This window comes from Hippopotamus amphibius, chromosome X (genome assembly GCF_030028045.1).
Source record: "Hippopotamus amphibius kiboko isolate mHipAmp2 chromosome X, mHipAmp2.hap2, whole genome shotgun sequence".
NCBI classification, from domain to species: domain Eukaryota; kingdom Metazoa; phylum Chordata; class Mammalia; order Artiodactyla; family Hippopotamidae; genus Hippopotamus; species Hippopotamus amphibius.
Genome location: NC_080203.1, coordinates 121,148,997 through 121,293,175, shown reverse-complemented (window position 1 = coordinate 121,293,175; position 144,179 = coordinate 121,148,997). Strand labels below are relative to the sequence as shown.

General features: G+C 37.7%; 1 protein-coding gene and 1 pseudogene across 1 annotated transcript; one reads left to right on the top strand and one right to left on the bottom strand.

The window, feature by feature from the left end:
- The first annotated feature begins 46,475 nt into the window (after positions 1-46,475).
- Positions 46,476-46,693, top strand: LOC130841280 (protein kish-A-like; annotated as a pseudogene).
- A 6,308-nt stretch (positions 46,694-53,001) lies between these two features.
- SCML2 (Scm polycomb group protein like 2) lies at positions 53,002-142,070 on the bottom strand. The gene is made up of 16 exons (XM_057718316.1): positions 142,009-142,070; positions 124,968-125,013; positions 122,269-122,337; positions 117,513-117,583; positions 116,439-116,673; positions 113,155-113,243; positions 100,809-101,052; positions 72,151-72,365; positions 68,817-68,940; positions 66,512-66,715; positions 65,606-65,800; positions 60,061-60,168; positions 59,183-59,437; positions 58,248-58,310; positions 55,813-55,964; positions 53,002-54,715 (listed from the first exon to the last, which is right to left on the bottom strand). Exons 2-16 carry the CDS (start codon positions 124,987-124,989, stop codon positions 54,587-54,589), a joined length of 2,175 nt encoding a protein of 724 aa, XP_057574299.1. The 5' UTR covers positions 124,990-125,013; positions 142,009-142,070; the 3' UTR covers positions 53,002-54,586.
- Between the last annotated feature and the right edge of the window lie 2,109 nt (positions 142,071-144,179).

The following is a 144,179-nucleotide window of genomic DNA, read 5'->3' as shown; positions in this document are numbered from 1 at the left end:
AAAAAAAAAATTTTAATAAAAAATTAAAAAAAAAAATAATAATAATAAAGAAGGAGCAGAAATACACATGCAAAAAAAACTAGATCATTCATATATTGCTGGTGGGAATGTAACATGGTACAGCTACACTGGAAACAGTTTGGCAGTATTTTACAAAGCTCAACTTACTATTACCATAGGACCCAGCAATTGTACTCTTGGGTGTTAGCACAGAGAAATGAAAACTGATGTTCATACAGAAACGTATACATGAGCGTTCATAGTAGCTTTACTCCAAATAGCCAAAAAGTGGAAACAACCCAGACATCCTTCAACTGGTGAACAGATAGACAAACCATGGTATACCCATATCATGGACTAGTACTCAAAAATAAAAAAGTACTGATATACCAGCAACTTAGATGAATCTCCAGGGAATTACGGTGAATGAAAAAGGCAATCTCAAAAGGTTACATACTATATGAGTCTATGTAAAACTCTTGAAATGACAAAATTATAAAGAAGGAAAACAGATTAGTAGTTGCTGAGGGCAGGGACAGGCATGTAGGGGTAGGAGTATGAGAGGAGAAAAATGGGTGTGGTTTTAAAGGGCAAAAGGGAGAATCCTTGTGGCGATGGAAATGTTCTGAATCTTGACTGTGATGGAGGATATGGAAATGTACTCATGTCATGAAATTACATAAAACTGAATGCACATACACACACACACAAACATAAAAACACAAATACAAAATAAAACAGAAGACACCTCAATAAAATCTGTGGATTTTATCAATGTCTATATCTAGGTTGTGATATTGTACTATAGTTTTACAAGATGTTATCTTTGGGGGAAACTGGGTAAAGTATACACAAGATCTCTCTGTATTCTTTTTTATAATGGCAAGTGCAGCTAAAATTTTCTTAAAATAAACCTTTTAATTTTTAATTAGGAAAAGCTACCACTAGCTCATATTAAGGGTGTTAATAGACTTCCCAGGTGGCACAGTGGTTAAGAATCTGCCTGCCAATGCAGGGGACCCGGATTTGAGCCCTGGTCTGGGAAGATCCCACATGCCATGGAGCAACTAAGCCCATGTGCCGCAACTACTGAAGCCCACACACCTAGAGCCCGTGCTCCACAACAAGAGAAGCCACAGCAATGAGGAGCCCGGGCACAACAATAAAGAGTAGCTCCCGCTCGCCGCAACTAGAGAAAGCCCGTGTGCAGCAACAAAGACCCAATGCAGCCAATAAATAAATTAATTAATTTTTTAAAAGGGTGTTAATAAATCTAGATTAAATAGTGCTACTTGTAATATGTAGCGTTACAGACTCATCAGAGTCTTGAGGGATGAAGAGATACGAAGCACCTTCATCACTGTCATCTTGCAAGAAAGCTGGGTGATGTGTCACCTCAGTGTTATTTTCCAGGCTGGTTTCTGCTTTGACCAACATTTCTGTAAGGAAAATGTTTTTTAAATGCTGTGAGAAAAGACTCCCATCCTCGTACCTATAGGTGATGAAACTATCCTCCATTAATGAAGCAAAAATAGATATTTACAGACAAAGGAAAACCAAAAGTATTTGTCACTAACTAACTTATGCTTAAAAAATAGCTACGAGAAAACCTTCTAAGGAAAATATATAATAGAATTCTGTAGCATTAGGAAGGAGAAAGAACAATGGAAAGAACAGAAATATGGATGCAGAGAAACTAGATCATTCATACACTGCTGGCAGCAATGGAAACTGGTACAGCTACACTGGAAAGCTGTCTGACAATTTCTTGTAAAACTGAGGCTGCAGTTACCATAGGACCAAGAAACTGCACTCTTGGGCATTCATCCAGAGAAGTGAAAACTTGTGTGAAAGAGTAAAATGAATGAAATGAAGCAAAATTTAAAACTATGAATGAATATTCATATTCGCTTCACCCCTAATGGTCAAAAATAGGAAATGCAGAGGTTTTCAACAGATGAACAGAAAAATAAACCCTGGTACATCCACACCATGAAATACTACTCAGCAATAAAAAAGAAGGAACCACTGATACAATAGTGTGAGTGAACCTCCAGGAAATTACACTGAGGGAAGAAGCCAATGTCAAACACCACATGATTCCATTTATATAACAATGCTGAAGGGACACATAATAGATCTGGAGAACAGATTCATAGTTCTCATGCAACAGGGCAGAGAGTAGCAGTAGGGTGTAAATGTCAATTGCAGGGAGACAGGTGTGGTTATAAAAGAGCAGTATGAGAGATCGTGGTGGTGATGGAACGGTTTCAGGGCTTGCCTGTGGTAGAAGATACGTGAACCTGCACATGTGATAAAACTATAGAATTAAATACACACGCCTATTAATGCAAGTAAAACTGGGGACGTGAATAATACCTGTGGATGCTATCATGTCAATATCTTGGTTGTGGTAATTTTCTATCATTCTGCAAGATGATCCCATCTTATGATTTTACAATGGTAAATACAATTTTACCATTGGGGGAAATTGGGTAATGAGAACACAGGATCTTTCCATATTATTTATTATAACTGCATGTGCAGCTAAAATTTTCTGAAAATAAAAGCTTCTTAGAAAGAGCTACCACTATCTTACACTAAGCAGACTAATGAATCTAGATTAAATATGCTATATGTCAAAGTATCATTTCAAACTCACCAAAACTGGGAGGAATGCAGTGGCATAATGAGGAAATATCTTGGCTACTGTTGTTTTCCAATAAAAGTGGGTAATTTGTTTTCTCAGGGCTTTTTTCCAAGTAGTTTGAGCTCTTACCAACATTTCTATAAATAAAACACTTTCAAGTACTAAAAGATTCGAATTCTAAACCATGAATTCTATTTTGCCTTTTTTTTTTTCTGCCACACCACACAGCATGCAGAATCTTAGTTCCCCAACCAGGGATCGAACCCATGCCCCCTGCAATGGAAGCATGGAGTCTTAACCACTGGACCGCCAGAGAAGTCCCTCAACCATGAATTCTATATTGGGCAAAACAATCCTTCAAGTATGAGGCAGCCTTGCGACAAACATGGATGAACCTGGAGGGCATTATGCTAAGTAAAATAATCCACACAGAAAAAAAGCAAATACTGTATGGTATCACTTATATGTGGAATCTTTAAAAAAAAAATGTCGACCTCACAGAAACAGAGAGTGGAATGGTTGCTGCCAGGGCTGGGGAGGTGAGGGAAATATTAAGAGGCTGGTAAAAGGGTACAAACTTTCAGTTATAAGATGAATAAGATCTGAGTATCTAACATATAACATGGCGACTATAGTTCATAATACTGTATTGTATAATTTGCATAGAGAGTAGAACTTGAGCATTCTCACTACAGAGTACAAATGTGTACAAAAGTAAATGTGTATGAGGTATCACCTCACACCAGTCAGACTGGCCATCATCAAAAAATCTAGGAACAATAAATGCTGGAGACGCTGTGGAGAAACGGGAACCCTCCTGCACTGTTGATGCGAATGAAAATTGGTACAGCCACTATGGAAAACAATTTGGAGGTTCCTTAAAAAACTAAAAATAGAACTACCATATGACCCAGCAATCCCACTACTGGGCATGTACTCAGAGAAAACTATAATTCAAAAAGATACACGTACCACAATGTTCATTGCAACACTATTTACAATAGCCAGGACATGGAAGCAACCTAAATGTCCATCGACAGATGAATGGATAAAGAAGATGTGGCATATATATACAATGGAATATTACTCAGCAATTAAAAGGAATGAAATTGTTATTTGTAGTGAGGTGGAAGGACCTAGAGTCTGTCATACAGAGTGAAGTAAGTCAGAAAGAGAAAAACAAATACCATATGCTAACACATATATATGGAATCTAAAAAAATGGTACCGATGAACTCAGTGGTAGAGGAAGAATAAAGACGCAAATGTAGAGAACAGTCATGAGGACATGGGAAGGTGGGGAAGGAGAAGCTGGAACAAAGTGAAGGAGTGGCACTGACATTTATACACTACCAAATGTAAAATAGATAGCTAGTGGGAAGCAACCGCCTAACACAGGGACATCAACTCGATGATGGGTGATGACCTAGAGGGATGGGATAGGCAGGGTGGGAGGGAGGCTCAGGAGGGAGAAGATATGGGGATAGATGTATAAATACAGCTGATTCACTTTGTTGTACAGCAGAAACTGGCACAACAGTGTAAAGCAATTATACTCCAATAAAGGTCAAAAGAAAAAAGTAAATATGTGAGAGGATTGAATGTGTTAACTCAATGGCAGGAATCCTTTCACAATGTATACATACATTAAATCATCAAACTGTACACTTTATATTACAATTTTATTTGTCAACTATCCCTCAATAAAGCTGAAAATAAGAAAAGAACATCCAAACTATTAAAACAAAAAGAATGAAGAGGAAATACAGACATTCTCACATGAAGGAAAGCTAAAAGTATTTGTCACTACCTGAGTTACACTTGAGAATGGCTAAAGGAAAATCTTCTATCAGGAAAGAATGATGAAAGAACAAATCTTGGAGCATCAAAAAGGAAGAAAGAACAATGAAAGCAGCAGAAATACGGATGTGAAGAAACTGGATCACTCATACATTGCTGGTGGGAAAGTAAAATGGTACAGCCTCTCTGGAAAACTGTTTGGCAGTTTCTTACAAAACTAAACATGCCATTATCACACAACCAAGCATTTGCACTCTTGGGCATTTATCTAAGAGAAATCAAAACTTATGTTTACACAAAAACCTGTATGTGAACGGTCATAGCAATTTTACTTGTAATACTAAAAATTGGAAAAAAAAAACCCACACGTTCTTCAACTATGAATCAAAACACAAACTGTAGTACACTCACACCATGGAAAACTACTCAGCAATAAAGAAGAAGGAACTACTGATATAATTCAGATGAATCTCCAGGGAATCACACTGAGGTAGGTGTGGTTACAAAAGGGGAAGATGAGGCATCCTTATGGTGATGGAAATGTTTCGTATGTTGACTGCATGGTGGATAGCAAACCTACTCATGTGATAAAATCAATAGAACTAAACACATACACACACAAATCAATACAATTAAACTGGGGAAATCTCAATAAGAGCTATAGATTGTATCAGGGTCAATATGCCGGTTGTGATATTGTTACAGTTTTGCAAGATGTTATTGTTGGGAAAAATAGGTAAAGTATAAAAAGGATCAAGCTGTATTATTTCTTAAAACTACACAAGTACCTTAAATTACCACAAAATTGAAAGTTTAATTAAAAAAAGAGCTATCATGGGGATATGTGTATAAAAACAGTTGATTGAACCTGGTGTACCCCCCAAAAAATAAAATAAAAAAAAAAAAAGAGCTATCACTAGCTTACACTAGGATGTTGATGGATCTAAACGAAACAGTGCTACTTGAGGTATGTTATCATTTCAAACTCACCAAAATTGGGTGGAATGGAGACAGTTGAAGAGGTAGTATCTGGGCCACTGTTGTTTTCCACTATAGTTGAGTAATGCACTGTCTGAGAGCTGTTTTCCACACTGGTTTCTGCTTGTCCTGGCACTCCCATAAGTAGAAATTTTTCAACTGCTGAAAGACAAGAACTCTCAATTGTGAATTCCACACTGGGTGAGACTATCCTTCAGGAAAGAATGAGAAATAAAAACATATTGACACAAAGGAAAAAAGATTTTTTAAATTTTCCCTAGCAGATTTGCCCTTAAAAAATAGCTAAAGGAAAGTCTTCAAAAAAGAAAGGATATTATGAAAGAAGGAATCTTGGAGCATCAGGAAGGAAGAAATAACAATGGAAAGATCAGAAATATGGATGGAGAGAAACGATCACCCACACATTGCTGTTAGGAATGTAAAATGGTACAGCCTCTCTGGAAAACTGTTTGGCAGTTTCTTATAAAACTAAACATGCTAGTACTATAAGACCTAGCAACTGCACTTTTGGCATTCATGACAGAGAAATGACAATTTAGTACATCAATGTTCATAGCACTTTACTTATCAAAAAACTGAGGAAGAAAAAACCAGATGTCCTTCAATGCGTGAATGGTTTAAAAAACAACTGTTGCAGGACTTCCCTGGTGGTCCAGTGGGTAGCCCTCCACGCTCCCAGGGCAGGGGGCCCAGGTTCGATCCCTGGTCAGGGAACTAGATCCCACATGCCGCAACTAAGAAATCTGCACACCGCAATGAAGATCCTGCATACCACAACTAAGACCCAGAGCAGCCAAAATAAATAAATAAAAATTTTTAAAAACCCAAAAACTAAAAAAAAAAAAAAACTGTTGCATATTTATATTTATATATATATAAAATGGAAAACTCTTCATCAATAGAAAGGAACTATTAAGAAATGAAAACTGATATTTACACAAAAGTGTGTACATTAGTATTTATAGCTGCCTTACTCCTAATAGCCAAAAACTGAAGAAAACCCACATGCCCTCCAATAGGTGAAGAGTTAAAATGTTGTATATCCATAGCATGGAATACTCTTCAGCAATAATAGCAATAAGCTATTGATACATGCCACAAATTGGATGAATCTCCAGGGAATTAGGCTGAGTGAAAAAAGCCAATCCCAAAGGTTACACAGTATGTTATTCCACTTTTATAACAATCTGAGACAAAATTATAGAAATGGAGAAGAGATCAACGGTAGCCAGGTGTCAGGGATGGGTCTTGGAGGAAGGGAAGGCTTGTGTGGTTGTAAAAAACCAATAACACCAACTCGAGGATGGAAGATGCCTTAGAGGACTGGGGCGGGGAGGGTGGGGGGACTCGGGTGGGGGGGAGTCAAGGAAGGGAGGGAATACGGGGATATGTGTATAAAAACAGATGATTGAACTTGGTGTACCCCCCAAAAAATAAAAAAAATAAAAAATAAAAAAACAATAACAAGGGATCCTTGAGTGATGGTAATGGTCTCTACCTTGACTGGTGGACTCACTCATGTGATAAAAATTGCATAGTGCTAAATACACACATGAAAATGTACACACACACATACACGTAAAACTGGAGACACCTCAATAATGTCTGTGGGTTGTATCAATGTCAATATCTGGGTTGTGACATAGTTCCATAGTTTGGTAAGGTGTAGTCATTGGAGAAAATAAGTAAAGCATAAATAGGATCTCTCTGTATTATTTTTCACAACTGCATATGAATCTTAAATTACACCAAAATGTTTTTAAAAGAGCTGCAACTGGCTTGTATTAAGGATGTGGATGGATCTAGATTAAACAGTGCTACTCATAACATGTATCATTTCAAACTCACCAAAATTGGGCGGGAGGGAGTGAGATGAAGACTCAGTAACTGGGCCATTGATATTTCCCAATAAAGCTGGGTAAAACACTGTCTGCGAGCTGTTTTCCAGGCCGATTTCTGCTTTTGCTGGCATTTCTATAAGGATGAGTTTTTCAACTGCTGAAAGAAAAGAACCCTCAACCATGAATTCTACATGAAGTGAAATTATCCTTCAAGTAAAAGGTGAAAAAAAACCATTTCAAAACAAAGGAAAACTAAAAGAATCTGTCCCTAGCAGTCTTACCCATATGGAAGGTTAAAGGAAAATCTTCAAACAGAAAGGACATGATGAAAGAAGGAAATTTGGAGCATCAGGAAGAAAGAAAGAGCAATGGGAAGAACAGAAATATAAATGTGAAGAAACTGGATCATTGCTGGTGAGAATGAAAAATGGTACAGCTTCTCTACTGGCATTTTCTTATAAAACTAAACATGCTATTACCATAAGACTCAAAAATTGCACTCTTGGCATTTATGACAGAGAAAGTAAAACTTACATTTATACAAAAACCCACACATGGATGTTCATAACAGCTTTACTCTTAATACCAAAAACTAAGGGGAAAAAAATTAATATCCTTCAATGGCTGAATGGTTAAAAACAATGACTGCATATTGAAATCCTGTAAAACTATTCAGCAACAAAAAGGAAGGAAGTTTTGATACATGCAACAACATGGATGAATCCTCAAAGAATTTTGCTGAATGAAGAAAAATCCTCAAAGTTTATGTACCATAAGTCTCCCTTTATATAACACTCCTGAAGTGACAAAATTATAGAGACCAGTGTTTGCCAGGGGCTAGGGAATAAGCAGTGGGGAAGGAAAGGGCGAACTGAGAGAGGTGGGTGTGGCTATAAAAGGGCAAGAAGAGGCATCCTTGTAGTGATGGAAATGTTTCTGTATCTTGACCGTGGTGGTGGATATCACACCTACTCATGTAATGAAATCAGACAGAAATAAATATAAATACACATAAATTACTACAAGTAAACTGGGGATATCTCAATAACATCTGGGTATTAGATCAATGTCAATACCCCAGTTGTAATATTTTACTAGTTTTGCAAGGTGTTATCATTGAGAGAAAAGGGTAAAGTGTAAAATGGATCTTTTTATATTATTTCTTACAAATATATGTGAATCTAAAATTATTTCAAAATAAAAAGTTTAATTTAAAAAATGGGCTACCACTAACTTGCATTAAGGATGTTGATGCATCTAGATTAAACAGTGCTACTTGTAGTATGTATTATTTGAAACTCACCAAAATTGGGTGGGAGGCTGACAGATGAAGAACACTGGCCACTGTCATTTCCCAATAAAGTTGGGTAACTCATTGTCTCAGGGTTGTGCTCCAGGCTGGTTTCCACTCTTTCTGGCATAGCTACAGTAAAAACTTTTTTCAAGTGCTTAGGAAAATAACTCTCAATCATTAATTCTATATATAGTGAAACTATCCTTCATTAATGTATGGGAAAAAATACATTCTCAAATGAAGGAAAACTAAAAGAACTTGTCTCTTGCAGACTTACCCTTAAAGGAAGGCTAAAGGAAAATCTTCAAACAGAAACAATATGAATGGGTCTTTGATCATCAAGAAGAAAGAACAATGGGAAGAGAAGAAATATGCATCCAGAAAAACTGCATCACATATATCATGGGTGGAAGGTAAAATTATACAGCTCCTCTAAAAAATAATTTTAGCAGTTTCTTATAAAACTAAACATGGAATTACGTATGACCCAGAATTTCCCTCTTGGGCATTCATCTCAAAGAAATGTAGACTTACGTTTACACAAAAACTGGTAAAGGACTGCTCATAGGGCTAAACTTGTAATAGACAAAAACTGGAAACCTCCCAAATGTCCTTCAATGGGCGAACAGATAAACAGTTATACAACCACACCATGGAATAGTACTCAACAATAAAAGGGAAGGAACTCTTGATACAAGCAACAATTGGTATAAATCTCCAGGAAATTATGTTCAGTTAAAAAAAAAGCCATGCCCAAAAGGTTCTATAGTATTTTATTCCATTTAAATAACAATATTCACATGACAAAATTATAGAAAGGGAAGTCAGTTCAGGGCTTGCAGGGGTTAGGACAGGGCAGGGTGGGAGGAAAGAGTGACCAGAGGGAGGTGGTTGTGTTTAATGAAAGAGCAATATGAAGGGTGTTTGTGGTAATGATGGAAATGTGCTGTATCACGACTGTGATGGTGGGTAAATACATTGACACATGGAATAAAACTGCATAGAACTTCACACACACACACACACACACACACACATACAAATGTGGGTTGAATCAATGTCAGTATCCTGGTTGTGATATTTTACTATAATGTTATTATTAAGGAAAATGGGTAAAGCATAAATAAGATCTCTGTATAATTTCTTACAACCACACATGAACCTAAAATTGCCTCAAAATTAAAAGCTTAATTTAAAAAAAGAGCTACCACTGACTTGCATTAAGGATGTTAGTGAATCTAGATTAAACAGTGCTACTTGTAATGTGTATCATTTCAAACTCACCAGAATTGGCAGGGATGAAGATAGATGAAGAGGAAGTATCCTGGCCACTGTCACCTCCCAATAAAGTTGGGTAATACATTGACTCAGTGCTGTTTTCAGCTATGATTTCTGCTTCTCTTGGCATTTCTATAAATAAAAAGTTTTCAAGGGCTGTAATACAAGAACTCTCATCCAGGAATTCCATACTGGGTGAAACTATCCTTCAGGAAAGAAGAGGAAATGAAGATATTCTCACACAAAGGAACACTAAAAGATTTTGTCCCCGGCAGATTTACTCTTAAAGAGAAATTAAAAGAAAATCTTCTACCAGATAGGATATGCTGAAAGAAGGAATCATGAAGCATCAGCAGGAAGAAAGAACAATGGAAAGAGCAGAAATATGGCTCCAGAGAAACTGGATCACTCATACGTTGCTGGCAGGAATGGAAAATGGTACAGCTACACTGGAAAACACATAGTTTCTCATAAACCTAAACATGCAGTTAACATATAACCGGCAATTGCACTCTTGGGTATTCATGTCAGAGAAATGAAAACTTCTATTTATACAAAAACCTGTACATTAATATTCATAGCAGCCTTAGTCCTAATAGTGAAAAACTGGGAAACAAAACCCCAAATTTTCTTCAACAGATGAATGGTTAAACTATGACACATCTGTACCAAGTAACAGTACTCAGGAATAAAAAGGAAGGAACTAGTGAACAACTTGGTTTCATCTCCAGGGACTTACGCTGAGTGAAAAAAGCCAGTATCAAAACGTCACATACTATATGCTTTCAAATATATAACAATTTTGAAGTGACAAAGTTCTAGAGATGGAGGATAGATCAGTGGTTGCCAAGAGTTAGGGATAAAAGAATGGGGAGGGCAGGGTCACCAGAGGGTGATGGGTGTGGTTATAAAAAGGCAACACAACGTGACCCTTGTGATGGAAATATTCTGTACCTTGACTATGGTGGTGGACATACAAACCTTATCATAAGACAAAACTGCATAGAACTAAAAGTGCAGACACAAATGAATACAAGTCAAACTGGGAACAGCTGAATAAGATCCATGGATTATATTGACATCAATATCCTGGTTGTGATATTTTACCATAGTTTTACAAGATGTTACCACTGGGGGAAATTGGGTAAAGGGTATCACTCTGTATTATTTCTTACAACTACATGTCAATTTACAATTATCTCAATCTAAAACTTCAAATTAAAAATAGCTATCACTAGTTTGCATTAAGGATGCTTCTAAATCTAGATTACAGGATGCGATTTATAATGTGTGCCATTTCAAACTTACCAATATTGGGAGGGATGCAGAAACATGGCAAGGCAGTGTATGGGCCCATGCTGTTATTTCCTATTATAGCTGAGTAGTTCACTGTCTCAGAGATGTCTGCCAGACTGGCTTCTCCTTGTGGCAGAAGTGCTGTAGGTACCGCTAGAGTAGCCTGGGCAGATGAGATAACACTGCTGGTACTTTCGGCAGCTTCGTTGACAAAGTATGGAACACCAAACCCAGGAGACTTGCTGTCTGGTGTGACATGCGGCTGTAATGAGTAGGTAGAGACAATTCTGGGCAGTGGTGAACTCTCCTTGAGGACTGGCTGCTGCACTTCAGGGAGTGCTGCTGACTGACGAGGTGTTCCTCCTGTGAGGTTGGTCCCGGCATTATCTTTCTGCCTTTCTGCTGGTAAAGATGAGCTATGATCTCCCTGTCCAGGGTAAAAGAACAGAATGGGTTAAGCTCCTTTCTTCGGTTTCCAGACTTTAATTTCTCCATGAGGTATACAATGAAAACTTTTTTGTGTCAATCCAGGTCACCTCTAAAAGGACACAAAGCCAGTATAAATCATCTGTTAGTAAAAATAAGAATTGAAAAGTCGGTAAAAGCATTAATACCTATTTTACTCGCAACATCATTTTCCACATCCAGTATAAATGCTGAATTTTGATTACATGATTTTTAATCCTCTTCAACCTTACATTCTGATTGCATTTTATACATTATGGTTACAAACATAAAAATACTCAGTATCATGTCTCAAACCTAAACTTCAGCATTCTTCCAACAGGTGTTTAGTCTCCAATCTACTGCTAAAGTAAGTATAGATCAGCCTTGCTAATCTCAGAGTTATTAGTTCTCTCTCACTTCTAACTGATTGGTATCTTTAGGAACTACAGGTTTATGGAAGTAGTAAAAATGTTCTTATAACACTTACACAGTTGATCGACGATGGTTTCTCCAAAGAACGCTGCATTTGTGAAACAATTCCACAAAGGCGGTTAACCTGTCTATTCATGTTTTGCATAAGTTCATGCAAACCCTGTTATAATAAAAAAAAATTTAGTAGTTCCTATTTTGAAAGAAAAATAACATATAAGAAAATCCATTAAGCCAAACTTTGACTGCTAGAAACAAAGAAAGTTTTCAAGCCGTCAGAAATGTCTTGTTTCCCACTTGATGTTGGTGACCCAGAGCCGAGCTGGCTGAGATAATGTGCCCCAACCTCCCACTCAACTACTCCATGTCATACAGGCATTTTAAGAAGTTTGAATACTGGAAAGTAAATGTATCACGATTCCTATAAGCCATCACATTTATGATGGAGTCATTTTACATCAAGGAAGGTGCTTTCTTAGGAAGGAAAATTTCAAATCTGCTAAAAGGCCAAAGAGCTTTTTTCCATATAATGATGATATAAACTAATAGGCAGTAAGCAGCCCATTCTGGAAAGAACAATTAGCCAAATACAACAGATGTGACTTTTGGCTTCAAAGTATTTTAAAGTCATGCAACCAACAATCTTACAAAACCTTTGAGTACATGGCACCTCTATGCCAATCAGGTATGTGACTGATAAAACCCAAGAATTCCTTAAATACACAGAAATTTCATTCAGGCAAAAATACACTTAAAGAGGCCATAACCATCACCTTATTCATTCATTCATTCTTATTTGAGGGCCTACCACCTGTCAGAACTACTTTGCTAGATGCTGGGAATGTGGACATAGAAAAGAAAGAAAGAGAGAGAGCCAACTGCTGCCCTTAGGAACTCTCATTTTAGCTGGAAAGAGAGAAAAATAAAGAGACAATTTCAATAAAGAAACTGACTAGCAGCCTGGAACAGTGGATTTCAAAGTGTGGTCCATGGACCAGCAGCAACAGTATCACCTACAACTTGTTAAAAATGTAAGATCTCCCATCTCAGACCTACTTATGCAGGAACTCATCGCTGGGAGGGCAGCGAGCTATAGTTTTACAAGCCCTCCAGGTGATTCTAATGCACCATCAAGTGTGAGACTCACTGGCTTATTGCATTGGGCTAAATAGCACAGGGTCTAGGGGAATGAGATTGGGTTCAAATACTAGAGTTCTGCCACTTATTAGCTCTGTGACCTTGGGCATATTATTTAACTTCTCTGTGCTTCAATACCCTCATATATAGAATCGGGGATGAAAATCTCAAAGTTATCTTGAGGACAAAATGAGGTACTAGAGTATTATGTTAATACTAACATAATAATAACAATACTACATAATAACTGGTCCAACAGTGCTCAATCTATTATTATTATTATTAATACAGACAAGGATATCTCTCAGAATGCGGTACATAGGTCAGAGACAGAAAATGAGATAAGCAATTAGCAACATGGATGATGTAACAGTTGTCACTTCCAACTAAAAGTCATTCCAGATAGAGGGAACAGAGTATATGGAAAGGAGGAAATGAAGAAAAATTCTACCAGAGCTAAAGAATGGCACAAATCTTCACATTGAAAGTGTCCAGGTAGGGCTAAGCAGGACATATGGAAAAGAGACATATTCTAAAAGTTTCCAAAGACAGAGAAAAATTTCACCTATAAAAAATCATAACACTAACAGACTTCTCAAGAGCACTGGATGCCAGAATAGAATTTCTATGGGAAAGTAATTTTGAATCTAGAATTCCACACTCAGCATGAGACACAAATATGGGGCATAGGAGACATAAAGGGACACAGAGAAATTGTCAGATATACAAAGACTCTGGAAATTTAACTCCTATACACCTTTCTGTGGAAAAAAAATGTTTAAGGAAACATTTAAAATTTAAAAAAAAAAACAAGAAGGGAATCCAAGATGAGGAAGCCATGGGATCCAAGAAACAGCAGCCAATCCAAAGAAGTACTGAGATGAAAGTTGTGCCTATAAAGTAATTGGTTCAAATTAGAACAGGAAGAATTTGTGAAAAAATGACTTTAAGAAGAAAGGAGAAGGACTCTGCAGCTCAAAAATTCCAGCAAAGAGATGAAAAAGGCATTATTTATCCTTTCAACAAAAATAATAAATAATAAATAAATAAATAAATAAATAAATAAATAATAAATAAGGGTTAGCAGAAACTCCAAAAGAAAAAAATCTTCTACATTAAAAAAATCATAGTCGAAATAGAAGTCCAACTAGAACATGACATGATCTTGAGTGCTGGTGGAAGACAGGAGAGAATTCATTGACCTTGACACTTAGGACACTGAATAGCAGAGAATTAGTGACTTATAAGATTATATTTCTTAATTAATTCAAAATGGATTAAAGACTTGAATGTAAGATCAGAAACCATTAAACTCCTATAAGAAAACATAAGCAGAAAGCTCCTTGACCTGAGTTTTAGCAATGTTTTTCTGGATCTGATTCCAAAGGCAATGGCAACAAAAACAAAAATAAACAAATGAGACTACATCAAACTAAAAAACTTCCGCACAGTGAAGGAAACCATCAAGATAAAAAGTCAACCTACTGAATAGGAGAAGATATTTGCAAATCATATATCTGATAAGAGGTTAATAACCAAAATATATAAAGAACTCACACAACTCAATAACCGAAAACAAACAATCCAATTAAAAAATGGGCAGAGGACTTTGAACAGACATTTTTCCAAAGAAAACATATAGATGGCCAACAGGCACATGAAAATGATGCTCAACATCACTAATTTATGGGAAATACAAATCAAAAAACCACGAGACATCATCTCACAGCTGTCAGAATGACTATTATCAAAAGGACAAGAAATAACAAGAGTTGGCAAGGATGTGGAGAAAAGAGAATCCTCCAGCACTGTTGGTGGGAATGTAAATTGTCGCAGCCACTATGGAAAATAGTATGGAGGTTCCTCAAAAAACTAAAAATAGAAATAGCATACGATTCAGCAACTCCACTTCTGGGTATCTGTCCAAAGAAAACGAAAACACTAATTTGAAAAGATACATGCACCCCTACGTTCACTACAGCATTATTTACAATAGCCAGTATACAGAAACACCTTAACTGTCCATCAATGAATGAATGAATGAAGAAGATGTGGTATACATACATACAATGGTATAGTACTCAGCCATAAAAAAGAATGAACCCTTGCCATTTGTGACAACATGAATTGCTAAGTGAAATAAATCAAAGAAAGACAAATACCATATGATTTCACTTACATGTGGAATCTAATAAACAAAATGAACAAATAAAACAAAACTCATAGATACAGAGAACAGATTGGTGGTTGCCAGAGGGGAGTGGTGTTGAGGGGTGGGCAAAATGGATGGAGGGGATCCAGAGATACAAACTTCCAGTTATAAAATAAATAAGTCATGGCGATGTAATGTATAGCATGGCGACTACAGCCAAAAACATTGTATGCAAATTTGAAAGCTACATAAAAAAGTAAACCTTAAAAGTTGTCATCACAAAGAAAAATATCTGTAACTCTGTATGGTGACAGATGATAACTAGACTTATTGTGGTAATCATTTTGCAATGTATAAAAAAGATGAATCATTACGTTGTACACCTGAAATTAATATCATGTTGTATGTCAATTATGCTTCAATTAAAAAAAGATATTTGTTTCCCTATGAAGCCAATGATATTATTTGGTTCTATAGAAAATATTGTTTACAAAATCCTAGTATTGTAAGCACTGATTATTTTTGATTTTTCCAAATAACTTGTATCTAAAACATGGAAGGCTTATTGATAGTTTATTGATAGCAGAATTTATAAACTTTGACAGTATCAGGAATGTGAGAAATGGGCGCCAGAAGGAAGATAAATAGAGGATAGTGTATGGAATGCTAATTTCCAGTTCTTATACAATGGGGCATGATTACCGTTAAAGGACTGCTGGGTAAAGCTGGCAGAACAGGTAATAGAAGTTAATTAGCAAAAGCTAACAGTAAGCCATAAAAGAACTACAAATAATTTCAGAGTGGGGAAGATGAAAGAGCTAGATTCCTCATCTTTTAGTAGTAAGTTAACAGTTAATATCGAAAGTTAACACAAAAAGAAATACAGGGCTTCTTAGGTGGCGCAGTAGTTAAGAATCCGCCTGCCAATGCAGGGCACACGGGTTCGATCCCTGCTCCAGGAAGATCCCACATGTCGCGGAGCAACTAAGCCCGTGCGCCACAACTATTGAGCCTGCGCTTTAGAGCCTGTGAGCCACAACTATTGAGCCCATGTGCTGCAACTACTGAAGCCCACGCACCTAGAGCCCATGCTCCACAACAAGAGAAGCCACAGCAATGAGGAGCCTGCGCACCACAACGAAGAGTAGCCCCCACTCACCACAACTAAAAAGAAAGCCCATGCACAGCAGAAAAGACCCAACACAGCCAATAAAATAAATAAATAAATAAATAAATTTATTAAAAAAAAAGAAAAAAAGAAATACAGCATATTATTTGTATAATGGTAGACACTACAAGAATTTTAAGTAAAGACTATTAAAAGTGGCTACCTCCAAGGTATAGGGCTGAGAAGAAAACACTTCCATGTTTCATCTAAGCCACACTCTACTGTTTAACTTTTCTTTGAACTGCGTGCATATGCCTTACTTTTATGATCAAAAATGAGAGATAAAAACAGGAAGTCAGGTGTTTAGATAGTAAATATAAATGGTGATCAAAGAGCTGAGTTATGATGGGAAGGAGAGAGAGAGGATGAGAGCTATAGAGGGATGAGAGGCCAAAAGGAGTGGTTTTAAAAAAAAAAAAAACCTGCGGGAGAATGACTATGCTGAGAGTGATAGAGACAGAGGCTGAAGACCCAGGAGAGGGGGATGATGGATGAAGGGAGGTGTCTGGGCACAGGGAAAGAGGGTCAGATGGAGAAACCAGCGGAGGTGTTAGCCTTACAGAGGAAACACCCTTTCCCATTCCAGTGGTCAGGAAGGAGGTCGACAGAGATGGATCCAGGCAAGTTCATTGGCTGTGGGGAGAGGAATCGGGACTTGGAGCGGATTTCTGCTCCACACCCTCCATTTTCTCCATGAAATAAGAGAGGAGGATTGGGGTTGTCTGAGGATGCTCCCCTCTGCTTCCCAGCCTGGACAGGGCTGGGGTGTTACTAAAGGGGATGCTGGGCAAGGATACACAAGAACAGATGGCAGGGCTGCACCATGTGCTCTAGACTGGTAAGGGAAGGCGCTGAAGAAAGGGGGGAGCTAGCACATGAGGAGAAATGGAGAGGATCCCTTACGGCCCATTTCAGGGCTGTGACTCTGGAACCTGGGCATGTCTTCCGGAGATGCTCTATCCCACCACATCTTGCACAACTGCTCAGAAGGTCCTGGCAGAGCAGTGTCAACCCAGTTCATCGTGGATGCTGATGTAAAGCAGGCAGGGGATAGCGCTGCTCAAAACCAGAACTCCCTACAATGCCCCTACATTCCCACTCTCTGTACATTCCCCTCCGCAGAAGACATGCCCCAGAAGACACGACACGTTCCCTTTAAGTACTCCCCTTCTGTCCTCAATAATAATGATAAAGACTCCCATAAACATTTTACTTTTCAAAGTATGTTAGTTCACTGTATTCAAGAAACTTTATATGTTAAGAAACATGTATTTGTTTATAAATGTTTATTACTTTCTAGGATATGCAGCTCACAGAATCCTTGGCAGTTACATACTTCTATTAATCTCTACCGACATGTCAGTTTTTACAAAATCCCCTCCAAACTAAGATAAACTCTTTAAAAAATGGTGCCATTCTGTTTCGATTGAGATATCTTGACATGCATTTAGGTATATACTAAATTTTATCCAAATCAGCCAACTTCCTTAAAAGAGAATGTTGGAGAAATTCAATATTGAACAGTCTAGATGAAAGGCACTTAACCACACTTGACCAGTTATGGGCTATATTTTTAAGGTATGATAGCTGTATTTTTTTTCAGGTTTTTCACCTAGGTATGTTGTTCTAAGTAGATATTTTTTAAATGTATCACAATAGAGTGATAATCATAGAGAACTTGGCAGAGCAAAATTTCTGTTAATAGTACAATAACATTAAATGGGGTAACGAAAATTTTAGCTCAATATTTTGGAAAACTACATTTAAGAGACAACTTTGATACCTCACAATAGTGCTGGAGTTCCGTAAGTTGGTTACGATGATTTTCACCAAAGAAAACTACAGGTGCACTGCTCTTCTATTAATATCATGAAAATAAGTAAGTCAAAGCTTAATATCTCTAGGAGCCAAATAAAGCACTAGAAATATATATATATTTCTCTATTTTAACTGTTTTTCTTTTTCACCTACATTCCAAAAGGATTTCAGAAGTCTACAATATAAAGCAGAGATAAAGTAAAACCAAACCTCACAATCATGAGAATGAAAAAGAGCTGACTAAAAAGAGGGCTAAAGGAAGGAAGTTATATAAGAACCTAAGTTTAAGAAAAGCTCCTAAATATCAGTATGAACACATAGTTTATAATACACATAAAATAGATACAGAAATATAAATGTATGTGTATGCCTGGATTAGTAGACACACACTTATTTCCTAGCTCTATCCACTAAGAGGTACTACGATCAATGACACAAGAGTAGCAATGAACACCCCTAGTGTCCAGATCTTGGTTTCTAAATACCACTCTCCAATGAAAGGAACCAGAGCTCCTCGAAGAGAGGTGAATTCCAGAGCTGGAACAGGGGAAGCATAAATGAGGCTAGAACACCTTGTGATGTCAGAAAAAAAGGAATTGCTCAAAAAAGAAGTGGGGGCATGTCAAAAGGTCACACGAGCCAACTGAAAGGAGCTCCTGATAGCCAAAGCTGGAAAATTTGATCAATAAAATAGTGATAAGATTGGATAATATTGGCCTATGTGCCCATATTGATATAAAATATATAATTGACTAAATAAATAAATGGGGGAGAAAGGACAGTTATTCCTTACAAATCAATTCCAATTAATAAATACAAAGGAGTAAGGGAAATAGAAAGTCACCATTTGGCAAACACCACAGTAGTGAATGTTGAGGTAAAATTCATGGTAAAATCCATGAACTAACTCAACACAGGGCAGAAAGTTGAGGACAGGATATTAGCATAGTCTCAAAGTACACTCCTACCCAAGGTTTTTTTCTTTCATTTTTTTAAAATTTTATTTATTTTTGGCTATGTCGGGTCTTCATTGCTGCTTGTGGGCTTTCTCTAGTTGTAGTGAGCAGGAGCTACTCATCATTGCAGTGCGCAGGGTTCTCATTGCGGTGGCTTCTCTTGTTGCAGAGCACTGGCTCTAGGCACTCGGGCTTCAGTAGTTGCAGCAGGCAGGCTCAGTAGTTGTGGCACAAGGACCCTAGAGCATGCAGGTTTCAGTAGTTGCAGCAAGTGGGCTCAGCAGTTGCGGCGCACAAGCTCTAGGGCACATGGGCTTCAGTAGCTGTGGCTCATGGGCTTCAGAGTGCAGCCTCAGTAGCTGTGGAGCACGGGCTTAGTTGCTCCGCAGCATGTGGGATCTTCCCAGACCAGGGATCGAACCCATGTCCACTGCACTGGCAGGCGGATTCTTAACCACTGCACCACCAGGAAAGTCCCAAGATATTTATTAATTACAGAGGGAAAATAGTAATTTTACAGTGAAAAAAATTCAGAAGACAACAGATGATTGATGTTAACATCACCAGTAAAAAGATATATGGACACCTCATACTCCTGATACGATTCAATGAGGAGACAACATGGTTTGTGTGTTCTTGCCAAAAATGCATAATCTCAATCTATTCAAGAGAAAATATCAAAATCAAGAGACATTTTACAGAATAACTGATCAGTACACTCATCAAAAATGTTAAGGTCACAAAAGATAAGGAAAGAATAAGGAGTTGTCACAAGTTGGAAGAAACTAAGGAGACACAACTAACTTCAATGTGGGATACTGGATTGGATCCTGGAATAGAAAAAGGACATGGGGCGGGGGCGAGGATGGTGAAATTCAAACAAGGATGCAGTTTAGCTAACTATAAGGTACCAATGTTTATATCCTGGTTTTGAAAACTGTACTGTGGTTAAACAATTACTATAACTTTAAATTATACAGGTCAGTTAATGTTATGGGCAGTTGTGTGAAGTGCATACACAAGAACTCTCTGTAAAATATTTGCAACTCTGCCATAAATCTAATACTATTTCAAAAATTAGAAAAGCTACTGAAACAAGGTCCAAAACTGCTATGAATTTCTATTAGATAAGAAAAAGAGGGAAATAAAATGGTAAGTTCACATGAGAGAAATATTTCCTTAGGCTCACAGGTTCAGAGTAACTCCACAGTAAATGAAGGTTGAAAAAGAATTGTAATCATTTTCTTTATGATGGCAAATGTGAATATATTTGGCAATTACCAATTAATATTACATAAATAGTCTGATGCACATTCATTAATGACACTTCCACCTTCTTTACAATCAGGTGTCCATGTTTTTGTATAGGAAGGATTTATTAATAAAACAAAAGGAAATGTAAAAGAAGGAACTGAAAGAAAAGTTTTAGGACTTCAGTTTCACTTTCAAGAAGCACCAAAGGCCTAAAGGACCTCTGCCCATTGCAAATACTACAACAATGAAAAGATATTTGCAGAACTGTTTTCTCATTAAGTCAACTACATTTAAGACAATATTTTCCATCAAGCTTAACTCCTTATGTACCTCAGGGTGGAAAAACTAGTCTTCCAGTAATCTGGCACCAGAACTGCTTTAAAAGCAAATATTTCTAACAAAGAACCAAATGTTACATGGCTTTTAATTTTCAAATAATCCAACAGTGACACTCTGTGGACAAAATAGGAAGCACTTAAGCACCTATTTTTCTTAATAAATTAATCTCTAAGACACCTTAAATCCTTTTTTGGAATAAAACAGAGTATAAATAAGTAAACAGACAGCAAATAACCATTTGATTTACTTATAATAACTCTTTATTCTAAGGATGAGTTATGGACTATAAAAAAATATACCAAGTAGCTATCAATGTCTTTGGGGTTTTTTTGTTCTTTTTTTTTGGGGGGGGGGTACACCAAGTTCAATCATCTGTTTTTATACACATATCCCCGTATTCCCTCCCTCCCTCGACTCTCCCCCCCCGTCCCAGTCCTCTAAGAATGTCTTTGTTTTAAAAAATTACCTGAATTAGCCCTGCATTATACTTATTAGGCAGTAAAAATTATATGGAATTATAATACAGATTAGCAATAACAAAAAAAATTGTCATCTTACCCTTCTATAATGCTTTATGCTTTTTTGGGGGGGGGGGGCACACGGGCTTAGTTGCTCCGTGGCATGTGGGATCTTCCTGGAGCTGGGATCAAACCCGTGACCTCTGCATTGTCAGGCAGATTCTTAACCACTGTGCCACCTAGGAAGCCCTGCTTTATGCTTTTTGAAGTGCTTTCACTTAGTTATGTCAGAAATCATGACTCTTGGGAGGCAAATAATATTATCTGCCCAAAGATTAAAATATTGGGGCTGATAGAAGTTAAGAGAATTGCCTACACCAATTAGGTAGTATTACTATCCTCATCCTTATGTAAGTAAATAAATGCATTTTCTGTTAAGCTTAATTATATGTAGTTTAATAATCTATTTTTATTCAACTTCAGAGATTTAGAAGCATAGCAGAATATGATGAAAATGTAAAACAACACAACCACTTCAGAAAACTGTTTGGCAGTTTCTTATAAATTTTAATCTACCCTGTGACCCAGTATTTCCACTCCTGAGTATTTACCCAAATTAAATGTAAAATAGATGTTCCATAATAATGTTCACCACCACTTTACTCATAACAGCCCAAAACTGGAAACAATCCTATGTCCATCAAAAGGAGAACGGACAAACAAATCATGGGTGTTCATACAACAGAATATTATTCAGCACAGCGAAAGAAACCATAAACAAGACTAAAAGGCAACCCTCAGAATGCGAAAAAATAATTGCCTATGAAACAACGGACAAAGGATTAACCTCCAAAATATACAAGCAGCTCATGAAGCTTAATACCAAAAAAGCAAATAACCCAATCCACAAATGGGCAGAAGACCTAAATAGACGTTTCTCCAAAGAAGACATACAGATGGCCAACAAACACATGAAAAGATGCTCCACATCACTAATCATCAGAGAAATGCAAGTCGAAGCCACAAGGAGGTATCACCTCACACCAGTCAGAATGGCCATCATCACAAAATCTGGAAACAACAAATGTTGGAGAGGGTGTGGAGAAAAGGGAACTCTCCTGCACTGTTGGTGGGACTGTAAGTTGGTACAGCCACTATGGAAAACAGTTTGGAGGTTCCTTAAAAAACTACAAATAGAACTTCCATATGATCCAGTCATCCCACTCCTGGGCATATACCCAAAGAAAACCATAATCCCTAAAGAAACTTGTACCATAATGTTTATTGCAGCACTATTTACAATAGCCAGGACATGGAAGCAACCTAAATGCCCATCAACAAATGAATGGATAAAGAAGATGTGGCATATATACACAATGGAATATTACTCAGCTATAAAAAGGGATGAGATGGAGCTATATGTAATGAGGTGGATAGAACTACAATCTGTCATACAGAGTGAAGTAAGTCAGAAAGAGAAGGACAAATATTGTATGCTAACTCACATATACGGAATCTAAAAATGGTACTGATGAACTCAGTGACAAGAACAAGGATGCAGATACAGAGAATGGACTGGAGAACTCGAGGTATGGGAGTGGGCGGGGGGTGAAGGGGAAACTGAGGCGAAGCGAGAGAGTAGCACAGACATATATATACTACCAACTGTAAAACAGATAGTCAGTGGGAAGTTGTTGTATAACAAAGGGAGTCCAACTCGAGGATGGAAGATGCCTTAGAGGACTGGGGCGGGGAGGGTGGGGGGGACTCGAGGGGGGGGATTCAAGGAAGGGAGGGAATACGGGGATATGTGTATAAAAACAGATGATTGAACCTGGTGTACCCCCTAAAAAAAATATAAATAAATAAATAAATAAATAAATAAATAAAGCAAACGAGTATGTAAAAAAAAAAAAAGAATATGAGGCAATTGGAACTCTCATAAAATGCTAGTGGGAGTGAAAAGTGATACAAGCACTTTGGAAAACTGTCAATATTTACCAAAGTCAAACATACATACATATATATATATATGTATATATATATATATACACACACATATCCCATAAGCCAGCAATTCCACTCCTAGATTTATACCCAACAGAAACACATACAGATACACTGACAGACACATACGTGAATACTTGTAGCAACTATATCTGTAATAGCCAAGGCTGGAAACAACCCACATCAATAAACTGTGGAATATTCATCCAGTGGAATATTATACAGCAACAAGAACAAACAAGCAATTATAACATCCAATGGCAGGGAAGAATCTCAAAAGCATAATATTGGGTGACTGAAACCAGACATAAAAGACTACATACTGTATGCTTTCATTGATAGGAAGTTCAAAATCATTCTGTGGTTCTAGACATCAGATAGCAGTTCTCTGTGGGGAGGGGAGAGTGATTGGGAGGGGGCTCTCGGTTGGGGTGGGGTAAAATTGTACTTCTTAACCTGAGTGTAGGTTACACAGGTACCTTCGAATTTTTGTGTTTCTGCGTGTTCATCATGTTTATCATGCTTCAGTAAAAAGTTTTCTTTTTAAAAATATATATATATATTATTCAGCAATAAATGGGAATGAAATATTGCTACAACCAGATAAATTTCCAAACATTACTCTACGGAAAAGAGACCATGACACAAATGAGTGCATACTGTATGATTATATTTATATAAAGTTCTAGAACAGGCAAAACATCTATGATGAAAAAAACATCAGAGTAGTATTTCTCCAAGGTTCAAGGGGATGGGGACTTACTTGGAATAGGCATGAGGGAACTTTCTGGGATGACGGAAATGTTCTTACCTTGATGAAGGATGGGCATACATACTTGTCAAAACTCACCGAACTGTATACACTTAAACATTTGTGCATTTCACTGTATGAAATTTAACTCAATCTATTAAAAAGAAATAAAGCAGAATGAAAACAGAAAGATTTTCACTTTACCATAAGATCCACGTTATCCACTCCTGGACCAGACGATTGCCCTTTTTTGCACAACGGCATAAACTGCATTTCCTCTGAGTTGGGGTTACATCTTTTTAAATTTGCTAGATGGTTCATTTGTGAAGCTTCTTGGTCACCTACCGCTTCTAAATCTTCAACTTCTGAAAAGCAATGCATAAAAAATTTACTTCACACACTTAGTGTCTTAATAAACTTAACATGGATATGTTCTCAGAATGCCAACTCAAGCTGAATTGGAGTCTTAGCTGAATTTAGAGAGCCACAAAATGAGAATTCTTCCATTAGTGTAGAATAAACCTTTACAAATTGAAAGGCTTTATTGCCCACGCGTAGGAATAAGAATCCTGATCAAACACAGTTCCAACTCTTTCATCTGGCTGTTTCTGAGTTATATCCTTTTATAATAAACCATTATTCTAGTAAGTAAAACGTTTCTCTGAGTTCCGTGTGCGCTCTAGCAAATTAATTAAACCCGAGCAGGAGGTTGTTAAGAACCTCTGATTTACAGCAAGGTGATCAGAAGCACGGGTAACAGCCTGGGCTTGTGACTGGGGTATGGCATCAGGAGGCAGTCTTGTAAGACTGAGCCCTCAACCTGTGGAATCTGACACTATCTATCGTAGATAGTGTCAGAACTGAGTTGAATTCTCAGACATCCTGCTGGTGTCCAAGAACTGCTTGCTGTTGTGTAGGAAGCCCCAATACATACATTGGAATTGGATCCAGGGACCCAAAAGACTAGTGTATGATTCAGTTGATCTAAACCTCAATCTAAAACAGGCAAAAAAAAATCAATGGTGGAAGCTGTCAGAATAGTGCTACCTTGCAAGAGAATAGTGACTGAAAGGGAGGTGAGAGCTGATTCTAGGGAGCTCATAACCTTCTATTTCTTGGTGTGGGTTATATGTGTGTATTAATTTGAAAATTATTTAAGCTGCACACTTATGATTTGTGCATATTTTTGTATGTGATAGATTTCTATAAAAAGTCAACCTAAAATTAAGCTCTTTATAAAAAATTCAGAATCTAATTTATCACTAATAAATATCATAACCCTTAGATATATTTCCTTCTCATTTTCTTACTCCCTATATATTTTATATAGTAGTTTGAATCATACTGTACCTGTATTCTGAACAATTCTGTATGTCATTCGTAATTTTTAAAATATTTTAAATGCCTGCACAATATTCTATCATGTGTATGTCCATGGGTTGTGTTATCTGTTTTCTGTTGTAGGCCATTAAAACAGCCTCCAATTGCTCACTATTTTGTTATAATGATATGTACACATTCAAATGTAAATATTTATGTACATCTCTGAATAGTTCCTTATAATGGATATACAGAAGAGCCACTAGGTCAAAGGCTATGAACATTTTCAGGGGCTCCTGATAGGTGCTGCCAAAATGTCCAAAAAGGTTGTACTAATTTACATTCATAGAAAACCGAAGTGCAATGGTTTTTTTCCATTATCACTAAAATGAATCATGTAAAAAATGCTAATTTGATAGATGAAAGTTTATCCCATCTTTGTATCCCATTTTAATTTGCATTTCTCTTGTTACTAATGCAGTTGAATATTTTTCAGATGTTTTCTATCTATTAAGATTTCTCGTTCTGTGACTTGTTATTTTTCATGTCCTCTGCTCACTGCCCTATTGGGGTTTCAGTGTTTCTTGTTTGATTTGTATGAGGTCTTGCTATCTTAAGGATAAAAATTCTGAAAAATGTATGTTTTGGGCAAATATTTTTCCCAGGTAGGGATGTGATTTTTGAAGTCTGATGTTTTTGAGATAGGGAGGGGTTCTTTGTTTTTAATTTCATCAAATTCACTAATATTTTTGTGATTTCTCAAACTACTTGTATACTCAATCTTTCACTAGAATTAGAAAAAACATTGAACTATATTTTCTTCTAGTTTTCCGTACTTTCATTTACTAGATATTCAGCTCTTTAATCCATCTTGAAATTATTTAAAAGTGTGATGTGAGGCAAAATCCAGTGGGCTTCCCCACTCCTAATAATTCACCATCTGTACCAGCATGATTTACTATGTAATATGTTTCTCATATTAATACACTGCAGTATATTAACTCTAAATTCTTTATTCTGTTTATGACCTTCCTATTGCATTAAATCTGGCTCCTTATTTCAAAACTAGTATAATATTTCAATAATTGCGCTAAGTTTTTTGTGCATTTCATATGGTAAATTACCACCTGCTCCTTAAACAGGTTTTCCCAAGGTTTTTTTTAAAGGTTCACTAGAGTTTTTTTTCTCATCCAGGAACACTGTGTCTCTGCACTTACTTAAGCCTTTTTTTATGACCCTCGTGACAAAGCTTAAATGAAGGGAAAATGCAAACACAAGTAAACACTGTGCTATTACCATGAGGCTTGGCCCTCTGATAATAACTAAAAAATGTAAAAATTAGAGGAATATTTAAGCAATGTACTGGAAATGGGGACCAGGAAGCAAAATTTCACACAGGAGGAAATTTAACGAAATTACCATATGACAACTGGGATGGTTGCTGAGAGTTCTCATTGTTGCTTTCAAAATCTGGTTGTACAGCCAACACTTCTTCAGTGGAAGATGTGTCCTCTGTAACCTCTGTATCAGACTCTCCTACTATCACAACATCAACATCACTGTTCTCCTCAATAGTTACAACAACATAATCTAAGAAGAAGCAAAGAGAAAGGGTAGATTAGATACCACATTAAATAAGTTTCTAGAGTAAACCACCTTATAAAGTTATGGAGTGTTTAAAAAACATTTTAGCTAAAAAAAATTACAATAAATATTTTCTTATCTCTAATTACAAGTTAGCTAAGAAATCAATTGCTTAGTATGAAGCTGTGAGATATACATGTATGTACACACACACAGATAGTATTATTTCTAGATTTCCAATTCTATAGAGCAATAAATTTCTTCTCCTTTAAGAAACTGGACCACCTTGCCCATGTACTATGTGTTCAATGATATGCTTTTAACTTTTTGATACAACTGATATTACACAACCACACTTTGTGGTGACCATGAATTTCCAAACTTGTTCCCTAAAAATTAATATTAATCCTTATGATAATAAATAATGCAGAAATAACGTACAAAAGTAAATGTTATCAAACAAATTAAATTCAAATTGAATCTCACAAAATGTGAATTAGATGACTACAAGTAAACTAGGTATGAAATATCAACTTGGTAAACCATTTTAATGAATATGAAAAATAGCACAATATACAAAATGTATGGTATATAAATGGGCTTCCTTATTTCTTAAAGTTGGTCTGAAAAAGAACATGTTTAAGCCTGAAGCATTAACTTGTAGATCATATTTATATTGCCTATTTTTGATTCAGTACATTTATTTGCAATAGACCAAAGTATTAGAATAAAGTAACTAGCTAGTATAAGGTGGTATGAAAATGGTACTAAATTAGGAATCACATGGTGTAGGTTCCAATCCCAGAGGTATTAACTTTGGGCCTGATATATCTATTCTTTTGCCTCTGTTTTCTCATCCATAAAACTTTGGGGTTGGGTTTGGAGAGTCGCAGTGAACTCTACTTAATAGTCTTCATAGAAAAAAAAATAGAACATTAGAAACTACCTAGTTATCCAAACAAAAGGAAATTGGTTAAATAAATTATGGTATTTCCATATGATGGAATGGTATATTGCCAACGAGAAGCACACTCTCAAAGAACATTTATTAATATTAGAAATGCTTGTGAAATAACGCTTGTGAAATGCTTGCTTCTTAAAGGGGGGAAAAGATTCAAAGCAGAAAAATACAGCATAATCTTAACTTTGCGAGCAGAAGGAAACATGCCAATGGTTATCTCTACGTCACTATCTTTAGGTGGCAAAATTATCTTCATTAGACTTCTCTGTATTTGTTAAGATTCTCTACAATAAAGCTTAGACTTTATAAGCAGAAGAAAATAACAGAAGCAACTGAAATTTTATTTTTAAGACAAGTTTTTGTATATCAACAGATCTTTCAAACTAGTATATGAGTAAAGCTACTGATAACTCCACTAAGGTTTCTCAGTTAATTTGCAAAATTCCAATTAATTGCTTTAGGTATATGATAGCATTCACAGGCAATTTTTAAGACATTATAACACATAGAAGTTTTTTGAATATTGTGCTCCCAAGGTACAAGGAACTAAGTTGCCATGAATTTATCAGATAAGGCATAGTTCACAACGGTGAGGGCTGAAACCTGCGTTTCACATGACAACTATTGCAAAGAATATACACAGCAAAACAGGGCAGATTACAATGGCCAGATCATTCTGACTTCTTTTTTTAGCAAAACTGTGCGTCAATACACTGAACAATCACTTTCTAAATCTCCTGTCAGGACTCTAAAAAGCAGCCCTTCTACTCTCCCAATCAAACTTTAGAGACTACAAAGTCGGCCTGATGGGGGATAATACCACCAAAATCTGTCCCATCGCCCAGCGTTTGCTGCAGGCTGGCTCAAAACTGAATCGAGCCCATGCCCGGCTTTATAAAACAATGCGTAGAAAAGTTGCTTGCAAAATCACAACTTGTAAACATTAAACCAGTTGACCACTTCGTGTTATAAAACCCCAGAGCAGTCCTAATTCAGAGAGAGCCGGGTAGAAGAGGGAGGGAAGCAATCCCCAAATGACTAAATTAGAGTCTTTTCTACCGAACCACCGTGCTCAGCCATACAACCGGCGGGATGGGTCCTGGAGCTTGCACCGAAGGGCTCCCCTGCTTTACAGGAATCCTCATATTTTGCTGTGTTCTCTGACTCCTGCACCTGCCCTCTTGAACCAAAGAACAGGCTGTACCCGCGGGGATTTCTCTGCACGCACATCTTTATTTTCTTTCTCCTCATTTGCATATTTACCATAAAGCAACTAGGCTGCCCAATCTGTCTTTGATCAAACGCAGTTACAATATAAGCCTCAAAATCAACGTCTCAGTCTCAAAAGATCTTATAATGAATCAACTCGCTAGTTTGCAAATTCTTTAAACTCAAAATTCTATATAAAATCTTGGTGATGAGCATGCTGCAGGGTACACAGAAGTAGAAATACAATGCTGTATACATGAAACATATAAATCAGTTACTTCAATGAAAAGCAAATCAAAAAAAATAAAAATAAAGTTGCAACATTTAAAAAATCTATATAACCTGAGAGTCTTACACCTTCGTGCACCCCTACCTCCCCCGACAGGGAAAGAGAAAGGTTAAAGGATCTACTTGTCCCAGAAAGTCAGCACCAAGTACTTAAAAAATAAGTAGCAAAATCTCAAAAGTTCACACGTTCAGGCATCCTGAAACAGCTGGTGAGAAACACACCCCACCCCCATGTGCAGGGCTGCTGAAATTTGAGGTTGCCAAGTGCAGACTCGCTCTTCCAGCAAAGCAAAACCCCTCCTCCCAAGAGTGTTCCAGCTGCTAAGCCAAATCGCTTTCCTGGCACAATGCGCCGTGCTCAGCAGCTGCTTGTGGCGCCTGCACACGAGGCAGTGAAAAAAAAGTTAAAAGAAAAAACCGCGGCTGCACAGGACAGCTCTGGCGCCAAAGCCTGGCACGCCGCCCTCTTGAGCGCTCGGGAAACAACCGCGGTGGCTCATCCTCCTGCGTGAGGACGGCTGTGATTGTCCTACTGCCACTAGAGGTCCTGGAAAGAACTGCCGCCCTCATGCCGGAAACGAGGCCGGGCCTCACCACGTGCTAGCACCACGAGAACCCCGGGAACGCTGCCCGCTCAGGGTCACAAGTCAGGGACGCCATGAATCCCGGAGACCTGAAAGCCCCAGGATCCCTTCCATCCCCCAGAACGCCATGAACTCTGCAGACACGTGGAGCCCCAGGATGCCCTTGAGCCCCTGGAATGCCACGAACCCAGGGGATGCCTTGAGTCCCAGGATCCTCTCAAGCCCCTGGGACGCCATGAACCCTGTGCCCCCCTGCAAGCCCAGATCATTTCAAGCTTCGGGAACGCCATGAATCTTGAGACCCCGAAAGCCCCAGATCACCTCCAGCCCCTGGGACACCATGAACCCAGGGACCCCAGAAGCCCAGATTGCCTCAAGCCTCAGGGACACAATGAACCCCAGGTACCCCAAAAGCACCATATCACTTCCAGCCCCTGGGATGCCATGAACCCTGGGACCCTGGAAGCCCTATATTACCTCAAACCCCTGGGAGACCATGAACTCCAGGAACCCGAAAGCCCCAGATCACCTCAAACCTCAGGGATGCCATGAACCCCCAGAGACCCCAAAAGCCCAGACAGCCTGAAGCCTCGGGGATGCCACGAACCCTGGGACGCCGCAAGCCGCAGGTCGCTTCCAGCCCCTGGACGCCATGAACCCCAGGACCTCGAAAGTCCCAGACTGCCTCCAGCCCCTGAGACACCATGAACCCTGGAACCCCCAAAGCCCCAGGATCGCCTGAGCCTCTGGAACGCCATGAACCTCTGAGTTCTGGGATACTTTGAGCCTCGGGGACGCCCTGGACCCGGGGCTAGATTCTGCCCCCGACACCCGGGTTCCCACACGCACCCTGACCAATCTAGGACTGCAGCTGAGAGGCCACCACCAGACGCGCCCTGGCCGTTAACCAGCCAACCCCGCGGTCGCCCGTACAATCCGCGAGGTGGCCTGGGTTCGAACCCTGTTAGAGCCTTTCCCCAGGCGGGGTGAGGACAAGCAGAAGCTAATGGGCAGCTTCGGGGAGGGCGTCTTACCCTGCTCCTCAGACATCGTGAGGCGGGGAGCCCAGCTCTGAGTGTCTCAGGCTCGGGGTCTGCGCTGTGCTCGGATCACGACTGTGCACACCGGACGACTGCAGCTGACTGAGGCGCTAAACCGAAGGCGCGCAAACCCCCCAGGTTTCTGCGGCTGCGCAGTAGTGCCGGGAGCTGGAGCTCGCCGACATGGGAGGGGGGAGATGGGAGGGGCGAGGGCGTGGGCGAAGTGAAGCCTGGTGCCTTGCCTTTCTCCTTTATACCTGTATGTAGATATTGTTAAGCGTACTTTTTTCCACCCATAGGAAAAATGATGTGAAATGGTAGCCACCAGGGTAATTCCGCCCTTTCCAAAATGTTCTTCACATTATAGAAAAAGTGTAGAATGTAAGAGAATTGAGTTCAGACTTTGTCTAAGGTTTTCTGGGTTTTGCACTCATATCCAACACCAGCTTTGGGAACAAATCCGGGAATAATCCAACTTTCAAAATGTGCCCTTAATAAGGCCCACTAAATCTGTTCACCCTGCCCTTCAGCTGAACCACTTTCTACTTGCCATTTTCCACTGTAAAAAGTCGGTATTACTGTTCCATATTAAAGATGACAAAACTGAGGTTTAGAGAATGTCATTAACTTGCTCAAAGCCACAAGGCTAGTGGCAGAGTTATGATTTGAACACATGTATTACCCCTGCCCCATAGCACATATTCACATCCCTAATATTCTACGTCCTGCTCAATTGCTTTAGGAACTTTCTCACATCCCTTGAAGCCTGTTCCAGTAGGACATCTGTTCTAATAATACCTGCCCCAAGACACTTTCCTACAGCTCCCCAGTAAGGAATGAGTAGCTCCTTCTCTAGGATTTCACAGTGGGTTCCCATCACCTCCTTTTAGCACTTAAATCACTTTACCTGATATTAGAAATCTTTGTAGACACTTTTCTCTCCAAAGTTCCTGGAGAGAAGCACCACATCTTATTTATATTTAAATGGCACATCCCTCACAAGGTTCTAAGAATTAAATGTTATAAAATATAGAGAACCCAGCACGGTGCCTGTCATTTTGGTTCCATTTCACTGTGGCAGTTGTACAGTGACTCTTGGTACTGTGCAACTCCTCATGTGGGGGAAAGAGTGAGAGTTTCTTCTTTTGTAAGAAGGATGGAACTATCTCCTTGGGTAGAAATGTAGAGTTACTTCACTGGGGTACAGGAGTGAAAATATGTGTAAGAGGGTGCACAGGAAAGCTGAGTAATAGAAAGGATGCACTATGCTGGTGTTAAAATCAAACACAGAGACCAGACTTGAAAATCCCCTGAGTATACAAAACTCATTTAGTCACACAAGCAAAGCTTAATTTAGTTTATTTTGCAAGGCAAGTGAGGCTAACAACTTAGGTCACTTCTTGCTTATGCCTCTGAAAATCATAGGTGAAACAAATTATTTCCCAAAATTGATGAGGTGACCACTAAACAATCCCCTTTCATTAAGAAAATTCTAATATTAAACCAGTCACTGTGAAGAAAATCACTGCCTCCACACTGTATAAGCTGCTTTATAAAAATATACCTGTGAGTCTCATTCCATGTTTTAGTTTCAGTGTTTCTGGTTTGCAAACTGTCCTTTCGGTGTGTCCAAAATGAACTTTTACTAATTACTGCCTCAGTGATTCATTGGTCTTACTTTTTTTTTTCCTGAACTTTTGACACTGGTACTCCCCTTCAACTTCGCATTCACCCTTTTGCCTGCTCTGTGGAAATGGATACGGACCCTTAATTTTTCCCTTTGCCAGTAGCACAGTTTAAGCTTCTTTCTGTAGGAGATGCTAGAGAGAGACTGTAGAGGAAACAAGTTTTACCCTACAGGGCATATTTCCGGCAAGTTCCACCAGTGCAGCAGCACAGCGATTTGTATCATTCAGTCATAGTTGTGCCCTCTTGGGCCCACTATCAGCCCTAGAGCTAGTAACTGTTCCTTACAGCTGTTATTCCCATATTCTTTAGAGTTTTCTTTGTTTCTTACTAGCCGATCCTCATCACTCCAATCCCCCATTATACTTAATACGTCTTTGTATTAAACTTTCTCGGCTCCAATTATTATGTGATTTTTTTTCTCTTCATTGTACACCCACCCAGTGGTCCACTCACCCAATGTGCCCAGTATCTGTTCCTGGAATGCAATTGAACATCCAGAAGATGCTCAACAGCCCAGTCGCTTTTGCTTCATTCTTTCACCTGACCCCTCTTCATGAAGCGACACAGAATGGAAGATGGAAATGCTTTCTTAACCGTGGTTCTCTCCTAAGGCCAGCTTTCTTCTCCTTGTCTGCCTAAGCTGCATCAGCCTGACTAAGTAGGGCAGAACATAATGCCCAGGAGACCTTGCAGATATGGGAGAAGTGGGAGGAGATACTGGTAGTGCCATCAACCTAGGCTTAGGTGCGAGCTGAGCCACCATTCATATGGAAGAGGGGGTACTTCTTTTTTTTAATATTTATTTATTTATCTATTTATTTATTTATTCTGTGGCAGGTCTCAGTTGTGGCACATGGGATCTTTGTTGCAGTGTGCGGGATCTTTAGTTGTGGCATGCAGACGTCTTACTTGCAGCATGCAAACTCTTAGTTGTGGCAGGCACATGGGGTCTAGTTCCAGGGATCGGACCCAGGCCCCCTGCATTGGGAGCATGGAGCCTTACCCATTGGACCACCAGGGAAGTCCCCAGGAAGATGAGGTATTTCTATCAACACCCAGTACAGCCATGGAGTTCTGCTTCCTCATTATGGACTGGGGAATACAGAGCAGCCGTTCTCCTGGAAGACAGCTAAAAAAGCTGGATGAAATGTTCTAAAAATAGTCTCAAGAACATCAAAAAGTTAACCTTATGAGCAATTACTGAGCTAAGAGCTGGGAAAGACCAGAAACCTAGAGAGGTGTGAGCAGCTGAGAGGATGGCTTTTGCCTTAGGGCATCTACTGCTCCACAAAAGGATGAGAGGTCCTGCTGTGCTTCTGGTGGCTTTGTGGGACTCAGGGACAAAAGTCAGACTCTGGGAGCCACCAAAGAAAAGGGGCTGGTAAACCACCCCTCCCTTGGACAGGGACCAGAAACAGTCATCCCTTCAGAGTAAAAGTGATCCAGAATTAATCAATAGTTAACCACACAAACTGTAGTTCAGTCTCATTTCATCCAGGGATTCAGCCCTCCCAGGTGCCTTGCATAAGCAAACAAAAATTCTTTCCTGTGGATATAACATCAAGTTATTTCCCCAAACAATATTTAAGTGGCATATCCAGCAGGAAGTGAAATATAATCAGGTATAGGAAAGATAAGGCAGCAGAAGAAAGAAGCAATTTAAAAAAATCTGTGCTGGGGGGATAGCGGCCTCTGCTGCACTCTCCACCCTCCACAGCAAGCACAGGGCCCTCCGGCACATAGTGGTCCTGACACAGGCAACTGGTTAGTGACCTCAGTCCTCTGGAGGAAGCTAGTCTGTAAGCCCTTAGGACATCCCTGGTGAGGATAGAGATTGAAAATCCTCGAGGGGTTTCCCTCATTACCCAGTGGTTAGGACTCTGTGCTCCCAATGTAGGGGGACTGGTTCGATCCCTAGTCAGGGAACTGGATCCCATATGCATGCCGCAACTAAGGAGCAGGTGAGCCGCAACTAAGAAGCCCGCCTGCTACAACTAAGACCCAGTGCAACCAAATAAATAAATAAATAAATAAATATTTTTTAAAAAAAGAAAAAAAAAATCCTCGAGGGCCCAGGTTTTCAGGAAGGAGCCTCCTTACCATTTAGTAACGGAAAGCTGTGTTCCAGCAAAGCCAGCGAGAGAGGCTCGCAGGCCCAGGCCTTTCTAGCTTCCCCTACAGGCGAAAATACTGTGCAGTATATGGAGCTGAAGCCACGACCTCAGTGTTTGCAGGAGTGAGAAAAATAGAGCAGGGAAAGTCGGCGGGGCTCTTGAGATGCAACAGAGAGGAGGATGGAAAGCACCGTCTCCAAGGGAGCTGGAGAAGCAAGGGTGGGCGAGCTGGGGAGCACGGGCCCCAGACACCAGCCACTGCTCCTAAGGGAGGGCGGCCAGGGCACTGGTCACCATCCTCACCCACTGTTTCCGACCCTGGCTGTGCCCGGCATCGCCAGGGGAGCTGTAACAACTCCTGGTGCCCAGGTCTGGGCCCCAGAGATTACCCACGTCCCTGGTCAGGGGCAGCCAGGCTCTGGGGCGTAAGAGTTCCAGAGGATTCTCACAGGCACCAGGCTGAGAGGCACTGCTCTGCACTCCACATGAGGATGGTTACAGAATCTTTGAGATTAATTCTCACATCACCTGAGCAGGCAAGAGGGAGTGAAGGGACTTTAAATGTCCACTCTGCCCACAAGACAGAGAAGGGTACAATATTTTCACAAAATAGCAGTGACCCCTACAGTTCAACCAAAACGACTGCAACCCAGGGACTTCCCTGGTGGTTCAGTGGGTAAGATTCCGAGCTTCCAGTGCAGGAGGCTCGGGTTCCATCCCTGGTTGGGAAACTAGATCCCACATGCATGCTGCAACTCAGAGTTCAAATGCCGCAACAGAGATCCCACATGCCGCAACTAGGACCTGGCGCAGCCGAAATAAATAAATAAATAAATAAATAAATAAATAAATAAACTATTGCAACCCAGATAACCAACCAGGCACATGAAAAGATGCTCAGCATGACTAAGCATCAGGGAAATGCAAGTCAAAACCACAATGAGACATCACCTCACACCTGTCAGAATAGCTATCATCAAAAAGAACACAAATAACAAACGTTAGCAAGGGTGTGGAGGAAAGGGAACCCTCGTACACTGTTGGTGGGAATGTAAATTGGTGTGGCCACTGTGGAAAACAGTCTGGAGGTTCCTCAAAAAACTAAAAATAGAACTATCATATGACACAGCAATTCCACTCCTGGGTATATATCTGAAAGAAACAAAAACACTAATTCGAAAACATACATGCACCCTAATGTTCATAGCAGCATTATTTACAATTGCCAAGATATGGAAGCAACCTAAGTGTCCATCAATGGATGAATGGATAAAGAAGATGTGGTGTGTATACATATATATATATGTGTGTGTGTGTGTATATATATATATATGCATGCATATATATACACATATGAATACTACTCATTCATAAGAAAGAAATTTTGCCATTTGCAACAACATGGATGGATTTGGAGGGTATCATGCTAAGTGAAATAAGTCAGAGAGAGAAAGACAAATACTGTATGATATCACTTATATGTGGAATCTAGAAAATACACCAAACTAGTGAATATAACAAAAAAGAAGCCAACTCACAGAAATGGAGAACAAACTAGTGGTTACCAGTGGGGAGAGGGAAGGACAGAGGAGCAACAGAGGAGTAGGGAATTAATGGGTACAAACTATTATGTATAAAATAAACTACAAGGATATATTGTACAACACAAGGAATATAACCAATATTTTATAACTATAAATGGAGGGTAACCTTTAAAAATTGTGAATCACTATTTTGTACACCTGTAACTTACATAATATTGTACAACTATACCTAAATAAAAATTAAAAAACAAAAAACCCAAACTGAACTAATTGATTATATTCAATCCAAAATATTCAATTTTAAATTAAAAAAATTTAAATTATTGATCCAGCACAAAAGCAAAAAACTACTGCAACCCGGGGATGGATTTCACAAGGCAGTACTGATGGTCGCCAATCTGCCTGAATCGCTGGGGACTGCAGAGCCCAGGTGTGGAACCTCACCCTTGACCAAGACCTCTGTCCCTGCGTCCTTACTGCCCCCTCCCCACTCCCACCCCACGGGGCCACGACGACGGGGCTGTTGGATCGAAGGCCTTAAGAACACTTCTGGGGGCGGGGGGGCAGGGGAGGGGTGGCAATAACACAGGAACAAGTTTGACCAACTTATGTTCTCTTTGTAAAGACAAGGAAAGGCCCAGGAGAGGCACAGAGCACAGCCTAAGTCCCAGCGGTTGTGAAACTGGATCCCATTGGGTCTTTAACTCCGAGATGGAGATGGGGGGAATGCGTGAGAGAGATGGCGGGGGAAGATGGGGCTACGATAGGGACTGAGAACAGGAAAGACACTCGAGGGAGAACACGGGGTAAATAAAAGTCAACCCCTCTCCACTGCTGTGTGACCTCCGAAGACACAGGACTCAGGGCCTCTCCTCACGTGCCTTCTTTCTGCGGTGACGCGAGTCCCACGTGGCTTCCTGGTCGCGGTGCGTGGCTCCTGGGCGCCTGGCTGGGGTGGGGAGACGCGTCCACACCCCATCACCCTTTCGTGCCAAGAAGCGGCCGCAGCGCCCGCCGCCCTCCCCGTCGGGCCCAGAACTTTCTGCTCCTGAGCGCGGTGCACCGGAGGCGGCAGCCTGGAACCCAGATCGCCAGCGGTCAAGGCTTCTTGGGTGCCTTCCTGGGTTCTTCTTCTTCTTTTTTTTTTTTTTTTTGCTGCCTTGGGTCTTCGTTGCTGCTCGCGGGTTTTCTATAGCTGTGACAGTGGAGGCTACTCTTCATTGCAGTGAATGACTCTAGAGCCCGCAAGCCACAACTACTGAAGCCTACGAGCCTAGAGCCTGTGCTCCGCAACAAGAGAAGCCACCTCAATAAGAAGCCTGAGCACTGCAATGAAGAGTAGCCTCCACTGTCACAACTATAGAAAACCACGAGCAGCAACGAAGACCCAAGGTAGCAAAAAGAAAGAAAGAAAGAAAGAAAGAAAGAAAGAAAGAAAGAAAGAAAGAAAGAAAGAAAGAAAGAAAGAAAGAAAGAAAGAAAGAAAGAAAGAAAGAAAGAAAGAAAAAGAAAAAAAAGAAAACACTGGGTTAGGAGCCATGTGGATTTGAGAATTGGAGTAGAGAGGTGACTTGGTGTTCTGGGCTTCAGACACAACAGAAATGGAGTCCCTAACCCAGTGTTTTCAAACCATATATTGCAACCCAGTAGTGGGCTGTGAAGTCAATCTAGAGAATCTTTTTTTCTTTTAAATTCTTTATTGGAATATATTTGCTTTACACTCTTGTACCAGTCTTTGAGGTACACCAAAGTGAGTCAGCTGCATCTACACATATCTCCCCATATCCCCTCCCTCCCGCGACTCCCCCCCCCCCACCCTCCCCGTCCTGGCCCTCCAAGCCATCTCCCATCATCAAGTTGACCTCCTTTTGTTATATAGCAACTTCCCACTAGCTATCTGTTTTACAGCTGATAGTATAATATGTCTATGCTACTCTCTCACCTCGTCCCAGCTTCCCCTTTGCCCCTCACCCCAGCCCCATGTCCTCAAGTCCATTCTCTACTTCTGTATCTCCACTCTTGCCTGTCACTGGGTTCATCAGTACCATTTCTTCAGATTCCATATATATGTGTTAGCACACAGTACTTTTCTCTTTCTGGCTTACTTCACTCTGTATGACAGTCTCTAGGTCTATCCACCTCATGACATATAGCTCCATTTCATCCCTTTTTATGGCTAGTATTCCATTGTATATATGTGCCACATCTTCTTTATCCATTCATCTCTTGATGGGCATTTAGGTTATTTCCATGTCCTGGCTATTGTAAATAGTGCTGCAATGAACATTATGGTACATGTTTCTTTTTGGATCATGGTTTTCTCTGGGTGTATGCCCAGTAGTGGGATTACTGGGTCATATGGTAGTTCCATTTTTAGTTTTTTAAGGAACCTCCAAACTGTTTTCCGTAGTGGCTGTACCAGCTTACATTCCCACCAACAGTGCAGGAGAGTTCCCTTTTCTCCACACCCTCTCCAACATTTATTGTCTCTAGACTTTTTATGATGGCCATTCTGACCAGTGTGAGGTGATACCTCACTGTGGCTTTGACCTGCATTTCTCTAATGATTAGTGATGTTGAGCATCTTTTCATGTGTTTGTTGGCCTTCTGTATGTCTTCTTTGGAGAAATGTCTATTCAGGTCTTCTGCCCATTTGTGGATTGGGTTATGTGCTTTTTTGGTATGAAGCTGCATGAGCCGCTTGTATATTTTGGAGATGAATCCTTTGTCCATTGCTTCATTGGCAAGTATTTTCTCCCATTCTGAGGGTTGCCTTCTTGTCTTGTTTATGGTTTCCTTCGCTGTGCAAAAGCTTTTAAGTCTCATTAGGTCCCATTTGTTTATTCTTGATTTTATTTCCATGATTCTAGGAGGTGGGTCAAAAAGGATCTTGCTTTGATGTATGTCATAGATTGTTCTGCCTATGGTTTCCTCTAGGAGTTTTATAGTGTCTGGCCTTACATTTAGGTCTTTAATCCATTTTGAGTTTATTTTTGTGTATGGTGTTAGGAATTGTTCTAATTTCATTCTTTGACATGTAGCTGTCCAATTTTCCCAGCACCATTTATTGAAGAGGCTGTCTTTTTTCCATTGTATTTTCTTACCTTCTTTGTCAAAGATAAGCTGCCCATATGTGCTTGGGTTTATCTCTGAGTTCTCTATTCTGTTCCACTGATCTTCCTTTCTGTTTTTGTGCCAGTACCATACTGTCTTGATCACTGTGGCCTTGTAGTATAGTTTGAAGTCAGGAAGCCTAATTCCACCAGCTCCGTCTTTCCTTCTCAAGATTGCTTTGTTTATTCGGGGTCTTTTGCATTTCCATACAAATTGTAAGATTTCTTGTTCTAGTTCTGTGAAAAATGCCGTTGGTAATTTGATAGGGATTGCATTGAATCTGTAAATTGCTTTGGGTAAGATAGTCATTTTCACAATATTGATTCTTCCAATCCAAGAACATGGTATGTCCCTCAATCTGTTTGTGTCATCTTTGATTTCTTTCATCAGTGTCTTAAAGTTTTCTGCATACAGATCTTTTGCCTCCTTAGGCAGGTTTATTCCTAGGTATTTTATTCTTTTTGTTGCAATGGTAAATGGAAGAGGTTCTTTAATTTCTCTTTCTGTTCTTTCATTGTTAGTGTATAGGAATGCAAGACTTCTGCTACTTTACTAAATTCATCGATTAGTGCTAGCAGTTTTCTGGCAGAGGCTTTAGGGTTTTCTATGTATAATATCATGTCATCTGTGAAGAGTGACAATTTTACTTCTTCTTTTCCAATTTGCATTCCTTTTATTTCATTTTCTTCCCTGATTGCTGTGGCTAACACTTCCAAAACTATGTTGAATAATAATGGTGAGAGTGGACACCCCTGTCTTGTTCTTGTCCTTAGAGGGAATGCTTTCAGTTTTTCACCATTTAGGATGATGTTGGCGGTTGGTTTGTCATATATGGCTTTTATTATGTTGAGGTAATTTCCTTCTATGCCCATTTTCTGGGGAGTTTTTATCATAAATGGATGTTGAATTTTGTCAAAAGCTTTTTCTGCGTCTATTGAGATTATCATATGGTTTTTATCTTTCAATTTGTTAATATGGTGTATCACATTGATTGATTTGCATATATTGAAGAATCCTTGCATTCCAGGGACAAACCCCACTTGATCATGGTGTATGATCTTTTTAATGTGCTCTTGGATTCTGTTAGCTAGTATTTTGTTGAGGATTTTTGCATCTATATTCATCAGTGATATTGGCCTGTAATTTCCTTTTTTTGTGACATCTTTGCCTGGTTTTGGGATCAGGGTGATGGTGGCCTTGTAGAATGAGTTTGGGAGTGTTCCTCCTTCTGCTATAATTTGGAAGCATTTGAGAAGGATGGGTGTTAGCTCTTCTCTAAATGTTTGATAGAATTCGCCTGTGAATCCTTCTGGCCCTGGGCTTTTGTTTGTTGGGAGGTTTTTAATCACATTCTCAATTTCCGTACTTGTGATTGGTCTGTTCATATGTTCTATTTCTTCCTGGTTCAGTTTTGGAAGGTTGTACTTTTCTAAGAATTTATGCATTTCTTCCAGGTTATCCAATTTATTGGCATCTAGTTGTTTGTAGTAGTCTCTCATGATCTTTTGTATTTCTGAGGTGTCCGTTGTTACTTCTTTTTCATTTCTAATTCTGTTGATTTGTATCAGCTCCCTTTTTTTCCTGATGAGTCTGGCCACTGGTTTATCAATTTTGTTTATCTTCTCAAAGAACCAGCTTTTAGTTTTATTGATCTTTGCTATTGTTTCCTTCCTTTCTTTTTCCTTTATTTCTGATCTGATCTTTATGATTTCTTTCCTTCTGCTCACTTTGGGGTTTCTTTGTTCTTCTTTCTCTAGTTGTTATAGGTGCAAGGTTAGGTTGTTTATTCGATATTTTTCTTGTTTCTTGAGGTAGGACTGTATTGCTATAAACTTCCCTTTTAGAACTGCTTTTTCTGCATCCCATAAGTTTTGGGTCGTTGTGTTTTCATTGTCATTTGTTTCTAGGTATTTTTTTATTTCCCCTTTGATTTCTTTAGTGATTTCTTGGTTGTTTAATAGCGTATTGTTTAGTCTCCATGTGTTTGTATTTTTTACAGTTTTTTTCCTGTAATTGATATCTAGTCTCATGGCATTGTGGTCAGACAAAATGCTTGATACGATTTCAATTTTTTTGAATTTACTGAGGCTTGATTTGTGACCCAAGATGTGATCTATCCTGGAGAATGTTCCATGTGCACTTGAGAAGAAAGTGTATTCTGTAGTTTTTGGATGGAATGTCCTATAAATATCAATTAAGTCGAGGTGGTCTAATGTGTCATTTAAAGCTTGTGTGTCCTTATTTATTTTCTGTTTAGATGATCTGTCCATTGATGTAAGTGGGGTGTTCAAGTCTCCCACTATTATTGTGTTACTGCCAATGTCCCCTTTTATGGTTGTTAGCATTTGCCTTATATATTGAGATGCTCCTATGCTGGGGGCATAGATATTTACCATTGTGATATGTTCTTCTTGGATGGATCCCTTGATCATTATGTAGTGTCCTTCCTTGTCTCTTGTAATAGTCTTTACTTTAAAGTCTAATTTGTCTGATATGAGTATTGCTACTCCAGCTTTCTTTTGACTTCCATTTGCATAGAGTATCTTTATCCATCCCCTTACTTTCAGTCTATATGTGTCCCTTGGTCTAAAGTGGGTTTCTTGTAGACAGCATACGTAACGGTCTTGGTTTTGTATCCATTCAACCAGTCTGTGTCTTTTGGTTGGAGCATTTAATCCATTTACATTTAAGGTGACTATTGACATGTATGTTCCTATTACCATTTTCTTAATTGTTTTGGGTTTGTTTTTGTAGGTCTTTTCATTCTGTTTCCTGCTTAGAAAAGTTCCTTTAGCAATTGTTGTAAGGCTGATTTGGTGGTGCTGAATTCTCTTCACTTTTGCTTGTCTGTAAAGCTTTTGATTTCTCCATCGAATCTGAATGAGATTCTTGCTGGGTGGAGTATTCTTGGCTGTAGGTTTTTCTCTCTCAGGACTTTCAATATATCCTGCCACTCCCTTCTGGCCTGCAGGTTCTGTAGAAAGATCAGCTGTTATCCTTATGGGTTTTCCCTTATATGTTATTTGTTGCTTTTCTCTTGCTGCTTTTAATATTTTTTCTTTGTGTTTAATTGTCAGTTTGATTAATATGTGCCTTGGTGTATTTCTCCTTGGGTTTATTCTGTATGGGACTCTCTGCACTTTTTGGACTTGATTAATTATTTCCTTTCCCATGTTGGGGAAGTTTTCCACTAGAACCTCTTCAAATATTTTCTCAGACCCTTTCTTTTTTTCTTCTTCTTCTGGGATGCCTATGATTCGAATGTTGGTGCACTTAATGTTGTCACCAAGGTCTCTGAGACTGTCTTCCATTCTTTTTATTCTTTTTTCTTTTTCCTGCTCTGTGGCAGTTATTTCCCCCATTCTATCTTCTAACTCACTTATTCGTTCTTCTGCCTCAGTTATTCTGCTGTTTATACCATCTAGAGTATTTTTAATTTCGGTTATTTTGTTATCTAGTACTGTTTGTTTGCTCTTTAGTTCTTCTGATTCCTTTTTTACTGTTTCTTGTATTTTCTCTATTTTGTTATCAAGATTTTGGATCATCTTTACTATCATAACTCTAAATTCTTTTTCAGGCAATTTTCCTATTTCCTCTTCATTTATTTGTTCTTGTGTATTTTTACCTCATTCCTTCATCTGTGGCATATTTTTTTGTCGCCTCATTTTCCCCCCACTTTGGATGGGCGGGATTGTGTTCCTGCTGGGTCTTGGTGTTAAAGTTGAGAACCTCTGGGAGACCTCATGGTAAAGGATATTTCCTGGGAACTGGATTTCCCTGTTAATCCAATGTTTTGGACTCAGAGCTCCCACCTCAGGAGCGCAGGCCTGACACTGGGCCTGTGTATCAAGAACCCGCAAGCCGGTTGCTGCAGGGTTCCTGCGGTCTGCTTGGGCCTCAAGTCCCCCGCTGGCCTCTGGTAACTCTTCTATTTGTGGGGAGACACGATCTCCACATCTTCCCATGCTGCCATCTTGACTCTGCCCCATAACTTTTTTTTTTTAATCTAGAGAATCTTGACCAGAATATTAAAAATTAAATAGAATATGGGACTTCTCTGGTGGCACAGTGGTTAAGAATCCACCTCCAATGCAGGGGACACGAGTTCGATCCCTGGTCCGGGAAGATCCCACATGCCACGGAGCAACTAAGCCTGTGTGCCACATCTACTGAGAATGTGCTCTAGAGCCCATGCGCCACAACTATCAAGCCCATGTGCTGCAACTACTGAAGCACATGCACCTAGAGCCCACGCTCCGCAACAAGAGAAGCCACCACAATGAGAAGCCTGCGCACTTCGATGAAGAGTAGCCCCTGCTCACTGCAAATAGAGAAAGCCAGCATGCAGCAATGAAGACCCAACGCAGCCAATAAATAAATTTTTTAAAAAAGAAAAAATAAATAAAATAAAGTTTTCTTTAATATCAAGGCCACACGGCTGCTTTCCTGGGGTTCCAGTATATCAGGAGTGAGCTGTGAACAGGGTATGGAAAAGAGAGCAGTAGGGACTGAGTGGAGGGAGAGGCAATGCTGGAATAAAGGGTCAGTTCCTGCACCCACTGTGTTGAGCTGCTTCCCATCCTTCATCTCCCTGAATTGTCACACCCCTGGAGGGAAGTGGTGATCCTTGCCTCTGAGAGCTTAGCAAAGTCCCACAGACAGAAATCAGCAGAGCAGGGGGAATCTAACCCTCAGTCCTTTGGGTACATCTTTCTTTCTCAGACTTCTTTGTAACATACCTGGAAAGACTCTGATGCTTTGGGGCCAAGAAAATGCTCCAAAAGGAGAGACCAGGAAAATACCAAGGGCCCTTTGTGGACAGGGTAAAGCTGGGAGGAGCCTGCCCTGAGGATATTAGGCCCCAGCACACGCAGCAGTCTGCACAGACCCCCGCATCAGGGCTCCCTGCAATGGAGCACTGGAGATTCCCCACTGGGGCTCAAGGCAACACTATAGAAGGTTACCTTCTATTTAATGGAATCATCTTCTGTTAAATTTCGGATTTTGTATGATTTTACAACACGCGTAAGAGTATGTGTATTGACCTTTCCCTGAAGGGTGGCCCCATCCTGGATCCTCTTGGCTTCCCAGGGCTGAGCCCTCACTGGCTGCTGCCCCGGAACCCTGCAAGCTGTGAGGATTGCCTCAGAAGCCTCTGAACCATCCCTTCAAGCTCCATGACTTATCCCACAGCAAAGAGAGGCTGATGACAACTAGACCCTCCCCCATCCGGCACAATGGCAACGGTCTCCATTTTTACTGCTCTCTAGAATCCCACCTGCAACCCACCAGGAGCAGCTCAAGCCCTCCTCCTTTTTCTGAGCCTGAGGTACTAACATGTACATCCACCCCAGCCAATCCTCCCACCCATCGCTTTGACTCTGGGCCAGTTCTCCTCCAGACACCTCCCCTCCCCTTCCTTCTTGTCTGCATCAAGAGAAGGGCTCCTTGTGTTTGAGGGCAAGCCCTCTGTCTACACACCAGAAACCCCAGGCCCTTTCCCTTGTCTGGAAGACAAGAGCAGGGCCAACCTACTCCGAAGGAAAACTACCATCCCAGGCCAAAGGCTTACTTCACCCCTTTAGGTACCTTTGTTTGTCTTTGGCCACCCAATTACTCCAATTCCTGGAGGAAAGATGTGACAGTGTGAATCTGAGGCATTTCTCATCCCTTCTGTACCCCATTCACACCTTTGCTAGAGTCACTCCTGAAATACCAAAATGACCCTGAGATTTGATTGCCGTCACACTACAGTTCTCAATCTAACTTTGAAATGAAAAATTATGTCCAATCTAACCTGGGGAGGCTTTCAAAGAAATAGGTCAGTAACCAAAAGTAATTGAAAACAAATTCTAATATTTACTTGTTTTTACATTATCATTGAAGGGGCCACAAAACATAAGTTGCTCCTAACTCCTCTAAAATTCCCCTGTCCTTTACAGCTCTCAACCCCCACATCTACCCACTCCCAGCCTTCCATGCTATGAAGCCACTGGTAAAACTTGTCCTTGTCACGTTCTCTGCCTTACACTTTTCATCCCATGCCTTAAGCTTCAGCTATCATCTTTACATACATGATGATCAAATATGTGTGTGAGACCAAGAATGATGATTGTCTACAAAATCAGTTCCCCTTTTCTTAGATTAAGATCCTTTTGGCTGGGCATGCAGCCACCTAGTTAAAAGACTCCCAGAGGCTAGGAATGGCTTAATGTGAAAGTGGATGTGATGGAAAGAGTTAGAACAACCATATTGGGCCAGGAGATGGAAGCCACATTCTGAGGAAATCAGAATAAGGTGAGAGGAGTGTGGATCCCTGATATATGCGGAAGGCCTCCTACTACCAACATGAAACAAGACAGGATTACATTTGTATCTTTTTGAAAGTCCTGAGATTTGGGGTCTCTCTGTTAAAGTATCCAAACCGATATCTTAACTAATGCAATAACTGAAGGAGAGGGGAGGAAGGCATTTTATCCCCCTCTGTGTTTTCCTTTCCTTGCCACGCCTATCCCTCCAGGGATTTTTTTTTTTTTTTATCCTTCTTGGAACACACAATATAGCACACTGCAACTAAGGACAGCAGTGGATGGAAAATCCACATTCCTGAGAAGACTTCTCCCACAGAGGGACTTGGCTTCCACGCGGCTCCCCGGAAGGGCCATGCACCCTGTTCCACAGCTCTGGGCTAACCAGCTCCTCCTCATGCTCCTACAAACTGGATCCCCCACCCTCCTCAGTGCCTGTGATGCTCTCTAGGCTCCCGGGGAAGAGGCCAGGGGAGGATGGATCTTTCTCTAACCACACCACTCCCCATGTAGCTCCCGCTTCCATTCTCTTTCATACTCTTTCTCTTCAGGTTTACAAAGCCTTCTCCCATCCCCACTAAACCCTACTTCCTTCATTAAAAAAATCATCCTCTCTGGATGTGGCTGGGGCTTCACCTGCCTCACTATGTCTGCCATTTTCAATTTTCAGAGTCTGTTGACTGTATTCTTGCTGTTTATATATACCTGTGCATATATCCGATCCTTGACACCCAGCCTCCTGGACAGAAATAAAACTGGATTGTTGGGTATATTTTGGAAGTGTGCCACAAGTGGTGAACGGAAGAGTCCTTAGTTGCAGTGTGCTATATTGTGATGTCCTTCAGCATCCTCTTCGTACAGTAGCTTGGAAAAATGCCAGAATTCAGTTACCATCAGATTTAAATATGAAAAAAAGACTTATCTGCAGAAAATAATGGAAAGTATGGTTAACCCTTTTATCTCTGAACATTGAATGAGATAAAGTTCCAGGTGCTGTTCTCTATTTTTGTTAATGGACCAATGTTCTATATAAATAATTAGGAGGTAACCATTTAATACTCAGAGTTTAAATATGTCTGTAACAATCAACCTCAGTACTGTGACTAAAACATTATATTCTGCATATGTCATTCTGTTGTGTCAGATACCAGTTTTTAGTGAAGTATCTTATGTTTTTTTAGATTAATTTGTGCTTTTATTTGCCAGTATGGCTACAGTGGCCTGCAAACTTTTTTGATCTCAAAAGTACATTTTACATTGCAATCCAACAAACACACATACATATATAATATATACACATACATAAAAGTGAAACAAAAGTTTTGCCAAAAACATCTACCCTGAGTGTTCTTAAGACTTTTTTTTTAACCGAGGATGAACTGCACTGACACATCATAATCACCAAAGTCCCCAGTTCATCTTCCGGTTCACTTTAATGAAGTAAATAGTGTTGCATGTTCTGTGGGTTTGGACAAAAATATAATGACATGAAAGTCATTATAATGTCATACTAAGTGTTTTCACGGCTCATAAAAACTTCTGTTTTAGTGAGGTATCTTTAAGGCACATAGCAGAAAACAAAATTCGTAAATTACTCAAGTTCCTTTTACTGTGATTTGGAAACAATAAACCTTCACAAAAAAAGATGCTTTTTGGACTAGCTTTTTTATTGAAAAAAAAAGGTCCAATTTGTGTTGGTAAGGATTGAATTCATATTTAATAATGCTTGCTTTTTCTCTGGCCAACCATTTTGAGCATTAACCAGACTACCTCTACTCTTAGCAAATGGTAGTTTATTACGGGTGTTTAAACTATTTCAAATAAGCCTATGCAGTTCTTAAGGAGGAAGATAATATGACTGGAGAGTACTGTTGGGAAAATGTTCCTATTTAACATAAAAGAACTCAGAATACCTGACTGGTGTTATCGTCTCTGAAACCTCTGGTTAAGTATGGATGTCTTAAGCATAAGTTTGACCAGCTGTCATTCTCCGAATTAGAATACATGCTTAGAGTAAAAAGAGTTAAACAAAACAATTACAGAATGATATTATATGTTTTTCATTCTTTTTAGTGTTAGATCTCTACATTTTAATTACTCCAAAATGCAAACTGTGCTTTTTTAATACAGCACGTTAAATCTAGTTTGTTTTGTCCATCAACTTGAACCGGAATCTTGTGTAACTCAGTAAGTGATGCTAAACAGTTTTCAAATCTACTTACCATCTGCCATGGCATAAATATCTTTGAGCTTTGATGATAAAGGAAGACCTCCAGTAATATTCGTCAAGGCAAGAGGAACATTGGAAATGTGACATAAATTCTGTAGTAGAGCAGTCAGTACACATTTATGGTTAACATTTCTTAAGGTTCAACCAAAATTCAGTTAAAATTTCAATGCTAAGGAGAACTTCTTAGCTAAAAATTGCCCATTATATAGTATTAATTAGATATTGTTGTCAGCTATTAGTTCCCCATGAAAAGAATAAACCTTTTTTTTTTTCTAAGAAAAACAAACATCCTCTCTGCCTCTAAATTCTATATGGCTCTTGTCCTAGAAGATAGAGACATATCCTTTTATCTCTAGTAACTCATTGGTTGCATCAGACCACCAATTAAATTGTCTTCTAATGCCCAGCAATGCTTCTCAAACTTGAGTGTAGCAGAACTACCTGGAGGGCTTGTTAAAACACAGATTGTGGGATTCCACCCCTTGTTTCTAATTCAGCATGTCTGATGTTTTTAACATGTTCCCAGGTGGAGCTGATGCTGTTGGTCCAGGACCGCACTTAGAGACCCACATTTGATCTATTATGATGGATCTTTCAATACTGTGGCCACATGTGGCTATTGAGCACTTGAATGGGGCCAGGCTGAAATGAGATGTGTTCTGAGCGCAAAATACACATCCAGCTTTAAAGATGGTATGCAAAAAGAATGTAAACTATCTCTTTAATAATTTCATATTAATTACATGTTGAAATGATCATAGTTTGGATAGATTAAATAAACTATATTATTGAATTGGTTTTACCTGATTATTCCTACATTTTATGTGGCTATTGGGAAATTTAAAATTACGTGTGTTGCTGGCATTATGTTTCTATTCAACAGCTTTCTAACAATTACAGGGAGATCTCAAGTGGTAAAAAAGAAATATAATATTGGGGATGATTAAGAATTTAAATACTGTACGAAGGTAGGATGATAGAAGGGAATTGTTAATTTTTAATAAACATAATTTTAGAACAGATTTAATTTGCAGAAAATTTGCTAAGATAATAGAGAACCCACACCCACTTTCCCCCATTGTTAATATCTTACATTCTGGTAGATTTGCCACAGCTAATGAATCAATATTTGTACATTAACTTAAGCCTACACTGGATTCGCATTTCCTTTTCACCTTTTTCTGTTTCAGGATCCCATATTATGTTTACTCATCATGTCTCCTTGGGCTCCTCTAGGCTGTGACAGTTTCTCAGACTTTCCTTGTTTTTGATCACCTTGGCAGTTTGGAGGAGGACTGGTCAGGTAGTTTGCAATGTTCCCCAACTGGGATTTGTCTGATGATTTTCCTCATAGTGAAACTGGGGTCATGGGTTTTGGGGAGGAAAACCACAGAGATAAGGGGCCGTTCTCATCCCCTCATATCAAGGGTACATACTATGAACATGACTTCTCACTGTTGATGTTGACCTTGATCACCGGCTGAGGGTGTTTGTCAGTCTCTCCCCTGCACAGTTCCTCTTCTCCGCCTCTCCATACTGTCCTCTTTGGAAGGAAGCACATACTTCTCTACACACCACACACTTGAGGAGTAAGGAGTAATGCTCTACCTCCTTGAGGGTGTCTACATAATTTGGGATTCTTCTGCACAAATCTGTTTCTTCTCCTCTGTTTATTCAATTGTTGATTTATAGCAGTAAGGACTCAAGGATATTTGTTATACTTTGGGTTATGATCCAATACTGCTTTATTTTGTTGCTCAAACCATTCCAGATGTAGCCACTGGAAGCTCTTTCAGTTGGCTCCTCTGTCCTTTTGACATTCCTCATCCTTGTGCTTTTTTGGAGCACATCCTTCTGACACTACAAGATGCTCTAGACTTAGCCTGTATATCCCCTGTCCCAGTCTTAGAATCGGTCATTTCTCCAAGAAGCCCTGGCTCCTCTCATCCTAGAATCGTGATAGCAATGAATTATTAGTTTTTAAAGTGTGATAATGCTATGGTCACTTTTTAAAAAGTTTATCTTTTAGATATACATACTGACCTATTTATAGATTAAATCATCTATCAAATTTGTTTCAAAACAATGTGGAAATGGGAGATGTGAGTGGGAGTGTGGATGAAACAAGATAGGTTATGAGCTGATAATTATTGGACCGGGCGGTGTCCCTTCCCTAACCCTATTTTCACATGTACTTGAAATGTACAATAAAGCTTTTTAAAAAAGAAACTAGTTGCTAGAGCTAATATTTGCTCATTGAATCAGGTGCTTTATACAAGCTATCAACAGTGAGCACAACTTTCACCTTTTATATTTATATTTTTAAATTCCAATTCCAAAGCATGAAAAAGGTGGCTCTTAAATAGGAGAGAAAAATATTAGCCTAGCTCAATAAACATGGAACCCCCCAGCAACTGGTTTGCAGACATAAGAATACATTGTCAGTAGGACATGGGACAGCTTTGTTAAACTTAAGTGTTTACAGCTCATAGTTACATCTTCAAATCCAAGTTAAACACACACACATACACACATGTATGCAGCATGCAAAACACCGACAGATTTATTGAAAGCACTTGGTTTGTGTCTCTGACAAATCTTTCAGTATATTCATAAAGATTAGGGATTTTCTCAATTCTCCTACAAGGCCAGATCTCTGGGCCTAAGTGCCTTTGCCATGAGGTTCCTCTGGCTCGGCCATTTCCCATGACTGCTCGGACATATCTGAGCTGCTCCGTGGCAGTGACAGGGAGCCACGTTGCATTAATGAAGTACAAGCATCAATACAAATTACTGTAAATTGGGAGATGTACTGGAAATGGCCACATTTTTAAGAAGAAAACTTGCTGTTGTGTTCTTTTTTGTAGTCAACCAACATCTAAGTATCTATTATGTAGGAGACAGTATCCTAAATCCTGGGAATACAATAATAAAAGTATCAGCCCTGGAAGTGCTCATAGAAAAAAATTTAGCATTTCTAAAGTGGCACCTGGCAGCAAACTCGGGAAACAACAGATTGGGGGGCCCAGATAAGAGGGAGCCATGAGAGGTAGGATGCGTGGGACCAGGTGACCTCAGGGGTGTGGGGGCCGTGCACAATGAGGAGCTGATGCCAACACTAGCAGTCACTCTGTCAGGTGCCCGGATGCATCAGTGGGTGAGGTGCTGTTAACGCAGGGACTGGAGAGGGGCACAACGGCAAAGGAAGATGGGAAAAGATTCAGGTGCCAAGAGCAGGTGATGCCTATGGGCTTGCAGGTGGAGACATCAGGAGACAGTTACATACCCAGGCCTAGAACTCAAGGAGAAAGTTCAGGAAAGAAGCTGTGGCTAGAAAGGTAGGGGTGCTTGTTGTTTTTCTTGTTAGCACTTCAGAAGTAGCTCATTAATGCCTAAATGTTATGTCCCAGAATGTAGCCTGTACTGACTTTGTTTCCTGTAATGCTCTATGTAGCTTAGTACATATTCAATTTTGTGAAAGCTTCATGGATTCTTGTAAACAGCAAATTTTCTTTTTGAATCTAATTGTCTATCAATGATGCCTTTTTAATCATACCAGTATCTGCCCTTTAATTTTGCTTTCTTATGTTGAAGACTGAAAGATACAATAAAGTCTTTTTGCTGTAGCCTCTTGTACAGCAGGGAGAGTGGGCAAGCTTGGTCTGAGTATGCGTTCATTGTGGAGAGTTGCTTTCAGGGTTCGATTTCATAAAAATGCTGGACAAAACAGGGGAAACGTCAGGAGGGATCAGACGCAAACTGTCCACTATGTGTTCTGAAGGTGGGCCCTGGCTTACATGTCCTCCCTACCCTCTCCATTCCCTGGATCGAAGTCAGAGCACTTAAAAATATTAGCAAGTCGTAGCATCACACTGTAGAAACAGCCCCAGAAATTTAAATGTATTTCATTTACTCAGCCAACTGCGAGTACAGTTCCTTACATAGCTTGGAAAAACAGCACTTTTCCTCCCATAATCACTGTTTCTAGTCATGATGTTTAATTTTTAATTTCTAATATTATTACAGAAGGGCATTTTTTTTTCATGTTTACAGAGGGAGTCCCAACTTCAAAGTCTGCGAAATTCTATTCTGAACCACGTACCATAAGACTCTCCAATGATTAGTAATCACGTAGACAAAAGACGGAAAGCAAATGTTCAATGTGCCCAGAGGGCTTTAGAGCTCAAGTTGCAGAATCCTGCTGCCTCCAGAAAGTGGAAGAATGGACTGAGAGGGCAAAGTAGAGCAAAGATAATTAAGTTCACAGGTAACCCATGCTAACACAGCATGACAGTCTCTGCACAAAAATTTACAAACCAGACAGTGAAAATCGACACCTCCATTCCAGTTACTTGAGATCATCATCCCTGGTGCCTCAGTTAGGGCCCGGTTGTCTCCAATGAACAGCAGTACGAGTTTCTGGGTTCCAAGGCAGCAGCTCCTGGGGCGCATGGGCTGAAGGGTTGGATTCTGAAGGTGATTCAACCACAACCCTGAGCCTCTAGGGCTTTTCTACCAGGTAAGCTCGGAGGGCTGAAGGCTGAGTTAGCTGTATGGCCTCTGACCCCAATGGTAAAAGAGCAGCCAGAATTTCTAGCTAGATGCATGAACTCAGGTGGGATGAAATATATGGGGGCACTGGCATTTTCTAGCACACTTGCATCATCACCAAGTAACAAAAGCTTTGAGTACAGATAAAGCTCACTGATTTAAATTCTTATTGCTTCCCTGGGGTCTCATTTAAGGTTCCTACCAAAGATCAGCCCTTTGCTCCTAGGAATGGCAAGTGTTAAGACCAAGTATTTGGACACATAAAACCATAAACTTACTTGAGTGTTGCTTTTTCAACTATAACTGATTCATACATTAATATAATGTGGTGAAAGCAAGTAAAATCAAATCTGAGGCTTTGACATTATTTGTTGAGTATATTTAATTTTATTATATTTTAAAATCTGAAAACTGTAAAACAGTATTTATACAAACACCTGAGGACTGTTTAACTGGGCACAGCATCTTCACACAAACAATTTGAGAGAAGACCAAGTTTAAATTAGAATTTTGTCTTATAACACAAAATGAATAACAACATAGATGAAACCACCCTTTAAATAGTAGCGTTCTCATATAAAGTACATTTGGTTTTCTAAAAAAGAAAATGTACATTCTTGCCCCTGGTGTACATTTCATTGGCATTTATAACAAATGGCTAATACTTTTAGCACAGATTTCATAGCTTATAAACAATACACCAAAGTTATACAAAGTAATAACAATAAACATATAGCACCATTTCCCCTTGAAAGTTCTAACTTTAAAAATAAAGCCCAAAATGATAAGTCTGAATTAATGCATCTTCCAAAATTTAGCAGAATAAATGGCTCAGAACTAAGCAAATTAACTAGCAACATTGCATAGGACAGAGAACTTCCCTGTATGGAAACCTATGGATTGTTTCTTATCCCCTGAAGACTAAGCTGAGAGGTACTAGTGATAGCAAATGATGCACATATTTTTTCAGGATAAAAACATCCAACTATATAAATAGTTAACCATTACCTCTGTGACAGTGCAAAGTGCCATATTAAATTCAAAAAGAACAGATTTACTTGTTTGAATACCTACAGGTATAGAATAATATATAAATATGGTATAGTATCTGTATGAGGAATAAACACAGACAATAAAATATATATATTTTAAAAATTTGGGGACAGGTGTCTTCATATAGAGATGTGAGAAATGAATGCTTAGTTAAATGTCTAAGTTTAGAGAAAATATGTAAAGTTTTGAAATAGGTATTTCATTGAAAAAATTTAATCAGACTCCATCCAAACCACCCTTGTAGTATAATATCTCCTGCATAAAACAACCATTCTATCTTATAATTGTTCAAAATTTATCAAAAACTGATAAGAACACTTTATGAAAGTTTATAAGCTTGTTTTTTTCTTTAAATATGAACAAATACAACATACAGAGAGATAGTAACGAAAGGAAAGTAATTTATATGGCTATTCCCTTTCCGGAAATTGGTAGAACACGAACAGAACACTGCAGTAACAGACAAAATATTTGAAAAAGAGATGATATCTACAGTTGCATCTTTAAATTCTTTTCTAAGGAAAACTTCTCATGGATTCCATTAGAGAGACTGTCAGTCCCTGATACTTTCCCCTTTGGGATGTAGCTGTTTTGGTTTTATATATAAACATTAATCAAAATCAAAGGTGTTTCTCTGTTTCCTGCATGAAGTATATTTGTAAACTGTACAATAAAATAATAAACTGCAAAGTGTAAAATAATAAAAAGACATAAAGAACTGCCAATTTGAATATGCTAATACTAACGTTAATTTCTTTTAAAGAAGTAGATTGGACTTGTAATGTAGTTCTGCAATTCTGGATATAACATAGTTTTAGAGGAACTGTCTACAAAACAAAAACTGCTACAAGAATAAAAATACTTTTAAATTAAAAAGTTAAAGACAACTGAAAATTATGTCTAATCTAACCTTATACATTTTTTTAATCAAATTTTCCTTCTTTAAGTTTTTCAATATGGTAACATAACTTTAAGGCTGGCCCCAACTTCAGCCCCATATACTTCATTACCACATCACTTTTGAGTAGTAGCAGAGCCTTCCCATCAATTTCCTACAAAGAGAAAGAAATTGTAATTAATACTGATTTCATATTTTGTCAAGTTACTTACATATAAGAACATGTAAAATAGAGAGCAGCTGTACACTCTCAATATATATTCTCTATATATGCATTTATTTCCTGAAAACTATTAAAAATATAACTTATACGTGAAGCATCATTTGAAAATTTCTAAATTCACTTCAAATTTTAAGAAAAAGGAAATTTAACCCAGTATCTTTGAAAAATGGCCTTTGCATCAAACTATCTGATTTTAAATACTATGTGTTGAATAAAATACCACATATCTATGACAAAGGGTAGAAACTATGAACTGCAGAAATGAATTTCAAATGGTCATTAACTTTCTCAGAAAGGCTGAGAATATGCGTATATCAGCATTAATGCAAACTGTAAATGTGCTATATACAGTGTTGTTATTATTTTGAAAGCTATTCAGTTAGTTGTATGAAGCTAATTAGATACTAAAACTTATTACTGATTTTCTTACAATGTCAAAAAGGATACACAGATATTTGGTCATGAATCTGATTTGTTAGAAAAGACTATAAACATTATTTAACAGACATAAGGAATCCTCCTAAAATTCTTTATTTTCTTAATTAAGCAATTTATGTCATGTACACATTATTTGCTTTTCATGAGCTGCTATTTAAAATAAAGCTGCACTTAATCTTATATAGTTATTGAATCATGGGGCATGATAACAAGGAGGCTACCATGTCACAGCTGTGATCACTCCCTCCTACTCATGGTCCTGGGGCCAAGCAGGGAGCAGGTGGGGAGGAGGATCCTTGTAGCTGTTGTTACAAAAGAGAAGACATCTGAGAGTGGCCATGCCAAATCATCTTCTCTTGAGAACTTGAAGACTTGTAGTATTTTATGTACTTGGATACCCATTTAAAGTACAGATCCAGCCTCTACCGTTTAAGGGTCTAAATTTGGGCAAAGTAAACTTTCTCACATATGGAAAAATCAGTTGATAGGGTTCCCCCACCATCCACACTAATCAGTATCCAACTCGAGGGCCTGCGGAGAGGTCATTCAAAGTCATTACAGCAGGAAAACCGGATCAAAAGATACATTACATGTTGCCTGAAGAGGTCGGCGAGGGGGCCTGATATCTGAGGATCTTTATGTTTCACGAACTGTATCACTTCATCCACAGACCAGGTTGAAGGGTCCTTAGAGAAGCCTTGTTTCAGGACACTGGGGTCAGGTACAGCTATATAACTTGGAGCTTCAATGGGGGGATAAAAGACAAGTCATACTTGACCTGATTATTATCCTGAAAGAAGAGATGTTAAGTAGGGAGTAATTGTCTCATTCCTGGAACCTACTGTGAAGTACTACAGCATGGACCCAGGACTCCAAGGTAAAATACAGTGAAAGCCTAGATAAAGATGACCTGAGGATGGCTACCCAAGAACATCCCACCTGACCTCCCCCAAACAACAAAAGCAGCCTCAGAAGATACCTTAGAGTTTCAAATATCATAGAACAGACTAAGCAATCTGAGGCCTCTTTGGCCACAGGCAAATACAGCAAAAGATATGTTACTTGGGTTAAATTAGGTTAATCTAAGCTAATTTATTGCTTTCTTACTTTAAGTATTTCAAAGAACTTCTCTCTTTCTCCTCTTGATATCTCCAGATTAGGTTTACTTTACCAGCTAATTGCAATGGAAATTCCCAGAATTTACAGTTTTATAATTGCTTAAATTTATTCACTTTAATCAATGAATTTTCAATAAACCCCATTATCTCTGAGAATCAAATCAGTTCTTTTAGTGACTCTCTCCCATGTATTCAATATGGATATTTTTTGGCATAACTTTATTCTATAAGTGCCTGTCTCTCAAGGCTTAAATGCTTATCTTAATTCTGAAGACAAAAATAATCTTGTGCTTAGCTAGGTCAGGAGTAACTTTAAAGGTCAGAAGTAACTTTAACATTATACTGAATACCTCCTTCAAGTTTCACTGCATTGTAATAGATATTTTGGTTGAAGGTTTGTATGTTTAAAAAAGAAGTAACTGAGATATGAAACAATTTAAGTGCGCATACCTCAAAAAGTTTTAGCTGTGCTGTTCACTAAGTTGTACCAAAATTTCTTTGCGTCCAGACAAGTATTCATTTACTCTACCAGAGTGTTTGACTCTCTAAAGTTAGTGTATGATAACAGAAATGGGTTTTGTAATTCGCTAAGAAGATTTGTTTCTCTAAACAAGGATTGTCAACTCAAATTTGATCTTTTTGTGTGTGTGAATTAGTGAAAAGTGCACCTTTTCTTTCCTATCATCTGGGCTCTGGCCATTTTAGGGGCAGTCTGAGTATTCACCCAGGGAAAGGGCAAAGGAAAACAGAAGATAGAAGAACTCATAATTTTTTGTGTAGCTCAGAATTTTATATATTTTCTTTATAAATAGTATAACTTTGATATGAAATAAAAACTTTTTTTTTCTAAAATCTATCCTACTTTCTACTTGTCAGAGATAAAAATGTTAGTCTACCAAGAAATGCTACTGAGCTGTATCAACCCAACTAAAAATGATGATGGTATAGACTATGCCATGCCTAAGGCATTCTAACAATCCGGACAGAAAGAGTCTTCTCCTTTAACTCAAGGCAGACTCAATTTAATATTTAAAAAATTATTGGCAAGGCTAATCATACCTCTAAATTAACTTATATTTTTGTGGGATTTCTGGTTTCTGTCATCAGAATCTGGTGAAAAATAATCAAAGTCCAGTAATGCTCTTCTCCTTAATGGCTCTGTCTTATATACACTAGGAGATCAGTAAATATTTATGATATAAATAAAATGGAAGTGACGATTTTATCCCCCAAAATGTTACTGGATTTCTTTCCTATAATAAAAATCAACAATTTGTTTCATTCAAATATCAGGGTGGGGCAGGGTAGAGCAGGGCAGGAGGTGGTGTGAGCATCACTGGCAATCAGGGGTAAATTCAGCTTTAAGTAACAGTTCTAATAACTTAAGGAAAATAATAGTAATAACTCTAGACAGCTTCCAAGTGAAATGCTTACCGATTCTCTGGAGATGTGGATGGCACAGTGGTTAAGAATACAGCCCTGAAGCCAGAGCTCCTGTACTGGCCAAGCCACTTTCTAGCTGGGAGACCTTAGTTAAGTGAATTCTCAGATTTCTCACCTGAAAATGTTTACCAGCATCTATACCTCAAGGAATTGTTGTAAAGATGTAATGTATGAAGCTATGTAAAATATTATGTGCCTGGCATATAATGTCAGATAGTGATGAAGATGATGATGATTTCTATTACTATTAAGTAATGTTATTACTATTAAGTCTTTCCACTCCTAGGAAGACCAGAGGCATCCTCAAACCCTGAAACAGGCTACTTTGGCATGGCAGTGTTAGATAAACATTTGGAAGTGAGATATTCAGCATTAGAAGTAACCTTTTAGAGCCTTCTATTCAGAAGGCCTGTCTTCATAAGCTCATATATTGTAAAAATATCTGAAAATACAGGGTACACTACCTTTATAATATGAACATCTATCTTCAGCCCCTCTACAAAATTCACTCCAAAACCAGAGACAATCTACACAGGGTAGGAGATGGGGGTAGAGAGATATTAAATTTGTCACAGCATGTGTACAGTGGGGTTGCCCATAGCTAATACCCATTATGAAAGGCAAGAGAGTTAGTTGATACTTCCTTTACTCCTCAAACTTGCCTAGATGCCTATCTGGTGAAAAAAGACAAAACACTTATTCCCCCCCACCCCAGCATCCTTATTCCTTAAAAGGGTACAGGATAGTAGCTAACTTTGCACATGGAAGGCAGTTCTGGTGCTTTCCAAATGAGCAGTAGGATGCTGTCCTGTTTATACATATCATGTTCTCCTGAGGGGTCCGAGGGAATGACTGGCAGTGTGGAAAATGGGAAAATGGCTGCAGCAACAGGATGCCAGAGCCCAGATCTGGGAGCCACACACAGGCTGAGGCCAGGAAAGGACTCGAGAGGGACAAGGAAAAGAGTACATCAGAAAGAAGAGGGAGTGCATCCTTCTAGGCCTCAGAGTCACGCGGGGTTTGTGAGTCCAGACAGTACCCAAGGAAATGATAAACTACGAGGGTGAGTCAAAAATTATCCGCACCCTGGCTACAGAAATTCTACAGCCAGAGTGCGGGTAATTTTTGACTCGCCCTTGTACAATGGATAGAAAACCACTAAACTGAGAAGTCTCTATCAGAAACATGGTTGGTGATCCAGATCCCCAGAAACAGTGCTGTAATGCCATGAGGGCTAGAGCAGCTGTAGCAGCTTGGCCCTGACAATGACGTGAAGGGGAGAACTCAACTTCCTCAATTTTCTCCAATGTGATAAACTCCCAGGGGATGTTGTGGGGCATGGAAACCTTAAGGGGAAAGATAAACACATTGGTTGAGAACCACTGTTTTTTGAATATACCTTCAGGTTTCCTCTGTGTTTGCAACTTAACTTCATGGTGATTGTTCTTGGTGGATGCTTTGTTCCCCACTAGTGGTAAAGTTGGGGTGCCTGGCACACTTGGAGAAACGTCCCAGGAGAGTGGGCTATAAGTGCTTACAGGACTTCTGCTGGCAGGACTTAAAGGACTTGCTGGCTTTAGTGGTGAGTTCTTAAACTCTTCAGGAGGCTCTTCCTCTGTGGGCATGCCATCTCCCTCAGAAGATAATACTTCTTCTACAAGAAAAAAAAGACAAAGCAGTAAGAAAAAAGACAGTTATCTTCAATAGACTTACAGCTCAAAAAATATTAAAAGGTCAAAAATCCCCTAATTGCCAACAACAGTTCACTTAAGCCATGCTATACTGAACCACGAACCTCTAACACAAAGCACATGGCCATCCCCTTCCTGGTGTTTATAGTAATGGACACTGTCCTGAAATCCAAATTGATTCTAATGACATCACCTGTTTTTCTCATGGCAACTAACCCTTGCCAGTCTTGCCACCAAGACTATGAACACGTCACTAAAGTACTTTTTTTTTTTAGGAATGCAGTTCTTCACAACTACTTGTTACAATATGATCACGCAGTTGGTTTCTAACATTTGCTTACTACTTGGGCACTTAAAACTTTCACTGGAGAAATGTACTAGGTTTTTCTACGCCTCTTTCTATCAGCTTTTAGCAGTACAAAGCTGAATGGAGGTGCTCAACAAAGCTGCCAAAGTAGTAGCCTAATTGCCAAACTGATTTGGGGAAATATACTCCTCTACTCCCAACATCAACACTCAAAAGCATACGTAAGTGATAGCAGAGTGACTTTTCTTCCCAATCTTGCGACGTGTAAATACTATTTACCTGTAGAGGCATGCACTTTTGTTTTGGGGAGCTTAGGAGAGAGAGGAGCAACATGAGGCACAGGTTGCTGAGAAGGTCGTTTGGTGCTTTTCTTTTCTGTTGTATCTTCTTTTAGTGTTTTCAAAAAAAGAGATTTGTCTGTTATAACTAATATACTCAAGTATTTTCATATTATCAGCATAAAACACTTTGTAAATCATTTGCCTACTATAACTTCATCAATAATTTATCAATTATTTGACTGATTATGAACAAGATGTGTTCATTTCATCCTATTAAATATTTCAGTGATATTATATTCAAGGGTTAAAAGCATTATGTCTAAGCTTCATTTATTCTAGGGTTATCATCACATCTTTCTAACTCTCAGGCAAGCGAGACAACCAATTGTAATGTGTCTAAAAAGGCCTGGGAAAATTGCTCCCATGAGCAAGAAAAGTTAAGAATTCAGAGTTAAAGAGAAGATAAGGGTACAATGAACACTCAGAGTTAAAGAGAAGATAAGGGTACAATGAACACTCCATTTTATAGGCAACAATCCTCGCCTAGGGCTACTCTTACAACAATTCTACTGCTTACTTATCATTCAACCAAATGCATTTCTTCCTAAAGGACCTCTTTAAGGCATAATCCTTAAAGACATCTCAATTTATTAATTACACTCTTACACTACATTAGACTACATTACAATCAATCAATATTTTGATTTAATCTCCAACTACAGGGAAAAATAAAGTACAACAGAAATCTATAAAGTAGGATGATAGACCTCCAGAGAGAAGAAAGACTACAATGAGAAAGTACCAAAGTCAAACTTCATCTAGTTCAAAATGGCTGGGGGCCAGGTATGCCTCTCAAAATCATTTGATAAGCAATCTTTAGCCATCCAGTTACTGACTGATTACTAATGAGTCTAAGAGCTCTCTCACCATTTGATTTTATTTTTAATCATCAACTACAAAACCAACAGGCAAAACATACTTCAGTGAATGAGAGAGATTTCTACAATTAGCACAGTCAAATTCTGAGAAATAATTGACTTTTTTCATACCCATTTAATGACACAGAAAATTTGAGTACTAAAGTATACAGTTTCTATAGTTTTCTATAGATATTTACCTCAGAATCATATCAAGATCAGAAAAAGTCTTTACTTATCTTTTACTTGTAACATTATAATACTTTCTTTATGAAAAGTTTATGAAGCTGGTATATGGTCTACTATCTGAGGTTGACAGAAACATAAAATTGATTCTTGACTTCTGCTTCTGGGTATCGTACTGAGCTCAGGCATGAAACTGTTCCTGCAGAGATAACTAGAAAAAGCCAGATAATTTACAAAGTACTTTAAAAGTCATCATATGCACTTCCAGGATGACTGATTAAGGACTTCGGAAAATCCACTCCTTCATAAAAATAATGAAAGCACTGGCAAAATTAACTTTTTCAAAACTCTGGATGCTAACTAAAGGTTTATGACAACCCAAAAAGCATTTATTCAAGAAAAAAGGCTGAATCGCAGAAAGAACAACAAATTCTGTGGCATTTTAGTTTCCCTAATATCATCCCCTTCACCCCAGTTTTGGAGCAGCCTTACAAACTAACAGCTTCGCAACTATAGTAGCTGTGAAAGCCAGCAGCCAGCCTAGCACTGTAGGGGACACAATGGATTTGGAACACTCTAAAAGCTCCACCCCCAGAGAACTGTCACTATTTGACCAAACTCGCAGCTCACTGAAAACCTGTGATCTCTGGGCTTGTTTTATTTGACTTAAATCAGAGCCTGCTCTGTGTGAAGAGCCTTATCTCTAAAGCACTGGTCAAAAACCAAAACAAAACAAAACCAAAAAAACCACAACAGTGGCAACTGTTTAACACTGTAGCTCCCTGAGGTAGTATTACCAGTTGGGGCTGACAAGAAGCTGACCAAGAATCTTAAAAGAAAAAACTGGTGAATGAGATGTCCATTAGGGAACTCTGAAAAGCACTGAGATATTCCTGGGAATCTAGAAGGCCATGTGTATGTACATGGTTGTATGAATGCTCAGGAAAGACTTTAGAAGGCCCTAATGTTTCATTTTTTGCTGACCTTGAAGCTCTGAACAAAGCAGATTTGTAAGCTGCCTCCTGGAGTGTTCAAAGTAAGTCCCAACACACACAAACAACCCTTTGGCAAAGACTGGGAGACATACTGGTTCCAGGCACTTAAGAAAATCCCTGTCCAATCATTAGCTGACCATTAAGCTAACTGAACAGACTTCAGTACCCACATATAACAAAATTAGCCCTGGAAAAGTCATTCATTAATCCAGGAAAGTCACTAAAAAACCAAACAGCAACAGCAACAGACCCTAGGAAGGGGGAGGGAACCTAGTTTTCAGAGTTGCTGCATTATATTACTTTTAAATTTCAATTAAAAAATTAACAGACATGCAAAGAAACAGAAAGTATGGCATGTACGTGGGGGAAAAAAGTCAACAGAAACTGCCTCTGAGGAAGCCCAGACACTGGACTTAACTAAGCAAAGATATCAAGTCAGTTATATTATGTATGTTCAAAGAACTTAAAAAAAAATCATGTCTAAAGAACTAAAGGAAAGTATAAAAACAATGTCTCACACTATTGATAAAGTGATAAAAAAAAGAACGAAATAGAAATTCAGGACTTGAAAAGTATAGTAAATGAAAAAAAATAAAAAATAAAAACCCTAGAGGGGCTCAACAGCAAATCTGAATTAGAAGAAGAAAGAATCACCAAATTTTTAAAAAGGTCAATTGAGATTATATAGTCTGAGGAACAGAAAAAAAAAAGAGAAAAAAATGAACAGACCTCAGAGACTTGTGGGACACCATCAAGCATACCATAATACACATAATGGGAGAGTCCTGGAAGGAGAGGACAGAGAGAGTAAGGAGCAGAAAGACTAGTTGAAGAAATAATGTCTAAAAGCTTCCCAAATTTAATGAAAAACATTAACTTCCATAATCCAAAAAGCTCAAAAATTTCCAATTATGATAAACGCAAACATATCCATACCTAGGAAAAACACAGTCAAACCATCAAAAGCAAACGACAAAGAGAATCTTGAAATCGGCAAAAGAAAAGCAAATCATCACATACAAAGGAGCCTCAATAAGATTAGCAACTGACTTCTCATCAGAAACTACAGAGGCTAGAACGAAGTGGGATGACAAATTCAAAGCACTGAAACAAAAAGATAGTCAACCAAGAATTCTGTATCTAGCAAAACTAACTTTTAAAAACCAGAGGAGAAAATAGGAAATTCTTCATAAAGAAAAACTGAGAGGATTCCTCACTTGCAGAGAGCTACCCTATAAGAAATACTAAAGAGACTCCTTCAAGTTGAAATGAAAATAGAGAATAACCTAAATCCATATTTTAAAAAAAGTACCAGTAAATATATTTGTGTTCGTAACTCTTTTCTTCTCCTTTCTCATTTAAAAGACAACTACATAAAGCAAAAATTATAAAACTGTATTTGATGTATAATGTATAAAAGATAATTTGTATGACAATAGTAGGACAAAGAAGGGGGCAGGAAACAAAGCTATGCTGGAACAAAGTTTTTGCAAAATGTTAAAATTAAGTTGGTATTAATCTAAACTAGATTGTTTTAAATTAAGATGTTAATTGTAATTCCCAGACAACTAGCTAAGAAAATAACTCCAAAAAACAGTAAAAAGAATAAGGAAATTAAAATGGTATACAAGAAAACATCTATTTAAAACAAAAGAAGGTAGTAATGGAGGAAAACATAATGAAAAAAAAAAGAGAGAGACATACAGAATGGTAGATGTAAATCCTACCTTATTAGTAATTATACTAAATGTACATGAAATAAACACTCCAGTAAAAAAATAGATTGGCAGAATGGATTTTTTTTAAAGTTTTAATTACAAACTTACTACAAGAGACACACTTTAAATTCAAATACACAAATAGGTTGAAAGTACAAGGGTGGGAAAAAATATACCATACAAACTAATACTTCAAAGAGGATTGAAATGGCTATACGAATGTCAGACAAAATAGACTTTAAGAAAATCCTAAGGAATTCATACACATACAAAAACTCAAAAGAGAACTAATAAACAAATTCAATAAGATTACAGAATACAAGATTAATATACAAAAATCAGACCTATTTCTATATACTTGCAATAAACAATCCAAAAATTAAGAAAATAATTCCATTTACAACAGCATGAAGAAGAATAAAATACTTAGGAGTGAATTTATCAAAAGAAGTCCCAGATGTACTCTCTGAAAACTATAAAACATTGTTGAAATAACTTAAATAAGACCTAAAAAATGGAAAGACATCCCATGTTCACAGACTAGAAGACTCAACATTAAGATGGCAACAATCCCCAAACTGATCCACAGATTCAACACAATCCCTATTAAAATCCCACCCAGCTTCTTTACAGAAACTGTCAAGCTTATCCTAAAATTCATATAGAAATGCAAGGGACTCGGAACAGCCAAAACAATCTTTAAAAAAGGAGAACAAAGTTGGAAAACTCATCCTTCCCAATTTCAAAACGCACTACAAAAAGCTACATTAATCAAGATAGTACAGTACTGCCATGAGAACTGACATAGAGATCAATGAAATAGATAGAAAATCCAGAAATAAACCCATTTATTTATACAAAATTCATTTTTGACTTGGGTGCCAAGACAAGTCAAGAGGAAAAAGTGGTCTTTTCAACAAATAGTGCCAGGGACAACGAGATATCCACATGTGAAAGAATGTCATTGGACCCCTGTATCTCACAACATATAGAAAAATTAATTCAAAATAGATGACTGACCTAAATAAATATTGATGTAACAGCTAAAACTATAAAATTGTTAGGATGAAACATAGCAGTACACTTTTATGAACTTGTATTAAGCAATGTTTGCTTAGATATGACAACAAAAGTACAAGAAATAAAAGAAAAAATAGATAAACTGGACTTGATCACAATTAAAAACTTTTGTATTCCAAAGGACACCATTAAGAAAATGAAAAGACAACTCACAGAATGGGAGAAAATATACGCAAAGCATATATCTGATATGGAACTTTTAACCAGAATATAAAGAATTCCTTATATATTATATTTATATATAACAAATATATACTTATATAATATAAATATATTTCTGTATAATAAAGACAACCCAATTAAAATGGGCAAAGGATTTGAATATACATTTCTCCAAAGATGATGTACAAATAGCCAATAAGCACATGAAAGATGCTCAACCTTAGCCACTAGGGAAATGCAAATCAAACCACAATGATGTACCTTTCAGGTTTTGATTCTCAAGTTAATCATGAATACAATAAGAAATTACTTTTCCACTTTGAATGAACAAAAACACTATATTATACATGTCTAACTAGTTTACTGTGGCTAAAAGGTTTACTTTGAGGAAGACACAGGAAAAACTGAATTATATAAGATTCTCAAGTTAATGTAGAACCTAATATAAAATAGAAGCACAATATAAAATTTTACATTTCTCTTACCTGATTTATTTTGATCATGCTCTGCAGGACTATGAGAAGGACTATGAGTATTACCTCTATAAGAGCTAAAAGGCTGGCTGCTCAAAAGGTTATCACACTGCAGGCTATGGCACAACGTCTCAAGAAAGCGAAGAGCAAATGATGCACTGTTCATTGGCGGGAGTTGGGTGTAATGAGTTTCCCCATCAAAGGAGGCTATTATAGGGAGAAAAAGAGGTCAGAGTTACATTACAGAAGATAAGAACCACAACATTAACAAAAATAAAAGCCATCAATTTAGGAAATGTATTATAAATCTAATGTGTGGTTTTTGTAATTTATAAAGGAAATTATAAAAGTTCCTCTTAAACACAATAGTATGAACTAATAAAAGCATTCTCATTTTAAAATATTCATAAAGTAAACAACAATAACAGAAACCCACTGATCTACAATACTTCCTGCTCTTTCAAACATTCCATGGGTACAAATGTAGTATCTGATCACACAATCATGAAAGCCATATGTATCTTCTCTCTTAATCACTTCTTGAATCACATTTTTATTTAGAGATTCTTATAGATTAGTCTGTTTTCTAAAAAAATTAAAATATATTAAGCTTACAGTATCTATAGTGAGCTTAATATAGCAGGTAAAAGGAAAATTCTGTACCTCTTATCTCGATATACAATATTACTCTGACATTATTTGTCTATTTTGAAAGTTAAACTTTCCAAACCAGGGGTAAAGTCTATAAACATATAATTATTATACATATTCTATTATATTAATGTAATAAATGTCCAAATATTATAGTTAATAGAATACAAATTTATAAAATAATCTATGTATTATAAAATCCGGCAATTCTTGAAACCTAAAATCAAATCAGGGAATAAAAGCTGATAAAGGATTAGATGAGCATACCAGTTATCACTTCTCCTCCACGATGATCTTGCGTAAGGAATTCAAAAACAGTCTTACTCTGAATGGCACAATCCACGCAGGCCTGCACTGTCCGCCGGAGCACCACATTGACGGGACCTGGGCCAAAGTGGTCCGGCAGCTGCTGAATTTTCTTCTGATCCAGGTGAGGGCCAGAGCTTCCATGTTTGTTTATATAGACACAGACTTGATGAAAAATGTGTATATAGATATAACAAACAATGAGACAGGTTAGAAGGAACATAAACACTACATAATCACTATATATCCCATTAGCCACGCTTCACTCAAAGAGAATGTAAACATAGTTAATATCAATGATCATTTCTGCTACCTAAAAATATGTATGTAAATACATTTTCACATTTTGTAAATACATTAAATCTAGAAAGAAATAATCCAAATGCTATTCAATTTTCAAGAATTCTGCCCAAAATGATTATAATAAAAACAATAGAAGTTTTAGTAGCATCACAAAACAATTCTTCACACATTCTCAGATTATACAAAATGGGTTAAAGACAAGAATATTTTCACTTTTTAACTATAATCACAGTATAAGAATTTTCTTTCAAAACTGGTCATGTTAGCACACTCCTTTTGGACTGAATTTATTTTAAATCAACAATATTGCACTTTGATTATACAGTATTTTCTAAAGTAACCAAATAATTTAAGATATGTGTCACAGTAAGTTCTAATGACCTAGAGAAATTTTTTTCATTAATTTTAAGAAAATAAAAATTTTCTTTATATACATGCTGAGGTTCACAGAAGAAAATTTTTTAAAAATGCTTTTCTTCGTATAATAAAAACATTTAGAATTTAGAAGCAAATAATCTATAATCACAATCAGTCAAGTTTCCCTAATTTTTCTTCAATGAGAATCAACAAATACAAATCAACATACAACGTAATATGACTATTACCAGAAACATACTGTCCTCCTAAATCAAGAGGCACACTATTTTTATCCACTACTTAATTTATTGCAAAATTTCCATGTATACAAAGTCTAAATTTAGTACAATAAAAACTCATTATTTGGCCTCTCTGGTGGCGCAGTAGTTAAGAATCCGCCTGCCAATGCAGGGGACACGGGTTCGAGCCCTGCTCTGGGAAGATCCCACATGCCATGGAGCAACTAAGCCTGTGTGCCACAACTACTGAGCCCACGTGCCGCAACTACTGAAGCCCAAGCGCCTACAGCCCGTGCTCTGCAGCAAGAGAAGCCACCGTAATACGCCTGCGCACTGAAATGAAGAGCAGCCCCCACTCTCCACAACTACAGAAAGCCTGCACATAGCAATGAAGACCCAATGCAGCCAATTAATTAATTAATTTTTAAAAATTCTTAAAGAAAACCACATTAATCTCACTTTCACTATGTTGAAAATATATGCTAATTCAACTTTGTGGCAACAGCCAGAGGAAGCATGGACTCTGTCACAGAATGAAACAGCTATTAAAAACTTAACCTGAGGTGCTGATGGCATGGACAAAGTTCTACTGAACATAAGTGAGCTAAACAAGGATTTCAATGTTTACACTCATTTAGCTAGTCTGCCCTCCTAATGGACTAAAAATTAGAAATAATAAAGTGACAAAATGGGGTATGTTACAATAATCATTTTTAAAGTGATTTCTATCTCAAAAAATTAAATTATAATTTCTTTTTGGTAAGAAAAGAACAATTGAGGGGAAAAGTCCAGGAAACAGAAGAATGTAAGAAAGGTAATTAAGGATACAGGAGAGGAAGCAATAAAATTTGCTTTAAAAAACAGGAAAGGAATAAGGAAATTTGCAGATGACAAATAAAACGGATTGATTAGTTCAGGTGTCTGTCATTTCACACTCTTCACATAGCAAAGAACAATTTAAAGTCATCATGCCCCCTGACAGGCAAGGATCTGTGAAAATTTTAAAAGGAATTAAAAAAAGGTTTGAGGCAGCTTTAAAAATACATACAAGACAAAATGACAAACTGTGAATGAGATAATGGGAAAACGAATAAATGTGACAATAATGTAAATTTTATCAATCTTACAAAGAGGGATAAAATATCTTAAGGGTGTTGAATTTTCAAGTGACTCGTGTATTTAAACTGTTTTTCCTTAACATCAAAATGAACAACCAGAATTTAAAAATATTTTTATATAAAAAATACTAAAAGAAATGTTTATTATCATCCTTTTTTCCCTCATTTTATTTCCAGGACTTCAAAGACACTGAAAATAATAAAACAAAAGATAACTAATTTTATACTCTGTTAAAAATACTAATTTACCTGTAGACATCACTATTTTAGATGACCCAGGAACAGCATCCTTATCATATGAAACATTATCATCTTCTCTGACCAGCTCATTTAAAGAAGTTGAAGATGTGGAACGCACAGGAATACATTTTTCCTGTTAAAAAAAAATATTCTTAAATAAGGAGGTCAGAAAATTATTGGCATCACTGGTTCACAAATGATCAGTTGTCGGAAGTGCTCTGGGTTGGAAATCCCTGTGTCACAAAATGCAGTACTTTTCAAACTGTGCTCCTAAGAGGGGCCCATAAGCTGGTTAGGTAGGAGAGGAAGAGACCAAGAGGCTGGGATTCCCAATGCTACCCCTGTCCCAACTAGTCACACCTTAGCCAAAATAATTCACTCTGTAAAACCTGTTTTATTTTTTTGAGGTTCCCTATAAGTTTTTTACACTGCTGAAGTAGTTTGGAAATCTAATCCAGCAATTCATCAAATGAGGGTGGGGGACCTTAACAAGGTAGAAGACAAAGTTTGTCTTCAGAAACCAGTCACTCATCTGGGTTTTTACCATATCTAGCCTGCATTTCTCCATATTACACACAATAATTCTGACAAAATTACAAGTGGCTTGCTGAAGTCCATACAAAATTATGCCTGTTATATGTAAGAACCAAATGTCTTCTGGGTATTGTTAAACATCACTAGTGTTTTGTTTAGTTTATATCAACTCTTGGGGTTTTCTAGGAGCTACCTTCAAACACAACTTTTCAATATAAAAGAAGGGGATCTTGTGCCTAGAAAAGGTATTAATAGAAGATATTTAAAAGGCAGGGACAAAGGAGAAAAAAACAGAACACTCAGTGTTGCTGGATTTTTCTTTACTTGTTTAAATTCGTGAATGTCATTTGGGTTCACAGTATCATAGTAAATTGTTTTTAAAGTACTAAATTACAATTATTATGTCAATATATTCTCGTTCTTTCAGTATTTTAAAAATCTAAAATCTAAATCCTTCGACTTAAGACATACCAAAATAGTGTGTTTGAACTAACAACGTAGACCGAATACATTTATTTGGAAAATGTGCTTCCATACTTCTAGAATGCTTAAGGAGGGGAAGAAAATAATTGACGAAGGAGAGTATTGCAAGACCAATTCTTACTCTAGTTCAAAGAGTTGACTCTATCTTTTTATGATGAAATAATGAAGCTAAAGAAGATGAAGGTGAATTGAAATGCTTCCTTTGAAACAAAAAAGTTTATTATCAAAAAAATTACATTATCTTTCCCTTGCCCCTCCTCACCACCATAAAACAATATTTTCAGAAAGATCTCTTCGAAATTGTCAAATCAGCATTGGAATTATTTGCAAATATAGGCATCAAGAGATACTTTTTGGGGTTATCATATCTTGACCATATACCAACTAATCACAAAGACTTTTATTAGCAGCTGGAAAATATGTACTAAATATATGCATCAATGACACCCTTGATATATTTTAATTTCTAAAATGCATTTAAAATAAATGACTTGCCTTTAAATTTCATTAACTTTCCTTAATTTTATATAATTTATTTTTAATTTAAAAAATTTCACCTGCTAAGAATTTACATTAGAATAATCTGCTTATTTGATTTTTTCAATATTATTTTACATTTGAAATATATTCAGTTTTATTGACTTTTGATTTTTATTTTATAAATTTTGAATGCCGTTTAAAACAAAATACCAACATTAATGTGAGTTTTTTAAATGAAAATGGTATTGTCATTTTGCTCCATACTGCAAACATTAGTTGAAAGAAAACAGAAATGTTATATATACTGATATCAGATGGCTCAACTCAGAAATGTTTAAGGTAATACTGCTGAAATTTAATTTAGTTCTAATAGATCTAGAAAGATTCTATATCTTTATATTTAGAGTGTATTTCTTGTAGACAGGATGTACTTAGATCTTTAAAAAAATCCATTTTGATAATCTCTTTTAATTGAAAAGTTTAGTCTACTAAATTTTAAAGTAATTATTAGTAAGTTTGGGCCTGTGTCTACCATTTATTGTTTGTTTTCTCTTTGTTTCCTTCCTCTGTCCTTTCCTTTTTCTTTTTTTTCCCTTTCTTGATTACCTGAATAGTCCTTAGAATTCCACTTTAATTTTCCAACTGGCTTTTTAGCGGTATTTCTTTGCATTTGTATTTTTACAATATGCCCTGGGAGTTACAATGTACAATCCACATAAAGTTAATATTGTACTGCTTAACAGAAAATGTTGAAACCTTGCAATGATACAAAGCCATATCCTCCACCCCCAAGTCTTTATATTTTTTATGCAGTATATCTATGTATGTTATAAACCCCACAATACTGTATTATAATTATTGCTATAGATAATCCTATTTTTATAAAGAAATTAAGAGGACAAAAGCAAAAAGAAAGTCATTAGCATTTACCTAGAGATAAACTTCCTTCAGCATTTCTTACAGTGTTTATCTGCCAGTGATGAATTTTTTTGTATGCTTTTATCTGAAAATGTCTTTAGTTCTTCATTCTTGAAGAGTATTTTTGCTGAATATAAAATTTTGCATAACCCCTCTCCTCCTATGTGTATTCCCCCCAACCAGAGTCTGTCTGCCTCCAATCATTCTCCAGTGTCTTCAGGTAGCTGCTTTTTCTATTATTTCCAGATTTTAGAGTTTTCTTTGGGGGAGTCAGGTAGGATGTAACTCTAGCATCACTGAATTTATCACACTTATTTCACTCTCACCCCCTTTTTACTGAGGTATAATTTATGTACAGTAAAATTCACTTCGCATTGATTTTTAAAGTATACAGAGTTTTAAATAAACTGGCCCAAACATAAATACACCCATGCAGTATTTTCAATGTGGTTTTGAAGAGGTTGAACACTATTCAGTTTTAAATTTATCCAAGTCGTTAAAAGAAATAATCTTGATGGCTACGTAGGCCTTAAGAAGCCTTACATACTTTTTTTTAAATTTTAATTAAGTACAGCTGATCTACAATGTTGTGTTTAACTTTTGCTGTACAGCAAAGTGACTCAGTTATATATATATATATATTCTTTTTCACATTCCTTTCCATTATGGTTTATCACAGGATATTGAATATAGTTCCCTGTGCTCTACAGTAGTGCCTATTGTGTATTCATCCTATATATAATACCTTACATCTGCTAATCCTAAACTCCCAATCCCTCTCTCCCCCTCCCCCCTTGTAAAAAGCCTTATATACTCTTGGTACATTCCTAAAAGGTGTCATAACACTCTTAGTAAGTCCTAAACTGTATATTTAATAATAGGGCACTACAGAGACCTGTAATACAAATTAGTGGGAGATACAACTAACCTTTCTTCCTGACTTTGGGCCTTTTTTCCTTGGCGTGATATTTTTAACAGAACTTCCCTTCTTGGGGACTGAAGTACGTCCAGGTGGTTTAGTCCGACCTGATTTTTTGATCGGCTGTGTTGATAATATTACAGCAGTTTTCTGTGGAGACTGCATTGAACACTGGGTTGCTTTGGAAGAAGACTGTGTTTTTGCTAAATTCTTTGTAACAGGAACTGAGGAAAAAAACAACACAAAAATACAATTAAAGTAAATGACATAATTAAGGTATTTTCTTCTTATGATTCAAAAGAAATTTAACTCAATCTTTAAAAATATTTCAAAGGTTATTCACTGAAAACTACTTAAAACAAAGGTACCATTAAAAATCAAGTTTTAGGTATTTAAGATTTCAGATTATCAGGAAATAGTCTGAGTCTCTAGAAAAAATAAAGAGGCTTTTACAATAAGGACCAATAACTTCAAACTTATTTAGCACAGTGAAAATTTCTATCAATTAACCTTTTGTCTGCTTCTCATATTTTTAGTCCTTGGCAAAGAAAAGAGTTTTTCCTTCAGAAAATACTATCCAATTATGCCACATACAGGAATCATTTTGCCCATCAATATAGAAAAACAGTAGCTACCAATGGTTCCTGTTTCATCACTCAAAGACCAGGGGAATCCCCCTACCAGATTTTTAATGGCTAAAATACATTATGTTCCGATATGTATGTTTAAAGAGTAAAGCGTCATAAACTATAATTCAGACTCTACATTAATGCTGTCATGGAAGGACCACTATCATGTTCAAGTGATTTGTATCTATTAGCTACTTGTAACCCAATCAAGACAGTTTTAACATTTCAAATGCTAGGTTACTCTTGTATATATTCATAGTTAAGTAAAAAAGAGATATTTCTAGTATTAATCCCTTAATAATTTCATTAGTACAAAAAATGAACTTCACATAATAAATAGTACTAATGTCAAAAAGTCTTTACAGGAAGAGCTGTATAAGTAAAACATTTATACATCTGTGCAAAAAAATCAACTACTTTTATTTTGAGGGTTTCATTTTACAACCTGAAACCAATCTACCACTTTGCCTCTCCCATCCTCAAAGACTATGTGTAAATCTGACTTTCTATGGAGAATACCACACCTTCCCTGCAGCCTTTTTATCTACCTCTATCAATTACCAAGTCAAGAGGATAGAACAGCCTTCTCTCAGCTGCCAGGGCAAATGGAGGACCACTTAACTGCCACCATCACTTCTCCCGTCCCCTTATGTATAGTAATTTACCTACTTACCTCAGCCTCTTTTTAACTCTACCATCATCTACCTCATACTCTATGCTCACTTCCACTTTCTACGAATAACTCTAGTAACCTAATTCACATTATTTCTTCTTACAGAGTCTCCCTGTTATCATCTTCAGGAATTTAAATATCATACTTCTGTTGCTTCATCATCCTGACCTCATCATTAGACAATCTGCGAAGTTTTCCTACCTCCAAGATAACCTCCACCTTCAACCTCCTTACTTGTCATCTTTGCTTCATACCAACTGATCATGCTTTTCATTGGAATTATGAGACCTAGCACCTCTCCATTTTCATCCAATCTGTTAGCTTTCTTCCGGCTTTACTTTACTCCCTATCAACCTGCACCCAACTGTCCACATCCACCAAAACCTTCATAACTATTATCCCTTACATTATCACTCCCTGATCTTTGATTATGTCCAACATGTCAGGTCCAACCTCTGAGTCACATTATCATTTGCTTTCTCTGAACTATAGAATAAGGGTCAGCTCTCTCTGTAAGGGGCCAGATAGTAAATATTTTAGACTTTGAAGGGCACATATGGTTCTCTGTCACACAATCTTCTTTGTCTCTGTTTTTTTTTCAAACCCTTTTTGAATATAAAAGCTATTCTTAGCTCACAGGATATATGGGCTGAATGTGGCCCTCACTTTCTAGTTTGCCAACTCCTGCTACAGAACATTAGGATACTGTTGATCACTGTAACATCCATGCTAACCTCAACTAGGGTGTCACTGCTTCAACTCACTGATTTCTGAGTATGTTTCAAAGGCAGAACATTTCCCCCTTTTTAAGTTCCCCTCTCCTTCTCACCCTATTCCATTCAGCAAATGACCCCACCTTCTACTTTGTGAGAAGACTAAAGGCTGTCTTTTGGGAGTGATCATAACCATCCCATATCTCCATCTTAAATTACTTTTACTTTCATTCATTCTCATCTCTTCCTCTTATATAAAATGAAGTTTTCTCTCTACTCTTCTAAGCCAAATAGCCTTTCACTTATGTCCTAATAACTATCTTCTTCGGTTCCTCTGGGACATTACAGTTTAAATTATCTCCTCTCTTCATGGTATTTAATCACTTGATCCCAACTCCCTGCTCTCTCTTAAAACCCTCATATATCCCTTATTTTGAAATTTCCTTCCCTAGTTTCTGGCACTCTCAAGCCCTTGCATGAATCTTCCTTCTACTCACTACCAAGACACAAAGAAGAACCACCTGTACTTGATACTTCAATTTCCTTATTATTCTGTGTTTCCTTAGCCTCCTATAATAAGCTTTTCTTCCCCCAACCATTTTAAAGAAATTCTTTCCAAGGTCACTAATGACCTCTTCCCATTAATTAAATCCAAATAAATCCTCACTCTCTTGACCAATCTATTCATCTCCACAGTTCTGGTCCCCACCTTTTAATATATGGCATGAAGAAAAAGAAATAGATTGCACTCTGCACTAGGTTAGTTTAAGACAGAATCTAGGAGTATAGGGTCCTCAAAAAATATTTACTGAATGAATGAAAAATATTTTCAACCTGCAAGCCAATGTTATACCTCCAAAACAAATATATTTTATACAAAGAATTAAGTTGTAACATAAAATATTACTCTGTGGAACATGGCAAATGTAATGAAATCAACATTTGATCTAAAAATTTTGACATTTGATATTAATAAACCTTGGGACACAAATATCTGAGCCATAGCTTCAAATATTCCCCCCAAATATAATATTCTATTACAATAAAAACTCCCTGATGCATGGTATATATGTATATATGAGCAAAGTAAGAAAATGCATTATAAAAAATTTTAAGTATGAAAAAACTTTTTCACTGTAGAAAGCAAGCTTTTCAATGGCAAACACTCAGTTTTGTTCACTGCCATATCCCCAGCACCTCGAACAAAATACTTTTTAAACTGCTTTAAAGAGGAATGAGTAATCATTCAAAACACTGAACAGCAAAATTAAGCTATATACATTATACATGTATTTTTATTTCTCCTCCAAAGAGCAATCATATAACATATACACACCATGCTAAAACTCTATTCAGTATTAAACTATTGAAAAAGAAAACAGATTTGTTTAAAAGATAAGGTTAAAATTATACATACACTACAACCATGTGTTCATAGTGGTAACAAAGTGAGTAAAAACCTCTTTGAAAATAGTATGTAAAATATATATAGAAGGATATGCTAATCATCTTTAATAAAATTTTTATGTGAATACCTAACAAAACTTATCTGGTTCCTCAACTTATCTTCAAGTAGAACAGACAATGTTTGGGTAAGAAAAATGTCCAAGGACTTCCTAGGTGGCGCAGTGGTAAAGAATCCGCCTGCCAATGCAGGGCACAGGGGTTCGAGCCCTGCCCTGGAAAGATTCCACATGCCACGGAGCAACTAAGCCTGTGCACCACAACTACTGAACCTGTGCTCTAGAGCCCGTGAGCCACAACTATTGAGCCCATGTGCCACAACTACTGAAGCCCACGCACCTAGGGCCCCTGCTCCACAACAAGAGAAGCCACTACAACGAGGAGCCTGTACACCACAATGAAGAGTAGCCCCTCCTCTCAGCAACTAGAGAAAGCTCGTGTGCAGCAATGAAGACCCAACACAGCCAATAAATAAATAAAATAAATTTATAAAAAAAAAAGAAAAATGTCCAAGAGATATGAAGTTACTCAATTATGAAAATGCAAAAGAAATTAATAAATCTTGGGAAACAATCAGAAGGCAGGAAATAAAGTCAAGAGGAGGCCCAGAAGCCCAGAAAAGAGAGAAATGAAGACAGGAGCCAGATGCCAACATTTATTGGCTACCCATTACATGCTAATAAGCACTTCAATATCTGTTATCGCATGTAATCCTCCCAAATGTCCTATGAGGTAGGTATTGCTCCCCACTTTATACATGAGAAAACTTAGGTAAGGTTAGGTAACTCTGCAAGATCACCCATTTGGCTAAGAGACTTTTATCTCCTAACTGCATGTTTTTTCTAATATGCCACCTTGCTTTCTGTCCTCTAACAAAAAAGGCTATTACATTCACTTCCCTGAGTCAAAGTGCACGTGTTTTAAAAAAGAAGAAGGCCCAAAAGACAACCTTGTGAACTCCTATGTGATATTTCACTGGTTGCTAGGTGCTCTCTGACAGAGGGAGTCTCGGGTTTTTTAAAAATCAGATGTGGAGGCATCTTATAAGGAGAAAACATTAACAAGTACAGACAAAAACATGCTGGTAAAACTTTTCATGCCTGGAGATTTAACCTTATTTAATATTTATTGCCAAATAGTACTCATTAAATGTACATTTCTGTTGACACATGAAGATGCTTTATTACTGAAAGATACTGCTTGCATTCTCTGAACTATGAAAAGAGAGTAGCACATACAATTACCATAGAAAAGGAAATACACTTAGAAATGAACAGCAACCCCATATTTCCAGTTACTGTTGTACATGTGCTGGTTTGGCTTACACATGGCTTACCTGAAGAGGAACTAAAATGGATTAGAGACATAAATTAACATGTATATTGCTTTTGATCTAAAAAAACTTGCTAAGGACTTCCCTGGTGATGCTGTGGTTAAGAATCTGCCTGCCAGTGCAGGGTACACGGGTTCGATCCCTGCTCCGGGAAGATCCCACATGCCTTGGAGCAACTCAGCCTGTGCGCCACAACTACTGAGCTCGCATGCTGCAGCTACTGAAGCCTGCGTACCGCAATGAGGAGTAGCCCCGCTCACCACAACTAGAGAAACCCCGTGCGCAGTAACAAAGACCCAACATAGCCAAAAAAAAAAATTAAAAAATAAAAATAAAAAGACTCAACAGAGGTATGGTTGCTTACTGTTCTCCAGATTTTTCCATCTAGCATTTACTTAATACCTAGTGTGTTCTCTTTACCAGTATAGGCAATTTAGGAAATTCAGAAGAAATAAATACAGTCCCAGTCATACAGTTCATATTTTATATGTATATTTGTTTGTGTGTATACATAATTCCAATCTCCTTAAGTAGATAGATTTATGGTTTCCTTCTCCTCAAATACACTGAAAGCCATATATATAAAACTGTATGACAACAAGGGCAGAAACTACTATAAAAACAGCTGCCTTCCATATGACCCAGCAATCCCACTACTGGGCATATACCCAGAGAACACCAGAATTCAAAAAGACACATGCACTCCAGTGTTCACTGCAGCACTATTTACAATAGCCAGGACATGGAAGCAACCTAAATGTCCATCAACAGATGAATGGATAAAGAAGATGTGGTACATACATACAACGGAATATTACTCAGCTGTAAAAAGCAATGAAACTGGGACATTTGTAGAGACATAGATGGACCTAGAGACTGTCATACAGAGTGAAGTGAGTTAGAAAGAGAAAAACAAATATTGTATATTAACACATATATGTGGACTATAGAAAAATGGTACAAATCAACCGCTTTGCAAGGCAGAAACAGAGACACAGATGTAGAGAACAAACATATGGACACCAAAGGGGAAAGCAGGGAGGGTTGGGGGGGGAACAAATTGGGAGACTGGGATACCAAATTGTACACTCTAAATATATGCAGTTTATTGTAAAAAAATAAACAAATAAAAAGTTAAAAAAATTAAATTAAATTAAAAAAACAAAAACAAAAACAGCTGCCTTGAGTTTGAGGCTAGAAACAGACAAAATCAAAATATGAATAGCCAAAAACAGAAAAGCAAAATATGGTTTGGAAAAACCAAAATTGAGTAATAAAGAAAAAAAACTCTGTTGCTGTAAACATCTGACTCTGCAAACTTTCAGATTTAGAAATTCTTTGCAAGTTATCGTCCTTATTTTTAAAAGTGCATGTACAATGAAACTGTCATTATTCTAAGGATCTTTCATACTGATAACTATAAAACCAAAGAAACAACATAAACCTCAATTTTGAAAAACATGGAGATATCAAAAGAGATGGTTACACCTAAACTATCCAACCTGGAGGCCTCGTATTCACAGAAACTCAGTCAACGTACCCAACGCCCCTGACTGGAACTTTGCTCCCTGTTCCATAGAGCCCATGTTGCCACAGACTGATCTGTCATGGGCAGCAATAGGAGCCAGGGGGAGGCAGAGTCAAATGTAAACCCTCTGAACTTCCTTCATTCATTCCTGCTGCCATCCCATGCCATAGCACTGGCCTCCTTGACTGGTATCTTCAGACACTACCCCGTTTCTTCTCTCCTCTCCCCAAAATTGTACCAGAGAAGCCACAATCCCATCCCAGAAACCTTGCTTCAAGAATTAAATGTTCATAACTGACAGAGTTTGCTTTACCTCTAAAACTAGCTTTTTGAATACCCAAGGACTATTACTGTCACATAAGAGTGACTTTACCTTTTCATAAGCATACTGACAGTCTTTTAAGTCATTTATTTCCTTATTTTTAGCAATAAAAAATCCTTTTATAAAACCTCAAATAAGCTAAGAAAAACTCTTGAAGGAAACCACAAGGGGTAGTTACTAGTAGAAAAGGAAACAAGGAAGCATGTTCCTGACACTTATCACAACAGGCATTTTGGAAGGCAGAAGCTGGCTGAGGACTATGAATTTTCTCTGAAGAAGCGGGGTAGAGATCAGATGGACATGAAATTCTGGTACCAGCCACTCTTTACACCTATTCCCTCCCCTGCTTCTTACTATCCAGTGCAGAGACACTGATTCCAGATTAATTAGGTTCAAATCCAGCTTTACCACATAATATCTATGAGAAATAATAGCTTGGGCAAATTATCTGAAATCTGCATGTGGCACATGGCATACACTCAAAATATCAACACCATCACCATCCCTGTCTATTCTCACTCTCCCTTCCCAGATTCTGAGGGTGCTCCTTGCCCTCTTCCATCAATGGACTGGATATTGGGGAAACCTTGTTGTCAATGCCTACCTAACAAATGGAAGAAGTAAGTTTCCTCCAAAGATAGAACTCCTATTTATCTACATTATCTACAGCTAATACCTTCACTCCTTCCTCTTATAACCGAACTTCTTGAAAGACTAGCTCATGTTCACTATTATTGTCATTTTCTCATTTTTCTACTCTCTGCAAGCACACTTCCAGGCACTTCTTTTTAGGGAATCTCTGGGTGCTTCCACTACCCATAACCTAATAGCCACTGACAATGATGCTTCTTCCTGATCTTATCTGACTTCCAGCAAGCACTAAACACTTCTTTTTAAAATTCTTTCTTGGATTTCACACGGTCACTCCCTCCTTGTTCTCCTCCTACCTCTGTCACTTCTATGGTGTCTCCCAGGATGAGCTATCTTTTCCCTACCCTCATCTCAGTTTTGAGCACTTTAGTTCACATCCTTGATTTCAGCTACTGCCTACACATAATAATGATTCCCAAATTGTTCTCCTGCTCATTCAAGCATTCACATGTCCACCTCCCCCCACCACACCCCCACAGGCCTGTCTCAAGTTTCAGAGCTGTGTTTTCAATAGCTAACTAGATAATCTAAACAGGCATCTCAAACTCAACAAGTCCAAAAGCAGAATCATCATGCTTATCCTATATGCTCTACCTTGATGAATGCCATTACCTTTTTTTCACCAAATTACCAAAAGTCAGAAATCTTGAAGTCATCTTTGTACTCTTCCTCCCTTCACATGTCTAACCAAGCCTACCTCCTTTAAGAATTTCCTAGTTGTGCTCTTCTTTATGCCTGTCAATGACTTGGTCCGAGACCTCATGACTTCTCACATAAGCTATAACACTAGCTTCTTAATTGGCATTCCTGGCTGCCCTTCCCAATCCATACTTTATAGTACATCAGTATGACCTTTCTAAAATATAAACTGAATGTCACTTTTCCACTTAAAGATCTTCAGTGATGCCACATTACCCATATGCTAAAATCTTAACTCCTTGGCCTGGTATCCAAGGCCCTCTACATATCTTCACAGCCTCATCTCATCTCTTCCCCATCTATCATTATAGATTCAGCCATAATCATCTGCTTCAGATCCCCAAACATTCTGACCTTTACTGCCTTTGCAGAGGCTGACCCAAGGAAAGCCTTCCCTCACTTGTCACTAGCTAAACTGCCATACATTATTTGAAACTCTGTTCAATTATCAGCTCTGTAAAATTCTAGCACTAAGCTCCCAGGCAAACCATAGGATCTTAATATTCATACATCACACATAATGCATTTATTTCTACTGGCACAGATCTTATAGCATCTTATCTTTACTTACACATCTATCTGTCTCACCACACTGTGAGTTTCTTTAGGGGAAGGAACCATGTAAGTTCCATTGTTACATCTCCAACGTCTGGTCTAGGGCCTGCCACATAATGGGCATCCAATAAATGTTTGTTAAATGAGTAAATGTTTAATATTCAAGTTTTGTCTCTGATCTTATATTATTATAGAGACAATTGAGGTAGTTTATGCATTAAATAGATGACCATGGCTTAATTACAAAATTACAGATTTCTTGGAAAATATGCTTCAAATACTAATCAACCAACTTAAAACTCAACTTCTAGAATACACTCCATTCAAAAATGAAGAAAGGACTGCAAATCAAAACCAAAGTGTGGTACCACTTCACACCCACTAAGATGTCTATAACTTAAAAAAAAAAAAAGGAAAATAACAAGTGTTGGCAAGGATACGGAGAAACTGAAACCCTCATACACTGCTGGTAGGAATGTAAAGTTGTGCAGCTCTGTGGAAACAGTTTGGTGGTTCCTGAAAAAGTTAAACATATAATCAACATATGAACCAGCAATTCCACTGCTAGGAATGCCACTCAAAAGAAATGAAAAGAGGGACTCAAACAAGCACACGTTTGGGCATGTTCTTAGCAACACTATTTAAAGCCAAAATGTGGAAACAGTCCAAATGTCCGTACATACAATGGAATATTATTCATCCATGGAAAGGAATAACCAACACATGCTATGACATGGATGAACTTTGAAGACATTACGCTAAATGAAAGAAGCCAGACACAAAATCACATACTATATAATCCTGTTTACATGAAATATCTAGAACAGGTAAATCTATAGGAACAGAATACAGACTGGTGATAACCAGCGTCAAGAGGGAAGAGGGAGTGGGGAGCAACTGCTTGATGGGTACAGGGTTTCCTTTTAGGGTGATGAAAACGTTTTGGAACTAGACAAAGGTGGTAGTTGCACAACATTGTGGATGTACTAAGTGTTCCCGAATTTGTGCAGTTTTAAATGGTTAATTTTATATTATATGAATTCCACCTCATTAAAAAAAACACTGGGGGAGAAAAGGGAAATTTGCATACTTCAAATGAGCCAGAGACTTCACATATATTATTAAAATTTGTCTTTACAATTTTGTAAAGCAAGTATTATTATCCTGATTTTACATATAAAGAAACAGAAGCTCAGCGAGATAAGTAACATCCAATCCAGTATCACCCATCTAGTCTAGAAGTGGTAGAAACGGAATTCAAATTCAGATCTAGCTCATCCAAAAGTCCACGCTCTTTGCTTAAACTGGGTACTATTTTTAATTAGTGAGGGAAAAAATGAAAAGACGTGGTCTTTTAATCAAAATATTTTCTATAAACTTAATGAACAAAATGCAGAATTAAGTGGTTGGCTTAAATATTTTTTTAGGTTCAAATTTGAGGAAGCTTACGTGTAAACAACAAAGAAAAGTATTTAAAGTAATACTGAAAACAAATTATCAACATGCCCTTAATAATCCAGTGTTTTAGGTGCTTTAGTTTTTTCAGTTCTCTTGGCCGAATATAAACACTTAAGGAAAAAAATTGCATCAAATATTGGCATACCTTCTGACAGTCTTTCTTTACTCTTTAAATTTTCTTGCGTATTTTCTCTAATTCAAATATTTACAATCATAACACATTTTATATTTACCTATTAATTACTAAAATAACAGAGTAAGACTACTTAAGTAGATGGGACCAAATCAATACAATTCTGTATACATGGAACAGAATACATCATCTGCTTTTTTTTTTTTTTTTTTGGCACACGGGCTTAGTTGCTCCGCGGCATGTGGGATCTTCCTGGAGCTGGGATCGAACCCGTGACCTCTGCATTGGCAGGCGGATTCTTAACCACTGCGCCACCTAGGAAGCCCCATCATCTGCTTTTGAAGATGTCCTCAGTTGGTCTCAATGACTCTTGGCAATGAACATTTCTGATTTTTTAATTAAAGTTTCCTAATGCTTATATACCAAAATATTATCAGTGATTATATCCAGATGGCAAGAATATAAGCAATTTTTAGATTTTACTCATCACTTGTTTTCTAAATGTTCTACAATAAATACCAATTTTGTCATTAAAAATATAAAATGCCCCAAAGATAAACAACCTAGCAACTTTCTGAATAGAATCAGTCACTCTAAATATTTAGATGTCTATAAAGAAAACAATTATTCAACATAAGCATTATAATATTCTATTCTGATAAAAAGCCATGCAACTTTTAGACTAGCACACATGAATCCACTAAAAATAACATTAGAAAAACACACACAGGCTCACTACATACCTATAGTGACCTTTAGAATCTACTGCTCAGTCTCCAGCAGTTTCAGAATTAAAGAGTAGATCCCCTTCGTACCAAGGCAGAAATCTTTCAGAGAAGCTGATTCAGCAGAACATAATCATAAAAGCATCTCTGTTGCCCAAGCAGTTGATCGTCAGAGACATATGGTGCCTACCATTCATAGTAGCAGGGGCACTCTCTGTCCTGGTCAGATACCCTCCCTCACCTCAATCCTGCCTCCCACAGGTCTCTGCTTATCATTCTTCCTTTTATCATCACTTAAAGACTTCTCTGCCATACCACTTTTTTACTCTCTCTCTTACTTGCCCAAAACAAACATAGAAGTCCTTTTTTGACCCCACACACCCCACCACCAAGCCTTGTTCATTTTAAAAGGTTTATTTGTTTTACAACTAATCAGTACAAGGGAAAAAAAGTTACAAAAGAAAACAAGATCTCTAATTTTTAGTGGTAGCTCTGCTGGTTTTTATGGAGATGGGACCTGTCTTTTCCAAATTTAACCCTTGTTGGACCTTGCAGCCAGTTACTGAGTCTAACCTGAGGGCTCTGCCAGTTCCCTGCTCATTGACCAAGCAGAGGTGGTTTGGTTGGCATGGTGAGAGTCCCAATAGAGACAACAAACCCTTAGCTCCTCCATTGTCCTTCCTGATTCTCCTTCATGACCCATGTAGGTTTCTCTCAACACCAAGAACCACAGTTTTACAGTATTAAAAATACCTTAAACATATAATAAAAGGTAACTCTCACATAAAAAGAAAGAAATCATTCACTCAGAAAAATAAAGATCTTATTTAAAAGAACTTGCTTTTGGGGTCTGACAGAGCATCCCCATTTGGGAAATGCTGATACGTCTTTTCCAGCAGACTTCAAAAATTATGTCTGGACAACTAAGCCAAATCCAAATATAATGAAAGGATCTGTAGCTTTGAGTCACTCCTTTCCCCGTTTCAAAACAGAGCTTGGAGAGAGAAGAAATTCTTCATACACAGACCTTATAAAACATAAGTTAATCTGCAAAGAATATTCTATCTTAAGGTGATTTAAAATTTCTAAAAATGTTACTGGGAAAAACTTTCCAAAGAAAATTGAAAGGATAAAGGATAGCTTTCTAACTTAAATGAATTACAAAAGTCCTGTGAAAGTTATTTATCTCCATACCTAAGTGACAATGCCTTTTCTCCTTGGCATACATGCAAAATTAAAATAAGAAAATCTAATTTAGTAAAATTTACATTGTTTTTCTACCCTGTTATATAATTATATCTCATATGTATTTAATCTAGAAAGGAAATCACAAAAATGCAAGAACAAGATACAAATCACAATCAGAATTTAGAAGAGCTTTAAGAGCATTGTTTTAAAATATATTTGTTTTCTACTTTCAGATCATAGATGCTTTGTAAACCACTCCCTTCAGCTTCATGGGGGGTGCTTCCCATGAAGATCATTTCATTTCACAATTGCTACTCATATCTGCTCAGTTCATAAGAAACCAAGATTTTGGTTAAAATGACATTATTAAAGATGACAGTTTCCAAAACCTTTAATATTTTCAAAAGAAACTTCATATGAAAAGAAGCAACTTTAGTTGTTTCAGGTCAATTCATAATTCATCTAACAAGATAGCTTTTTTTCTTCATTTTATTGAAGTATAGTTGATTTACAATGTTGTGTTAGTTTCAGGTGTACATCAAAGTGATTCAGTTATACATATACATATATTTTTCATATTCTTTTCCATTATGGTTTATCAAGACTGAGCTTTTAAAAGTCACTCAATTTTTAAACCATAGCGTCTTTTTTCTTATTGAATGACTTCTATAGTGACTCCCATTATGCTCCTAAAAAAAAAAATCATAGCAATCACCACTATAATTTCCACAAAACACATTAAATGTATTGACACAGTATTTATTTAAGTAAAATATGTTATGCACATTTCTATATCATAAAAATCCTTTTAATAAGTCTCATGTAATACCAGTGAAAAATCATGTCATATTCCTCAAAGCTATAGAAAAATATTTGGCAACTTTTCACTACAAACTGGAGATTTAAATGATCAAGTTTGACTTACGATAGGGTTATTCCTTTCTTATTTTAAATCATTTTTACCGTGGAGATAACCAAAGTATGACTTTTCTCTTGTACTATAAAACAATTTTTAGAAGTGACTAATCAAATAATAGTGCCAACAATTTCAGCACGTAACATTTAGAACAAAATAGAGGATTTTTTTTAAAGATAAGAGAAATGACTGGGATATTTAGTATACAAAAGCTAACAAAGCAGACAATGAATTTCTTTAACCACACTTCAACTGCAATAGAAAGAAACTTTTGAGGTAATTCCTACCTTTAGAAAATATTCCAGAGAAACAAAATGTTGCTGTATTTACCATGAGGGTGATTTAGGTTCCACTTGATAGCCGTTCTCCTTTACCAGGAATAAAACTGTCTTTCTGGAGAAAGCGAGTTAACAACAAAGCCCATGTTGCCGGAGCAAGCCTGAATTTCTAGCAAATGGGGATGAAGCTATTTGCATTTGTTGGTGTGGGGGGGGGGTGGGAGGAGGGGACTAAGGAGACTGCTAAAGTAATTCGCATATTGTCTGTGAGCTGTATGGACAGTGATCATCAGTCACCTGCTCAAACTTCCTTCACTCCTGCCTTCAGAGAAGAACCAAAAGTTACCCTGGGTCAGAAAATCTGGAAACAAATGAGAAGACATGAAAAAAATCTAACTGCCAACCCATTGCGTCTGTAGACAAAGTTATCCCTGCTGGACCACATGTCCTAAAAACCAAGAGATTTTAATAGTCTCAAGAGAACTTGTTAAAATATATCATAGAACAGAAACAAGAAAGAAGCTTCAGGCTCTGCTTGCAATTACTGCAGTACTTAGCTGAAATACTTAAAACAGAAAAAGGACATTTGTTTTTTCCTTCAAGATACTTCTTTGCATCATAATAGCTGTCTCATCTGCACAAGCAAAACATTTGTTCCAAGCTGTTCATATGAAAAAGAAACTATCAGCTGTTTAAAATTTCTTGGCTTTTGAGTGAATAATTTGGGTTGATAGCATTTCTAACTATTTCTTTTATACCAAACAGGAATACTAAATATACTAAGCATATTACTCCGTATTTTATTATGAGCTACATTAAGGGCAAAAATCTAAACAAATACTCAAATGTTTATTCATAAGTTTTCTGATAGGACTGATACACCTTGAACTTTTTACAGCCTTAATTTTATGTACCTCTGCTACTTTTGACCTACTATAACACAGAGAAAAGAAAAGTATATACACATGGTCACATAAAAAGAGGGAAAAATTTGGTGAAGATATGTCCGAAAAACTATAAAATCTTAATTTAAAAAATTTAGAGAGGAGAAGCACAAGTTATAGAAACCACATACTCCTCTGGTTACCTGAACAAAGAGCAAAAGCAACCATAATTTCTGGGTTTGTTTTTTAAAAAATGAGAATGAAATGGGGGTGGGGAGCAGAGCTACTTCTTTGCACATGGAAGCTTTGAAATACTTCTCAAAAGACTAACTTGAAAAAGAATATATAACTGAGTTACTCTGCTGTACAGCAGAAATTAACATAACATTGTAAATCCACTATATTTCAATAAAATTTTTTTAAACAGACTACCTTTTAAATAGTTCCAAAGGAAAATGTTACATAGGACAAAATAAGACTACAATATAAAATGACTAATTAGATATTGTAAAAGTTCAAAAGTTTAGATTTTAAAACCTACTCCCTTAAAATTTTAATTAAAAGCTAAACCATACACATGTGTATGCACACACACAACATAAAATAAACCAGCATTCAAAGAAGCAGCTAACAGTGCCCAGGACAATTGTATTTAAAACTTATTTTTCACTTTACCTTAAGAAGAAAGTTCCTGTTCATACAATTTATGTCTGAATTACCAACAAAGAAAATCTAAAATGCCAGTTCTATCAATTATTCATAATCAGAAATGTTTTACAAAGTTGTGAAGGAAATGTCATGTTACCACTGAGTTCCAATTGGAAATTAAAGCTGTTTCCATGACAGACAGGGGGTGGGGGACCCAAATAAACTGAAGGATTTTATCAAGAAAAGAGTTAAAATGATCACTGACAGCACACGGTGTGCCACTAGATAGGAATGCTTGGCTATACCTTTCTGATTCTAAGTTTTCCCCTCCTCCGCATTTCCCTGTGGACCAGAGGAATTCCTCTATGCCCTTGGGATCCTGCAACTTTATACTCTAAGCATCTGGAAGCTTGCTGCCCTCTTTCCTGGTTTGTATGGTCACAAATGCTTAAAAAATTAGACTATCAGATGACACTTCACACCAGTGTGGGTCGTTAATTTACAATCAATGATGCACAAACCTGAAGCTAAATTAAACTAATTCATTAATGTTTCAGAAATTATATAAATTTAAAGTTTAATTTAGATAATTAACTTCAAAAGTATTTAAGTACCTTTAAAGCCTGGTAGAATGATTTATAATATAGCTATATTTATGAAACAAAACAAAAAACTCTGACTATCCCGCAATATTAGAAAAAAACTTAAAATTGGGTCAAATTTTTAAAAAGAATCCTCTGCTTCTGAATTTCCTCAATTTCACAGAAGACTAAACATTACATTTATTGTGTTTATAAAACAAAATAGTAACGTATTTGTTTACAAACTTTCCCAAATACAGACAGGGAAAAGAAAAGTTTTTAAAAAGTCATACACAGCCTTCAAAATAACAGTGTCCCAGTGGATTCTAAGTCTTGTCCTCCATGCATTAAACATTTGGACTTTAATGAAATGACTGGCTGTAAATTCCTATAACTGTATATACCAGAGACAAAGGAAGGGCAATATGAGAAGAAATCAATAGTTAACCAATAGTTTACAGGGCATTCCTAAATTTCTATCATTTATTTTAGAGAGAACTAAGATATAGGATATAAAGGGAGGGGGGAAAATCGAAACATAGAACAGCAAGATCAAATAAATTTTGCAAGAAAAAAAATCTACAGTGGACTTTGTTTTACTTTACTTGACTCAGCCAGGGACACAACAGCACACACACTTCTTTCCTCTTTCTCACTAGACACCCTGTACAGGTCTCTAGAATAAATCTGATGAGCTGTGACAGCACCAACCAGAAGTAAAGAGCTTTGAAAGACTGTAAAGTCATTAACAAGAGCCAAGAAAGGAAAATCTAAATAAAAGAGGAAAAAAAGCCACTCAGCTTGCTTTATTTTCTATTGCAGTTATGTTTCTCAGTGGATTTTTATACTAATGATAGGCCTGATAAGAATTTAGCTGTTTCTCACTCTAAATATATGCTGTTTGTTGTCTGTTAACTGTATCTCAATAAAAGTTCTTAAAAAAAAAAAAAAAGAATTTAGCTGTTTCTGATTATAGAAGTGTTAACATCGGGGGAAAAATTGTTAGAAAAAGTTTTAAAGTAAATTAAACCTTATTACTATTCTTGAAAAGAAAACCAGTAAAGCTTAAATAAGGTTTTTAATGTAAAGTCAAATAAAGTAGAATTCATGGAAGCCTCACTACATTTCTTTAAGAAACTATGCAAGTGTATTGTCTTTAGTCATGAATTATTCGAAAAGGTTTTATGTGCTATAGTCTTAAAAAAAATTGGAAAAGCAATTAATGGCTGAAAAACATTTCCAATGTGTTTAAGAAATATTCAAAGCAAATAAAAACAATACAGATTTTTTAATTCATGAAATTCAACTGATTTAATATTATTTGTGCCTTTTGAAATTATTTAACTCTAAGACCCTTAAATTATTTAATATTCAAGTCAATAAATTTAATACTTCTGTACATTTTCTTAAAAGACCATAAATAACATTAAAAAGCAAATGACTGAGAAAAAGTTTTTACTTTTACGACAAAGGGTTTATATATGCAATAAATGAAGCACTCAAATCAACAAGGAAAGGAACACTCGAAGAAAAAAGCAGGAAAAGATAATTAGCAGGAAAATTATAAAGGAATATTAATGGCCAAAACACATGGAAAGAAAAAGATTCAGCCTCACTAGTAACCTAAGAAATGAAAATTTTTTAAATAACATTTTTTAAACTAGCAAAAATACGAAGATAATGCCCAAAGTTGACCAGAGAAGGAAAAAAACATTTTCACCCACCACTAAGGAGAGTCGAAGTGACTATACCTTTCTTAATGACAATTTGTCAGCCTTAGAAACATACCCTCTGACTCAGTAAACTCATTCTATGCAGATAATTAGAGAGGTATGCAAAGATATATTCTTCATATATATATGAAGAACTAGATATATTCTAGTTTAATAACAAATCTGGAAACATTCTAAATGTCAAACAACATAGAAGTTTGGTTAAATAAATTATGGTATAGCTGTATGATGGAGTAAAAAACAAATAACAGCAAAAGCAGTTCTAAGAGGGAAGTTTATAGCAATACAGTCCTACCTTAAGAAACAAGAAAATGATCGAATAAACAACCTAACCTTACACCTAAAACAACTAGAGAAAGAAGAACAAAGAAACCCCAAAGTGAGCAGAAGGAAAAAAATCATAAAGATCAGAGCAGAAATAAATGAAAAAGGAAGGAAGGAAACCATAGCAAAAATAAATAAAACTAAAAGCTGGTTCTTTGAGAAGATTAACAAAATTGATAAACCATTAGCCAGACTCATCAAGAAAAAAAGGGAGAAGATGCAAATCAACAGAATTAGAAATGAAAAAGGAGAAGTAACAACGGACACTGCAGAAATACAAAAGATCGTGAGAGACTACTACAAGCAACTATATGCCAATCAATTGGATAACCTGGAAGAAATGGATACATTCTTAGAAAAATACAATCTTCCAAGACTGAACCAGGAAGAAATAGAAACCATGAACAGACCAATCACAAGTACGGAAATTGAGGCAGTGATTAAAAATCTCCCAACACACAAAAGCCCAGGACCAGATGGGTTCACGGGCGAATTCTATCAAACATTTCGAGAAGAGCTAACACCTATCCTTCTCAAACTCTTCCAAAATATTGCAGAAGGCGGAACACTCCCAAACTCATTCTACGAGGCTACCATCACCCTGATACCAAAACCAGGCAAAGATGTCACAAAAAAAGAAAACTACAGACCAATATCACTGATGAATATAGATGCAAAAATCCTCAACAAAATACTAGCTAACAGACTGCAACAGCACATTAAAAAATCATACACCATGATCAAGTGGGGTTTATCCCTGGAATGCAAGGATTCTTCAATATACGCAAATCAATCAACGTGATACATCATATCAACAAATTGAAGAATAAAAACCATATGATCATCTCAATAGATGCAGAAAAAGCTTTTGACAAAGTTCAACATCCATTTATGATAAAAGCTCTCCAGAAAATGGGCATAGAAGGAAATTACCTCAACATAATAAAAGCCATATATGACAAACCAAAAGCCAACATCGTTCTCAATGGGAAAAAACTGAAAGAATTCCCTCTAAGAACAGGAACAAGACAAGGGTGTCCACTCTCACCATTAGTATTCAACATAGTTTTGGAAGTTTTAGCCACAGCAATCAGAGAAGAAAAAGAAATAAAAGGAATCCAAATTGGAAAAGAAGAAGGAAAATTGTCACTCTTTGCAGATGACATGATATTATATATAGAAAACCCTAAAGACTCTACCAGAAAACTGCTAGCACTCATTGATGAGTTTAGTAAAGTAGCAGGATACAAAATTAATGCACAGAAATCTCTTGCATTCCTATACACTAACAACGGGAGAGCAGAAAGAGAAATTAAGGAAACTCTCCCATTCACCATTGCAACAAAAAAGAATAAAATACCTAGGAATAAACCTGCCTAAGGAGGCAAAAGATCTGTATGCAGAAAACTTTAAGACATTGATGAAAGAAATCAAAGATGACACAAACAGATGGAGGGACATACCATGTTCCTGGATTGGAAGAATCAACATCGTGAAAATGTCTGTACTACCCAAAGCAATTTACACATTCAATGCAATCCCGATCAAATGACCAATGGCATTTTTCACAGAACTAGAACAAGAAATCTTACGATTTGTATGGAAACGCAAAAGACCCCGAATAGCCAAAGCAATCTTGAGAAGGAAAAATGGAGTTGGTGGAATCAGGCTTCCTGACTTCAAACTATACTACAAGGCCATAGTGATCAAGACAGTATGGTACTGGCACAAAAATAGAAAGGAAGATCAATGGAATAGAATAGAGAACTCAGAGGTAAGCCCAAACACATATGGGCACCTTATCTTTGACAAAGGAGGCACAAGTATACAATGGAAAAAAGACAGCCTCTTCAATAAGTGGTGCTGGGAAAATTGGACAGCAACATGTAAAAGAATGAAATTAGAACACTTGCTAACACCATACACAAAAATAAACTCCAAATGGATTAAAGACCTACATGTAAGGCCAGACACTATAAAACTCCTAGAGGAAACCATAGGCAGAACACTCTATGACATAAATCAAAGCAAGATCCTTTGTGACCCACCTCCTAGAATCATGGAAAGAAAATCAAGAATAAACAAATGGGACCTCATGAAACTGAAAAGCTTTTGCACAGCAAAAGAAACCATAAACAAGACTAAAAGGCAACCCTCAGAATGGGAAAAAATAATTGCCTATGAAACAACGGACAAAGGATTAACCTCCAAAATATACAAGCAGCTCATGCAGCTTCATACCAAAAAAGCAAATAACCCAATCCACAAATGGGCAGAAGACCTAAACAGACATTTCTCCAAAGAAGACATACAGATGGCCAACAAACACATGAAAAGATGCTCAACATCACTAATCATCAGAGAAATGCAAGTCGAAGCCACAAGGAGGTATCACCTCACACCAGTCAGAATGGCCATCATCACAAAATCTGGAAACAACAAATGTTGGAGAAGGTGTGGAGAAAAGGGAACTCTCCTGCACTGTTGGTGGGACTGTAAGTTGGTACAGCCACTATGGAAAGCAGTTTGGAGATTCCTTAAAAAACTACAAATAGAACTACCATATGATCCAGTAATCCCACTCCTGGGCATATACCCAAAGAAAACCATAATCCCAAAAGAAACTTGTACCATAATGTTTATTGCAGCACTATTTACAATAGCCAGGACATGGAAGCAACCTAAATGCCCATCAACAAATGAATGGATACAGAAAATGTGGCATATATACACAATGGAATATTACTCAGCTATAAAAAGGGATGAGATGGAGCTATATGTAATGAGGTGGATAGAACTACAATCTGTCATACAGAGTGAAGTAAGTCAGAAAGAGAAAGACAAATATTGTATGCTAACTCACATATACGGAATCTAAAAATGGTACTGATGAACTCAGTGACAAGAACAAGGATGCAGATACAGAGAATGGACTGGAGAACTCGAGGTATGGGAGGGGGCGGGGGGTGAAGGGGAAACTGAGGTGAAGCGAGAGAGTAGCACAGACATATATATACTACCAACTGTAAAATAGATAGTCAGTGGGAAGTTGTTGTATAACAAAGGGAGTCCAACTCGAGGATGGAAGATGCCTTAGAGGACTGGGGCGGGGAGGGTGGGGGGGACTTGAGGGGGGGAGGGACTTGAGGGGGGGAGTCAAGGAAGGGAGGGAATACAGGTATATGTGTATAAAAACAGATGATTGAACTTGGTGTACCCCCAAAAAAATAATAAAAAAATAAAAAAATTTAAAAAAAAACAAATAAAATTGAATTTGCAAGGATATATTTCACATGGGAATAGAGTCACAAGATAGCATGAAAATGTAGGCAAGAAAGTGTAATATGCAGGATAATCTCTTTTCAAAGTGAAACTTTTTAAAGACACAATTATAACATACCAATACATTCTTGTTTTTTTAAAAAAAGGCCAGAGATACAAGGAAAAGTCCCCATTACCACTTCCTTTACCACCCTATACCCCTTTTCAGAAATAATCACTACTACAGATTTGATATACTGTATAGGCTTTCAGATCTTTTCTATGTATTTATATACATATATCCATGGTTAAATACAGAAATACATACTTGTTTTAACTTAATGGTATTATACTGTATGTATGGGGGGACTGTTTTTTTTTTTTTCAATTAATACATCTTGGAGAGTTTTCTTTCTTAGTAAACAGGAACACTCTCATTCTTCTAAGTTGTTCCATATAATTTTAAAGAATAAATACACCGTAATTTAACATTTTTCCACTGATTTGGCTGTGTGCATGTTCTTAAGGTGTATGTGTAAAACAAAAATAAAAAAGGCACTATGAAGCCAAACATAGATAAAACTATTTGCCATGGTTATCTCTCCATGCTTTTCTCAATTTTTGCTTTGAGCATTTATTACTTTTTCCATTAGAGAAAAATATTAAAAATAATAAAAAATAATTTTAAAATATTTGGCTTTCAAGAACGTATCAAATTATATCTAAGAAATGATACTTATATCTTATAGTTGCCATTTAATGAATGATATATTGGCTAAAGTAAATGTTTTCTCTACTCAAAAAGAATAGTACTAACCCTATTAATCTATCTGTAATTAATACGCAATGCTTGAAAAAAAAAACAAAATGAATCATATAAGCAATGTCTTCAAGTATCAACTAACAATCTTTAACCATACTATTCCCAGAATCCTAAGGTTCTTTGGGGACTTCCATGAATCTTTACAAATCAGAATGTGGCACCAGTGGGCACATCTTTGTTTCTACTCTACTGTTTCCAAATTCTACCTTGGCATGGGTTGGATTATTTGTATTGAAAAAGTAGTCATAGGGCTTCCCTGGTGGCGTGGTGGTTAAGAATCCACCTGCCAAAGCAGGGGACATGGGTTCGAGCCCTGGGCCAGGAAGATCCCACATGCCGCAGAGCTACTAAGCCCGTGCATTACAACTACTGAGCCTATGCTCTAGAGCCCTCGAGCCACAACTATTGAGCCTATGTGCCACAACTACTAAAGCCCGTATGCCTAGAGCCTGTGCTCCACAACAAGAGAAGCCACCACAATGAGCAGCCCTCGCACCACAACGAAGAGTAGCCCCCACTCTCCGCAACTAGAGAAAGGCTGCTTGTAGCAACAAAGACCCAACACAGCCAATAAATAAATAAATAAATAAATAAATTTATATTAAAAAAGTCTACAAATAAATAAATGCTGGAGAGGTGTGGAGAAAAGGGAATACTCCTACACTGTTGGTGGGAATGTAGATTTGTGCAGCCACTATGGAAAACAGTATGGAGACCTACCATATGATCTAGCAATTCCATTCCTGGGCATATATTTGGAAAAGATGAAAACTCTAATACAAAAAGATACATGCACCCCAATGTTCATAGCAGCACTATTTATAAGAGCCAAGACACAGAAACAATCCAAGTGCCTGTCAACAGACAACTGGTTTAAGGAGATGTGGTATACATATACATGAAATATTACTCAGCCATTAAAAAGAATGAAATACTGCCATCTGTAACAACATGGATGGACCCAGAGATTATCATACTAAGTGAAGTAAGTCAGACAGAGAAAGACAAATGTTGTATGCTATTCCTTATACGTGGAATCTAAAAAATAATACAAATGCATCTATATACAAAACAGAAACAGACTAACAGACATAGAAAACAAACTTATGGTTACCAAGGGGAAAGGGGGGTAGTGATACATTAGGAGTATGGAATTAACAAAGTACTATATGTAAAATAGATAAACAACAAAGATTTATTGTAGGGACTTCCCTGGTGGCACATGGGTTAAGAATCTGCTTGCCGATGCAGGGGACACAGGCTCAATCCTTGGTCCGGGAAGATCCCACATGCTCCAGAGCAACTAAGCCCGAGCGCCACAACTACTGAAGCCTACGTGTTCTAGGGCCCACGTGCCACAAGAGAAACTACTGCACTGAGAAGCCCACGCACTGCAGCAAAGAGTAGCCCCTGCTTGCCACAACTAGGGAAAGCCCACGGCACAGCAATGAAGACCCAATGCAGCCAAAAATAAGTTAATTAATTAAAACAAACAAAAAGATTTATTGTATAGCACAGGGAACTATATTCAACATTTTGTAATAACCTATAATGGAAAACAGTCTGAAAATATATATATAATTGAATCACATTGCTGTACACCTGAAACTAATACAATATTGTAAATCAACTGTACTTCAATTTTTAAAAAGTACAAACAAAATGAAAAAAAAGTAGTCATAAAAAATGGTTTACAGACTCGGGGGGGGGAGTCAAGGAAGGGAGGGAATACGGGGATATGTGTATAAAAACAGATGATTGAACCTGGTGTTCCCCCAAAAAAATAATAAAAAAATAAGAATTAAAAAAAATGGTTTACAATGTCAAATTACTTGTGGCATTTGAAATCCTTAATAATGATAAAACAGTTAAATTATAATATCAAACATTTAAAATTTTTCACAATGAAAGTAAACAACTTATCATTTGTATACGTGTGGTTTTGCCAAGATTCAACAAAACCCAAGCCTAGAAGTATCAGAGTGAAAATGCAAAACATCAAAGATGACATGAAAATATTAAAGTAGCTAGAGGAAAAAATGACATTACAGTCAGAGGAAAAACAGAATGAGAGCTGAATTGTCAACAGCAATGAAAATCAAAAGGCAAAAGAATAATACCTTCAATGTGCTGAAAGAAAATAGCTATCAGCCTAGAATTCTACACCGAGAAAAAATGTCTTTCAAGGAAGGAGCTGAAATAATGACATATTCAGATGAACATAAACTGAAAAAGCATCCCACTAGTAGACCCTCACTAAAGGAAATTCTCAAGGATCTACCTCAGGCGGAAGAAAATTAATCCCAGATGAAAGGTTTGAGATACTACGGAGGAATAAAGAGCAAAGAACATGTTGAATATGTTGGTGAATCTCAACAATTATTAACTAAACAATAATAGTAATAATTTATAGGATTACAAATATATATAACTAAAACATACAACAGTAATAACATGAATTTGAAGGGAGTAAATGGGTAGAATATTCTAAGTTCCTTTTGTCTTAGTGCAGAATAAAGATATTAACTTCAGACTTCCTTTAAGAAAGCATGCTAAAATTTCTAGAGTAGTAAAAGAACAGAAAATATAGTGTATAACTTCCAAACAAGAGGGGAACAAATGGAATAAGAAAAAATTATCGAAAAAAGGTTAAGAAAGGGAAAAAAAACTTAGAAAAGGCAAGACAAATAAAAAGCACAAAATAAGATGGCACACTGAGGAGCTCGAGGCTTTTAAGGGCATGAGCCATCTCATCTCCTTGCATTGCCTTGCACTAAATCTTTCTCTGCTCCAAACTCAAAAAAAAAAAGCATACTGAAAACCCAATATATCTGTGATTACAATAAATATAAATAGATTAAAAGCTCCAGTTAAAAAACAGACTGGCTGACTGGCAAAAAAAAAAAAAAATCAAAATCCAACTATTTGCAAGAAATGCATCTCTTTAGATTTGGATAGATAAAGGTTGAACATTACAAAGAAAAAGAATAAGAACACCAACCAAATAAAACCTGGTATAACTACATTTTTTTAAAATTTATTTATTTATTTTTGGCTGTGTTGGGTCTTTGTTGCTGTGCACGGGCTTTCTCTAGCTGTGGCAAGCAGGGGCTACTCGTTGTGGTGGTGCATGGGCTTCTCAGTGCAGTGGCTTCTCTTGTTGTGGAGCACGGGCTCTAGGCATACAGGGTTCAGCAGTTGTGGCTCGCAGGCTTAGCTGCTCCATGGCATGTGGGATCTTCCCAGACCAGGGATCGAACCCATGTCCCCCACATTGGTAAGCAGATTCTTAACCACTATGCCACCAGGGAAGTCCCAATAACTACATTAATACAAGATAAAAGCAGACTTTAAGGTAAAACAAACAAAAATCATAAGGATTACTACAGAAGGTTCAATTGACCAAAGTTATGAGATCAAATTTGTACACACCTGATAATAGAGCCAGAAAACAGATAAGAGCATAAAGTAAACACTAGAATAACTACAAGGAAAAACAGACCCATAATCATAATGGAACCTATAGGGAAAAAACAATTCGAATAAAAGCAAACTTCTCATCAGAAACCATGGAAGCCAGAAGGAAGCGACATATTTTTCAAGTGCCGAAAGAAAACAACTGCCAACCTGGAATTCTATATCCAGCAACCACCATTCAAGAATGAAGGGGAAATAAAGACATTCTCAGATGAAGGAAAACTAAAAATTTGTTGCCAACCAACATACCCTAAAAGAATGACTAAAAGAAGTTCTCTAAACAGAAAAAAAAATGATAAATGAAGGAATCTTTGAAAATCAGGAAAGAAGAAAGAACAACTGAAGGGGCAAAACTGCATAAATACAATAGATTTTCCTTCTCTTGAGTTTTCTAAGTTATGTTTTATGGTTGAAGCAAAAATTATCACACTGTATAATGCCACTCTCAATGAATATAAAGGAAATATTTAAGACAATTATAAATGGTAGAGGGTAAAGGAACATAAATTGAGGTAGAGGTTCTAAATTTCACATTAAGTGGTGAACTGTCTAGTGGGGTAAAGGACAGAGGAGGCAGATTTCAGAAAGTATTAGTGAAGCCACATTTTAAAAAACACTTTGCATCTATTTACTCTTCAACTCTCTAAATCTGCTTTTTCAAAGAAGTCTGGCAACCACACTTTTACTTAAGACCAATAATGAGCTCTCTTTCTTGAGTTTTATGCTGCATTTGATAGTGTTTAATACTTATTTGCTTAAAACCTTTCCTCTCCTGTTGTTCGGGGAATCAACCTAGTGATTCTCCTACATTTATAAATACTTTTCCCAGTGTCCTAAACTGAATTCTACCATCTACCCATCTCTTGTGTTTCTCAAAGTTTGGGCTTCAAACCATGTGCAATGGAAACACCTGAGCCCCACTTTGGACCTACTGATTCAGAACCCCTAGACGTATCAGAGTATCAGCCTTTTAACAAGCTCTCCCAGGTGATTCAGCTGTGATAATTACTGTTTTAAATGTTGACCCACAAGGTTCTGTTGTTGGTCCTCGTCGACCTCCACCTGTTACACATGTGCAAATAAAATCACACCCAAAACTTCCACCACTTACTGCTATCAACAGGACGTGTAAGCTGCCTACCTCCGCACCCCCACCCCACCAGCACCTACAATCCCACCTGACACAAAGAGTATTTATTTGAATGAACATGATGATTCTCAAACCTGCTTCATCAACCAAGACCTAACTCTTTTAGGCTTCATACCTGCATGTACATCAGTCCAACGGACATGATCACTTGGATGTTCTAAGTTACCCTGAATTAGTTAAGATTAAATTCAGCTAACAGTAACAGAAAAGCCTAAAATAGTGGTTTATATAACACAGAAGTTTATTTCTCTCAAATAACAGTCTGGAATAGGCTAATATAAAAATTCTGCTCCACAAAGTTCTCAGGGACTCTGGCTTCTTTCTGCTTTCTACTTTAAAATGCCTAGAATATGGTCCCCATTTCATAGTCCAAGATAGAGCGCCATCCAAAACAACCACATTCCTAGCAGTAGGACAGAAGCAAGAAGAAGGAAAAGAGAATGGTACATTCATCTCTCTATAACACACTACCTGTACTTTTATCCCACTGCTAAAAAGACTGGAAATCTAGTCTTTATGTTAGGCAGCCAAACTGTGTTACTAAGGGAAAAAAAGGGAGACCAGATACTGGAACACAATAGCATTCTTGGCTACACCTACCAAAGTTACTATATCCCAAATTGAAACTCATCAATTTGCAGAACACACTGTACAATTTCACACCTTTGTGATGTGTCCACCCTACCTTTATCTCCATTCCGCCTGGCAAACTCCTTCTCCTCTCTCAGTACTCACATCGCGTGTCTTTTTGTGAAGCTTTCCCCTACACAACCACCTTTACCACCAGCTAAAACAGACCAGATGTCTTTTGGCCACTTTCCTATCTAGTATACATCTCTATTTTTACACTAATTCTGTACTGTATTTTTTTTTTTAAGTCTACAGGACTTCCTAGGTGGTGCAGTGGTTAAGAATCCGCCTGCCAATGCAGGGGACATGGGTTTGATCCCTGCTCCGGGAAGATTCATGCACCACAACTACTGAGCCTGCGCTCTAGAGCCCGTGAGCCACAACTATTGAGCCATGTATGCCATAACTACTGAAGCCCATGTGCCTAGAGCCCGTGCTCTGCAACAAGAGAAGCCACTGCAATGAGAAGCCTGCACACCTCAATGAAGAGTAGCCCCCACTTGCCACAATTAGAGAAAGCCCGTGTGCAGCAACGAAGACCCAATGCAGCCAATAAATTAATTAATTTAATTTAATTTTTTTAAAAGTCTATCCCTCCATTCATCCCTCTCCCACTAGAAGGTAAACTTCGTGAGGGCAGAGACATTCATTCATTCATTTATTACACTGCGGGGTTTGTGGGATCTTAGTTCCCCGACCAGTGCAGGGAGCACAGGATTGACCTTGTGCTCCCTGCACTGGAAGCATGGAGTCCTAACCACTGGACTGCCAAGGAATTCCCATGCCTTATTTTAGTATCATATGCACATAAATTTGTATCACACTAAATTTTACAAAAATCAACCATTAACATCTCTTTCCTAAAATTATGGCAGAAGGGAACTAGTAAAAGAAGTACCTAATAAAAAGAACATCATGGTATGTAGTGTTGTATTATAGTGGAATGTGTTAAAGTTCCAAATTACAGAAGATTCTAATAGCAGTTACAAGAATAAAATGGCTATATGAAGCAATTATATTCCAATAAAGAGCTTTAAAAAAATGGCTATGTGCTCATACCTAGCCATTGACCTCCTCCACACACATTACCTCCTCGTTTTCTACATCCACCTTTCTTTTTTTTTTTTTCTGGTATAAATAAATAAATTTAGTGGGGTAAATTTTAAGTATGTTTATATTTGATTCCACTAATAAGTTTACATTTAACTTAGGCCAAATGATTAGGTTCTGTGCTTAGACTCCACTTAAATCTCAGCAGTTATTCCATCACAGAAGATCAGGTTAGGCATGTCTATGTCCTTGGAAGAGTCAACCAAGGAGCTTCAATATTTTGATGACTTTTCTCTAACAGAAAACATCTAGAGTAGATGACACAGTATTCAACTTAGGAAGTACAGCATTACAACTGATAAACACGTGACTGAAATAACATACTAATTTACGATGGCATCCACAGTCAGAAATTTTCACTGACATGTAGATTTTACTTAACACTATCAGGTATCAATTTAACTTGAAAAAACAACCAAAATCATGTAACTCATGACAGTTGTTATGCCCAAGCTTTAAAAAACTATCTTCAAGATACAATGGAATGCCATGTGTAATTTTAAACAGAATATCAACTATAAAGCTAGCTGAGCACCCCCAAAATGTTTATAGCAGCAAGGCTTCAATGGTCCAAAGCTTTGTCCACATTCAGACCACGATGTTGTGCTGGCCCTCAAGAATTCTAATGATAAACTTTTGCCTTCAGTTCTCTAACCTGGACAGTGCCCTCGCTGTTCTACCTGCTGCTCCTCAGTTGGGCATGAAGTCCTACGCTCAATGCCAACAGCCGTTAGATCTAACTTCAATAAAATAAAAGAAAATGTATCAGTTATTATCTTACCATGAGTTCCTGGTGGTTGTAATACATCTCCTGTCAGGCGACACCACCCAACTGGGAAAATATCTCGACAATCATACTTGCACCAGTAATCAAAAGCTCCGCTCCAGCCATCAAATGTGATATAAACTTCATCTCCTCTAACATTTCCAATAGTTGCAGGGCAGATCAGATAAGGGTTCTTTTTGTCTATAGCTTCAAGTTTCATTCCCACTTTAAAATTATTTAGAGGTGGCTTTGCTGGTTCCTAACAAAACATGAAAAAAAAGTTTTCATTAAGATGTATTAAGAAGCATTTGCTCAATTGTATTCTTACAACCTTTAGCAACCAAAAATTAAGCTTCATGTTTATCAATTAAATACAGGAAGAAACAGCTCTCACAGATCCCTCAGAAATTTTGCTCTACAATATCTCACTTACTCTGGAGCAGAGCCAGGAACCTAGAAGAAAATAAAACCAGCCTGATAGTAATTCATTCAATCATTCACTCAAGAAATATGTATTATATACTATGTACCAGGAATTCAGCACTCACAGGTGAACAAAAATATCAAGATCCCTGTTCTGGTGGAGATTATATTCTAGTAGTGGTGGTGCAGTGGTTGGGGGCCCAGATAGGATGAAGGGGAGGAAGCAATAACAAGAAATTTTAAAAGAAGGAGTCGAACAAACCTAAAAATATGTAAATTATAGGGTATTTTGAAGGATAATAAGTCCAAAGAGAAGGCACAGCAGGAGATAATATCTAAAAAGAAACTCAAAGTATAAAATGCAGATACAAGAACATTAAAGTCACACAGTCTGGGTTCATTTATATGCAGTCCAGAAACAAATATCTAAAAGTATTCCTTAGGGACTTCCCTGATGATGCAATGGTTAAGAATCCACCTTCCAATGCAGGGGACGCAAGTTTGATCCCTGGTTGGGGAACTAAGATCCCACATGCCATGGGGCAACTAAGCCCGCACACTCTAGAGCCCAAGTTTCACAACTACTGAGCCCTCATGCTCTGGAGTCCGTGCACCACAACTAGAGAGAAGCTTGAGCACCACAACGAAGAGCCCGCATGCGGCAAAAAAGATCCTGTGTGCCACAACTAAGACCTGACACAGCCAAATAAACAAATAAATATTAAAAATAAATAAATAAAAGTATTCCTTAGTTACAAAAAGTTAAAGCATGCAAATGCTAACAGGGTTCTTAGGAAGACCAAGTGCTATGTTAAAAGCAGCATCTTTTCTTTTCTTTTCTTTTTTTTTTTTTTTGCAATTTGTTTTTTATCCTAATAAATGGCACCATCAGCAACCCAGTCACCCAAGCCAGAAACCTGGAAATGGTCCTAGACCTGTGGTTCTCAGCCTGACTTAACATTAGAATCACTTGGAGCCACACTGCCAGAGATATTGATTAAATTGGTCTGAGGTAGGGCCCGGGCATGTTTTAATTGCCCAAATGATTCTAATGTGCATCCAAGGCTGAGAACCACTATCCTAGATGCATCCTTTTCCCCTAACACTCACAATCAAAGGCCACAACCTGTCAATTCTACCCGCTAGACTTCTAGAAAAACAACATTAAAAGTTAACCTTCAGTCTTCAATAAGACTTTCAGAAATCAGAAAATAAATAATATTAAGGAGTGCTTATTATAAAAAAAAAAGTAACCTTCAATTGTTTAGTATATGCCAGGCACAGTTTAAATATTTTCTATATATTCATTTAATTCTCACAACAATCCTATGAAGTCAGCACAATTATTACACCCATTTTACAGATGATAAAACTGATGCACAATGGCCTAAGACTACACCATAATTATCAGAGTTAGATTTTAAATCTAAGTAGCTAAATTCTTGGAACACCCAACACCCCATCATCTGCCGGGCCAACTCTAATTCATCCACACTTCAAAGCCCAGTTCTCCTGGGCTCTTTAAGGCTTCCCTGACCAATACCTGCCCACTTGAGGCCCACCAAAGAGATGCTCTTGCCTTCAATTGTAAAACTATTGTTAAAATGTGTTCACTCCTCTATGAGACAAAGGGATTCTTAAAAACAAGTACCACATCTTTTTCATGTTGTTATTTCCAGCACAGTACCCAACAGTAAGCATTTTTTAAGTAAATGAACCAAGGAATCACCTGGAGAACAGTAAAAGAGCTCTCAACTAACTTTCACCAAGATATAATTTTAAAAACCTATCTGAAGGGCTTCCTAGGTGGCGCAGTGGTTGAGAATCCACCTGCTAATGCAGGGGACACAAGTTCGATCCCTGGTCCAGGAAGATCCCACACGCTGCAGAGCAGCTAAGCCTGTGAGCCACAACTACTGAGTCCATATGTTACAACTACCGAAGTCCACACGCCTAGAGCCCATGCTCTGCAACAAGAGAAGCCACAGCAATGAGGAGCCCACACACCATAACAAAGAGTAGCCCCCACTTGCCGCAACTAGAGAAAGCCCGCGTGCAGCAACGAAGATGAAACACAGCCAATAAATAAATAAATAAATTTATAAAGAAAGAAAGAAAAGGAAAAACATACAATGCTTTAAAAAAGAAACCTATCTGATAGGTTGGTTCCTTTTAAAAATGCCTCCTTTGAACACATCTCATCATCCCATGCTTTCTCTGTTCCCTTTATACCCTTGCAATCTGAAAATTCCTCAATTCTTAGCCTTCAAAGTCCTTTTAATTACGTATTCTTAATTTGATTCTTAAAAACCACCCTGAAAGTCAGAGGGGCAAAAGTTAGATTGATCAAGGATCAAAGTATTTGATAAACAGCTGGTAAGTAAGAAGCAGAGTCACATACTGACCCTTCACGAAGGAGCTAAAGGTCCACTGTCATCTATTACATAAGGGAAGAACGGGGGGGGGGGGGCAGATTTTACAAAGGATAACCATGCCAAATGATAGATTTGTGAACGCAACAAACATTCAAGGCACATATAAGGATCCCAGGACCTTACACTGTCATTTAACAGAGTAAGAGTAAGACTTTCTATAGCAAACTAAACTAAGTTCAAATGGCAATATACATTTTTTTTGCTACAAAACAGATCTAAGACAGTCATGACCAGAGAAAAAGAACTAATTTTAAAATTCAAATGTATAACCTAAAAAGAAATCCCAATATGACAGTATGTTATCAACGTCACTATTGGCTGGCAAGTAACAAAAACCAGAAAATGATTACAGGACTTCCTTGGTGGTGCAGTGGTTAAGAATCCGCCTACACAGGTTCGATCCCTGGACCAGGAAGATCCCACATGCCTCGGAGCAACTAAGGCCGTGTGCCACAACTACTGAGCCTGCGCTCTCAAGCCCACACGCCACAACTACTGAGTCTGTGTGGGGCAACTACTGAAGCCCACGCACCTAGAGCCCATGCTCTGCAACAAGAGAAGCCACCACAATGAGAAGCCCAGGCACCACAGCAAAGAGTAGCCCCCATTCGCCACAACTAGAGAAAGCCCACATGCAGCAACAGAGACCCAATGCAGCCAAAGGAATAAATAATTTTTTATAAATTTCTCTTAAAAAAAAAGAAAATGATTACAGACAAAATGTAATTTATTCTCTAAAGATTTTCATACTGTTTATTAGTTCTAAATTTCATGAATACTCTATCAAATTTTCCTACATAAGTACAGCTATACAAGTAAATATTAATAGAGCTCGAGAAGGAAACAAATTTTTTATTTAAAAAAAAATCAAGGGAACTACTCTTTTTTCATAACATAGTAAATGTATTTATCAAAACAACTTCCTTTGGGATTTAGATAATTGGCAAAATGGTTCCCTCTGCTGTCCACAAAAGGTAATGATACAAAATTGATTTAAAATATGTTTTTAAAGAATATCATGTCACCATCCATTCTTGAATGACTTCCTAAACACGAAGATATAATTTGCAAAAGCAATAGCCAAAATAAACAAGGGATCATTCTCTTTTCTTTCACTGTAAGAAAATGATTCTGTTCTAGAAGGTGGCTACCAAAGAATGGCCATTTAACCTCCCTCCTTGCTTACCTACAATATGGTTCTCCTTACAGGCTATTTTTCCCCATATCCCACTGACTGAAGCCAGTCTCAGCATTATCTACATTACCCTTATGCCTGGAATATTTTTACCCTTGTAGTCTCAAGGTTCATTCTCTCCCTTTCTTCACACCTTCACTCAAATGGCACCTTCTCAGCAAGATCTTCCTGGCCAACCTATCTAAAATGTCACCCTCCCTTCTCCTTAGCATATACAACTATCAAACATAATATACATGTATTTATTATAGTTTACTATAAATTTACCAAGCTAGAAGGTAAGGTCCATTAAAGGCAGGAGTTTTTATAGCTTTGTTTACAGCTATATTCCTAGAGTCTACCTCTGATCACAAACTCCTGTCCTTAATTTCTACTTCCTTACTTTTAATCAATTACTTCTTTGACCTCATCAAGAATTCTAGTCCTTTAACCTTCATTTATTCATTTACAAATATTTACTGAGTGCCTACTAAATGCCAGACACTACTGAAGGTTCTTGATATACGAGGGTGAGTCAAAAATGCAGATATAGAGAATGGACTTGAGGACACAGGGCGGGGTAAGCTGGGACAAAGTGAGAGAGTAGCACTGACATATACACACTACCAAATGTGAGATAGCTAGTGGGAAGCTGCTGCATAGCACAGGGATATCAACTCAATGACCGGTGATGACCTAGAGGGGTGGGAGGGAGGCTCAAGAGGGAGGGGATATGGGAATATATGTATAAATATAGCTGATTCACTTTGTTGTACAGAAGAAACTGGCACAACAGTGTAAAGCTATTATACTCCAATAAAGATCTGAAAAAAAATTACACACTGGCTACAGAATTTATAGAAGTTCTAATATAACTGGAGTGCAGATAATTTTTGATTCATCTGCATATACTAACTAGCAAAATAAACAAAAATCCACCCTTGCAGTGCTCACATGCTAGTAAAGAGAAAGATGAGGAACATAATAAGTCAAATATATTCTATGTTATAAATGATAAGTGCTTTTGCAAAAAAAAAAAGAGAGAGAGAGAGAGAGAGTAGAGCAGAGTAAGGGAGATCCAGAGAGCAAGGTAGGGGAGGGGTTGTGCAATTGTAAATAGGATAATCAGGACAAGCCTCATCTGGAAGATGACACGTGAACAGAAGCCTGAAGGAGGTGATTATTAACCACGCAGTTATCTAGAGCAGGGGTCCCCAACCCCCGGGCCAAGGACCAATACCAGTTCGCAGCCTGTTAGGAATCTGGCTGCACAGCAGGAGGTGAGTGGCAGGTGAGCGAGCAAAGCTTCATCCGCAGCTCCCCATCACTTGCATTACCATCTGAACCATCCCCCGCCACCCCTCCACCCCCCTTCCCCAGTCCGTGGAAAAATGGTCTTCCAGTCCCTGGTGCCAATAAAGGTTGGGGACCTCTGATCCAGAGGAAGAGTGTTCCAGGCAGACAATAGCCAGGGCCAAGGCCCTAAAACAGAAGATGTGTCTGAAATGTTCGAAGACAAGAAAGCAGAGTGTGGCTAAAATGTAGTATGCAAGTGGGAGGGCAGTAGGAAATGAGGTCAGAGGGATAATGAGGGATCATATCATGTAGAGCTATGGAGGCCACTGTAAGAACCCTGGCTTTTATTCTGAGTAAAACAGGGAGTCCCTGGGTGGCTTCGAGCAGTGATATAATCTCACTTATATTTTACACGGAATACTCTGGTTGCTGTGTAGACTACAGAGTATAACGTTATAAAGAGATCAATGAAGTTACCACAGTAAACCAACTGAGAGATAAAGGCAGCTTGTACCAGTCTGATAGCAACTGAGATAGCAAGAAGTGGTTGGATTTCAAATATATTTTGATGGTAGAGCAAATAGGGTTTCCATATGGACTGGATGTGGTGTGTGACAGAAATAATTACCAAGGTTTTTGGCCTAAGCAAGTGGAAGGACACTTGCTCCTTCCTGATATGGAAAAGCCTGCAGGTGGAGCAGTTTGATATGTCCATTAGACATCCAAGTAGGGATACTGAGTAGGTAGGCTGTATATACAAGACTGAGTTGGGAGCAAAAGGTCTGGACCGGAAATATAAATTTGAAAGTCATCTACATATAAACTGTATTTAAAGCCAGGAATTAGATGAGATCACCAAGGAATTAATACAGATCAGAGTTTCTTAAACATGACACTACTGTCATTTGGTGCCAGAACATTCTGTTGTGGGACCTGTTCTGTGCATTGTAGGATGTTTAGCAGCATCCCTGGTCTCTACTTACAAGATATAAGTAGCATCCACACACACACATAGTTGTGACAACCAAAAACATCCCTTGCTGAAAACCACTGTATAAAGAAGAGAAGATGGGACTTCCCTGGTGGTCCAGTGGTTGGGACTCCGAGCTCCCAATGCAGGGGGCACAGGTTCAATTCCTGGTCAGGGAGCTAGATCCCACATGCATGCCACAACTGGGAGTTAACGTGCCGCAACTAGGAGTTCACGTGCTGCAACTAGGAGTTGGCATGCAGCAACTGAGCACCCACATGCTGCAACGAAGATACTGCACGCGACAACAAAGGTCCCATGTGCTGTAGCTAAGGACCTGACGCAGCCAAATAAATAAGTAAATAAATATTTACAATAAAAAAAAAAGAAGAGGACCAAATACTCTAACATGCTATCACACCCCTTCACATCCAAGTTATACAGCATATCACCACTTTCTTCTCAGCACCCCAAACCAACTTATCCCCTGTCCTGTCCTGTTATCTCCAAATCTTAGTTCAGTATCACCATCCACTTTATCTATTTATACTTAGTTGCTGAGCGCTGCTGGAGAAAAGTCCCACAGGCTTATTACATGTAGTGCTACACATATTTAGTCTTCCTCCTCAGGCGAATCCTCCAAAATACTGTCATATGTCCCTAGGTCAATCCCTCTTCCATCCCATATGGCAGCTATTCCAAACTTTTATCATTTGCCTGAAGACCAATAATGTTTCCTCATTATATGTTTATAATTTTATTTGTTAACTGACTTTCTCCCCAACCACAGAGTAAGCTCTCTACCTTGGTACTGAAATGTAATAGACTTTCAATCTATGTATGAATCCTCCCCTCCAGCCTTTGTCAGTTTCCTGTTTCAGAGTAAACTGAGGCCATCAGGAATGAACTCTATCAATACTCTGCCCCCACAATTAGAAATTTAACTCTGAGGACACTTTTCAGCTGGTCTTCAGTTCTTCCAAATAAAACTGATGAACTTCCTATCTACCAAACAGTCAAAGATTAGCTTTCCTTTTAACTGACCTCTACTAAGTACTGACATGGATACTTATACATCATAAAGATGAGTGGGTATTTCTCAAGGTTCTAAACTTGACACTCTTCTTCTATATATTCTCTTTGGACTAGCTCATTCATGCTCAAGGCTTCCATCACTACCATTTAAGCTAAAAACTCCCAAATCCATGTACCCAAGCCAAACCTTATTTCTAAGTTCTAACTACTTTATGTCCAATGTCTGGTGGTAGTCATTCCTCCTCATACCTCCCAGAGGCACTTCAACATGTCGAAAACTAAACCCATCTTCTCCCTCTCTATGTATCCATCTTCCTGTATGCCCCCATCCTTTCTTCATTCATCTTACAAACAAGTATGTACCAGGACCTATGATAGGCACTGAGAAAACGAAGTCATGTTAATTTCTTAAAAGGAACTCACAGTCTAAGAAGCAAGAGACAGTGAAAATAGTAATACAATACCTTCAAAGACTGACATATGCACAAGGTGCTACAGAAGCATAAGAATAGGGAGGCAAAATTAGGGAAGGTATCTTGAAGGATTTAATGCCTAAAATGAATCTTAAAAGAAAAACAGGAGTTAACCAGAGATATTCAGCCTAAAAAAAATGAACATGGGGGCTTCCTAGGTGGCGCAGTGGTTAAGAATCCGCCTGCCAACGCAGGGGACATGGGTTCGATCCCTGCTCCGGGAAGATCCCACATGCCGCGGAGCAACTAAGCCCGTGCGCCACAACTATTGAGCCTGCGCTTTAGAGCCCGTGAGCCACAATTACTGAAGCCCACGTGCTGTGACTACTGAAGCCCATGCACCTAGAGCCCGTGCTCCGCAATAAGAGAAGCCACGGCAATGAGGAGCCCACGCACCGCAACGAAGAGTAGCCCCAACACACCACAACTAAAGCCCCGATACACCGCAACTAAAGAAAGCCTGTGCACAGCAAAAAAGACCCAACACAGCCAATGAATAAATAAATAAATAAAAATAAAATTTAAAAAAATGAACATGGTATGCACAAGCTATTATAAGCAATTTAGAACATAAAATCCAAAGCAAGGAGTGGCAACTGTAAACCAGATCACAGAGCACCTTAAAGGCCATATTAACAAACTTATACTTCATCCTGAATGCAAATGGGAACTTCAAAGGAGTTTTAAGTATGGAATGATGTGGTATAGCTTCTGTATCAGGTATTTCTAGCAGTTGTGTGTAAGGGTAACGATTAGAGATAGTTATAAGGCTAGTTTCTTCTCCAGGCAAGAAGAAAGCCTGCACAAGGGGCAGTTGTATTAAGGTTAGAAAGAAGAGACAACAAAGAAATAATCAGCAAGCTAAGTAGGTGGGCCTTCCTAATTAATTGGCTATCCAGAGGCCAGAGTCAAGGAGGAGTGAGGACTTAATATGGCTCCTGGCCAAGTTTCAAGCTTGGCTAAAAAGGGCACCCCACAAATCAATAAGAGTAAGAAAAGAAATCCAATAGAAAAGCAGGCAAAGGCTATAATCAGGCAATTCACAGGAAAACGAAAGGCCATTAAACACTTTTTAAAACTTCAATTTCACTGGTAATCACTTCAATGCAAATTACAATGGGATACCATTACCATCCCCACCTCCAAAAGAAGATTCACAAAATTTCAAAAGATGGATAACATTCAATGTTAGTAAAGGTGTGGGAATATGAATATATCTATACACTAACACTGGAGCATAGTTTGGAACACCCTTTTAAGATGCAATTTAACAGCATATTTCAACAAAGCAAACATTCCCTCTGAACCAGGAATTCTACTTCTAAGAATGTAGCCATTCACACTTACATAAAAAGTTCTACACAAGAATGTCCACTGTAGATGATTTAAACAAGAATATGGAGGGGCTTCCCTGGTGGTCCTGTGCTAAAGACTCAGCCTTCCAATGCAGGGGATGCAAGTTCAATCCCTGGTCAGGGAACTAAGATCCCACATGCCATGGGGCAACTAAGCCTGCGTGCCACAACTACAGAGCTCATGAGCGTCAACTAGAGAGCCTGTGTGCCGCAAATTACACAGCCCACACACTCTGGAACCCACACGCCACAACTACAGAGCCCATGCACCCTAGAGCCTGCACACCACAACTAGTGAGAAGCCTGCGCACCACAATGAAAGATCCCACATGCCTCAACGAAGATCCTGTGTGCCACAACTAAGACCCAATGCAGCCAAAAAATAAATAAGTAAAAAATTACTTTAGAAAAAAAAAAGACTATGGAGACAACCTAAACATCAGTCCTTAGGGAGAGGTTAAATCAGTTATGGTAATCCATACCACAGAAGAGTACAGTACAACCTAAAATATATATGGGGGCTTCTTAGGCGGCACAGTGATTGAGAATCCACCTGCCAATGCAGGGGACACAGGTTCAATCCCTGCTCCAGGAAGATCCCACATGCCTCGGAGCAACTAAGCCCGTGCACCACAACTACTGAGCCTGTGCTTTAGAGCCCGTGAGCCACAACTACTGAGCCCATGTGCTGCAACTACTGAAGCCCACGTGCCTAGAGCCCATGCTCCACAAGAGAAGCCACGGCAATGAAGAGCCCGCGCACCAGAACAAAGAGTAGCCCCCGCTCACCGCAACTGAAAAGAAAGCCCATGCACAGCAAAAAAGACCCAACACAGCCAATGAAATAAATAAATAAATAAATTTAAAATATATATAAAATGAAATAGAAATTTCCAAAAATCCATATTTTAGGGGAAAAACTAAATCACAGAATATATTCCAATTTATGGTTTTTTTGTCTTTTAATAAATAAATAAATTTATTTAAATAAATAAATTTATTTATTTATTTATTTGCTGTGTTGGGTCCCTGTTGCTGCTCACGGGCTTTCTCTAGTTGCGGCGAGCGGCGGCTACCCTTTGTTGTGGTGTGTGGGCTCCTCATTGCTGTGACTTCTCTTGCTGTGGAGCACGGGCTCTAGGTGCGTGGGCTTCAGTAGTTTCAGCACACGGGCTCAATAGTTGTGGCTCACGGGCTCAGCTGCTCTGTGGCACATGGGATCTTCCTGGAGCAGGGGTCAAACCTGAGTTCCCTGCATTGGCAGGCAGATTCTTAACCACTGCGCCACCTAGGAAGTCCCCCAGTTTATGTTTAAGAAATAAAAGCCCATATATGCTTGTGAATGCACAGATAAAGGTCAAGAAGAACATTTTGGAGACAAGAGCAGGATGGAGGAATGGATGGGATAAATGGACACTCATTTTTCACTTAAGTATACAGTTTGATTTTCCCCCCAAAGATGAATTACTTTTATAATTTTAAAAATGAAAAACATAATGTATGTGACATGCAGCATGTGACTAGCTGATAAAGCAATTTAATAAGTAAAATAGATCCAATGTCTTTTCTAAAGCCACAGCCTAAGCTAATAAGTATTTAATAAAGACTACTACTAAACACCTCTTTTGTTATTAGCTATCCTCACATATGCTTTACACAGTGCCCAAAGAGACTGCATTCACCTTCGCACTTTGCTGGTAAGACAGGCCCACTTACAGCATTCATGCTGTTCAAAGCTGTACTCAAAGAATTTTTCTTTGCAATGCAGGAATCATGTCAATTAACATTTCGCATCTTTATATCTTTAATCTTCTTAAAAAGTTTTTAAAAATTACAATCAATGTTTACCATTCCTGATATGAATGGTTGTAGTAAAATTTAAATGACTGAGAAAACAATGAGGACAGAGAGTGAGAAAGAAATATTTTGACCTATAATTTAACTAAAACTTGGCTTTCATTCATTGTTTCTTAACACAGTGTACTCTTTCAACATTTTCTCAAGAGCATAAACTATTTTTGGAATTTTCCCTCTTTGTTATATAACAAGTATTTCCTTATAACAAATTCTTTCTGATGACTGTTTTTAACATTCTTTTACTTCTGCAACCTAATCTCTCCAAGTAACTTTCAAGTGGTTTTTTCATCCCATCATTTTCTCCAATATCAAAGAGATGACTAACATAGAAAAATGAGGGGAAGCTTTACTTCTGAAGGTAAATAAAAAAATAATAACAAACATTTGCTCCCAGTAGAGTACCCATTTCATATCTGAGGTCAAGAAAGAAGGTACTAATTCATTTTGACTACTAGGCGATTAGAGTTGACCCTTTTTTATGACTTGCTGTTACAGGCTGCATTGTGTCTCACCCCCCACCCCCACCAAAATTCATATGTTTAAGCCCTAACCCCCAGTACCTCAGAATGTGATTGTATTTGGAGATAGGGTCTTTAAAGAGATAATTAAGTTAAAATAAGCTCATTATGGTGGGCCCTAATCCAATATGACCAGTGTCCTTATAAGAGGAGGAAAGCAGGACACAGGTACGTAGCTCATATGAAGACCCAAAGAGGAGAAGATGGCCACCTATAAACCAAGAAGAGGGGCCTCAAAAGAAACTAAGCCTGCCGACACCCTGATCTCAACTTCTAACCTCCAGAGCTGTGAGAAAATAAACTTCTGTTTAAGCCACTGTTATGGACTGAGTTACAGCTTTCCAAAATTCATTAACTGAAGCCCTAACTCCCAATGTGACTATATTTAGAAACAGGCCTTTAAAGAGGTAATAAAGGTTAAATGAGGTCAAAAGGATGGGGCCCTAAGCCCATAGGACTAGTGTCTTTACAAGAAGAGAAAGGAAAACCAGAGATCCCTCTCCTTCCATGCATGCACAGAGAAGAGGCCATGTGAGGACAGAGTGAAAAGATTATAAGCTGAGAAGACAGGCCTCAGCCTGGTGACACTGTGATCTTGGACTTCTAGCCTCCAGAAATGTGAAAAAATAAATTTCAGTTATTTAAGCCACCCAGTCTGCGGTACTTTGCTACAACTGCCCAAGCAGACTGATACACTTGCCAATCAAGTAATTTAAAAAGCATTTTTGCTTTCCATGTCAGAAAAGACAAAGAATTTAAGCACCCCCACTAAAACAATAAAACCACACCCCATTTGATGGAAGCTTTTTATAACATCTTTCTTACCTCCTTAAAGAATGTTGCAGGTGCCATTTCAGATCCACTCAATGTTCGCAAGAGGAACATTGGCCAAGATGATGTGTTCATCTGGTACCCTATTTTATAAAATAAAGCAGGTATCATTTTTAAAAAGCCTCTCTGTGGTATAAGTTGGTATAAAAAATGTTTCATTTGCCATTCTTCTCCAGAGAATGACTTTATCAAGGAACTCACGAAATGGGCAAGAGGAGCAGGTACACCCTCCAATCAGTGCTACTGTATTCACTGTACTGTTAGACAAAAATGCTTCAGTGGGGGTAGAAATTCTCATTTTAAAGAAGCCACTAGCTAGGGTTCACCAACATACACATATATGTTGGAAATGGGCCATAATACTAAGAAATATCCAAGCCAGAACCCAGGAGAGCTTCTATTCCTCACTAACAACCACACACGCAGGGTAAAAAGGCTGCAAAAGACTTCCAAGCCCCTCTTTTTCCTCAGAGTCCCTGCCTTATTTCCTTTCAGAAAGACAGTTTTCTGTCAAATTCAGCAAATGTACACTTATGATGGTGAATATCACTGTGTGTAAATTTCACCTCAAAAGGGAAAAAAAACCTGTAAATAAAGAGCAAACTCTAGTTAATGATATGAATGCTAAAGTATTAGAGGAAATGCACTAATGTCAATAATTTATCCTGAAGTGCATTTAAATATATGATGGACTAATGAATTGACGGAAGGGCAGATGGACAGATAAGTGATAAAGCAAGTATAGTAAAATGATAATGGGTAGAATCTAGGTAGTGGGTATGTGGGTGTTCACTGTAAAATTTTTTCACCTTTTCTGTATGTTTGAAATTTTTCACATATTATGCTGAGAAAAAAGACAGCTCTCACTTCAGCAATCTTTATACACACTAAATGATCTTATCTTAGAATCTGTATCAGATGCTATCAAAACACTCAACAGGTGTCTTCTCTAGATACCTGATCAATTAATGGTGAATATCACAGCATCTGGCATGTGCAGCAGGGAGCAGGGGTCTGCCAGTTTTACTATTTTCTGGGGGCAATCTGTTACACGCAACACTTGCCTGCCTTGATGCTAGAATTGGTGAGAACATGGTATACATCCCTGATGAATACATACATTAAGATAGGAAGGCACATGAATCACATTGTCAATGGGTCCATCAATAGGATACAATACACAAGAAAGTTCAGACATAAAGTCATCCTATAATAATCATGTACCAAAACACCCTTAATCTGACTAGTAAAATAATTGTTGCTAGGGAAAAATGGGAGAGGGTTGTTACACACTTCCTTAAAATAAATCAGTATTATTAGTGATATCTAATAAATAGTCCTCCACAACACGGATTCTCCATATTGCAGTTAGAATAGTGCATAAGAATCATTTTGTGGTCCTCATGCCCTTCTCTTAAATCCCATCTCATCCTATTACATGATGCACCATGATTTTTTTTTAATTTAGCATTTTTCTTAATTCTCTAATTGCCTAAAGTCAAACATAGATTCAAAGGTCAAAAAAGATCAAAGTGCATGTAAAAAATTCAAACACAGATAAAATTAATCCATGATAATAGGACGTCTGGACAGTAGTTACCTTTGGGAAGGAGGAGGATATGACTGGGGATCAGCAGGAATGGGGCTTCTAGGCTGCTGACAATGTTCTATTTCTTGATTTGGGTGTTGGTTACACAAGTGTGTTCATTTATAAGCTGTAAACTTTTCTCCATGTACATTGAAACTTTTAAAAAAACCTTTTAAATAACAACCTTTAAGATTTAAATAAATAAACCTTTTAAATACTTTTACTATTTTCTGGGGGCAATCTGTTACATGCAACACTTGCCTGCCTTGATGCTAGAATTGGTGAGAACTTGGCATACATCCCTGTGTTATATTAAAGTAAGCTGTGTTATATTAAAATGGAAACTAAACTATTCAAAAGCGCCTGATGAGCAAATTGGCAAAAATTTTTTTTATTATATGCTGTCAAAATACATACTAATCAGCATGTACTGCTATGTATTTCATATTTTTAATTAATAAACTCTAAAAGTAATTTGAAAAAAGAATGATTAATAAATCTGGTTATGTGTTTGAAATGCTAACAATCACAATAGCTACGCATCCTTTAAACAAAATACAAACACATACTATTATATTGTAAACAGAGAAATAAAATCCAAACAGGGAAGCACTAAGCCTCAGATCTATACTTCTATCTCTTATAGAATTCTGCATGATTTAAGAAATATTATAAAAATAAACAACAAAAAATGTGAATGATATGAAGAAAGAAAAGGGAAAAAGCATACCCTAAACCATCTTCTTAGAATAACGCATCTCTGATTAGTGTTTTAAAATATTTTAAACCAAATTAGGAATAATTAACAATTAGAGCAAGGACAGTATAACAAGATATTGCTAAAAGAGTAGTTATTATTATCTTAAATTTTTGGTTCTCAGGGAATTTTTCACTAGTAGGAGACAAAAAAAAATCCATTCTCTCACTGCTTTATAATAGAGAATTTTCATTTTTGGCATTGTAAAGAAGAAACAAAAACCAATACCCACCATTCACTCAGAATGTAGAAGTAATAAACTAAATCCTTATATTCTACAGAATACCATGGTATGCTTAAGTATTAAAAGAGAAAAGTTTTGCACAAAATTAGGGTCACACACGTCTTACCTTTTAAAAACTTGGTCAAAATTGAGAGCTTTGTATTAAAAATCTTTGCTGAAGAGTTCCATCCATCTTCTTCTTTTCAAAGACCTAATGGTATTGATTCCTACCTCTCTCACTATGATTTCTTAACACATAGGTGTAATGAAATTCCCAAGTCTGAAGTTGGATTCCTGATGAGTCTGCTGTGCTCATCCCCATACCAAAAATGATGAATGGCTCATTAGACAATATTGAGGGAGGAAGTGACTCATATCAAATGCTACAAACTTCTCCCCCAGAAGGGTTTCTGAATCTGCATGTGTAATCTAGTAGAGCGGCTTCTGACATTACAAGTTTTAAGGCAGAATGAGTCTTGCTCTGGAGTGGGGAAACTTTATTTAGCACACAAATGCCAAATATGTACTTAGGTGAAACTCTACAACATATGGTACTGAGTTATTTTCTCATCTATTCTCCATAGTAACCACCTGACCATCTATTTGCAAGAATGCCCAGGAGAAGAGATTTTTAAAAGACTAGTTAAAATTATTTCTATTGAATATTACATTAGCAAGAATATGTTATTTTAAAAACTGTTTATCCTTACCTAGCGGAGGCTGAAGTAAGTCCCCTTCCTTTTCACATGTTCCAACAGGCTGAATGTCTGGAGAATCAACAAGCCGCCAAAAATCATTTTTGTTGTCACTACCGTCCAGTCTTAAACGTAGCCTGGCACCAGTAATTCCAACGACTGTGGCGATACATATCGAAGTCATGTTGCGAGGGTCATGGGCTTCCAATTTCATACCAACTTTGAAGTCATTAGCCGGTGGAATCTGGGACTATATATATATACACACAAATAAATAAAATTTTGTTAAAATGCATCAACTATAAGAAAATCAAACGGTCAGTTATGTTACCGGAATATGTGAGGAACATTTTAAGTAACAGTCACAGCAGTTGGTGAACAAAGTAAGAGCTATAAGGGTTAAGAAAAAGATCTTCTCCAAACCTTCCCGTTGGCCTGACATGCAGCCTGACTTGGCTGCCCACTGCTGGTCTTACTCATCTGCCCACTTCCAGGCAACCCAAATACAGCCTCTAAAATGCTTCCTGAGTGGCTTTCTAAAATAAGAGTTTGATTAGGCCGTTCCCCTTAAAATAAGCCAAACGGCAGCTCACCACTGCCTAACATAAAGTCCAAATCCTCAGGATAGTTTAAAAGCCACCATACCTTAACCTCATTCCCATATTATCACCTCTACCCACTTTGTGCCCCAGCCACCCCATACCATCCCTCAACACTCAGGTTCTTTTACACCCATGTGCCTTTGCTTTGGATGTTCTCTATGCCTGGAATATCCTTCCCCTAATTTAGACCACCTTAGATAGCACCTCTTCTTTAAGCCCTCCCAGTATAGTTATCACACTTTTCATAATTAATTATTTACATGTCTGTCTTTCCCTCCAGATGGGCAGTCATAAGAGCTAGTATATCTGACATAAAATAAATTCTTAATGAATGAATGCAAAGAGACCATCTGGTTTTTAAGCAGCACTACCACAATCCCACTATCTCCACACGTTACTAGAATCTAACAATCACACAGACACCCTTCAACAAGTTAATAGTTTACATCAATATATTCAACATGGTATCTACAGAATTTTGGCATACCTGTCTGAAATACTCTGAAGGAGCACTTAAAGATCCAGTCTCTTTCAAGTAATTTTCCCAGTGAAAATCATCTGGAAAAAACACATGCAAAAATAGTTTTGTTTTGTTTTTTTGGCCACGCCATGCACCTTGTGGGATCTTAGTTCCCTGACCAGGGATCAAACCCAGGACCACGGCAGTGAAAGCACTGAGTCTTAAACACTGAACCACCAGGGAATTCCCAGTTTTTTATATATATATAAATATATATATATAACACATATATATATAATACATATATAAAATATGTATACTAACTTTCAGGAATAAAATGGGTTTTAGTTCCATATCTCTTTAAAGAAATACTTCTTAAAGGACAGATTCAAACTTCCTGATCTACATTTGACTACCAGCATGGAAATAAAAAATAAGACAACTTCCTGATAATAATGGCTCTGATATAAATTACAATCCAGATCTTCTTGATGTAATGAAGACTGCAACACAGTGATTCTGAAAATGTGAACTCTAGAAACAACGAAAGGACTTTTCATAGAGTAATAGCAAATTATACTTATGTCTCTAATATAAATTTACTCAAGACATGTTTTTACCATTTCGTCCCATTACTGTGAAGGTGTGTGTTTGTTTTTTTCACAGGGATCTAAAGGTGTTTAGACGTGTGGTATAGCAGAAATAAAGCAATATTTTATAGAAAGAAAAACTCTGAGAACCAGCGTTGTTTATCAATTGACTATTAGATCTCCATCCAGGGTGTCTCAAGAATATGGTGGCAGAACAAAGCAGAAACCAGTCATCAGTGCAATGACTAATATGGATTGTCATAATGATCTACATTTCCTACAAACTCTTGCTGTCCTTTCTCTCACGTGGTCTTCATGATATACTATAAGGTCAGAAAGCAGTATACTTTGCCTGGACACTTCAATTCACTGTGCCAGTCACACTGCCAAGACACTGAGAGAAAAACTTGATAGCAGCATTAAAGATACCATTAATTCACACAAAGTTTAATTCTCATCAATCATGAGGTTTTTTCCTAGACTCTTGTTTAATTTCCTTACTATAAAAATATTGGGTTTGACAGTTCCCTCCCTAGGGGAATCTGTTACTAGCCTCTTATATATCCTTCAAAGCAAATAACAGTTCCGCTTACACACATACACATAAACACACACACACACACAGCTACAAACAAACAAAAAGCCTGACTGGTAGTGTTTGCAGATTTCTGTGGTGTAAATACTACCACCACAGCTGACTGCAAGGTGCCAAGGTAAAGTCACCACCCCAAAGTTGGGGAAAAATGTGTACCACTGGCTCTCCCAAGTTGATGTGAGCCAGCTTCAGAATACATTACATGAAAGTATGCATTTATATATGTACACATATTATATACGGTATTAAGCATGTCTTACATAACAATGAACACCCTTTTAGAGATTTTTCTGCTAAAAAAGGAAAACTGGGTTTAATTCTTCTTCCAGATAATGTAAAGCAAGCACTACCACACTGCTGAAAGGCATGCAGCAGAATGTCAAGAACACTGGCTCTGGAGTTGAACCTGCCGTCTTTCAGTCTGACTCTGCCTCTTACTAGCTATGTGACCCTGAGCAAGTCATTTCACTTTCTCAGCCTCAGTTCCTTCACGTATAAAATGAGGAAAGTAATACATATGGTATAAGGTATTTTGAGAACAAAGTGAAGTAGTATATATGTAAGTAACTCAATAAGTGGTTTATGTTATTATTCTAAAACTAAATGTCATAGATGTACCTAAACTTAACAATACTGGATAGCTTTATTAAAAGGGAAAACTGAGATCCATGGCTCCAAAATTTAACTGACCAGGTTATTTCAGTGCCCTCCTGAGCACTAACCTGACAATCAAGAGACCCAAGGTTCTAACTGAAGCTCTACCACCACGTGATCTTGGAGAGCATTAAAAAACAAGAACAAAATATGAATGGGGGAAAAACGTCTTACTAGGATGTCATTAAGGAGCCGTCAAACCCAGAAGAAAGGAGTATAAGTTGAAAATGACGACTGAGAAATCAAATCCATTTCACAATTATACCTCAAAGAACTGAATTAAGACTCTTCCACAAACCAGTTACATTTGTAAAATTTTTCAATGACATTGGAAAATACTTAATCCAGCTAACAATTTTTAAAATATTCTATTACCATTTGTGTCTTAATGGGCTATAATTTGAGCTATCAAATCCTTTATACCAGTGATTATTAATATGATTATTTTCTATCGCACTGCCAGTTAATTTAACCTTTGGAGCCTTAATTTTTTTCTTTATTCATAAGGAAAAATTTTTAGTCCACAAAACTGCTCAGCCTGGTTGCCCATATGATGAGAGCCTACCAATAACATAGCGGAAACACACAAAGCAAAAGGCTTTAATAACTTAGATTTGATACATCTACAATACCACAGCTGGAATTCCTGACCAGGAGTTAAAAAAGAAAGTCACAGACAAGCCTTAAGTTCCTGTCTGCCTCTACATCTTAACCTCACTGACAGATTGGCCGGGGGTTCGGGGGGGATTCACCCTCTCTCAGAAAAGAGCCCTAGGAACTGACAGGCCTGTTCATGAGGCAGATGTACATTGTCATCTGACTGTTACTTGCACATGTCTATGGTCCTTCTTGTTTGATCTGTACTCTATTCTAGTCCACACATTAGCCCAAACACCTTTTAGCACACTGAATATAATCTATGAGGCCCCTCAGTCTTCTCCAGAGTAAATCAGAATCATAACGTCTTCCACCAGTGCTAGGCTTAGGTTCAGAGGCTATGTAAAGAACATGCGCAAAATATCTACAGCTTGAAGCTTCTCAGCTGAATGATCAGCACCCAATACCTCATAGCATTTATCACAACTGTAACTGGGCATTTGTTTAATGTCTACCTAAGCTCAAAGACAGCAGGAATCATATTTGTCTTATTCATCACTGGATTCCCATAGAAGGTCACCAGTATGTGCCAGGCACTGTACTAGGTACTGCAGATGCAGCAGTTAATGAAACAGACAAAAATCCTGGCTCTCTTGGAGCTTACCTTCTAGCAGTCACTCATTGATTTCTAAAATGAGATGTTAGGGTCAGGGCCCTGAGAAATATCTGCAGATGTCTGTCAATTTGACTAAGTAATCTCATTTTCAATCAGAATTTCTCAAACAGAAAAGTTTGAGAATTTTGAAAATTACTAGTTTCAACCTTTAAGAATGTATTTTTGGGGGATAGGGAGGGTGGGAAGGAGTCGCCGGAGGGAGGGGATATGGGAATATATGTATAAATACAGCTGATTCACTTTGTTGTACAGCAGAAACTGGCACAACAGTGTAAAGCAATTATACTCCAATAAAGTGCTTGAGAAAAAACCATAAAAAAAATTTTTCAAATTTATTTTCATGAAATTTCCAAAATAGGCAAATCTATAGACACAGAAAGTAGATAAGTGGTTGCCTAGGGAGAGGCACTGAGAGGAAATGGGGAGTGACTACTAGCTGGGTACAAGATTTCTTTTTAGGGTGATGAAAATGTTCTAAAACTGATTCTGGTGACAGGTAAACAACTCTGGGAATATACTACTGAGAACCACTGAACTGTATACTTGAAATGGGTGGATTGTATGGTATATGAATTATATCTCAATAAAACTGTTATATTTTTTAAAAATGGGAAGGAATTTGTAGGGATGAGGAAGAACATTCTAACCTAATGGCCTCCATTTCCTTGGAGGGTTTTGGGGGTTGGAAGAGCTGAGGAACAAATAAGGGCAATAAGAAAGAGAGTTAAGGAAACACTGAGGACCCAGCTACAGTGAGAAAGAATGACTCCATGGGGATTACCTCTATAGGCAATCTACCTGTAGGAACAGAAAGCCATGGATGAACTACTTACTCCAAGAGTGGGGTTGGCAGGGCAGGTACTACAGAAAGACAAGGGGCAAGAGGTTTGCCTGGAAATCTCTGGTAAACACAGTACGTTTGCTATAGTATTTTTTTTTAATTCAGTCTTTTGTCTGCGTGTAACTTATCTTCTCATTTTCCTTAAGAGCAGGTGCAATGGGTCAGATTCTATCTCCTGAGACTCTGATGTAGTGCTATACACATGATGTTCGCAATAAAAAACTTAAAACATGAATTAATAACTCAGACTTAATAAAGTTAACATTTACTGAACATTTACTATAAGCTTAGACATTATATTAGGTGCTTTACATTCATTTTGTTTAATTCTAATAGTTTCACGAGGTAAGTAGTATTATCCCTGTGCTACAAAGGAGAAAAAAGAGACTAAGAACATTGAGTAATCTGCCCAAGGTCACAAGGCCAGTAAAGAATGAGGCCAAGACTGTCAGACCCCCTCAATGCCTAAGCTTTAATCCACTGGACTGTCTTTTGACCATCAAAAAAGGACTTTCACATTGACTCTAGCGTTTTTATTAATCAAATTATTTTAAAATTGGTAATACATGGTAATTAATAACCAGATATCTTTAATTTGGCAAAATTTGCACTGAAATACAGGGTTATCTTTTAACTTAATCCCTCTCTATGTGAAACCAAAGTAAAATTTTCAAAACTAAATACTATCTTTTTCACCTTTCCTATTGCTTAGATTTTATATTTAGAGGAGCTTACTATACACAGATTTACCAAAAGCAATAAGAAAAGAGTTCATATTAACACCAAGTGAGAAAGAAAAATATGTTGCACTGAACTAATTTAAAACTTACCATTCTGCACAGAAGATGTGCCTGACTGAGGAGCTTTCTCTTGATTCTCCTTCTTTACATCCATTGACTCTTAAGAAAACAAAAAAAGAAAGAAAGAAAATAGTGAGTAATACCAGAAGGCCAGAGCAGTGGTTTAAAAGGGTACTTACAAAAACCATAAACTAAAACTATTTTCTAATAGGAGCCAGTTTTAATTTTATAATTAATATTCTCATTTTCTGCAAAGGATTTCACTTTCTAATATACAATGTACCTTATAATTTGCTTATTTGTTTATTGTATGTCTCACTTCACTCAAATGTAAGCTCCAAAAGGTCAGGAATATTTTAATTTACTGTCTCTTTTGTTCACTGCTGTATCCTCAGTGACTAGAAAAGGACTTGGCATACAGAACACCCTTGAGTATTAGTTAACTGAATGAATGAACAAACCAAAATGAGATGAGCTGATCCTTACAATGTTCAGATTAATGTGCCCCAGAAATAAACTGCATGCTTTTGAGAATTTAAAACAACAGGGAAGCTAGAATACAATGTAATTCAATTGACAAGGCAAAGCTTTTCTCTGTGCTGGGCTGAGGAGCTCAAATAGCACTGGACCTTGTGACTTCACCAAATCTAAGATGTATTTCATCCATATTTATTACAGTATGTATTTCTTAAGTGACTCATTTAAAAATTAATCATAATACTATTATTATGCTCAAAATTAACCATAATTCTTTAATATTATCAAATAAGCAGTCAGTGTTCTTAATTTCCCCATTGTCTTAAATATTTTAAATGTGTCTGTTTCAATCAGGACCCAAATAAAGTCCATAAAGACCAATGATAGATACATTTCTTAAATTTCTTCTTACCTATAGGCTCCTCCTCCTCCTCTTTTTCTCCCCCTTCTGCTAGCAATTTTTTTTTTTTTTTGCTGATAATACCAGTTCGGACTTTTCCAGTCTGGAGTTTGCTGACTACTTCCTCATGATGCTGGGTTCTTCTGGTCCTTATATATTCTCCAAATTGGTATTGCTATTTAGAGCCAGAAGAGCTTAACCAGACTCAGGTTTGGCTCTTTTGGGAGGAGAAGAGATGATGACTTCACAGGTGGTGCTGTGTACTTCTCACAGGAGGTTCTTAATATACATAGTTCTCTTTTTGTGATATGAGCAGCCATGGATGACTACTGCCTAGATCCATTAGTTCATGAGTGGTTGCAAAATGGAGGTACTCTAAATCTATCATCCTGTCTTTATTAGCCAGAAAACTTCTATAGAGAGAAACTTCCCCTCTTCAACCATTCAGTTACCCTCAGGTAGGGATCACAGAGGGAAGTCACAACAATGCTTTATTCTTTTCCCTTTATTTTCTAGTTTTCAAAATAATGAACTGTATCAGTGGGACTTCCCTGGCAGTCCAGTGGTTAAGACTTTGTGCTTCCAATGTAGGGGGTGTGGGTTCAATCCCTGGTCAGGGAAACTAAGATCTCACACATCACGCCACACATCCAAAAAAATTTTTTAATTAAAAAAAAGAAAAAAAGAGAACTGTATCCGTACCATTCTCCACAGATAACCAATAAGTTTTGTTCTGTTTTTTAGTATCATTATGAACTAACGAATTTAACCACACTTGATGTGTTTCCATCTACTACTGTTTTACCCTTATTGATGCTTGAATTGTCAAGTGACTAGCTTCTTAAAGAAGAATCTATGAATGATGTCAGGTGTACCATTTAAGGTAACAGATATACTTTCTGGTTATGACTGAGTGACTCTTCAAGATATCTGAACACTCAAGAGGGATGTATGGGCTGCTTTCTATTTAAATAATTTGATTAGTAAGAAGAAAGTACACACTTATATTTACTAAATAGTTCTACAGTAATATTTTCTAATAGGAAACAAAGTGAAATTATAAAAGCCTGGTTCCTGCTCTAGGGAAGCTAAGAATCTAGGTACACAGACTATACTAAACTAATACACTTGACAAAAACAGAAATAGCAGAGCACAACATTCAGCATGCAGCCAGAGAAAAGGTCACGAGACATAAAGGACTTAAACTGGGTCTTGAAGGCAAAACAGGATTTAGGACAACAAAGGTATGAAGAATGTATTACGGGAAAGAAAATACAACTCAAAATAGAGTGCAAATGATGTGTGGCATATTCATGAAACAGTGAGCAGACTTCTCACTACAGCAGGACAGGATGAAGCATTTTTTTAAACACCCATATTAGAGTAAGAAAATCTGGACTGTGATCTTGGCTATCACAGATTGTTATATGACCTGATCACTTAATCTCCCTGAATGTCAGCTTTTTCATTTATAAAACTAAGGGAAGACAAGATTACCTTTAACAGCTATTCAGTTCTAAAATTCCGATTCTAAGCACCTAGTGTGCTAGTTATAGAAGTATAACTTTATTTTTATTTATTTATTTGGTTGTGCCAGGTCTTAATTGCAGCAGGCATGCTCCTTAGCTGTGGCATTCAAACTCTTAGTTGCAGCATGCACGTGGGATCTAGTTCCCTGACCAGGGATCAAACCCGGCCCCTTGCAGCAGAGTCTTAACCACTTCACCACCAGGAAGTCCCTTTATTTTTAAAAAGGCTTTTTTTTTTCCCCAAACATTCAATCTACCAAAAGATACTCATTCTAAATGAATAACTGAAAATATTTATCATTTTTAGACAAGTAAATCTTACCTTCATTCACTGTCTGCCCCATGGTATCCCTCTCTGGTGTTTTTTCCTACAAAGAGAAAAATCAATTACTGCCTCCTTTTAACATAACACATTTTTGAAGGGTGGTATTATTAGAAATCAGCTTTGATGGGGCTACATCAAACTAAAAAGCTTTTGCACAGTGAAGGAAACTATCAACAAAATGAAAAGGCGACCTACTGAGTGGTAAAAGATATCTGCAAATAATACATCCAACAAGGGGCTGATACCCAAAATATACAAAGAACTCATACAATTCAACATCAAAAAAAAATAAAAACCCGATTAAAAAATGGGCAGAGGACATGAATAGACATTTTTCCAAAGATATACAAGTGGCCAATAGGCACATGAAAAGATATTCAACGTCACAAGTCATCAGGGAAATGCAAATCAAAACTTCAATGAGATATCACCTCATACCTGTCAGAAAGGCTATTATCAAAAAGACAACAAATAACAAATGTTGGTAAGGATGTGGAGAAAAGGGAACCCTCGTGCACTGTAGGTGAGAAGCAAATTGGTTCAGCCACTATGGAAAACAGTATAGAAGGTTCCTCCAAAAATTTAAAATAGAACTACCATACGACCCAGAAACTCCACTCCTGGGTATTTATCTGAAGAAAACAAAAACACTAATCAAATATATATATATATGTACCCCTACGTTCACTGCAGAATTATTTACAATAGCCAAGATATGGAAGCAACCCAAGTGTCCAGCAACAGATGAGTATTAGCCATAAAAAATAAAATCTTGCCATTTGCAACTACGTGGATGGACCTAGAGGGTATTATGCTAAGTGAAGTTAAGTCAGACAGAGAAAGACAAATACTGTATGATTTCACTTACATTTGGAATCTAAAAAAACAAAACAAATGAACAAACATAACAAAACAAAAACAGTCATAGATACAGGAAACAAACAGGTGGTTGCCAGAGGGGAAGGGGTTGCAAGGAAGAGAGAAAGGTAAGGGAGATTAAGAGGTACAAACTTTCAGTTGCAAAATAAATGAGTCAAAGGTATGAAATGTACAGTGTGGGGAATACAGTCAATAATTATGTAATATCTTTGTATGGTAACAGATCATAATTGTAACTAGACTTATCGTGGTAATCATTTTGAAATGTACAGAAATATGGAATCACTATGTTGTGTAACAGAAACTAACATAGTGTTGCAGGTCAATTACACTTTACAAACAAACTCCCAGCAAAAAAGGTCAGATCTGTGATTACTAGAAATGGAGGGAGGGGGTAAATTGGCTGAAAGCAGTCAAAAGGTACAAATAAGATAAATAAATGCTAGTTAGATAAATAAATGCTAGGGATCAAAACTAATAAGACTGCTCTTCAAATGACACTGTTAAGAAAATACAAGGGGACTTCCGTGGTGGCACAATGGTAAAGAATCTGCCTGCTAATGCAGGGGACACGGGTTTGAGCCCTGGTCCAGGAAGATCCCACATGCCACAGAGCAACTAAGCCCGTGCACCACAACTACTGAGCCTGTGCTCTAGAGCCCAGGAGCCACAACAACTGAGCCCACATGCCACAACTACTGAAAGCCCACACAGTGAGAACCTGTGCTCTGCAACAAGAGAAGCCACCGCAATGAGAAGCCCACGCAACACAATGAAAAGTAGCCCCCACTCGCTGCAACCAGAGAAAGCCCGTGTGCAGCAACGAAGACCTGATGCAGCCATAAATAAATAAATAAATAAATAAATAAATAAATAAATAAATAAATAAATAATTTATAAAAAATAAAATAAAATCTTGCCATACAATAACATTTATTTTAAAAAAGAAAATAAAAGGATAAGCTACAGAATGGGAGAAAATATTTGCAAAACACATATCTGATAAAAGATCTGTACCCAGAATACACAAAAAACTCTGACAACTCAACTTTTAAAAGGGAAACACAGCCCAATAAAAACTGGCAAAAGTTTTGGATAACCACTTCAATAAAGAAGATGCACAAATGGCCAACTACTATGTGAAAAGATATTCAACATCATTAGTATTCAGGGAAGCACAAATTAAAGCCACAATGATATACCACCACATAAACAGCTAAAATCAAAAAGACTGACACGACCAAATGTTGGTGAAGATGAGGAACTAGAACTCTCATTCATTGCTGATGGTAATATAAAGCAAGCATTTCTACTAAAATAGAACCTTCTTAGAGTTAAACACAAAGCTAATATTCTCAACTTCAAAACCAATGTTTTGGAATCCAAAGCACTTACTTTAGGGGTAGAACCGAAGACCAAGGAATAAAATATTCTACTTAACCCTAGATAAAAACAGGAATAATTCCAGACCCTTTTAGTTTGAGATTAGCCATATTAGATAAAATCATCTCTTGTAGAGTTTGGAAACGTTTCCTTTTCAATTATCATAGTCATTCAGCACCAATGAGCAGATATATCCTCTTGTGAAAGTCATGTCAAATAAAGACTTCAACATACAAAAAGAACCCAAACTCTTTACGAAATGAGTCAGTGATTCAATAAGCCTTCCCTTTCAGTCATTATGGTGTTAAACTGCAGTGAGTTGTTAAGACATCATCAAAAGTGAGCTTGTGTCCACTGTGGTAATTTAATGATTCTTTCAGGGTCACAATAAAATCAAAATCATTTGACCTAAACACTCTTCTTCACCATAAACAGCCTTCACTGTCCTCCCTCTTGAGCCATGTAGCTTCCATGTCCCATTGCACCAACCATTTCAATTGTTAAATGAAATACTTTTCCCTTTAAGAGAATATGATCCTGCCCTGTTTTATTTCCTTTATATATATTCCAAAGCAACTAGAATAGTGATAGGCACAAGGCAGATTCAAACTGAACACCTGAGTGAATATTCACCTACTTTTAATAACACAATATTTCTTTTCAAATATTTTGAAATTCATACATTTCACTGGAGACATTTCCTACTCTCCCCAATATTCCTACTATCCAAGTTCTATACTTGTCATATGCAAATGTGTAAATCCTCATTCAATGTATGCACCAAATGTGCAAAGTGAATGCTTAAACTTACTTTTGAGCAAATAAAGATTTCTGTGTTAGAAAGTATCACTAACCACCTAAACTATCTTAAACTTCAAAGTGCCATGCACTATACAGACGAAACTGTACAGCAAAATATTATGGCGCCCTCCTTGTTACAAAAATGCCCAAACTTTAAAAGAAAAAAAAGCGAGAGAGTAGCACAGACATATATATAGTACCAACTGTTAAATAGATAGCCAGTGGGAAGCTGTTGTATAACAAAGGGAGTCCAACTCGAGGATGGAAGATGCCTTAGAGGACTGGGGCGGGGAGGGTGGGGGGGACTCGAGGAGGGGGGAGTCAAGGAAGGGAGGGAATACGGGGATATGTGTATAAAAACAGATGATTGAACTTGGTGTACCCCCCAAAAAATAAAAATAAATAAATAAATAAATAAATAAATAAAATGAGGATTAAAAAAAAAAAGATGATTGAACTTGGTGTACCCCCCAAAAAAAATTAAAAAAAAAAAAAAGAAAGAAATGGAAAAAAAAAATTTTAACTTTCTGATGGGAAAATGGGTAACTCCTTTCCAAAGAAACAAAGTAAATAAACCAACAGTTTCTCTACTGGGCTCTCAAACTACAAAAGCTAATCCATTTAAACCTGTAAACAGAATAATCTTTTTTGTTTTACTTGAACATATGACTTTTATTTACAGACATTTATTTACAGACAGGTGGGCATAATCCCATATGTCAAGTGTTTATGCCCATAAGAATCAACAAGGCAAGTCCTCTGCCCTCTGGGAGCTCCCCTGCAGGGCTCCCAGGCTGTGTTTCCAACCAACATTTAGCAGATATCAAAGCAAGTCTTGTATAATACAAGGTGTTTACCTGCTCACCTCTCCTTACAGACTGTAAAGTAATTGAGAATTACTCTTCCTTGTAGCTCTTCCACAGCTAGCACGAAGCCTTGCACTTAAAAAAAGTACTCAAACGTTCTGATAATAACTAAAATCTCACTCTAAGTGTATATATAGGTCTCCATAGGATTATATGAGTAAAAGATTATTTAAGGATGGAGAGAAACATAGGACATATACTAAGTTGTTAATAAGGCTTACCTGGGAGGGTAAAGATGCTGATGTGTGTGTGGGAGGGGGCGTTATAAATATATTTTGTGTGATATAATTCTATTTGTATAAAATTTTGCATAAGCTCGCATAAAGTAATGCAAAAACATTTTGGTGATCCTCCTTTTTCATACCACAGCATGGTGAGATTTTAGGTGACCTTTATTTTCTTCCTTATATTTGTACGTATGATTTGAATTCTTTAAAATAGTATATATTAAATAATCAGAGAAAGTTATTTTCATTTGTGAGGGGGATGTACCCTGACAGTTTTTAAAAAAATAATCCTTAAATGTTGTTATATTATTGACGCTCTGTATTTGCAATCTCAGCTTATCATACAAATTTTAACAAATTAAATGGTTACTGTGATGGTTACTGGTAGACATAATAATTACACAGAAATATTATTTCTAGTGCTTAAAGCCACTACAAATCACTTCATCTCCCTGAATTTTGGTTTTCCTGTGTGTAAATTAAGGCTAATATCACCTACACTTCATAGTGTGGTCATGAAATTAAATGTAGTCATGAAATTAAATGAGATAGTGTAGGCAGAGCATCTAGCATAGTATCCTGAACAACTGGAAGCTCAAAGACTGTTTTCTAGCCCATCCTATCTGTCCTAATTAAAACTCCCCAAGATGAGTGAGTTTTAGCATTAACACAACACTAATTACATTATAAAATGAAACTACATTACTACTTTGATTCCTGAGCATTACTTATTCTCTTCCAAAGCATAAACTAAAAAGGTGTTGTTTAAAGAAACAAACGCTAAGTTTAAGGCACTCATTAAATTATGCAGTAATAAACACATATGTAATGCCCACACATATAATTACCAAAGAGAACAGCCACCATCTCCCAACCAGCATTATCAGAAAGCCTACATATTCTAGCTAAAGCCAAAAAAAACCTGATGTCACCCCATGTTGGATGACTCTGAGGTATAATTATTCGTGAATATATTATTTCCTTTAGGGTTGGTGAGTACTGAAAATAGCTTTAGGTTCTTTGTGAACTAAAATGGCCTTTGTGGACTCCTAGAAACTAGAATGGTTTTTTTCTTCTTTTTCACACATCCATTACCCCTCTCAAAAAATTAGAATACAGAAAAGTAAAAGGGGGGAAAAATCATCTATAATCCCAATATCAAACAATACCTGCTCACAACAATGTAAATCAACTATACTTCAATAAAAAATAAAATTTTTTAAAAAAATACCTGCTGTTAACCATGTGGTGTATATACTTTCAATTTTTAAAAATCACATACGTAAATCCATATACAATACACATTTGAACCACCTTTTAAATGTACATTTTACAAATTCCATATATCTATAAACTTCAAATGAAGTTCTGTCCATATTATAAATTCATAAAGCCAACATTTTTAGCTAAAATGAAAACTGGACAATAATAACTGCCCTTTAACAGTTCATGCCTTAAGGAAAAATTCCACTATTCTCAAGATTAGCATTCAAAGCAGGACAAAAGTTATTGCTTACTTTGCAATCGAAAAAGTGATAAACAGCAAGGTAGATGAAAATCCATTTCCTAGGATTTCGGGGTAATTTTTAAGTTTATCACTATATTTACCAAACATCTTTTTTTTTTTTCAAAATAGGTATTTATTATTTAAAAAATTATATAAACTGGCTTATTAGTCACAAATTACCATGAAGATTTTTAAACAATCTGTCTCCCCACTCCAAGAAAGTGTGTTTTGTCTTTATAATCTTTACTGGCAGTACATTTTGATGGTATAGGAAAAAACTCACGAATATTCCATATAACTTTGTTAGAATTTAAACAATACAGCAGAATCCAGAATCCCTATGGTGGATTATAAAAAAACACATTCTTTCTTCGAGTTTGTTTTTGAAGTTATATAAACAGTGAAGATTACAAAATAAATAGTAAACAAACACCTGTGTATATACCATTTTTTATAATGCTTGATCTCATTAAAACTTTCCACCATTTTCTATTATAATTGTTATGTAACATACCATACTACTTTTAAAAAGGATTAGCAGTTCCAATATAAAAATACACTTATAACTGAGTAGGGCTTTTTTTAAATTAAAAACAACAAACAAAAATGTACTAGTTGGAAAAAATTTAGTATTCAACCAGAATGATTAATTTCTCTCTGGTCTACACAAGTCTCACTTTGAGATAAAAGTAATACAAATTAAATGGGAAACACAGATATTTTCCTAGGACTCCTAGGAGAAATTTGTACAGATTCTCATATTAAGGAATACTGGCTAATTTAATAGGAAGTATCTCTGACGATAATTTGAGAAAAAATAAAAGTTGTATTGTCCCTCTTAAAATTCCCCAGGATTACAATGTAATTCTCCTATGTCTTTCAGTCACAGTAGAAGGATAGAGATTATAGCAGTTAAAGGACTACATCACAATCTGTTGGTAAATGCTGGACAGCATCAATTCATAGTTGAATCCTCCGAATGCCTCAAATAAAGATATACTGTGGAGTTAAGAACATATGACTTACATACCAGATATGCAGATAGCACAGCTGTTATCTTTCTGGAAAGTATCAGGAGCCTGACCTTGTTTTAGAAATAAAGACGTACCTTATTTCCACAGTGGTGGTCTGCAGGAAAGCTTAATTTTGCTCTCAATATACTTTGAACTGCCTCAGCACTTTAAGAAAAACTCAAATAAGACCCCCAAAGTAGTTCTCCATATTACATGGGAGAAAAAATTTTGGTAAGAAAAAAAATTAAAAGCTTTTAGGGACTTTCCTGGTGGCGCAGTGGTTAAGACTCCATGCTCCCAATGCAGGGGGCCTAGGTTCAATCCCTGGTCAGGGAAACAGATTCCATGTGCATGCTGCAACTAAGAGTTCACATGCCACAATTAAGGAGGCTGCCTGCCGCAACTAACACCCAGTGCAACTAAACAAACATTTTTTTAAAGCTTTGTTTTATTTTTGCCAGCACTAAGAGAAGTTGTTTCACTAAATGCATATAAGGAGCAACTTCGCTGAATTAAAAAAAAAAAAAAAGCCAGGGACTTCCCAGGTGGTCCAGCAGTTAAAACCGCACGTCCCCAGTGTAGGGTTCGATCCCTGGTCAGGGAACTAGACCTTGCATGCTGCAACTAAGACCCAGCGCAGCCAAATAAATATTTTTTTAAAATTATAATAAAGATTACCTGGCACTACGTGTCTGAATCATGTAACAGTTCTCGGCACATACCCTGTGCTCAAAAATATTTTTTAAAAAAAATCTAAAAATTCAAATATAAGCCAAAAAAAGTACTAGGTTATACTGTCTGACATTGACATTTCCTTTACCAAAAGACCATAATTACACTAAATCTAGTAGCTGTACCCAGCAGGCTTTGAAAAAGGATAGATAGTCTGGGGTCTTTTACAAAACCATTTGTTTTGCTGACTGTATCTTATAACAGAATTAATAGCTGATAACAGATCAACAAATGCTTTGAAAGTCTTGCATTGTTTTAAACCATTTTGAACCAGTATGATTAAACAATGTAAAACAATGATTAAAGTGGAATTACTAAACCTAAAACTCCTATTGCTTTTATCTGATTCTGGAGAAAATTCTACAATTTTTTTTGAAAAAGACAGTTTGAAAGGACTATTTAGCAAGTTAATGGGTCCATAATTGTAAGATTAGGGCTCTACCATTATTTGTTTGTTTGGGTTTTGTTTTTATTTTTGTTTTGCCTTTCTGTTGTGTTTTGTTTTGAAGATGAGGTAATACACCTTGAGTCTCTAACTAGTGACCACTACGTGAAGAGCCAATAAGAGGTAACATTTTGAAAAGGACGGGAACTAAATAGGTCTGACTAGCAAGGAATTTCCCCGGGCCCTTTTCAACTTTAGGCCATTAGTCAGATATGATAAAACAGATGGAACTACAGAATCTCAACCTGAGAGAATATAAAAATAAATAAAACACAGATGCTAAGCTGAAAAAAATAAATGTGTTCCCTCACCAACAGCAAGGTTTGCTGTCATATGTGCCCGACAGAAATCCCATAGGTGGGAATAATGTCCAAAGTTAAGCATTCATTATTCACTTGTTCACTCAACCTCCCATTTGACAGACATTAAAATCCACATTTTTTGAAAGAATAAAGTGACCTTAAATTGAAATAACATTGGATTTTTATCAGTGTAGAAAAGATTCTCAACTGTATTCTATATTTACCAGATGAACCTTTTCCTGATGACCAGGGTTTTGGTAATAAATATAATGATAACATCCACAATACAAAGAGTTGCTGGGCTACCTCACTTTCTGCAATCTGGCCTCTACCTTCCCTCTTCTATAACTGCTTTCCAAGACCCCAATTACCTCCCAGACATCAAACCCTATTTCACTGTTTTAGTCCTACTTCTCCTTGACACTTCAAGAGCCCTCTGTGATAGATCCATCAACCCTCATCATAGAGACCTCTCCTCTCTGAGCCTCACGTGCTATTCCCTGGTTGTCCTACCTCTATTATTCCTTTGTGTCTACCTCCTCCTTCTGTCCTAGCCATTGATCTTCTCTAGTCACTCAGTTGCTTCCTCTAGATTCTACAAATTTTTAGAGTCTAGAATCTCATTCTATTCCACAGTGATGCAACATCCCTATGTGGATAACTCCTATATCAGCACCTCGAGTCCCAATCTCTCTTCAGAATTTCTACTCTAGCCAATTGAACATCAGTCTGAATGCCTCACAACTACCTCAAACACTATGTCTTTTTAAAAATTTAACTCAGGAATTACATGGCGGTCCAGTGGTTAGGACTCCAAGCTTCCACTGCAGGGAGCCGGGTTTCGATCGCTGGCTGGGGAACTAAGATCCCACGAGCCGCGTGGCACAACAAACAAACAAACAAATCAAACTCTTTTGCCCTCCAAAATGAGCTCCTCTTCCTCTATTTCCTATTGTAGACATCACAAACCCCCAATCTTTCTGAATTAGAAGTCATCTTTGAGTCCCCTCCTCCTTTGTCCAATAGCTTATCAGTTACCAAGTTCTGTTAATTCTTGAAGCTCAGAAAGCTGGTATGAAAGAAAAATGATTCAAATCTAGGTTTGTCAGACACCAAAAGAAAGGGCTCCAATACACTGTTCATGCTTTGAAAGGAAGTAAGGAGACATACACACCATGCACCCTGCACAGAATGGATGCTTGAAGGCAGGGGAAAATAAAGATTATGGTCCCTGGAGTCTACTGATGGTGGTGCTGGCAGTGGTAATAATAAATACTAAGAGCTGTCACTTACTGAGCTCTTGCTAAATGTACGGTACCCTACTAGGGTCTTTATATTCATTTTTCTTATCTAAAGCCTATTACAAGCCTGTAGGGTTAACACTGTTATTAATGGCCATTTGAAAGTTAAAGATATTGAAGCTCAAAGACCTGCACAATATCACCCAGCTAGATTTAAACCTAGGTCTATGAATGCTAAACCTTTATGCTAAAATTGCTTCTGTTGTGTTTGTGTACATGCCTTATCTCCCCTACTAGATAAGCTTTTGGGGGCAGGATTATGTCTGGTTCACCTTTGTATTCTGCAGTGTCTATCTACCATGTCTATCGCATAGTAGGGCCCCCAAAATGTTTGCTAAGTGAGTAAATCTGTTGTGCTACAGTATACTTATACCTAAATCATATAATCCCTGAACATTGTGGTTTTTTAAAAAAAAAATTGGTGAGGTTTTCTTTTGGCTGTCATTGTTCTCCATTCTCTTCTGCAATGTCTACTCTGCTGTCTTAGTTTACACCCAAGTCTAGATCAATGGGCCAAGGAGAAAATTCTGTGAGATCTGAGAAAGTCCCCCACTCCCCACATCTCCCTCCTTCCCAACATCTGATACACCCTCATTTTTTTTTACTCTTGATTTGATTTCTAGGATGTTTGAAGTCTCAAAAAGACAGGCCCCAGCACAAACGTGTTATAGGTATTTTTCCAGGGAGAACAACTAGGCATACTATGCTGTACCAGAATTCAATTTATAAATTGTAACAGTTAGAACTAAAACACGTGCTTTAAACCAATATTCACAAAAAAGGGAAAAGACACAGTCCCTAAACACAAAATAATTTAATTGCAAAAATATTTCATTATATCCCCTTGAGCACAATCAATAGTATAAGAAGTTTCAAGGCTAAAAGAGGTTTACGTATATGTTTGCTGGTAGTTTTAAAGAAAAGACTGAAAGAAGTGACCAAACCTATACACACACACAATTCACTACAGACTATTAACGAAATAGCACAGGTAGAACCTTTTTTTCTTTTTTAGTCTATCTTGTTATAAACACACTGTTTTCAAACTTGAAAAACAAAATGCTTCTTTATTGCTCAGTCAATATTCAAGAGGATGATACAGAAGTCTAAATTAACTGCATAAAACAACACCTTTAAGTTTTTTGCTTTGACTTGAAAATAGTTTATTACTTTGATTTCAAGAAGTACTTTACATTTATACCTAAATGCAAAAGCACTTACTGACTTAACTGAAATACATTATAGCTGTATGTTTTCCTTTGGAAAAAAGAAGCTAGCTCTTTTAACCAAAAATTTGCTCCTGTAAGATGATTATTAAGATAATACAGTTTTTAAAAGTGTATACAGTTGGCCCTCAGTATCCGTGGATGCAGAACCCATGGATATGGAGGGCCGATTGCACTAAGCCATTTTATATAAGGGACTTGAGCACCCATAAGTGTTGGTATCTGAGGGGGTCCTGGAACCAATACTCCACAGATACAGAGGGACAACTGTAGGATATCCACTGCACAGCTATACATAACTTGTTGAATTGGACATGATTCATCACTTTAAGATTTCACAAGCATCTACCCAATTTACTCATATTCGAATTTTCCATGTTCTGATATATTTATAAAAGTAATCAGAAAAAACCCTAAATTCTAATGTTGTAGTTACCTTTAAAAATAAAATCCCATCTCTGAATTGTGAATAATCAATACTAAAAATGAATATTTTTAGTAGTGAGAATGCATCAAATCAAGCCTTCTGGAGAAACAATTTTAACTATGCTTTAGTAAAGTCTACGCCTAATGAATGAAAGTTAATCTTTTCCTGTGTTAAAGCAAACCCAAGAAAAAAACAACTATTTTCAAGAATTTTTAATTTATCTAAAAAATTATAGTCTCCAAGTTAAATAATTAATCCCTTACAATTTTAAAAGAATATACGTGAAAACTATGCATTTAGTTAAGAAGTTTGTCATGTCAGAATACAGATAAATGAAAGATAAGTCAAGGGTTGCCAAAATCCCAGTTTATAGTTGTAAATTCCTAAGGTTTTAAAGAACAGCCACAGGCTAATTGCCCAAAGACCTGCTGCCCACTGACATTTGCAGAGGACTGAAGTTAATAGCAGGGCATGTCAATTTACTACAGGCAGCTCTCAGTGCTACATTTTGACAAAAGAACTGGGTCAGGTTACAGCCCGTTCCTATTATCACAGCAGTCTAGATTTATGGTTTCTAACACTGGCCCTACAAGAAATAATGGAAATGATGACAACAACAATCCCTGCTAGACAACAGATTACACAAAAGCATGCAATAAACCACAATCTGAAGTGACCAGAAAACTAAACATCCCTGACAATACTTCAAACACGAGGCAGGTGTCAGTAAACTACCCATTTAAATATTTCTACAACCTCTCAAAACCTCAACACAAAAAATCTCAAATCAGAGTTTCTAATCTAAAACCAAGCAATATATAAATGTATTTAAATTACTGAGTACTGTACTTTAATTCTTTTAGTAACCATCAAAGACAATGTAGTTCATTTGAACAGATTTATGAAATTCCACCAAATTAATAAAATATAAAAAGAATAATGATCATTACTTTTCAAATAACTTTGAAATATACTGGAAAATACTCCAAATAATACTTAACATCTTTCAAAAGAAAAAAAAAAGGCATTTTCACAGCAAAGGGCACAAGTTCACAACTGTATTCAGAGAGGCTAGAGAACCGAAGAAAAGAAACACGTGATTCACTCACTGCTTAATTTAAAACTAAAAGAAGTTTGTCAATACATTTGCTTAAAAGACTATGTCAAGGCTACAAGGTACACACCAAGCAAACGGAGCTGTTTGTCTGGAATTCAGCACCAGTTAATCCTTATGAGAAACAGAGGTTGAGAAAAATCATATATGTATTCTAAACACAAAAGGCAAAGAGAATTCCACCAACTTTCCCCTGAGAAAAGAAAGCATCCTCAAGATATGCCTTAGAACTGCAATATATCTGTCCCTTCTGAAGTTTACAATGGCACGTTACCACAAAAGGTGGGCACTCTCTTTCCGCTTTTACAACAATTTGCTCCTATAAACTTAGGAAGGGGCAGAGCCACAGCCATAAAACACAGGTCACAAGTAGTAGGTAGTTAAATGTTCTCTACCTTCAAATGTTTCCCAGCTCTCTGCTCATACAAAGCGTTGTTTTTTAACTCTTTAGTTAAATAAGGAATTCACCTAGTCTATATCAGATGAGTATGAAATTAAGTTGAACAGCACCATCATATAAACTGCTTTTATGAACCTCAAATATTTCACTGTTAACACAATAAGATATTCTCATTTCTTATATTAAAACCTTTCCATCACATGCCTAAAAAATGAAAAGAGAAAGGTTTAGGGATATATGTTTAGTAGACATCACTTATCACAAAAACCACAAGTATCATTATTTCTAAGGTATTCAAAGTTGTTATTATTAAATTAGACAACGTAAAGACAAAATAAGCAAAAATGCCTTACTCATGAAAACCAAACAACATATGCATATTTCAAATCTTAGATGGTTTCTGAAATTTCCTGAAGTTATCCTGCTTTAAGAACTGCCACCTCTGCTATCTTTTAAAAAATGAGATGTTATCACTACAGTAAAGGCATTTCTACTCTAGAGCAACAAAAGCCCAAACTAATTAGAGCCTGGAAAAATTACCACTAAATTATACCAACCTATTTCAATCTAAGATAAAGAGCAGTGGTTTCTCTCATTTATTTCCCCAAGATGAAAGGATTATAAAGATTAAGACCCCAAGCCAAAGAAGGGTAAATTTTTTCTTTCAAAATGACCAACACTTGCCATTTTAAAAATTTCCATGTTTTTGGTTCCTGAAATCAACAATCACTTCAAATTCTAAGATATTACATAGTAATTTTCAGACACTAATAATGTTCCTTAAATTCTTAGGGGTACTTGATTTGCTCACTCCAAACTACAAAATATCTCGCAATGCCAGACCAACATTCATACCATAGCCTCATGGCTCTATCGTTGATGGCTAGCAGAGTTCACTTTGTTCATATTTTATATATCCTAAAAACCAGGAATATTACTAGGAGGAGACAAAGAGACATCCAGCAAGGGGAGCTAATAGAGAAATTGACCTCAGATTTCCATTCACAACTAGAAAGAGAACTGACCAGGCATAAAGGCGGAAAAAGCAGCAGAGTAACCTGGCAAGAAAAAAAAAAAAATTAGAGGTGACTAATAACTCAAATAGCAAAGGAGCCTTTGCATCCTCCAGTGTTGCAGTTACTAAAGTTCCAACAGTCATTTCTATTAACCCAAACTAAGGGGCGGTAAAATATTCAAGTGAAATTTTCCTCCTCCCTCCCTCTCTCCCAACCCTGCAAGAGCTCAACTTAAAACTGAGATTTGGATCTTCCTTAAATGGAACAAAGGGCTATATCATTTTCATTCAAAAAGTCTGGCATTTACTCAGCCTTCTCAAAGCACTTTTATCATCAATTATTTCTCAGTGAGGCAGTGCAAAATTACCCTGACCATTTCACTGATGCGGAAACAGACACCAACAGCAAAGGGAACAGGGGCAGGAAGAGGGGCGATAGGAAGCATCTGGGAGGAACAGGCAGGCAGCTAAAAAGGAACAAACCCAAAAGAAAATGAGAGTCACATCTGGCTTATAGTTGACCATCATAACCCTTGTTATTTTTTAGTCAGAGAGATTTCTAAAACGTTTTGAAAAAAAAGAAAGTACTCTAAATTATCAGTTAATATCTAGTAACAGCCTAAACTACTCGGTCACAGAAGTAAAGTTACTTAACATTAAAAACTACCCACTCTCCAGAGCCCATGCTGTTTCAGTTTATACCAGTAATTCATTTTTCCTCTCAAGCCTAATCAGTATGTTACCTGTTTGACCCAGGAAATAATTTCTCATAAAAATATACAACTTTATATCAATACAATCACAACTTAAAGAGGTGCAAAGTTAATACCACAGAAGTCAGAAATAATTCACAATTACACTCAAATTTTGTTTAATGAATTATGACCAAAACACTGACTCCCTGAATTTGCCATGGAAATAAAAGGACTACCTGTTCTACATTCATATTGATTTTCTTAACTATAACCTTGAAATTTTCAGGAATAAACTACTAATGGGAAGCCTTAAACACCCCAGAAACCAGCACATATAGCAGCAGGTTGAACTGAACCCCATACCACAGGCAGCACAGGTAGGTAAGAAAGACTGAAAGGACTAACCAACTGAGAAAAACCACCTCTTTAAGACTGACTCCAAGGTTTTTTGTACACATGACATCATTAACTTCAAAGCATTCTCACACATAAACAAGGTAGTTCAGTTACATTAATCTTTTTTTTCCAAATTATCAATTTCAAAACAAGTCAGGTTCTCCGAGGGAAACAGGTATACACCCTTAGAAGCTTATAAGGTTGTGTGATATACATGAAATTTACTCAAAAATATCAAAACCAATTTAAGTAGTGTTTGACTAAGTTTTTGAAAAACTTCTGACTGTTTTGAAGAATATGGATAAAGATATAGCCAAACAAATACAAGGCATCAGGTGAGTACTCATAAACTCTTTTCTCAAAATCCCAACTGGACTCAATTTCAAAAGCTTTTTCACATTCCTGTCATTAAATATACAAATCCACAAACACAGTGAAATAACATTCATCCTTGGAAATACATTATTGAATGAGTAATTAAGAATGGCAAGAAAGGCAAAACTGTCATTACTGAAGAACACTTCCAAGCACTACTATTGAAAAAAATTAAACGTGTCTACGAACTACTGTTATAATACAACTGCTTGTCATAGGAAGTTGTACTCCATAAACGTTATACATCTTGTAATACTCTTTCCCTAAAATAGAAATATGAATAGCTCTGTGAGCATTAAAAATGCAGTAGTTAAATTAAAAAAAAATGCAGTAGCATCTGCAGTCGTTTTCGGAAAGAAAACCATCTCCAATAATTTCGTAAATCATATGATCATAAGGAAGTATTCACGTTCCCTGACTCAGTTTCCCCCTCCAAACCGACCCACTCACTTTTAGAGATGTCTGTCCTAAAGTCACCCTATAGGTTAAGTTATAAATGTTAATCTTCTAATTCTTCAAAGTAGAGGCTAGTTCCAAACTGTAATCACACTTTATAATAAAACCTTAAAAAAAATCAATAGTCTTAAACGGGAACTTATAACTACCTGTGCTGCCCTAACATTTAGGGTGGGGGGCGAAGGGAGGGTAGCACGAATTTTCAGCTCAGCCCTCAAAGCTACATATATGCGCTCTAGAACCAGCGCGTCACAACTACTGAGCCCACGTGCCACAACTACTGAGCCCGCGTGCTGCAACTGCTGAAGCCCGCGCGCCCAGAGCCCGTGCTCCACAACAAGAGAAACCACCGCAATGAGAAGCCTGCGCACCTCAAGGAAGAGTAGCCCTTGCTCTCCACAGCCAGAGAAAGCCCGCGCTCGCAGCAACGAGGACCCAATGCAGCCAATAAAAAAATAAGAACTACAATACCTTATTTAAAAAAAAAAAGCAGCTACGTATAACTTCAAGACGCAAAATCTATTAAATTCGCCTACTCGCTCTCCCCCTGGCGATTCACACTAGGACGTAGCACAACTACTAACCAGGTGGAAAACGCGAGAACGCTATCTCGAAGTGAAGACAGCAGTGGTCCTTTGACCCAGTCATGCCGCGAGAGCACAGCGGCTGCCCCGTGGCTCCCGGGGAGAGCTGGAGCCCCACTCTCCGGCCCTCACTCCCACCCGCACCCCACCGCCCAGGGCGGGCCGCGCCCTCCTGCCCCGCTTCTCCCCCGAGTGCGTGCCACCGGCGCTGCCCCCAACCCAACTGCCTGGAGCCCTGGGCCGCGAGTCCAACGGACACCTGGCACCGGGACCCGAGCCCGCGCTCGGCCACAGGCGCATCCTTCCGGACTGACGTTTCCCTCCCAAACTCCAAAAGTTATCTCACAAGTCTCCGGAAGGCTCCCGGGCGAGTTTCAGCCCAGACCACGCAAAGTCATCCCTACTCCTCAGCCCCGCCGCCCACCCGCGCTGTCCCGGGACCGCAGCCCGGCCCCACCCACGGCTGGAGGATGCTCTGGAGAGGTGCTGTCCGCGCTTCGGGTCAGGGGACGACTGGGGAAGAGAGGCCCGGCACCCGAACGCCGCGGACGGGATGGGCCGGTGCCCGGTGACCGGGCCCCGGGTGAGTGTGAGGGGCGGCGCGAGAACGGTTGAGGGGCGTCGCGGAGAGCGCTACGTGGGGCAGGGGAGCCCCGGCCTTGGGGGTGAGGCCGCCAAGGTGCAGGGGAGCCCTGGCCTCGAGGGTGAAACCGCCGAAAGTGGGTGACCGGAGTGCGGGACCGAGTTGGGGCCGAACCCCGCGGGGCGGTGAGGGGGCGTTCCTCACAGGGGACGCGCCGCCGAGGACTCCCGCCCGCCCGCGGACAACGGCCAGCGCCCGGACGCCACAGCTCCGCCTCTCTGGTCCTCAAGGGGCCCGGAGTCGCCACGCACCTCGAGTCTCGTCGGCGAAAAGAGCGAAATTTCTGTCACACTGGTCCCGCGAGCCGGTACCGGTCTTCACACCGCCGCCGCCATGTTTGAGAAGCCGCGCGCGGAGCCGCGCATGCCCCGCAACCGCCACCGCTGCCCCGCCCCCCCGCCCCGCTGCCCGCGTGCCCGCGTGCCCTGCGGTTGCCGCAAGCGCGCCCTCTGACCGCGGCCGCGTGCGGGACTCGACCCCAGGGCTCAGCCGGAAGCCCGCGCGGGCGATGGCGAGCAATGAGATTCTGAGAGCAGGGGAAAGCCCTTGGCAGTTTTCCCTTATCCTCCCCCCGCCCCAATCTGCCCTCCCGCCAAAAAAAAAAAAAGCAGTCGCAGTCCATGCACCCAAGACCGTGGTGGGCCCCCAACTGGGAGCCCAGGGTCTGCGTCAAGTTTCATCCAAGGGGAATTCATTCCCCTTGGCCATCGACTTCGACTCTCGGCCACCGCCCACCCTGGCCACGCTCCGAAAAGGCAGACGCTTCCCTAAGAACTCAAGCAAGTTCGATGAGCAAGGAAAAAGCAGCTTGTTAGAGCAGCTTGAGCAAAGCCACTCCTTCGCGGGTTGCAGCATAGTCCTTGAAACAGCTTTTTTTTCCATGGGTTTTTGCCACGCATTCCCCTCCGGCTCCACGTTCCGGATTTAGTTGTTCCTCTAAACCCTGGCCTGAGCTAACGGGAACTAGATTAACCTGGAGAGTAAAATAATTTGCTCACAGGTTTGAGGGTGCTCGGGAGCGTCTTCGAGAATGCATTTTGGGGTCTCCTCTGCCCTATCCCCCTCGCCCCGGACCGAGTGGTGGCGCAGGTGGAGGTCACACCAAGCGGGAGGGGGCGGGCGTAAAAAAAGCTCCAAAAGGAATCTCTGGGCACAAAATGTAGCAAACAGAAAACCAGAGAAAAACATCCTATTCCTCGTTGTGAGGTTGGGTATAGGCAGATTTAAAACTTTTGTTTGAAAAATAATACAATGTGCTCTGTTAGCCAAAAGTAAACCATTGCCAGGCCTTCTCTCTCTACAACTCTTTTCAAAAGTTGGAGGGAGGTTTTGCATCCGTGATCTGCTTAACTTAGTATATAGGACATGAGTAGTTTTTAAATCATAAACTCGGAAATCGGAACCTAAAATTTAAAAAAATTCCGCGGTATATATCCATTTTCTACAATACAGAATAAAATTATTTTCATATGACACAACTTTTGCAGTGTTAAACAAGGGCCAAATTAAAGTATTTTTTATTGTATCTAAACACTGGCGAATGGTACAAGATCAAATTGCTCTAACTGTTCTTGCATCCTTTAAAAATGAATAAATGTTAATGCAAAATTCAAGAAAACTTGAAGGCAAAAGTAAAAAAAACTAGCCCACTGATGTGCAAATATTAAAGACAGATTTGGTCCATCGGTTGTATAATATGTATCACATAGGAGGGAATGTTGAAATGGTCTAAGATGAAGGTTCAAAAAGGTTTTTAAAAGCCAGAAAGAAAAGTATCTTTAACAGGAAGAAATTAAACAGGTTTAAGTTTAATCTTAGCAAACCCATAGTATGGGCTACAGCAGGGCAGGGGGTGGGGGGAGGACAGTAAAATTTTTAATTACTGGCCATTGTCTTTCTAATCCAGATGCAATGGAAATATTTGAAAGTCACCTCTACATTCTATGAAAGATTTATCATTTATGCCTCTTTTACATATATGGACCCTTTCTTAAGTTGTAGAAATACTACTCTGTAAATTGCCTGTCTCAGGGATGCCTCATCTACTTCCTGTATTGCTTTCCCATATTTCCCATGAAATTGCTGAAGCCCGTATTCTAAAAATGTAATTCACATTATCTATATTAGAACATCTTCTCAATGACTGTGCTCACCTAAGCATTTATAGAAGTGTCTCCTTGTTATAGTATGATTATTGATAACGATACCAGCTACCATCTGTTGAGCACCTGCCATGTGCTGAGAATCATGCCAGCCTCTTTCGATTCATAATTTTCAATATTCATAATGTTCTTTCACAAAGTTCTTATGAGGTAGGTACCCTTATTCCCATTTTACAGATGAGGAAATTGAATATTACACAGCAAGTAAGTGGCAGAATCAGCTTCTGAATATATACTTGAAACTTTCCCAACCATCCCTT

What these genes read in the sequence shown, in the direction of transcription:
- SCML2 (XM_057718316.1), bottom strand. Translation starts at nt 124,989, where the DNA reads ATGGGGCAGACAGTGAATGAAG. An exon ending in GGGGCAGACAGTGAATGAAG is followed by an intron (nt 122,338 to 124,967) that starts GTAAGATTTACT and finishes TGTTTTCTTAAG; the next exon opens with AGTCAATGGATGTAAAGAAG. An exon ending in AACACAGAGGAAACCTGAAG is followed by an intron (nt 58,311 to 59,182) that starts GTATATTCAAAA and finishes TACCCTGTGTAG; the next exon opens with ATTGTCTCTGGTTTTGGAGT.